This window comes from Nelumbo nucifera, chromosome 8 (genome assembly GCF_055504915.1).
Source record: "Nelumbo nucifera cultivar China Antique chromosome 8, China Antique-T2T, whole genome shotgun sequence".
In the NCBI taxonomy this organism is placed as follows: Eukaryota; Viridiplantae; Streptophyta; class Magnoliopsida; order Proteales; family Nelumbonaceae; genus Nelumbo; species Nelumbo nucifera.
Genome location: NC_142656.1, coordinates 12,786,473 through 12,930,651, shown reverse-complemented (window position 1 = coordinate 12,930,651; position 144,179 = coordinate 12,786,473). Strand labels below are relative to the sequence as shown.

The 144,179-nt window shown below is 40.6% G+C and overlaps 6 protein-coding genes across 7 annotated transcripts; 3 read left to right on the top strand and 3 right to left on the bottom strand.

The window, feature by feature from the left end:
* The first annotated feature begins 6,281 nt into the window (after positions 1 to 6,281).
* LOC104592320 (pleiotropic drug resistance protein 1-like) lies at positions 6,282 to 13,562 on the top strand. The gene is made up of 24 exons (XM_010251627.3): positions 6,282 to 6,823; positions 6,959 to 7,079; positions 7,186 to 7,274; positions 7,384 to 7,468; positions 7,590 to 7,749; positions 7,847 to 7,923; positions 8,157 to 8,210; positions 8,310 to 8,400; positions 8,585 to 8,886; positions 8,979 to 9,260; positions 9,338 to 9,654; positions 9,756 to 9,916; positions 10,045 to 10,148; positions 10,225 to 10,381; positions 10,459 to 10,569; positions 10,652 to 10,803; positions 10,910 to 11,242; positions 11,325 to 11,615; positions 11,703 to 11,786; positions 11,894 to 12,027; positions 12,116 to 12,343; positions 12,440 to 12,611; positions 12,730 to 12,984; positions 13,072 to 13,562. Exons 1-24 carry the CDS (start codon positions 6,504 to 6,506, stop codon positions 13,327 to 13,329), a joined length of 4,338 nt encoding a protein of 1,445 aa, XP_010249929.1. The 5' UTR covers positions 6,282 to 6,503; the 3' UTR covers positions 13,330 to 13,562.
* Positions 13,563 to 45,571: 32,009 nt separating this feature from the next.
* On the top strand, positions 45,572 to 52,994 carry LOC104592319 (ABC transporter G family member 39-like). The gene is made up of 24 exons (XM_010251626.3): positions 45,572 to 46,146; positions 46,289 to 46,409; positions 46,522 to 46,610; positions 46,713 to 46,797; positions 46,902 to 47,061; positions 47,153 to 47,229; positions 47,494 to 47,547; positions 47,663 to 47,753; positions 47,857 to 48,158; positions 48,278 to 48,559; positions 48,712 to 49,028; positions 49,108 to 49,268; positions 49,370 to 49,473; positions 49,558 to 49,714; positions 49,810 to 49,941; positions 50,042 to 50,193; positions 50,308 to 50,640; positions 50,725 to 51,015; positions 51,106 to 51,189; positions 51,279 to 51,412; positions 51,501 to 51,728; positions 51,826 to 51,997; positions 52,155 to 52,409; positions 52,502 to 52,994. Exons 1-24 carry the CDS (start codon positions 45,824 to 45,826, stop codon positions 52,757 to 52,759), a joined length of 4,362 nt encoding a protein of 1,453 aa, XP_010249928.1. The 5' UTR covers positions 45,572 to 45,823; the 3' UTR covers positions 52,760 to 52,994.
* Positions 52,995 to 54,230: 1,236 nt separating this feature from the next.
* Positions 54,231 to 57,422, top strand: CRR21 (Tetratricopeptide repeat (TPR)-like superfamily protein). The gene has a single exon (XM_010251624.2). It carries the CDS (start codon positions 54,248 to 54,250, stop codon positions 56,813 to 56,815), a length of 2,568 nt encoding a protein of 855 aa, XP_010249926.1. The 5' UTR covers positions 54,231 to 54,247; the 3' UTR covers positions 56,816 to 57,422.
* A 10,916-nt stretch (positions 57,423 to 68,338) lies between these two features.
* Positions 68,339 to 71,445, bottom strand: LOC104592317 (putative inactive receptor kinase At2g26730). The gene is made up of 2 exons (XM_010251623.3): positions 69,821 to 71,445; positions 68,339 to 69,323 (listed from the first exon to the last, which is right to left on the bottom strand). Exons 1-2 carry the CDS (start codon positions 71,103 to 71,105, stop codon positions 68,659 to 68,661), a joined length of 1,950 nt encoding a protein of 649 aa, XP_010249925.1. The 5' UTR covers positions 71,106 to 71,445; the 3' UTR covers positions 68,339 to 68,658.
* Positions 71,446 to 73,435: 1,990 nt separating this feature from the next.
* On the bottom strand, positions 73,436 to 143,038 carry DBP1 (DNA-binding protein phosphatase 1). 2 transcript variants are annotated; one of them, XM_010251622.3, is made up of 4 exons: positions 142,556 to 143,038; positions 108,727 to 108,933; positions 100,117 to 100,328; positions 73,436 to 74,198 (listed from the first exon to the last, which is right to left on the bottom strand). In XM_010251622.3, the coding sequence occupies exons 1-4, from the start codon at positions 142,700 to 142,702 to the stop codon at positions 73,631 to 73,633; spliced, it is 1,134 nt and encodes a 377-aa protein (XP_010249924.1). In that variant the 5' UTR covers positions 142,703 to 143,038; the 3' UTR covers positions 73,436 to 73,630. The 2 variants fall into 2 exon arrangements, with proteins under 2 accessions (XP_010249924.1, XP_010249923.1); XM_010251621.3 differs by having other exon boundaries at positions 108,727 to 108,936; positions 142,556 to 143,037.
* LOC148789636 (uncharacterized) lies at positions 136,789 to 142,547 on the bottom strand. Its single transcript, XM_088892779.1, has 3 exons — positions 138,005 to 142,547; positions 137,508 to 137,920; positions 136,789 to 137,423 (listed from the first exon to the last, which is right to left on the bottom strand). Exons 1-3 carry the CDS (start codon positions 138,609 to 138,611, stop codon positions 136,980 to 136,982), a joined length of 1,464 nt encoding a protein of 487 aa, XP_088748905.1. The 5' UTR covers positions 138,612 to 142,547; the 3' UTR covers positions 136,789 to 136,979.
* Positions 143,039 to 144,179: the final 1,141 nt, after the last annotated feature.

Below are 144,179 nucleotides of genomic sequence, written 5' to 3'. Positions count from 1 at the left end.
AAAAAATTCTAAACTTCCTTCTTTTAATATTGGTACAAATTTTGTGGGATAAGCTTTTGCATTTGAGATTGGAGTATTGAAAACCAAAATGAGCTAAAAGTACTTTCAGCATTTGGTAAGAATTGTTTTTTTAAAACATAAAAAAAAAAACACCTTTAAACTATACAATCCCAAGGCGTAGGATTTTGAAAACACAAATCCTCTAAATTATCCAAACTCAAATTAAGTCATTTTTAATTCATTTTATTAATGACATACAAAATTTTGATATTTTTTAATTTAATTTAGAAGAAAAAAAAAAGAAGATGTTTTATCTTTGGTGGGCAGTTTAGCAGAGATTACATCAGCGTCCCACAACTACCCCACATGCACATCTCAGCGTGCATTGAAACATCTTTTACACTTGTCATTGGGTTCCCGATACATGGTAGGAATATCTTGTGGGGAATGTAGATTCGATTTAGCATCCAAATTTCCTATATTTTAATCATGTCTTCTTCACCACCTCCGATTAGGGTATTTAAATCTTTTAGGACAGTATTGAGTCCCCTTTTTCCTCATTTGGAATTGCAATTGTTTTGATTTTCCTCTATCCCAAGATTTTGTTATTGTCCCCACCTTTCAAATCCCCTTGACTGTGTACATGGTCCATCAGACCCATCTCTTATCCCACTGGTTTTGAGCTAACAACTTGAATGGATCAACTTGTGACCCTTTAAAAATTATAAAACAAAAAAAAAAAACTAAAATTAAAATAAAAATTGACTCAAAACCTTTAGTTGAGTCGAATGAGTTAATGGTTCAACTGCTCAACTCAGTAGGTCTATAACCAATTCAACAATTTTTGAAAAAACAATAGTTCGAATTGAAATAGAACCTGTATGTTGACTGGTTTCCAGGCTGAATTAATGTTCAGGTCAACAACAGCTTTAAAACCTTGATTTCTATAAAATTCCCATTTTGAGAGAGTTCCCATGATGTCCCTCCAAATCTTGGGTCAACAATTTTGTTTTTCTTTTGACAGCTTAGACCCTAATCTTGGGTCAAAATCTTCTATCCCAATTTAGCCAAACAAGTTGAATTCATCCATTTGCTTTTCTAGACCCCAACCACCTAAATACGTAGGCTTATACAAACAATTCCATTTCATGAGATGCAGGGTTGTGTATCTCTTTTTCTTAGAAGAACTTCTTTTTAAGATTTATTTATTCTCTTTAGTGATACCGTCTAAAACTTAAAATGTTTTTTTTTTTTTTCTTTTTACATTTTTCTTAAACTCACCATGAATTTTTAAAACCTCTAGAGAGCCTCCTGTCAGTAATTTTTATTGTCTAAAACTCACCTTCCATTAGATCATCATTAGTGATTATCAATAGAAGTTGTCTACATAAACATTTAGTTATTTTACATGACGGAACTATTTCTAAATAGGGTTGCCAACCATCCAGGTCTGGTTTGGAACAGGGTAAAACCGTCCCATACCAATATGAAAATTAATGCACTATCTCGGTCCAAACCAGACCCTATAGGGTCTATGGTTTCAAACCCAGAACCGAACTGATTCGTAATCGACACAGTCAAGTCTGAACCAAGCTGATTAGCAATCGCTGCCGTTCAAAGTAACACTGAATAGAATACAAACAGGGTTCCTTGGTTCAAGAAGAAAAAAACAGAACCGGGGTTCCACATGGTCGTATCAAGATCTTGTCATTCAAACACAAAATACAAACAATGGAGTTCAAGAAGGGTCCCCACTGGTATGGCAGTATCAAAGGCTACTTGTGCTACCATTCAAATACAAAATACAAAGAATAAGGGTTTAGAGAGAAAATAGAATAGGGGTTTTTGTTAGACGATAGGACCCTTTTCCATTAGGCTAAGTTTGGAAGGAATATAAATACAAATTTGTAGAGTATAAAACCTTACATTTGATATTATTTTATATGTATTTATACTTTACATATTTGTATTTTTACTCCTTTCAAACTGAGCCTTGGTGTTTTGGTTATATCTGTTCTCATATGTCATTGTTATTATCTGTCTCCGTTGTTGCAGTGAATTTTGAATACATCTGAGAATTAGAAAGTGGAGACCGAAGAAAATTAGAGAAACTACCCAATAATAGTTGCAAGGAGAAGATGGGAGAATGGGATTAGGCACTAAGGCAACAATAACAATGACCATTATAATTCGGTCGGTTTAGGTTTGTCAGATAGATTTGACCCATTGACAGCCCTATTCTTAAATGGTCAATCAAACTTATTATTGAAATATATATTTTAAGTATATGTGGGTTGGGCCTGGTGTGGGCTCAAGCCTTGGTTAGGGGTAATTTTGCTATAAGGGTCATTCAAAGGTAGTGTGGTAATATAAAATACTTAAGTGTTTGCACCAACAACTTTTATTAATGATCACTAACAGTGATCTAGGTGAATTTTGGACAATAAAACTTAATGACAAGGGGTTCTCTAGAAGTTTTGAAAAATCATGGTAAATTTTAGATAATATATTTTTTGGTAATTTAAACGGAAAAGTACAGACAGGCTTAATTTAGATTTCTGAATTCAGCTGTAAATCTATAAACATTCAAAAGGTCAAAAACCCACACTCTATGCACTCATACCCATCCTTTAATTGGCATAAATTCCAAACTGGCACCTATCCCAATTGTACTTAGGGCCTATGAATTCTGACCCTGGGCTGAACAGTCATTCTCCCTAATTTAAATGGTCTCATGAGGAATTGGGGAATCATGCTAATTGTATATTTAAGTAGGGTTACCCACCTAGCTAATGAAAGTCTTCTGTTTCCATCTAACAATATTGCTATGTACTCTGCTAACGTCTTCTGCATTTGTCCTTATTCACTTTTTCATCAATGATGGGAACCCCAAGAATTAAGTAAAATTTTTTAAAGCATGATGCTCAATTTTGCAAAGTTTGGGTCTCGGCCCATTGTCTTAGCAAATTTATTCAAAATATCCCTAATTTTGAGTGCATTGTTAACTAATGGTTTAGAGAATATAAGACAATCATTAGCAAATTGCAATAAAATATGTTTAGTCCACCTTTTGATGCTTTAAAGTTTAAATCCCAAATTTACATATTTCTTTGCAAATCTTGGAGAAATAGAGCCTCCCTACCTTATTCCTCTTTATGGTTTAAAAATTCTTGTTAGTGATCTATATATGAGGACTTAAAATGAAACCATAGTTATGCCATAACCCATCTATTCCATTTTTCATCAAACCCAAATTTTCTTAATAAATTCTCATTTCAATATATCAAACACCTTTTTCTATGTCAATTTTATAAGCTATGACATGTTTTTCCTTTTCTTTTTCATTTTATTAAACATTTTGTGGGACATTAAAATATTATTTGATATTTGTTTATTTGGAACAAAAGTGCTTTAAAAGAGAGAGATGATATATCTCTCAAGATAGGTTTGATTCTACTAACCAAGCTTTTTGCAATAATTTTATAAATTACATTACATAAACTTATTGGTTTAAAACTATCCATTGTTTTTAGGTTTTCTTTTTCTTGGATGATAGCAATAAATGTTCTATTTAGTTATCTATTTGATCTTCATGTAAGTCTACTGTCTCTATTTTGCACAAGGTTTTAAAAGCCAACCTGGAAACGGAACTGCTTTGGCCACCGGTTTCTGGGTCAATGATTCGACCATCCAGGTTGAACGGTTCAAACGCTTTAATATACATTTCATCCTACCCTTTGGATTGGAGTATAGGGTAAGATGGTAGATGAATATAAATGATGTTATGAGAAAGGGGATGAGAATGAGAGTGAGGAGAGAGCTCTATTGGCTCAGAGAAGGAAAAAAAAAAGATGGTTGAGAGAAAGAAGAAGAAGAAAAAGAAAGGAGGAAAAGGCAGAGGTGTGAGTGCCCTGTACCAGTGGTGGCAGTGGCAACCTGTAGTGGCGACGACATGAACCTGCAGCAGCGGCAACAACGGTGACCTACAGCAGCGACAGATCTCTCTCTTACAAATATGTCATCTTGTCTCTGAGATCTCTTCTCTCTCTCTCTCTCACTTATATCTCAAATCTGAGATCGATCTGTTTCCCTCTATTTTTTGTTTTTTGTTTTTTAATTTTAAACAAGATATATAGGCCACAAACCATTGTACGGGTTGAATGGTTTAGCAGTCAGACCATCTGGATCAATGATTTATTGACCAATTCAATAACTTTTAATAAAATAACAATTCTGCACTAAAATGAAATCAATACCTTGATCGATTTCCAAGTTAAATGGTTCGACCATCCAAATGAATGGCGATTTTAAAACCATAGTTTTGCATGTCAATCATATTGCAATAGTTTATCATTTCATTAAATTTCCATATTTGGTCAGTTGTCCACTTTACTTATACTTGCTTGACATGAACATGACAGCATTAAGGTCACCATACATCGTTCGTATTGGCAGCAAAGCTTTTAAGCCATAGCCAAATTATGATTTATTTAGTGTGGTTTGGAGGAGAGTAAACAAAGGAACACAGTATCCATGCGTACCCATTGGAAATATCTCCTCATGAAATGACAATTGAGATATCTCTAATGTGCAGCTCGCAGCTGTACATTGGATTGGAGCAGGTCCAATGAATATTTTGGATCCAGTTTAATATGAATCAATTATAAATGGACCAGGTTTAATTCAATTCAATGAATATTTTGGATCAGTCCAATTCAATGTTTGGACCGTTCAATCTATTCAAATTTGTTTTAACCCAAAATTAGTCCATTGATACCTAAATTCTTATCTTCTATTAAGACTAGATATTGTCTCAATCCAATATAAATTCGGATGGGGCAGGTCCAATCAAATCCAATAATTACTTTGTACCATTAAGTCTGAATTGTCCCAATTCAGTATGTTTTGCTGGTCCGTTCAATTCATCCAAATTGATTTTAGTTTGGACGGGGTCCAATCCAAAATCGGTCCATTGATACCCCAAGGTAGTAGATCCAGACACTATTCCCCCCTCCCCCTGCCAATATTGTTTTGTGACAAAGACCCTTTTGAACTTATGGATTCTAACACTTTTCCCTCTACTTAGTCCCAAGATTGACCAGCCATAAGAGTAAAATTATTAAATTGCCCACTCAAGATTTGGACCAGGAACAAAAGTTATATCAAAATGATAAAAAAAGGGTATGCTAAAGCATAGTATCTGGATTGAGTAACTGTGCTTCTAATTAAGTATATGTTTGGTTTTGTGGCTGTTTATTGTAGAGTGTTATTCGGATAAATGTTTATTTGAAAAATACTATTTTAAACTTTTGTTGATTTTGTTATTTGATTGGGTGTTTTATGAGCATTTCAAGTAACACCGCATAAAGAATGAAACAAAAAATAAAATAAAAATAAAAATAACACCGCATAAAGTTATTTTCCACGTCAGCTTGAAGTTTGCCACATAAGCATTTTGTTTCAATAAAGGTCTAAGAATTTGAAGAAACAAGAATTTGAATTTTCCCCCAACACCTCATGCACATAAATCAAATCATTTTCTGTTTTTTACCAAACATTGGTTTCATGTTCAATAAACCCCAATGGCCAATGCTTAAGCAGAATAAACCCCACAAAACCAAACATAACCTAAACCTTCACAGAAGAAGAAATAGATTTCATCGTTCTCAATATGAAAATAGTCTCATGGGGTTTTAGATATATTAAACATGCACATGACAGTATAATGGAATTTTTTTTAAGTAAAACCGACAACAGGGACAAAGTACTATAAAAACTAAGAAGTGTGTCTCTGACTCTGTGGGGTATTTTGGGATCACGTTTTAGCCGCATCCGCATCCGAATTCGATTATGTAAACGGGTCATCCGTACCCGAGACAATGGGATTGGATTTCACACTTGGGGGAGTAAAATAAGTATCAAAAATTAACAAGCCTAACGACAGGGTGTTTTACCAACAAAAAAAAAAAAAAGAGTTGAAGGTGGGTCGGAAAATTTTCGGTGGGTTCCAGGGCGGGAATGGGTTCTGACTTCTGAATGTTCATTTGTGGATTCTTATCCTAACTGGACGTCAAGGGTCAGGACAAAGGTGGCGGGACTCCTACCCAAATGCCAAAAGTCAAGGAGTCAAGGACGATGGCGTTTGTTTCTTTTTGAACATCAACTGTATTCCCAGCCATTATTGAACAAAGAACATTATTAAATGAAAGAAGGAATCTACAACCCCAAAAGCCGCCTCACTCCATGTTAAAGCTATATATACGTTTCATTCTTATCATTCCTTGGCTCACCTCCCTCTCAGGCAACCATACCAACCTATTAGCGCTTCCCAACACACAGAGAGAGAGAGAGAGAGAAGGGAAGAGTTTCCATCTCTGGTTGTTTCTTCTCTGCAGTTCCACAATTCTAGTTTACATGCTTGAGTGTTGAAAAAAAGAAAAGAATTCTGGGTTGTCTGTTGGATTTACAGGGGATTTGTGCGTGCTGCATTTTTGGGTGGTACAATGGATGGTGTTGATCTCTACAAAGTAAGTAGTTTGCGTAGAAACAATTCTGTTTGGAGGAGCGATGCAGTCGAAGTATTCTCCAGATCTTCTCGAGAAGAAGATGACGAAGAAGCTCTTAAATGGGCTGCTCTTGAGAAACTGCCCACTTATGATCGTATCAGGAAAGGTATCCTCACTGGGGTGGGAAGCCAACCCACTGAGGTTGACATTGGAAACCTTGGATTCCAAGAGAAGAAGAACTTAATAGAGAGATTGGTCAGAGTTGCAGAGGAGGATAATGAAAAATTCTTGCTGAAACTCAAGAATCGCATTGAAAGGTGGGAACTCCTTTACCTTTTCTATAAGTAGAAAACAAAAAAGAACATTTATATTCTTCTAAATTTATATGGTTTACCAAGTTCCTTTCCGGACCATTCCTTCGCCTAACATCTCTGTTTATTGCTTTTACACAGAGTTGGAATTGATCTTCCCACTATTGAAGTCCGCTTTGAGCATCTTAACATTAATGCAGATGCTTATGTAGGAAGCAGAGCTCTGCCTACAATATTCAACTTCACTGCAAATATTGTTGAGGTAATATACCTGCAAATATTTATACATTTGGTGGAACTTTGTGTCTTTAATCCTCTTATACTTTGCACCTCCTCCTCACTTACATATTTATCTATACATTTCGAAGGGAATCTTGAACTTTCTACACATTCTTCCAAGTAGAAAGAAACCGCTATGTATCCTACAGGACGTTAGTGGAATTATAAAGCCTTCAAGGTGTGAAGATTATGCTTATATTTTGAATTGGAATATGGTTGGTTTTGTTGCTTTTCAATTTTAATGCGAAATCCCAATTCATTTCTTATTTTATTTCGATGATATGCAGAATGACTTTGTTATTGGGACCCCCAAGCTCAGGGAAGACAACTCTGTTGTTGGCTTTGGCGGGGAAGCTTGATCCAGATCTAAAGGTAAAGGATTTTCAGTTTACTTCTGATTCCTTCTACTTTCTATTAGTTAGCATGAATGTTCTTGGCAAGTTATTTGACTATTCATATTCTTCTTTGAATATATTTATTTCCAAATCGCCAGGTTTCCGGGAGAGTAACTTACAATGGTCATGGAATGGATGAATTTGTCCCTCAGAGGACATCAGCCTATATCAGTCAACATGATCTCCATATTGGAGAAATGACGGTTAGAGAAACCTTGGCTTTCTCTGCTAGATGTCAGGGTGTTGGAGAGAGATATGGTAAGTTGTAGATCCTTTCTTATTAATAATATATTTACTCAATTCATTTGGAGTATTGAAGAGTTAATCACTTGATATGCCTTTGCACAATCTGCAGATATGTTGACAGAGTTATCAAGAAGAGAAAAGGCCGCAAATATTAAACCTGATCCTGATATAGATATCTACATGAAGGCAAGAAAATCAAACTCTTATATTGCAACGTGAACCTCTACTTCTATGAGATATGCATGATTTTACAAATTTCTTTTCCAATATTTTGTCCCAGGAGACAAAATTTTGGTTTTTTGGTGCTGAAAAGAACTTTAGGTCCAGTGGGTTGGCTTCACTTTAGGTCCAGTTCTGAAAAGAACTTTAGGTCCGAGGTTTGGTTCCCTGGAGTTTGAATTCCTTTTGTATACCTGCAGGCAGCAACACTGGAGGGGCAGGAGACCAGTGTAGTTACAGATTATATTCTAAAGGTATCACCAAATCTACACAGTCTATAACTATGGATTACATTTGGGAAGCACTGGTGGATTTCTAACAAGTTTTTCTTGTGCTCCACTAAAAACTAACAGATTCTGGGATTGGATGTATGTGCTGATACCATGGTCGGTGATGAAATGTTGAGGGGTATCTCTGGAGGGCAAAGGAAGCGTGTGACAACTGGTAGATCAACTTATTCTACAACCGCTAAATGGATCTTTTTCCTATTCTATTCTAGCTTTTTTTCTTTGGATTTACCCTTTTCTGTTACATGTTACAATTGGTAGATGAACTTGGGAGCAACTAATGGATTATTTTTCTTTTTCCAACTTCTATTGTCTTGACCATTTTGAAACTATTGTTATAGGGGAGATGCTGGTTGGACCAGCAAGGGCACTTTTCATGGACGAGATATCTACTGGTTTGGACAGTTCAACAACTTATCAGATTGTCAGTTCACTAAGGCAGTCCATACACATCCTGAATGGGACTGCTGTCATCTCCCTCCTCCAGCCAGCACCTGAGACATATAATCTTTTCGATGACATCATTCTCCTTTCAGATGGACAGGTTATTTATCAGGGCCCCCGTGAACATGTGCTTGATTTCTTTGAATCTATGGGCTTCAAATGTCCAGAAAGAAAAGGAATTGCTGACTTCTTACAAGAAGTAAGTGTGGCCCAAAAGTTTAGACCTTTTTTCCAACTGTTTTGGTATCCACTTCCTCTTTGTGAATATTGACTTCTTTCTGCATATGATAGGTGACATCAAAGAAAGATCAGAAACAGTACTGGGCTCGTAAACTTAAACCATATAGATTTGTCACTGTTAAGGAATTTGCCGAGGCATTCCAGTCATTTCATGCTGGCCAAAAAATTAGTGATGAGCTTTCAACTCCATTTGACAAGACAAAGAATCACGCAGCTGCTTTGACAACTAAAAAGTATGGCGTTAGCAAAAAGGAGTTGTTTAAAGCTTGCCTGTCAAGAGAGATCTTGCTGATGAAGAGAAATTCATTTGTTTACTTCTTCAAGATGGCACAAGTAAGTTAGATTTACTGAAGTATTGATCTTGAACCCCAAATAATGATACTAATTCATACTTACCTCCCTTTTTCCAGCTTGCAATTCTGGCTTTCATCACAATGACTCTCTTCCTACGTACCGAGATGCATCAAGATGATTCTACTGATGGTGGAATTTATATGGGTGCTTTGTTTTTTGCTCTTATCACGGTTATGTTCAATGGATTATCAGAGATTTCAATGACAATTGCAAAGCTTCCGGTCTTTTACAAGCAACGAGATCTCCTCTTCTATCCTGCCTGGGCATATTCACTCCCCACATGGATCCTCAAAATACCAATTACATTTATAGAAGTTGGCATTTGGGTATTCATTACTTATTATGTCATTGGATTTGATCCAAATGTTGAAAGGTAGAGATTAAGTGAACTAGATCATGCTTTGCCCACCACTTGCTTTCCTGTTCAGATTATCATTACATGTTTTGCTAACCCGGGAAATTTTCTTGTGGCAGGTTTTTTAGACAGTACTTTCTACTCCTACTTATCAATCAGATGGCTTCTGCACTATTCCGTTTCATTGGGGCAACAGGAAGGAATATGATTGTTGCAAATACATTTGGGGCATTTGCAGTGCTCACATTTGTAGTTTTGGGTGGTTTTATCTTGTCACGAAGTATGTACATCAAAATTAAATTCAGAGCATGTTTTTTTCTCCATTTGGAAGGTTTCATGTATTCAATTCAACTTTGTAGTATTAATATCCTTGTACTTGTTGAAAACTCAACATTTTGAATTTCACAGATGATGTAAAGAATTGGTGGATATGGGGTTACTGGATTTCACCATTGATGTATGGGCAGAATGCGATATCAGTAAATGAGTTCCTAGGGAAGAATTGGAGACATGTAAGTTATTTGATTTAGGACAGAAGGGAAATTTTCCACTTGAAATTGGATAAAGTGAATATGTTTTGTGTTGCAGGTTCTTCCAAATTCAACAGAACCACTTGGAGTGACTGTTATTAAATCCCGTGGGTTCTTCCCAGAAGCACATTGGTACTGGATTGGAGTAGGGGCATCAATTGGATATATGTTCCTGTTCAATTTCCTTTACACTGTGGCTCTACACTATCTCGATCGTGAGTACACTCTTCTCGATTTCCATATTTCCAGAAGTGGAATGCCCAGCTCTAAAACTTGGATGATGTCCTTGCAGCATTTGGGAAGCCTCAAGCAGTTCTACCAGACGAAGGAGAAGCAAGAACTGGAGAAGATAATGAATTATCCTCCCTAGAAATGACCTCCTCTGGTCATACCACATCTGGAGGTGATTAATCTCTTCTCATTTGATGCATTTAAAGTTTGCTGTCTTCTGGATAATAAATAAATTGCGTTGATTACTATTGCAGAACAACAAGATGGAATTATAAGAGTTGCATCCGAGTCTTCATCTGCAAGGATCGATGAGGTTAATCAGCATAAAAAGCGGGGCATGGTTCTTCCATTTCAGCCACTTTCCATCACTTTTGATGAAATTAGATACTTCGTGGACATGCCACAGGTAAGTTCAAGTTTAACAAAAAGTTGTAAATAAATTTGTGACCTAGAGGTTTTTAATCATCCCACTAACCACAACTAAGAATCTATTCCTGATTCTAAACCTGTAGGAAATGAAAGATCAAGGTGTTACTGAAGACCGCTTAGAACTTTTGAAGGGTGTTAGTGGCTCTTTCAGGCCAGGAGTCCTAACAGCATTAATGGGGGTTAGTGGTGCTGGTAAGACAACCTTGATGGATGTATTGGCTGGAAGGAAAACTGGTGGGTATATAGAGGGAAACATCACCATATCTGGCTACCCCAAGAAGCAGGAAACATTTGCCCGGATATCAGGATATTGTGAGCAGAATGATATCCACTCTCCCCATGTTACTGTTTATGAGTCCCTTCTATATTCAGCTTGGCTCAGATTACCATCTGATGTTGATTCTTCAACAAGAAAGGTTGGTTTGTTTAAGGTCTTTATCTGTTTTTTGTGTTATTTTAATCAGTTTAAGTTTTAATAGATTGGCATGATGTGAGCAGATGTTCATTGAGGAGGTCATGGAACTGGTGGAATTAAACCCATTGAGGGGGGCATTAGTTGGGTTGCCTGGGGTGAATGGTCTTTCAACTGAGCAGCGTAAGAGAATGACCATTGCAGTCGAGCTTGTTGCAAACCCCTCTATAATCTTCATGGATGAGCCCACATCAGGGCTTGATGCCCGGGCTGCTGCAATTGTAATGAGAACAGTGAGGAACACTGTGGACACAGGAAGAACTGTAGTATGCACCATTCACCAACCAAGCATTGATATTTTCGAAGCTTTTGATGAGGTATGAATGTTACAGATTAAATAACTCGAAACCTATTGCATGTTATTCTTTTATATGAGAGACTGAAGTGTTAATGTGTGGTCACAGTTATTTCTAATGAAGCGAGGAGGAGAAGAAATATATGTTGGTCCATTAGGGCGTCAGTCCTGCCATTTGATCAAGTACTTTGAGGTGAGAACTTATAAATAACAATCAACTATAAAATGGGAAAGTTCTTTGTTAGGACTACCGATTCATATGGAAAAATCTTTGATAGTATGTTTCTGTATTTCATCAAGGGAATTGAAGGAGTAAGCAAAATCAAAGATGGTTATAATCCTGCTACATGGATGTTAGAGGTAACTACAATGGCACAAGAAGAAATTTTAGGGGTAAACTTTGCCGAGGTGTACAAGAATTCAGAACTTCATAGGTATGTTAACCTAAACATTCTAGTTTCCTCTTGAAACTGTGTCGACTTAATGTTATGGCTATTTATTGATATTTGGTGTGTGTTTCAGGAGGAATAAATCTTTAATTCAAGAATTAAGCACTCCTCCTCCAGGCTCAAAAGACCTTTACTTCCCTACAATGTATTCACAATCTTTCTTCACTCAATGTATGGCTTGCCTATGGAAACAACACTGGTCATACTGGCGCAACCCACCATATATCGCAGTGAGATTTATCTTCACAACATTTATAGCCTTGCTGTTTGGTACAATATTCTGGGATCTCGGCTCCAAGAGGTAATTTATGTTAGAAGCTATAGAGCTCTATAGAGTTTATTTCTCTACTTTGTTTGTCCATCCATTTAAGCTTGATCTGGACATTGGAAATTGTAGGTCAAGGCAACAGGATCTATTTAATGCAATGGGATCTATGTATGCTGCCGTTCTTTTCCTTGGGATACAAAATGCCTCCTCTGTTCAGCCAGTCGTTGCAGTAGAACGAACAGTCTTTTATAGAGAGAGAGCAGCTGGAATGTATTCTGCCTTACCTTATGCCTTTGGACAGGTACTTGATATACCCTTCATTAAGAAGATCAACAAAGCACGTGTCCAAATTTTCTTCTAAGAGAAAATTAATCAAATCATCTTTGCATCCTCACCAGATTTCTTTCCTTTTCTCGTAGGTGATGATTGAAATTCCACATATCTTTGTACAAGCAGTGGTATATGGGGTCATAGTCTATGCCATGATTGGATTTGAATGGACTGCTGCCAAATTCTTTTGGTATCTCTTCTTTATGTACTTTACCTTGCTATACTTCACATTCTATGGGATGATGGCAGTGGCTGTAACTCCAAACCACAATGTTGCTGCCATAGTTTCTTCTGCATTCTATGGAATATGGAACCTTTTCTCAGGATTTATAGTCCCGCGAACAGTGAGTTTCAGTCATCTTTATTTGTTTTTCCAGTGTGAGATTTTTTGAAAAGTTAGAGTCATTAATGCCTTTTTTGGTTGTTTGCAGAGGATGCCTGTGTGGTGGAGATGGTACTATTGGATTTGCCCGGTTGCCTGGACATTGTATGGATTGGTTGCTTCTCAGTTTGGAGATATACAAGACAAGATTGAAACAGATCAAACAGTGGAGGAGTTCCTTAGAAGTTACTTTGGGTTTAGACATGACTTTTTAGGTGTGGTTTCAGCAGTGATAATTGGCTTTACAGTGCTCTTTGCATTCATCTTTGCCTTCTCGATTAGAGCATTCAACTTCCAAAGGAGATGAAGGAGATATTATATGCAGTATTTTTTTTTTCAGTATAAACTAAGGGTTGAAGTATTTGTGGAGTTTTATTTTTTTAATTCATTTGTTTGTCACATCTTAAGATGCATTAAAGCTTTTTAATACCTTGTATTTTTTTGTTTCATGGTCTCCTTGGCACTCAAAAAGCCAGGTTTCCATTTCCATTACACATTCAAATAAAGTTTGATTAATAGAAAAGTTTATCATGAGTCCTATTTGATATTGTTTAAGATAATGAACAGAGGAAGGTGGTTCAGTCTATAATATACTTTATTACAACGATCTTCAGGCTTCAATGAAGTTTAGGTTGATAAGGAGGTTCAGTCTATATACTTTCTGTACTGGCAGGGCCTCCACAATGCATGCGGTTTGTTATAAACTGGCACTAATAAAGCATATTATGTAGAAAAGGATAGTATCTGTGCATCTGATGGAGCCTTGTCAGAAGAAGGCTCTCCTGTAGCAACTCAAGTGCATCAGCAAATGTTGAATCACTGCGTCGACCCACTATAGAATTCATTGGTGAACCTTTGAAATTCAAACAAAAGGCGAACAAATATTTACCAATATTCTATATTCTTTCTTGTAAAAGAATCAAAATCACATATTTTAATCAAACAAAGGGTCTAAACAAAATGAAATGAACCTTTTCACCAAATTTATATGTCAGAAAAACTAAGATGGGTGTTTGGTATTGATGGCATTTTTCCAAGCAACTACGTCAACTCAATGCCATGTAAGCATTTGGGATCTGCTCCTCATAGAGCCCACCTCCACCACACCGACCTCACAGCCACATCTCACCCTGTGTTGGGAACATCTATCTCACATTGAATAATAAATATAATGCAAGTACGGGAGATGTTCTCGATGTGCGGCTATGAGGTCAGTGTGAGATGCGCTATGTGAGCAACAGATTTGGACTCTTAACAGAAAAATGTCCCATTCATTATTTGGCTGAATTGTTTAACTAATAAATGTTTCTCTCAATTTACCTGAGCCTTTTATCAGAAAAAATGCGCAAAATTACGTTTTTCATTTTTAAGGGGCATTTTTATACTGTTTGGCAGATGTGATGCCTAGCCTAATGGTGCTGAATTGTTGAAAAACGACAATGATACTAAGATGGGACCTGAATAAGAAATGGAACTAGAATCCTTGTGCATAAGTTACTAAGCGTGAAGAGGAACCGTCTTGTTTAGCTCTGCTTTGAATCTTCTCTAAAATGAAGAAAACATAATAAAAAAAGATGTTAAATCAGAGGATGTTGGAGAGAGAGAGAGAGAGATAAGACATGGACTTAAAAGAAGCTCCGTGTCCATTGTATTCAAACTAAACTAAGACAAACAAATAAAGACATGGTGTTAAAAGAAGCTCCGTGTCCATTGTATTCAAACTAAACTAAGACAAAGAAACAAAAGAAAGTAGTCCATACCTGGAGTTGACAGCAGAAACAAAGAGACACCAATTCTGGGTGCTACTGATACAACAAACCTATTTATGTCCATTGTTTTCAAACATGTATAAGGTATGTTTTTCTCTTGTTTACAAACAAAACTAAGACAGAAAAAAAAAGGGAAATCCATAGAGTTCGGCTTCAGTCAAGGCAAAGCCCATTCAAGCAGCCTTTACTGCTTTGCATTGATAATTTCTCCATACTTGTATGTGGTGTGTTTTTCTCTTGTTTACAAACAAAACTAAGACAGAAAAAAAAAAAAGGGAAATCCATAGAGTTCTGCTTCTCAAGGCAAAGCCCATTCAAGCAGCCTTTACTGCTTTGCATTGATAATTTCTCCATACTTGTATGTTTTATTCCATGAAGAGATATTCCCAATGCAAAATTGCAAAATGCTGTTAGAACGGTGTGGGCACAGATTTGCCCTGATAGAAGTCAATCTCAAATCCATACCTGATTTGTTGATGGAGAAGATGTGGATTCTGGGTGCTATTGAAATATGTTTGTCACTCTTACAGGTCAAGAACATCAATCCTTCCTTTAGCATCATTTGTTCATCTCTAGGCCTATGACTCTAATGAATCTCATGGTTCTGAAATCAAAAGAGAATATTAGCAATAGAATGAAAATAGTAAACAGCAGAAAGAAGAAAATACTGGTGCTTTATTAAATCGTAACGAACAAAAACTATGAAGTCCAAATCTATATTTGTATCTATACTATTATAAAAAGTATGTATGAGGGTGTGAAATTTTTATTGACCAAAATGCCCACATTTGTTATTTAGTCCATATCTAATTATGAAAGTTGAAAACGTAATTTCAATTAATGTTTTTCACCTCATTTAACCCCCTATTCATTAACTCTTGTATTTAAGGTATTAACTCTCATTCTCTCTTATTAAATCCCATATTTAAATTAATTTTTCACTAATAAATGCTACTAATTAGATATATGTCCAATACTTTTAACAATATAAAACCATATATTTTTAAACTTACTCTAAAACAAAATCATTCTTTATCCAAGTGATGACTAAACAATTCAACTATCCACATTAAATTGGTCAACCCATGAAGTCATAGTTAGATAATAAAATTTTTAAATAAAAATAAATATAGAAAATTACAAAAATGTAGAAAAAATAGATTTATGATATTTTTTATTAATCAAATTAAAAAAACAAGTGTAATAAACAAGAATTATTTTTATTGATGATAAAAATAAAATACATAATCTAAAACTAACCAAAAATGTAATTATTTTCCTATTTAGGGGAGATCAATAGTTCAACTTAAGGGTCAAATCTAACAACCCTTAATGTCATAACTAAACAATAAAAATTTATAAAATATACAAAAATGCAAAAAATAAAAAATACATAAATTTTACAAAAGGAAACATTTGGACACATGTATAATATCATATATTTAACATATTAAATAAAAAATGTGTAAATAACAATATTATTTTTACACACTTAGAAATAAAAAAAAAATTATAGAAAAATTGAACACATCTATAACCCATATTTACACTACAATTAAAAATATGAATAAAATGTGGAACTTCCTTTTAACTAAAATACCCATTTTTTGAATTTAATCCCTATTCAATTGTGAGGTTTAAACTGTAGTTTGGGCTACAATTTTCTCCTCATTCAATTCCCCTCTTTAAATCTTACATTTTTTTTTATAAATAAACAAAAAAGTATACACTAAAAAGATAAAACATTATAAAAAAAGAGTCCAGCCAAATAGGTAAGCATGCCAATGATACCCAAAACTTTGTAGCCCAATATGAGATGCTTATGTAATCATATTCAAATTTTGAAATCTACATCTGATTAATAGTGAAAAACAAAAAATATAAAACGTACATGAACCTTATAGAAAATTTTGAATGCATCATTTCAGTCATTATCATCATCTAGAATTACCTTGTGCAAAGCACTTCGCACTTACTAGTGTTACCTAAACGGTTATGACTTACAAGAATATGTTTGGGAAAATTTCAAACTACTAAGGGTAGTCCAATTTAGTACCACAACTTCAAAACATGATGACATATGTGACTTAAAACTTTTAAGAGTAAATCTCTTAAACTACCCCTACTATTTAGCGTAATGACACGTGGTACCCCTACTGTTTAGTTATTGTTTTGCCGTACACTTAAGTTTTCTAACAACTGTCCAAGTCCTCCCCTGCTGTTATTCGGCCGTTGGATCCCGCTTGCATGTGACACCACGTGATTAATAATTTTGTCCATAATTCCCAAACTACCCTTTTACGATCAAAAACCCTTTTTGGTTTTAATTCGGGCTCGTTGGCTCTATTGTCACATACAACGATGGCCACACGGTTGTCAGTGCTAGTTGACGACAGTCTCTCTCTATCTCTTTCGATCTGTCATTGCAAATCTTTCTCTTTAGACAAGTCACAAGCTCCTATCCATGCGTCCCGGTGCTATGTCCCGTTGCAAGTCTCTCTCTCTCTTTCGATAAATCTCTCTCTCTCTTTTATCTGTCTCTCAGAGCTTGACAAATCTCTGATCATTCAATCTCAGATCAGAGCCATGTTCTACAGCCAACCGTAGTAGAACAAGCAATCTGAAATCTGGGCTACTCTCAGTGACTCAGTAGTGGTGTCGAAATGTCCAGCTTCTCTCTCTCTCTCTCTCTCTCTTTGTTCCCTTAGTTGTCTCTCCCTTTCGCCCCATCCCAAGAGAGTGACAGTGGCAGTGGCGGTCTCCTCCACCTCCAATGAAGAGTTACTGTTCATCGTCTACTAGATTTTTTGAAGCTATTGTTGGGTTTCATTAATTGTTTTGTTGCGCAGCAAACAAAGGTTCTAGATCTTTCGTTGTTGGCTTTCTCAATTGTTCTTCCCTATGTCAGAAAATTTTCAAGGTAACTCTAAATTTCTCAACGGTTCTTCCCTACTTCATGAAAAACAATAACATAATAGTAACAAAATAAAATGCACATAAAATTCTGCAAACAAAGAGTAACTCCACTTTTCTTGATGGATCCAGCAATGCTTGAACACAACCTTGGGCTTCACAAAGCTGATAATACAATCCGAATTGGGCAGAACTTCTTGGAGGTTTTGATAGCCTTCCAATAAAGAGGATATTCAGTCGGTGTTCTTGTAACTTCTACACATTCCTTTTTATAGGTAATTGCCACAACGTCTCTCCTATGAAAGAGAAAATAGGAGACGTTACCAAGGATAAACTTCATCAACATTAATCTTGTTCTACCCCTTCGGATTGAGACAAGTGTCTCATGGTTTTAAACCACATGATCACTCAGCCCATTCTAAGCCAAACATCCTCTTGCTGACTTAGTCAAAGGCTGAAATGGGTCCAACTTAGACCCAATAACCACCCTGTGAACAAGTCAAAAGCACTTTATAGAATACAAATTTATTTTTACTAGAAAATAAATAATAACATATAATAAAAACTGTAATTGGTGTGTGTTGTAGTGTGTTCATAGGGATGATATTATTAAGCTACTTCATCAACATGTGGCTTTTCACATGGCCAGTGGATTCTCCTACACGTTGAGGATTCCAAATCGAGGGCCTATGGCCACCCGTTCCAACATCTCCCACTTGGCCAGTTAGGCTCGAGATGTTTGGTTGCTTCTCAATCCCATTGACACCATGTGCCTTTTAAAATCACTAACCCCAATGGGCTTTGTCAATGGATCAGCAACCATCTCATTTGTCGGCACGTGCTCTACCAGGATCTCATTCCATTGGTAGATATCATGAAGATACTGGTATTGCAAGTCAATGTGTTTTTCTTTTGGACCAATTTCTCCATTCTTTATCATCTTGATGGCCGCTTCATTATCATTGAACATTCTGATAGCTCCTTCAGGTGCACCTGGTATTTTTAATTATTCCAAGAACCTTTTTATCCAAATTCCTTCTGATGCTAATGTGCTGCAAGCTATGAACTTAGCTTCCATAGTATATTTGGCTACACAGTCTTGCTTTTTGCTTGCCCAAGAAATGACTCCTCCTCCTAGAAGGAAGATGAACCCGATAGTAGATTTTCTATCATCTGGGTCTCCTGCAAAATCAGCATCACAGTAACCCATCAATTCTAATTGATCACAAGAGTATGTTAGTCTATAATCCTTGGTTTGTTGTAAATATCTTAGAATTCTTTTAATGGCTGACCAATGTGGTGTTCCTGGATTACTTTGATATCTACTACTAAGACTAACAACATAAGACAAATCAGGTCTTGTACATAACATTGCATACATTAAACTACCAACTACTTGCGCATACGGAACATTCTTCATATAACTTCTCTTTCATTTCTAGGTGACATGTCCTTAGACATTTTAGTTCCTTTGCAAATGGAAGTATCGATTCCATTACAATTTGTCATGTTAAACCTTTTAAGTATCGCCTGTAAATAATTTTCTTGTGAAAGAGATAATGTTTTATATTTTCTGTCTCTTTCTATTTTTATTCAAAATATATAGTTAGAATCTCCCATGTCTTTCATTTCAAAATTAGTACTCAACCAATGTTTTGTTTCATTTATCATAGATATATTATTACTAGCTATTAGAATATCATCAACATATAAAGAGAGTATAATAAATGAATTCCCACTATTCATTGAGTAAACACAATGATCGAATGGATTTGGGATAAACCCTAGTTTTGTGATTGAATTATGAAAAGCCTAATACCACATCCTAGAGGATTGCTTTAGTCCATATAGAGACTTGTTCAATTTATATACTTTGTTTTCTTGCCCTTCTCTTATGTATCATTCTGATTGTGTCATATAAATTTCTTCATTTAGCTTTCCATTTAAGAAAGTGGTTTTTACATCCATCTAATGTAACTCTAAATCAAAATGTGGAACTAAGGACATTAAAATTCTAATGGAAGTAAATCTTGCTACTGGTGAATAAGTTTCATCATAATCTATACCTTCAACTTGTGTATATTCCTTTGCTACAAGCCTAGCCTTGTATTTTTCTATAGAACCATCTACTTTTAATTTCTTTTTGAATATCCATTTGCTTCCAATTGGTTTTTTATCGAGTTCTTCATTTATGGCTTCTTCCCATTTTTCTTTATCGAGTGCTTCCATAGCCTCCGAATAGCTTATTGGATCATCTAATGATTCTTCATTTAAGAAGGTATAATAATCTTTCAATTTGGAAAAATGAAACCTTTCTCATTGAAATTTTCCTAATGTATCATTCTTTGTTGTATATGTTTCTTTTTGTACATCTTCATTTTCTATTTCAAATAATTGAGTCAAGACACTATCATTTTCATCTTTTATTTGGTCCTCTAAGAACACAGCATCCCAACTTTCTATGAATTCAATAGATCCATCAGATTTATGATTTATGAATTTGTAATCTTTGTTGTTTTTTTAATATCCTATAAAGGTGCATCTTATGTTGTTGTTATCTAGTTTGTTTCTTAGTTAACTAGGAACTCTAACATAGGCAATAGAACCCTAAATTTTAATATTATATAGGTATGGTTTTCTACTAGTCTAGATTTCGTGAAGTGTCAATTTATTCACTTTAGTTGGTATTTTGTTTAGAATATAAATTGTTGTAGTTAATGCTTCACCCCAGAAATGTGTTCCTAGATTGAAGTGTGATAGCATTGACCTTACCATGTCAAGTAAAGTTCTATTCCTACGTTCAGCAACTCCATTATGTTGTGGAGTATAACTCATGGTTAATTGATGTTTTACCCCATTTTGTATACAAAAATCATTAAATAGATTAGATATATACTCACCACCTCTATCACTTCTTAATATCATTGTTTTTCTTCCTAATTGGTTTTCTACTTCTAACTTGTATTCTTTAAATTTTTCTAATACCTCAGATTTTCTTTTAATCAAATAAACATATCCAAATTTAGAGCTATCATCAATAAAGGTCACAAAGTATTCCATTCCCTTATGTGTCTTGACATTTAATGGACCACAAACATCTGAGTGCACAATATCTAACAATTCTTCTAATTTTCTCCCTTTATTAAATGGTAATTTAGATAATTTTCATTTTCTTCCTTTATTAAATGGTGATCTAGATAATTTTCCACTAAGACATGGTTCACAGTATTTAAAGTTAATTTCCATCTTAGGTATTAAGCCACTTGAAGACATCCTCAGTATTTTGTCTTTATTAATATGGCAAAGTCTCATGTGCCATATATAGGCATTTTCATCCACATTATACACACAATCAAAATAAGCAGAAGAGACATTCACTTTATTAATAGATAAATGATACAGACCATTAGACTTAGTTCCAAACAATAAGACTCTCCCATGTTTTCCAATTGACACTTTTCCTCCTCAAAAACGAACCTCAAAACCCTTTTAATTCAAGAGGGGTACAGACAAAAGATTCCACCTAACACTAGGTGCATACATTACATCATTTAAGATCAGGTTTGTATTTTCATTGATGACTATTTTCACTTTCCCAACACCTAGTACATCAAAATAGGTATTGTTTCCCATGAAAATCCTATGTTCGCTAGGTTTCATTTCCTTCATCTCCATAAATAGTTCATTGGATTTGCATACATGGCGAGAAGAACCTGAATCAATGCATCAATCAACATAATCAATATTAGTAAGTAATGATTCAGAAACCACACAGATGATATCTTTCTTTGTTGATTTATTATGATTGTTATATTTATTCTTCTTATTTTGATAACAATTATATTTGGTATGACCTGGTTTCCCAAAAATAAAACATTTGCCTTTAGTTTTCTTGAACTTCTTTGAAAAAATAGGTTTATTATGATACTTCTTTCCTTTACCTTTATAGTTCTCAATTTTTTCAGTAGTTTTATTGGTTTCAATTGGACTAGTGACAACTATCAATGATGATGATTGAGCCTTTTTGCTCTTTCGTTCAGCTTCTAGGCCTAGCAAGGTTGGTGGGTTTTTCATATTAATATTTCTTCTAGAAAGATTTAAGGTAACAACCACATTTTCCCAAGAGTTTGGAAGACTATGCAATATAGTAGACACCTGAATTTTTTCGGGGATAGGATTCCCAACTGTTGCTAATTCTTTTGCAATAACATTCATCTTATTAATATGATCTATCACTGAATCTCCATCTTTCATCTTACGAGCATAATATTTTTCTATTAACATTTGAACATATGATTCAGTTACCTTTCCATAAGCTTCCTTAACTGCCTCAAATAATTGTTTAGCATTTCTATATTTTTCAAACAAGACTTCAATATCTGGTTCCATAAAAGTTAACAAGCAAGAACATGTTGTTTTATTATCTTTTAGGTATTTCTGATAAGCTTTTCTAACAGCTAATGATGCATCACCATCAGGAATGGATGGAACATCTTGTTCCAATATGTATTCAACATTTTCTTGGTCTAATATAAGTCTGATCCTACGTTTCCAGAGAGGAAAATCATTGTTGTTAACTTTTTCAGTTTTGCTTAATTCATTTGCTATTGCAGATCCAACCATTATGTCTATGAATAAACAAGGAAGCTTCAAGAAAAAAATAAAATGAAATTTATAGTGTAATGGTAAGCTAATATCAGCAAGAAGCTATTTTCAGTCAAGAAAATTGGTGAGATGTAACTATGATTAACTATGATTAACAGTTAACTGAAAAGCATAAAAAGAAATCAACTTTCTTAAATTTTGCTCCGTAAGAACGAGATTAATATTTTACCCAAGATAAAGGAAAGAAAATTTGTAGAAGCACAAAATAAATGCTTAGTGCACAATAGCACAAAATAGGCTTTAGTAAAGATATCAATCATGCCAAGCAACAAGCATTCACGATAAAAAAAAAATTATTAAATACTACCTGAATGTTTTCTCAAAAGGGTTGAAACCCTAAATGTAAAAATGTTTAGAAAATACCCGGATAGATATATGTAATAGAGATCTCAAACCTTTTATGCTTTCACCGATTCCTGTTCAAAAAAAAAAAAAAAAACATGCCTCCTTTACCCGGTGGTGAAATATAAGCAAATAAAATTGAAGGAGATTTGGAGAAGTCTTCACTTGATGTCGTTTCAGTAGACCAGATGTTGGAGTCATAAATCAAATGGGGTAACACTTGTCCTTCTTCTTGATAACAGCTATTTTCTTTTTGGGAAGACAACTGTGTATAATCAGTGAAGAGGAGACTCCTTTTTGGGGACTGAAAAAGAAAACTGTTGAACCTGACTTTTGCTCTTTCTTTTTATTTGCCCATAGTCCCTTTTACTTTAAAGGATTGATATGGTGTAGCACATGCACATGCACACCATAAGTAATAAAGCTCTGATACCAATGAAAAACAAAAATAGAATAGTGACAAAATAAAATGCAAATAAGATTCTGCAAACAAAGAGTAACTCCACTTTTCTTGATGAATCTAGTAACACTTGAACACAACCTTGGACTTCACAAAGATGATAATACAATCCAAATTGGGCATAACTTTTTGGAGGTTTTGATAGCCTTCCAATAAAGAGGATATTCAGTCGGTGTTCTTGTGACTCTACACATTCCCTTTTATAAGTAATTGCCACAACATCTCTTGCATGAAAGAGGAAATAAGAGTCGTTACCAAGGATAAACTTCATCAACATTAATCTTGTTCTACCCCTTTGGATTGAGACAAGTGTCTCAATGATCATGGTTTTAAACCACATGATCACTCATCCCATTCTAAGCCAAACATCCTCTTGCTGACTTAGTCAAAGGCTGAAATGGATCCAACTTAGACCCAATAACCATCATGTGAACAAGTCAAAAACAGTTTGAAAACAATTTTATTTTTAATAGAAAATAAATAATAGCATATAATAAAAATTGATGTGTTGTAGTCTGTTTATAGGGATTATAGGGATGATATTATTAAGCTACTCCGTCAATGCGTGGCTTTTCACATGACCAGTGAATTCTCCTACACGTTGAGGATTCCAAATCGAGGGCCTATGGCCACCCGTTCCAGCACTTCAGTGGGATGTTACAGGTTGAACGCCGATGGATTATGGAGCAAGAACCGTTGTTGAGTCAAGATGAGCTTAAACCTATCGAGATTCTCTGTAAGTGTCCATCCATTGGGAGCAACAGCTGTTGCGCCCCCTACCCGCTCCAGTCATGGCGACTCAAATGAGCAAAAAGAGAAAGTTGGTTGCAGCTCTTTCTGGGTTGCGCCCCCCTACCCGCTCCAGTCTTTTTTTTTTTCTTTTGGTTTCTTCGTTTTCAGTTCTTTCTGGGTTCAAATCTCGTAGTTTGTGGTTTTTGCAATGCTCCTCTTTCCTCGTCAATGCAGGTGCAGATATTTGAGATAGGTTGGCCGTCAAAAGGGGACGAAGATGAGGCCAAAGACTGCCTCGACACTGGCCTTTTCCCCAAACCACCAATAGTTGCTGCCTCGACACTGCAAAAGTAAGGAAAACAGGGAAACCATATTGAAATGATACCCCCAAAGAAGAAAAAAAGCAGCACAGAAACGCTATTAAGAAAAAGAAGAACCCAGATGCGGATTTATTTTGAGCATATTGACCAGATGGGCAATCTGCAGTTACGCAATCGGTACTCCAGTTGAAAAAGGGAAACCCACCAAACAGACACTCTGAAATCTCAATCCCTCATTTCTTTCTCGTCCATTCAGGGGGTGCAGATACACCTGCACGGATTACAGGTGACAGTAGGAGAAGATGCAGACGAGAAGGCCGGGAAAGATTTCACAGCAACGGCAGATGGGAAGAGTGTGTTCAGATCCCTCATTAAGGAAGGGTAGAAACGTAATTTGCAAAATGGGTTTGATCGGACAATCTGAATGAATTAACGAAAGGTTAAAAGTGTAAAATCAACTTTTCCGTCTTAATTTAACGATGATGACAATTGTCTTTGGGTAGCAGGTCCAATGGCAGAAGGTATATAAAAGCTTGTCAGAGAGGCTGAGAAGAAAAAGGATCAGAGCCTTCTCTATTACAACAACAGCCACTTCAATTGAAGAATACTAGAGTGCTATGACAACCATGGTAGATCCACCGACACGCCCAGCTCCAATGCAATAGATTTTCACCAATTTCAATTTTAATCGATAATCTGCAAGAATGGAAGCCCACATAAAACTTTGAAAGGCACACAGTTATAGATCTTATATATATTCCAGCAAGGAGGGAGAAAGGCAAACAACAGCTAGAGTTGATTAACAAGCAAGATTTCATGAAGCCCACTTCATGAAATTGTCAAAACGTCTGGTTTATTATCAAGATTTTAGGTCAATCCTTGGCTTCAAAAAATGACTTGATTCTTATTAGAATTCAATAAATGAATGCCAACAGAACATACATGAAAAGTGACAGTCTGAGTTGCACTACTCCTAAATACCAGAACCTTCAAACAAGCGTGTAGATTCGTGCCTTATGAACAAATTCATTCAACGTAACATGGAATAAAACCCAATTAAAGACCCAACAGAAAAACAAAAATGACATCTCTCATACACCAAACTAAATGAGAAGCCGTCAGATTCTCTTTGAACGTATTCCAATGCCTATGTATTCGCTGTTAGACCCCCAATATTAGATGATATACGAAGGGCATTTTTGTCTTTTTATATGTCACTTAAACGTACATTAACCATTTTTGAACTAACCAATATTTTAATTTTCAGGAGTTAAAGCAACTGTAGTGCCATGTTTTCAAGTTCGGGTGTTAATGGTTTTTCATGTTTAGGAGTGACCCTTAACCCAATTTATATATCTAATTTAAACTCCTACTTTATTAATTAAAGCCAAAAGGGATTAAGAGAGTTTTAAGAGGAAAATAGGGATTTAGGTGGTGTGGTATTTGATAGCGCTCAATAGGCCTTCAAACGCTGAAATTATTGCTTTTTCAGCAGTTGGAGCTCCTCCAAACACCAAAAACATCTCCTGTTCAGCGTTTGAGTTGCGTCTGATCGCGAGGTAGCAAACAAAACCTTGATTCCAGTCGTGCCCATTCATAAAAATCAAAAACCCAATGTTGCCTGTCTCATCTCTCATTCTCTCTCCTGGATGCGTTTTCGGCCGCCGAAATAAGGGACAAACCAGCTACTCTACATTGTTAACTTTTTAAAAATAATATCAATTAAGGGCAAAAATATCATTCGTCTTCTTCCTCTTGCAATCCATTCATCTGTCCTGCCACCTTTGACAATTCCGACAACATCTTCGGTTATCTCCGCCACCTCCACCCACCTCTGGCAATGCACACGGTGCTACCATTTGCAAGCTTAGATGAAATGTGCATCTTCGAGTCCGATATCACATCCCATCTCGAACTCGAGTCACTGCAGATGATCCCAAGCTTGGCTGCCTCTCCCAATTCATTAGCTTGTAAACACAAGTTTGTGTCCTTGAGCGATAAAGTTTTCTCGGGTGTGTAGCTCTAGGCTTCAGATTCAGTACAAGAACTTAGCTTTAATGGCTCGATCAGAGATTTCCTTAGCACACAAAGGCCAGTTGATGGGTGGAATATTACTTTGTCTGGCCTCACCTCTGAAGAAAGACCTAGACCTGCATTAATTTTACAATATTCAAATTAAAAGGTTAAATGTAAACAAAACTGATCAAACATACATATACCTTGGAACGGAGATTGGAGTGCAGAGATCTGTTGAATGAAGGTTGAATTACGGGTGTTATTCTAGTTCCAACTCAGAACCCCATAAGTCTCATCCATCGCCACCACCCCCTGTCTTAGGTAGTAACTCCCAACCAGTGTCCACAGCGCCCAATCCTAATCAAATTGGGCTACAACACCAAGAAAGCAATTCAAGAACCTATTGTCATTTACATTGGTGCCTCTCTGATCCACACCAAACTCACTGATAAAAAGTGGCCAACCTCGGTCCAACAAAAAACCTCCTTTTCTCATCAAGTTATTCACAACAGTTGCACAAAGGGACAAACTTGGTTTGGGTTGCCCGTCTCCCACGCCTTGCTATCAGAGAATGCATACCAGTGAAGCTCGAACACTAACTTCCCGGAAAATGTTAAGTTCAGTGGTTGCTTGGCCAGGTGGAGGCAGAGGTGGGCGGAGGTGGCAACCTTGGGCAGAGGTGGAGGCGTTGCTGGAGGCAGGCGGAGGTGCTGATGAATGGATTGTAAAAGGAAGAAGATGAACAGTATTTTTTGTCCTTAATTGATATTATTTTTAAAAAGTAAATCTATTTTTGAAATTTTATTTAAAGTATTACTTTTATTGATATTAGGGCCCAAAAATTGCCCTTATCAGCTATAATCCTTTTTTTTTCAATTATCCTCACCATCTCTTTTTCCCTCTCTCTTTCTTCTTCTATTACTTCTTCCACCTCCTCCTCATCTTCTTCCTCTTCACTACAGTCACCGAACTAGGGTCGTAGACCATTCATTGTTGATGGAGGATAACCAAAAAAAAGAAGAAGAAAAATATTTCATTGGAAGAGGGGGAAAGAGAGATGGGACGATGAGGAGAGAAGGAACAACGACGCGGTTATTCCTCACTAAGCACAGTGGGTGGAGTTCACATCTCCGCCCCACAGCACATCCCCACCGTGTATTGGGAACATCTCTCGATGATGACAGTGGGGGAGGAGATGTGATCTCCAGTGGGTGTGCCCTTGTAAAAACGAAATAAAACTTTTTGTTTTTCAGCTCTTATCCCAGAAGTGTGCATGCCCCACAGCATATCCCAACATTCAAATTATCAAACAACACCGCTATATTCAGATGTTTGCAAAAGCATAAAAGCAAATTTTCCACTAAATGATTTTAGAGGTCTTTTAGAGATTTTTTTTTTTATAGACTTCAGATTTCAGATTTATCGAACACCACCTTAATGGGGATGGAAGATTTAAAAATAACGACTATTAAAATGGGAGGGAGAGAGACAATGAAGACCCATACAGATTTTAATTTTGAATTGTAATATTTTTAATGATTTAATTTAAAAATAAATATGCCCATGTGTGAAAAAAGAGAGGAGGAAGTATATATATATATATATATATATATATAGAGAGAGAGAGAGAGAGAGAGAGAGAGAGTATAGATGTTAGGGTACGGAAGAACCTAAAACCTGCCTTGTAGGTGTCGTTTTTAGGTTTTTGGAACCAAAAACTACCTTATGAAGGTCATTCTAGGGTTAATTCCAGGGTCTACCCACAGAACTTGAATTTTCTTTACTCTTCCTCTTCACAAAAAAAAAGTTCTTTAAAAACTTGATTTTTAATAAATATAAATATAGTTTATAACTTATATTATCTTCATTGATTAAATTGGATAACTTAATATGTAGATTATTATTATTATTATTATTATTATTATATGGTTAAAAACTCATAAATTAAATTTAACTTTTGTAAATATTATCTTGTACACTACTTAGTGTACTCATTAAAATATTAAAGTGAAAACAAATTATCAAATCACTTAAGTAACTTAATGGTCAAGTGAGACCATGGCATTTATAACCATGAATGCTTGGGTTCAAATCTTCACATCCTTAAAAGTATTTTAGGATTTATTTCAAGGCAAATTTGGTTCCAAGAAAGGACAAACCATAATGAAATAATTAGCAAAGTGGTTTTGTTAAAACCAGTAGACTTTTGTATTGACAAAAGTGGGTCCTACCAAACCCCCCCCCCCCCAAAAAAAAAAAAAAGCCCCATTAAAATGTTAAGGAGGGTTCTCTAACTCTCTTAACCCTCAAAATTATAAAAAAAAAAAAAAAAAAATTGTTTATTTTTGTTTCATAAAACCCATAATAAACTCAAAACCTTCTACCCTATTTTTCTCAAAGTCCTATCTATTCTCTATCTTCTTGTTTTTTTGCAAGAAATTAGACCATATGAAAAATAAGGTTGACATTCCACTCTCTACCGGCCCTGAATTATAGCCACACATCTTTCAATTCATAATAGAGATGTGTGGCTCCAATTCATGGCAAGTAGAGAGTGGGTAGGAAAAGTGAGTAGGAAATCCCGAGTGGTAATTGCGGGGTTTAAAAATTGCCACAAAGCCTATAACCAACAGATATGAAAGTCCTCTCACCCCTAATATCATTTATGCATTTCTTACTTTTTCCAATGATATTTATTTTGTTGTTTGTGTTGCAAATCTATATAATGTAATTGACTTGTTAACATAATTTTTTCATTATCATAAAACAAAAAAATATCTAAATAACTTGATTCCCAAAGAAAATTCCTAGCTCCGCCACTGCTTCAAAGGCGGGTTTCAATAAGATTGGTTCCACTAAAGTGAACTAAGGCTGATTTATCGGGTTGATTTGAGTAGGGTAAACCCCTTGGAATCAGACTGAATGGATCAGTTCTAAGAATTTAGAATCAAACAACCTACCCATTTTACTCACCCCTAATAAATATAGCTCTTTTGTAGGAAGGAATTGGCAGGGAAAAAAAAGAGCTTCATTTCTGGTGGGGACTGGCAGGTTAAATGCAAAATACATCCTTTCCATTCAGTGTCAAACAATGAGCAAATTTCGCGAGCCAGACTTCGTCGATGCAGAAGTTGAACGACTCGAAGGGGCGAACTTGTCAAAGACGGATCGATGATCGATTGATCGATAATACCGTGAAAAAACACCTGATTTTCCGAAGAGTTTGGTAATGATATATGTATGAAAAGAAGAGAGCAATTGGGGAAGATTTGTCACCGTGGCTCTACTCTCCAAGGTGGCCGGTTGGAGCCTTCCGTTGAGAGAACTCGGGAGAGTCTGATATCAGTTCGATTCACTTCCTGTGTATCTCTCTGGTATCACTCTCCTCTCCTTGAGTTCATAGAAATTAATTAGGGGGATCTTCAATCGGCCGTTTTTCTATTCTATGATCTCCCACTCTCAGCAGGCTCAATCTCAAGGATTCAAGAGCTTCATTTATATCTTTCCAACGGCCCGGATCTCGTTTTCCTTGGGATCAATCCGTTCGACATCAAAAAATAAGTTTGATTTCTTGAGAATATCGGGGACCTAATTCATAAAACGTGGAAAGGGAGATCGCGCGATAGAGGACAAGAGATAGATCGTGCTTTTCCTTGTTCCATTCTCCCACCGGATAAACTCGAAACTTGTTCAATATGCTTCAAACTGGCTACCAACCAACCATGACTCGGCAATTCGCGTTGCCTCCCTCTTTGAACCGTCGCGGACCGTGCTTGGGGAATCAGGAACCCTCGGCCAGAATGGGGTTCGGCGAGTTAGCTGGTGAGACGGCGGCAGAGTGCGTGGCGGTATGTTGCTGCTGCCCGTGTGGGCTCGTGAACCTGCTGGTCCTGACAGTGTACAAGGTACCAGCCGGTCTCTGCCGGAAAGCGTTGAAGAAGAGAAAACACCGAAGAAAGGGAGGGAGTCTCTTGCCTCGGCGGCTGGGTTGCCCCAACGGGTGCGACGATAACGAGTTCGAGATACATCTGATGCCGGTGGACTCAGAATTGGAATTGGATGTAACGTCCAAGGAGGTTGTTGAGCTTGATAAGGAGATGTGGGATCTGTTCTACGAGACTGGGTTCTGGAGGAGTCATTCTCAGCTCGGGCGGGAGTAGCAACCAACGGCGATAACGGTCAGTAAACAGCTAAAAATTTGAAGAGAGAGAGAGAGAAGCTCTTTCCAATATGTTTAGAAATCAGATACGTACAATTTGGTGGCTGGTGCTTCTTTTTCTCTTTTTTTTTTTTTTTTACTTTTTTTCAATGAGATCAAATGAAAAATGCGAGCAACCCTATTTTTACTTTTTTTTTTTAACTTTTTTACCCTTTAACTAGTGGGAGTGGATATTATTGCCAAATGGATAAGAGTTAAAGGTTGGTAAGATTGTTTATTGGTACCTCAGTCAGGGGCATGTATTACAAAATGGTTTAACTCTGCTACATAGGCTGTTGGAACCTCAAGCCAAGTTTTATAATGACATGAAATCAACATAACATGAAAACCACTACGAAAAAAATACAAAAAAAAAAGAAAAACATATTTGAATTAATTACCATTTGATGTAACCGTTTTTGGTCACGTACCATTTTTTGGGATGTGTAAAATTTTTTGGTTAAGTACCTCATGTTTGACCTGGTGGTGACGTGCCTTGGTGATGAGCTACTTGGTGGCGAACTTCCCGAGGGAGAACTGCCTGGTGGCGAACTGCCTGGTGATGCTTCCTGGTGGCGAACTGCCTAATGGCGAACTGCCTGGTGGCGAACTGCCCGGTGGCGAACTGCCTGGTGGCGAACTACCCGGTGGCGAACTGCCTGATGGCGAACTGCCTGATGGTGAACTGCCTAGTGGCGAACTGCCTGGTGGCGAACTGCCTGATGGCGAACTGCCCGGCAGTGCTCCCTGGTGGCGAACTGCCTGGTGACGAACTGCCTGGTGACGAACTGCCTGATGGTGAACTGCCTGGTGGCGAACTGCCCGGCAGTGCTACCTGGTGGCGAACTGCCCGGCAGTGCTACCTGGTGGCGAACTGCCTGATGGCGAACTGCCTGGTGGCGAACTGCCCGACAGTGCTCCCTGGTGGCGAACTGCCTGATGGCGAACTGCCTGGTGACGAACTGCCTGATGGCGAACTGCCTGGTGGCGAACTGCCCGGCAGTGCTACCTGGTGGCGAACTGCCTGATGGCGAACTGCCTGGTGGCGAACTACCTGGTAGTGTTCCCTGATGGCGAACTCGTCACTTGACTTGCTCCTAGGCGGTCTGCAACTCAAAGGATGGTGGAGCTCCCTGGTGCAGCGCTACCCGACTACCCCCTGCGTGAGGTGATTTTCTCTCCTTTGTAGACGGCGGGAGCTGAGGGACCTGCGGGAACTGAATCAGAGGACCCGGGGGTATTTTCCTGGCGGGGACTCTCCGATGCCTAAGTTAGCATTCTGATTACAGAGGGCTTGGAGAGAAATGAGAGAGCTAGAGAGCGGGGGTTACCATACTCTTTTTTCTCCTCCGTTGGCTTTGGGGGTCGGAGTCCTTATATAGTGGTGCCCTCGCGGGTTAGGTGGGTAAAAAGCCTTCAAATGGTAAGACGTCATATCCCGTCAGAACCGGGGTACGGTGATGAACTCCTCGAGGTTGTTAGGTCGGCGCCTGTAAATCGACGGGTCGGTGTCCGGGCCAGGTCGCCAGGCCGGCGCCTGTGTCTGTTGGCGGGTCGGTGTCCGGGCCAGGTTGCCAAGTCGGCGCCTGTGTCAATCGGCGGGTCGGTGTCCGGGCCAGGTTGCCAAGTCGGCGCCTGTGTTAGGGTCAGGTCATCAGGTCGGCGCCTGTGTCCGGGTCATGTTGTTAGGTCGGCGCTTGTGTCCGGGCCAGATCGCCAGGTCGGCGCCTGTGTCAGTCGGCGGGTTGGTGTCCGGGCCAGGTTGCCAGGTCGGCGCCTGTGTCAGTCGGCGGGTCGGCGTCCGGCCAGGTTGCCAGGTCGGCACCTGTGTCAGTCGGCGGGTCGGCGTCCGGCCAGGTTGCCAGGTCGGCGCATGTGTCCGGGTCAGGTCAGCAGGTCGGCGCCTGTGTCCGGGTCTTGTTGTCACGTCGGCGCCTGTGTCCGGGCCAGATCGCCAGGTCGGCGCCTGTGTCAGTCGGCGGGTCGGTATCCGGGCCAGGTTGCCAGGTCGACGCCTGTGTCAGTCGGCGGGTCGGCGTCCGGCCAGGTTGCCAGGTCGGCGCCTGTGTCCGGGTCAGGTCAGCAGGTTGGCGCCTGTGCCCGGGTCTTGTTGTCAGGTCGGCGCCTGTGTCCGGGCCAGATTGCCAAGTCGGCTTATGTGGCAGGCTCATCCGGCCAGGTCGCGCCAGGTCGCCCGCAGGCCGCGCGCAGGCCGCGCCAGGTCGCGCCAGGCCAGCCAGACCAGTGCCCGGGGGGGGACCAACTTGGTAAGTTGTTACCTGGGGGCTTGCCTAGTTGTCACGAGGTGCCACGTGTCGCAACTTCATTGGAGGGCCAAATCTGCCCTCATCACCATTAATTAAGTAACTTTTAACTACGCACACAAAAAAAATAATAAAGGGCTGCACTTGGTTGCAATGTACAATACATATTTTTCTTTTTTTAGGTTTATGAATGTAAATACAGTTCATATTTTAAACCATTTTTGTATTCATTTTGTTTGTTTAAAATGGGTGTTAAGTATGGATTCCATCATTAAATGCTCCGATGCCTTAATTTTGGTTAAAAAGTTTGATTATAGAAAGAATACAAAATTGTATAAAAAAATAGGTATAAAAATGCTTTATTTTTCAGAATATAAAATTGTCAAAAAATATATTTATGATTTAATAATCATTACTTTTTTACATGTCAAACAAATGCTCGAAAACGCGAATGGCAGTATATAGATATCTCAGTTTGGCATTTGTATTGCAAATAAAGGGAGCCAGACAGCAAATCTCAGGAAATGTAACACATAATTATATAAAATATTCTTTTGGAATTCATAATTCAAAATTGGACAAATTTCTTAAAGCTACCCCTATTGTGTTTAACTAATTGACTATCATTACTGTTTCTGACAATTAACTACATTTACTCTATGATCCGTCAAAATCCATACAAATGTGACATTACTCAACATATAATTTTTTTAAAATCCAATATTACCCTTCATCCCGTGGGGTAAGAATCATCGCCAAGTAAACGGGTCTCCTAATTCTTCACCAGTGAACCCACACGAAACACTTCACCTTGAGTGGATAGAGAAGCAATTCTCTGTTCTGACAGTTCTGGTCGATGTTGAAGGAGTTCTGAGTTCATATGCTGATATGCAGACCCACGCTCTTATGCGCCAGGGATGGATAGAGACGCTGTTGAAGGAGTTCATTTGACATCTTTCGGTTTATTGGTAGGTACCTAGTTGGAATATCTACAGTTGTGGCTGCTCATTCCCTGCTCCAACAGATTATCAATGTGATGAAATTGCTGAAGAAATTGCATCGCCAGTAATTCTTTCTTGGAACCACGTCAGGCTTATTTTGGCCGTTTGCATAACCGATTGTTTAACTCGCCACAGAGAGAGAGAGAGTTCTGTAGCTTTCATTTGTTACACGCTCTCTGCAATGGAAGAGATGATTTTCTCTTGAAAATTAAGCTTCCGCTGAGATAGTTCTATCTCTTCTCTCTCTCATTAACGTAGCTCAGGTTCTCCTCCCTCCCTCTCTCTCTTACATCAGTCCAAAACTGTTATTGGATAGATTCTTCTAGGTTTGTTTTTGCCTAAGACATTTTGATAAAGAAGAATTCAAAGAGTTTGGCCGGGACAATAATAATCAGATTGGAGACACTTCTCTTACATCTTCTAGGTTTGTTCTTTACGAGGAAGATCAGATTTTTTAAACAACTTTCCTCGGCCATCCTTCACCTCCTATCATCTCTCTTTCTCTTTCTCTCTCTTTCCACCTATCCCTCTATCTTTTCTTCTTCCCCTTGTTGGTCTCTGTAATTAGCTTGGAAACAGAGCATCGCACCAACATTGAACTGTGCTTCCACCGCTACCACAGGAAGCTCCTCATCACCCTTCCAAAGATATTTGCGTTGGATTCCCTGTTTTATTTCGTTGAGTTCTTACAATGGAAGTATGATATTTCTGACAATGACTTGTCCACGAGCCCGAAAGATACCTCTACTTTGAATCTCTCCCACAACTGTACTCAGTGAGCTTATAGGAAGACTTTCCATTTTTACATGAGCTGGCGTCGGACTCTGCTGGATGTACACATCTGATCGAAATCCAAGGAAGTTCTTGCCGAAATCAGAGTCGTGGAAACGACGGATGCCATCTGGGTGGTGTTAGGTTTTAATATCTGTTAAGTGGGTTTACATATTCAGTGAAACAATTGCATTGATGGGCTATCTTATAAGTGGGTTAAATCAAGTGATTCATTTATGCAAAGCCCGTAGACTTCAACAAAAAGGTATGGGGCTTAATGAGTGGATACCACATTTTGGCCCATATAGGCTTAATGGGATCATATTAGGTCAAAATATAAAGGCTCTTAGGTTATGGTTCCCAATATGTTAAATCATCTAGCCGCCCTCCTTGCTCTACCCCATTAAAGTCAAAGAGCTGAGAAAACCTAAGGAAGAAGGAAGATTTAACTGAGGAAAACCACACCAGTCGACCAAGCATTGATTCATCACTCATTCCGCAAGGGTTTCAACTACTGCGATGAATACAGGTATTTACGTTTAAACCTCCTTGATAACTGCAACATGATATTCTTTGAGGTGCAACATGGCTTATTGTTCTTCGTATACATGAATGGTATTGGTATGATTCTGCAAGATTAAGGATTGCTTGCTCCCCCTTTATTTATTCTTACAGGTGGGTGATCTTCTCGGTTGGGACTTGGAAGAAGTAAGGGGGAGAGATGGCGTGGACCCTTTGGGATTGCCGGATGGGCGAAGATGGTGGCTTGATGGGAATTGTTTGGAGGAAGATTACATAGGATGAAAGAACACTAGAATGACTGTTTTCTGTAATGCTGTTACACTGAGACGACATAGGCTATAGTTTGCATCTCCAGCGTTTCGAAGATAATGCCCAACCAAATGAGTGTTTACTCTGGGGGCGGGATTGTCTCCAAGATGCGGCACTGATCTTGGGGAAAGAACACCAGAATCTGGAAAATCTACGTGGAACTGAATATATAGCCTGCCTTTCATGAAAGGCCTCTAGTGGTGAGGCATCTCATCCCCTTGACATTAATTAATCGCCTTGACCCGGTGGCTGAATAAAACCCAACTGAGAATGTGTCGGCAACATTCTCTCCGTTCACTCTTCTATTTATGCTCTTGCTTCGGAAGTTCAGATCGGATCTTTGAGATACGGAGCTCTCCTTAGTAACCACATTACCAATATCTCCCGTTCCCACCGGTTATGTCCTCTAATTGCCGCTATCTTCTGTTTTCCGGCCCCTGCAGCTGAGTCTTTAAGTTAGCAAGTAATTTCATCATATGCCCAGTTTGATATTTATTTGACAAAAAATGGAGACGGAGGCAGAGATAGATATGATGTAAAACGGACACAGAAATGGAAACGGAGATGGAGGCAGATCGCTGCTCTCTCTCCATCTTATTGATTTTTTTTTAATTGAGTTTTATTTTAAAATTTTGAGAAATAATGAAAGGCAAATTTGATATTTCATTTTTTCCATTAACACTTAATTATGATTTCAGTCATAAAAAATAATAGGGATAAATAATAACGGTATACTTAATCAATTAACTAAACATTAGATATAGTTTAAAAACTTTACCCTTCAAAATTTTAGCAAATGATCTTAGCAATTCATCTTTTTGGATTAGAAAGATGGGGTTGAACTTATAATTTCACAAAGGCAACCCTCATCTTACTTGTTATCTTGTCCAAAATATGAATGATTTCTAGCTTTATTATCATCACCATTTTTGGGATAGTTGAACCTGATTTTGATTTTGAAGAGTTCATGAAATTCTTTGAGATATGAGCATAGTTATACCATGAATTAATAAGAAATCCTAGAAACGAAGCTTTATTTCCCACATCATGACCATTGCTTAGCATGCCTCATCTAATTTGTCTAATATTTTTATGCCCACTTTGTGGGTTTTTGCCTTTTAAATTATCATGTTTTTATTTGGTGAAATCTATGGTGCAGGAAAGATAGGGTATAGAAAGAGTTTTGACTAAGGGTGTCAATGGACCGGTTTTGGATTGGATTAAATCTGATCCAAACCTTATCAACTCAGATGTAGATGGCCTATTATAATTATTGGATTGGGTCAATCTAAAATAAATTGGTCCATATTCTTATTGGTCTGAATTGGACCTAAACCAAATTTCTAATAATCCGATCATGAATCCAAATCCTTGTCCAATTTGAAACCAATCAAAACTGAAGTTGACATAAAATCACTTTTATGAAAGTACTTTAACGAATACACTTCTATGAAAACACTTTTACAAAAGCACTTTTATAAAAGTAATGTTATAAAAAGTATTTTTATGGAAGCACTTTTACAAAAGTATTTTTATGAAAGTACTTTTATAAAAGCACTTTTATGAAAGCACTTTCGCAAAAGTACTTTTACACGAAAGCACTTTTATAAAATCACTTTTACAAAAGAACTTTTATGGAAGTATTTTTATAAAAGCACTTTTACAGAAGTACTTAAAAGTGCTTACAAAAGTACTTTTATGAAAGCACTTTTATGGAAGTACTTTTATAAAAGCACTTTTACAAAAGCACTTTTTATAAAAGAACTATTATGAAAGAACTTTTATAAAAGCACTTTTTATAAAAGAACTATTATGAAAGAACTTTTACAAAAGCACTTTTATGAAAGTACTTTTATAAAAGCACTTTTGTGAAAGTACTTTCACAAAAGCACTTGTATGAAAGTACTTTTCATGAAAGTACTTTTTTGAAAATACTTTTATGAAAGTACTTTTATGAAAATACTTTTATGAAAGTACTTTTATGAAAATACTTTTATGAAAATACTTTTATGAAAGTACTTTTACAAAGTACTTTTTCAATGCCAAAATAGTATTTTTTTGTAATTTTTAGATTTTCTTCATTTTAATATATTTTGTAATTTTTTATATGTTCTGTTTTTTATATAATTTTTGATATTTCATTCGATTTGGATTGGATCCAATCCAGTCCATTTACATTTTAATGGATTGGATTGGATTAGGTCAAGTCTATTTGTAAGTGGACTCACATTAGACTGGATCGGGTTGGACCAAATCCAGTCCAATTGACACATCTGGTTTTGACCAATCAAGATCCTCCCATGAATTTTGATTAATTACACCTGATTGGCCACCACGTTTATGATTCCAGTTGACTGATCAGAAGTTTTTCAAATATCATATATTTTCCATATCATAGTCGAACCCTTTGATTTGACTTAGCCTCCCACAGTGGGCCATGCCGAGCTTCCGCTTTGAGGGGTTCCGGGCCAGATAGGGATGGCCCACTCAGGCCTGCAGGCCGTGTATAGTGAGAGAGGCCCACAAAAGTGGGTCGTGCCCACATTATTTCTTTTTAAATGATAATAGTGCCTTTTTAAATGAAAATTATTTATTTTTCCTTTTCCTAAAAATCTAAAAATGGGATCAGCAGATCATCTCTCAAGCTCATCCGCAGAAGCTCCAAACGAAAATCATAAATTTTGAATTGGTATTTACAGTGTTGGTATCTCTGTGTAGAAGATGACCCTATTTCTTGTGTTAATGTTTCAATGAAGTTAAAAATGTCTTTCTATTCAAATTGTTTAAGATAACGGTAGGAAGGTATATTTAAGTCGTTTGGAAAAACTCTTCAGGGTATGTCTAAATCTTGGGTACAAGACTTTAAAACATACCCTAGTTTTTTGTAAATTGACTTGAACATACCCTGAATATTTCAATGACTTAAACATACCCTCTCATCACATCTAAATTCATTTAATTTTTTTAAATCCTATTTTTCCCTTTAATAGATGAGAGCTATGATCATCTACTCTCAGCATAGAGAGAAGGGAGATCTCCTCCCATTATCCCATCATCAGATCACTTTTTAAAGCATCTTGAATGCAATCCATCAGAGACCGAAACAAAGTTTTTTGACTTTTCAGCCCAACTGAGGCTAAAATATGGGCGCATGTTTAACATTGAGAAAATAATATAAATGGGGAAGTTTGTTGGAGAAGAAAATATGGAATAGATACTATATATATTGGAGGAATTTAAATTTGAAGAGCTTAAGGAAGTTTTGCAACATTATCCTAAGGTTACCATGGAATTTATAAAGAATGGAGACGTTAGTTCTTTTTGAAATTTTGAAAGAAAATGAAGGGTAAAAGAATCACAAGGTCAATTTATGAAAATATAGGGTACACTTGAGTATTTTACTTTAAATCTTTTACCCATTTATCTTTTAACATTATTGATTTCATGATCTTAGATTTTCAGATTTTTAGTAGGAGATATATCATAGTTCATACCCTAATCATTTGAAATATTCCTTTTTCACTTACTATTCCAAAAATACCATTAAGAAATATGTTTCTTATATGGTCATAAAAGCTTAATTTAGGTTTCTTAGTTAAAGATTTAAGAGAATTTGAGAGATTTTAAAGAGGGTTGAAAGTCAAATTGGATTAGCATTAGGGTTAGAGTTGGATTTGTGTTAGGGTTCAAAATCTTGAGTTGGATTAGGGTTGATCTCAAGTTTCGACTTGACCAAACCCAATCCGACTTGCATCCCTAGTACCTAGTACTCAGGGGTGCTCATGGTTTGGTTAACTGAACCGTGGGCCTATTTTTTAAAATCGTGTGAATCATTTATCAAAAATACACCAAATTTGATATATTTTTTTTCATTTTTAAGACCATTTTTTTACTGTTTGACTTATATTACGCCTAATAGCATGTAGAGGCGCCAAATGGCGCTGAGGTGCAAAAAAAAAAAAAAATCATACAAAGCATTTATTTTATATATGCGATCGATACCAAACAACCCCTTTATCCCCGTCCCCGTTTTCCGCGGGAAAATCATCCCATCCCCGCCCACTTGGGACGAATCCTCACAAAAATCAAAGAAATGGAAATAACCCTCGACCTTTTTAGCAGCGGTATTTTATCCCAAAATTTTCCGCCGCAACAACCAGGTAGAATATGTGCGCCAGTTGGCACGTCCTAATAATTGAGCTCTTATATTTCATGATTTAACATCCAATCAGGTACCTAGACCGTGGCACAACCCCCGGGTCAAAAGTGAACGTCGTGGAAGGAAAATTTCTTCCTTTTTTCTTTTTGTCTTGTTTGTTGTTGGGACCTGGCAGCCGGGATCTGATCTTGTAATTTTCTTTTGAGTTTTGAAACACTAAATTATTAATCTTGCTTGATAACGTCCCAAAAACTGGGTTTATCGTTTATCCCGTGGAAGAATTAAATTCTGATGACTGTATTGAGTGACGAATATGATGGACCTCTTTCTATGACTTTTTTGGTTAAAGACGGGCAAAATTAACCAAATGACAATGCCTCATCCTTTAAGCCCAAACTCTTATCTTTATCTTTGCAAGCAATTGATTAATAGGACACGGGTTTAAAGTAGTGAGAAATGATTTAAGCATTTAGAATTTAAATAATGGATATAATATTAAATATATAATAGGCATAAAAAAAAAATATATATATATATATATATATATATATATGTCATTTATTCTCATTTTAGATATTGTCCACTTATAATTGTTTAGAAATTGTCCACTTATAACTGTTCAAAAAATATAGATGAATTATAAATAGTTTTATCTTAGAGATGCTGTCACGTGCAAATGCATGTATATGATTACTAATATATAATTGTGTACAAGTGCAACTTTTACACATTAAAATTAGGATTTTGTCAAATTTTCAATGGACCCAACCTAAAACCCGAATCCAAAACAATATAAACTGTTAATTCGGGCCAATCTGACTTGCACCCCTATGGTTGTTATATGGTTTACATGATGGCAACGATGATGATCTTGGGTTGCACTAGGTTTTGTTGGCCAATGCGACAATTGCTATGACTTGGACTGGACAAAAAACCATGAAGCTCGTTGGACCGTGATTTTATCGGTTAAACCACTAATTAAATCGTTCAGCTTTTAAGAATAATCCTAACCCAAAAAGCTTACCAGATCATCGCTTCAACCAATCAGTCTGATCTATTTCTGGCAACACTTGGATAGGGTTGCGAGACTGCACCATGGGTGGGTTCAATCCCGAGCACAATTTGACTCAACCCAAGCTTTTACATGGGTTGGCCCCTAATTTTTTATTTTCATGTTGGGCCTAAGGCCCGATCAAAACTTAGATTAAGCTTGGATTGAGGTCTTAGGTAGCTTAAGCCTCCCTGAACAAATACATACATATATGCATTTAATTATAGAAATATTATATGTATAAAATATGTATATACAGATTTTTAATCCATTCTACTTCTAAATTAGCTATGAAGTGCAATAAAAGATAACTGTACGAAAAATATAACCATAAATTCTTTCAAATCCAATCAACTCAACCAACCTGAACCCAAACCTAATCCTAATTATATTGGGTTAAGCTCAAATTGGGCCTGAGTTAGTAAACTCAGTCTTAACCTCAAGTTCGATTATGCCAGAACCCAACCCGGATTGACCCTCGACCCCCAACCCGCCCAAGTTGGGGCCCTGCACTTGGGTATGAGTATGACCTCGATTAACGAATGGGTTAAGCCTTTTTAGTTATTCTTTGTTTTCCACATACTTTGTCTTTTCTCTGATTAAACAAAAGCTTGTTCAGCGTGGCCTTTCCTTTGCGCCATTAGCCACATATCTGACTTATTCAGTCAAGGATTTGTCATGGAATAAAGTGGTGGGAAGAAATATACAATGTCATGAAATCTGCTTTTATATTAAATGGGCTCGATGAAAGGAAAGTTCTAGAGCTGCAAGGAGGCTTCCCATCCATCTAGAAGACATTATTTCCAACTTAAATCTATGGAAAGTAGCCACTCATTTTTGGAGAATGGAAGTTCAACCACTTGTACTGTATTGTTAATGTCCACGTATCACTTGGGAAATGGGTTTTGTAATAACTTGTATATATACTCCATCCTCTTCTTTTTCCATCTCTTCAAGTCTTCAAGTCAATATAACTATTTTTTAATACTTTTAATATGATAAAGTCAAGGATTTGATGTTTAGGTGGCAAATCGTATCTCTGCATTCAAATTATATATTTTTATATACAGATTTAAGTGGAAAATGTAATCAATCCCAAGAGTCAATTAGTATTTGTTTCTCACAAAGTGCTCTTCACACCGATCTCACAACTACATCCCACTGTGACACCTTGTGGAAGTTTCTCATATAGTCCCTAGCCTGTTGGTTAGAAAACAAATTTAGGGTTCATATAGCCTCTTGGGCTATTGGTCCAGCCTTGGTCATGTGCCCAAATATCCTTCTTACCTAATGGTCTAAGCTCAGATCCTAATCTTAAGTTCATAAGTTACCTTTTTTAAGGAGAGTAGTAGTAGTAGGACCATTCAATTGTGGGTTCTACTTCTAGCCCTTTACTTCAAAAAGATGGCTAGTTATTGGGCACAGGTCTATTGGGGCCCGACTCAAAATATTATAAAAGAACAAGGCCCAAGGTGAAGCTCAGAATGGGGAAGAATTTTCAGCACTAAGATTGTGTCAGATGAGACGTAGGAGAACACGAGGTGGTGGATTAATGGTACTTGGCAGATTCCATTCTGGCGAAGGAAAGTTTCACTTGATCACATCTTGTGGGGAACCCTCTTTAAATTAATAATTAAAACTAGTTGGGACCTGTGCGATCAATTTAGGGATAATAGCATATAAGGGCAATTTTTGGGCCCTAATATCAATAAAATTAATATATTTAAAAAAAATTAAAATTAGGTTAATTTTTTAAAAATAATATTAATTAAGGGTAAAATCAATGTTCATCTTCTTTTTCTTGCAATCTGTTCAACAGTGTCGTCACCGGCCGCCACTGCCCCGGCAATGCCTCCGGCTATCTCCGCCCGCCTCCGCCTGGGTGGAGGTAGCGGCGACGGCACTGGTGGTCATTCCTCTGCCCAATGCCACCACCTCCGCCTCCGACAACATTGTCGAAGGTGGGCGGAGACAGAGGTAGCAGCAGGTGGCGGAAGTGGTGGCATTGGGCAGAGGAATGACCACCAATGCCGCCACCGCCGCCTCTGCCTCCACCCACCTCTGACAACATTGCCAAAGGCGGAGGTGGAGGTGGGCGGAGATAGCCAGAGGCGTTGTCGGAGCGATGGTGGCAGCAAGCAATGGCGGCCAGCGGCTGGCAGCGGCGTTGTTAAACAGATTGCAAAAAGAAGAAGATGAACAGTGTACCCTTAATTGATATTATTTTTAAAAAATTAACATAATTTTAGATTTTTTTTAAATATATTACTTTTATTGATATTAGAGTCCAAAAGTTGCCCTTATATGCTAATATCCCATTAATTTACCTCTTTTCCTGAGTTTTATCTTATTCCTTTTGTAATTTTTTTTCCAAGTCCCGACAAAAATGCAACATCAGAAATTACTGTAAAACATTAAATAGACTTGGCAATACATCTAATCTTTGGGATGTGTATTTCATTGTTTATAGTTACATGAATGAGGAAGTTCCTCTTCTGTCGAGACAATAAAGTTTTATCTGCCATCCGATCGATCACAGAAAACAAGTTTATATGTCAAACAACTACAAATTGCATGCTTACCATCATATCATGTTCAGGTTTAGAAAAACCCCATTGAAGCGTTGTTGAGTACTTGTATCATTATGGACTACAACTCGGCCACAGCCTCAGCCTCGTCCACTCTATCTTCCCCAAAATAATATGTCAACACTTTTCATTGACGGTTCTTTTGATCTAGATATAGGTCATGCAGGACGAGGGTTCGTTATCCAACATTCCATAAGCAACTTACCATTGCAAAAGGCACTCCTTGTTGGGCCCTCAACAGCTACGATGCTGAAATTCGAGCCCTCTTAAAAGGATTAAAGGAAGCTAGAGCAAATGACATTACTGATCTTTTCGTATTTTCTGATAACACAGCTTTGGTAGATTTTGCAACAGATGATAGAGCATCCCAATGGACTGAGGAGTTGCATAGAAATCATCTTAAAAGACTAATCTCTTCTTTTGTATCTATATATTTTGTGCATATTTACAGACAAGACAATCGTATGGCCCATCTTTTTGCTTATGTCTCATGTAAGGGTCAGATAAAATTACACTACAACTCTTGCCATGTAACTGTCTTGTTATGAATGGAAGGTTTCTTTTAAAAAAGAAAAAAAAAAATCCAAGGGCCAAACAAAAACGACTACTAAAATTCAAGGAAATTTTCTCAATTAGTACCTTGTAATTTGGGTCTAGTGTCATTTTGGTCCCCGAACTTTAAAATGCGACAATTTAATACCCAAACTTTTAAAACGTGTCAATCTAGTATCTACCATTAACTAGTAGTTAACCAGCCGCTAAGTAGCATTTGAAAAAACACAAATGCCCTTCGAGTGTTATCTAATTTTCTTTATAAATCATCTAAATGTTGACAAAAAATTAACAATCCCAAATCCGTGCCTCTTCTATTCAAGAAAGTTAGGGTCACTAGAATACCCACTAAGACTAGGAATGGTAACAGGGTAGATTTGAGGCGAGGCACCCCCTCCCCATCCCTACCCCGTAGTCAAGATACTTTGCCCCGTCCCCAGTGGTGGGGTAAGTTCAGGGCAGGGCATCCTCTCCCTATCAAAGACAGGGAATCCCCAAATTTTTCTTGCTCCAAGGCAACTACTTAAAAATTATCTATTTTGTGGATAATTTACACATAGAATATAGGAATTGGGGGGTATTTTAGGAATTGAATTATAATACTTTGGGGATACTTCAAAAATGGAATTATAAGATTCTAGGATTTTCAGAATTTAGGAATAATTTAGAGATATTTTATTAATTTACCTTCGGGGTTAGGGAATTATATACAAAATCCGTCCCCGCCCTGTCCCTGTTTAGGGTCAAGGAAAACCCACCCCATTCGGGATAGGGCAAGGCCCCAGTTTTACGGAGAAATTGCCATCCCTAAGTGAGACATAACCCCAACTTTCTTGCATAGAAGAGGTAAGGATTTGGAATTGTTAATTTTTTGTCAACGTTTGGATGGTTTATAAAAAAAAATTAGGTGACACTCAAAGGGCATTTGCATCTTTTCCAAATACCACTTAACGGCTGGTTAATAACTAGTTAACGGTAGGTACTGGATTGACACGTTTTGAAAGTCCGATTACTGAATTGCCACATTTTAAAACTTGAGGACCAAAATGACACTAGACCCAAAGTACAAAATAATTGAGAATTTTTTCAAAAATCAATTACATCACTCAATCAAATACTTCAAAATTAAACTAGCCACACATCAATGAACAAAACCCCCCATAAAAAACTGCATCTTGTTTTAGCAAAATCCCAACCCCCCTAATTTTATTTTACAATTGTTATTGAGAGAGAGAGAAAGAAGGCATGTGTAGTCCTAATCAGAACATTGTAAGCACTCATTCAATGAGCATTTAGAAAAAATTTTGACACCTGTTTCTTAAAATACCCCTAATTTTCCCTTGAAAAAGATTATAAACAACTTTTAACACTTGTCAGAATATTTATCGAAGAGCTCATTGAACGTAGTTACTATATGTTGTGCTTATTAGTAGTTTACCAATTACCGCTTTACCTTTGTTGGGTGTCAACGGCTTTTAAATGAATTCATTATTTGGAAAACCAAACATCAGAATAAAATTCCAAAAAACCTTTCACATCTTTCAACAAAAAATGTTATGTTCTTCAAGATGTTCGGTTTCTCAAAGCGCCAAACGGTTAAAGGTATTATAGCATGCAGGGTATTAACAGTGGTTGGTGATAAGAAGCTCAGTAGAATTAGGTAGAATTTAATCCTACTTAAAAATCAGAAAAAGGAGAAAAAAAGAATGATGCCAGATCACACCATTCCGTTGCAAGTGATTAATGGTCCAAGTCTTCAATTTATCTTGTACATGCAAGTAACGAGAAAAAAAATGTTTTCATCATCCTTTCTCTTGCAATTTTGTCAAATCTCATGCGGTCAATCTTTTGAAAATTGTTACCTTAGTCATGAGGTCTCCTCTGCTTTAAATTGTCTGTTCCTCTGGGAAAAAGAGCAGAGAAGATCAAATCAACAAGAAAAATGCCCATTTGTGATTTGTGTTATGTTAGCTTCAGTTTGAGAGTACAATTCTCTTCGTTCTGTAGATGAAAGATTTCAGTTCTGGGTCTTGGTGCGTCGTTGTTCAGTAGAAGAAACAGAGATACCCGGTTTGCTTTTTTCTGGGTTTCTCGGACTTTTTATGTAAGGAAGGCAAGAGGACGACTGCTCTGGATTTTCGCTGCTTGTTTCAGCTTTGGTGAATACAAATGGACAACAGTGATATCTATAGAGTTGCGAGTCTACGTCGAAGTCGAAATGGTTCATGGAGGAATGCAACTGAGGATGTCTTCTCAAGGTCGTCCTACGATGAAGACGATGAAGAAGCACTGAAGTGGGCTGCCATTGAGAAACTGCCAACTTATGATCGCATAAGAAAAGGAATACTGACAGGACTCGATGGAGAGCACAAGGAAATTGATATTAAGAATCTCGGGCTTCAAGACAGAAGGAACCTGATAGAGAGACTGATCAGAGTGGCAGAGGAGGACAACGAGAAGTTCTTACTCAAGCTCAAGGACCGAATGGAGCGGTACGCTTCTGACTGGTTTTTGCTTTACTTATTTCTACTAGAGATATTGAATTCTTGGATCATGGATGTTTGATTTCTTTATGTTCTTCATGCTTTTGTTGATGGACTACTGATGGGTTTCTTCTTCCCTTCCTTCTGCTAGAGTTGGAATTGAAAACCCAACAATAGAAGTCCGGTTTGAGCAACTAAACATTGGTGCAGAAGCCTACATCGGTAGCAGAGCTTTACCTACAATCCTGAACTTCTCCATGAACATGCTGGAGGTAACATGCAAAAGAACAACTAATTAAAAATGAAACAATTGATCATTTATGCATCTTCAGTTGAATCACAACAAATACTTCTACTGATCTTTTTTTTTTCCTGTTTGCAAAGACGTTCTTGAACTCTGTCCGCATTTTCCCAAGTAGAAAGAGACCAATATCAATTCTTCATGATCTTAGTGGAATAATCAAACCTGGAAGGTAATGATTCAAATCCTGTAACCAAGTTCAGGTTCAAATCCATTTGTTCTCCCGTCAGTAGTATACAACTCTATATGTCTAATTCATCTGTCAATTTTGCAGAATGACTCTGCTTTTAGGCCCGCCGGGCTCCGGAAAGACCACTTTACTTCTAGCTTTGTCAGGAAAGCTTGACTCGGAACTGAAGGTGGAGAAATGGAACTTCCTAAGTGTTTCTTAAGATTCCTGCGACCTTCAAGAATTACTTAATGTAGTTTTGACAGTTTGAGTTTGATTTATGTAAAACTCCAGGTATCTGGAAAGATAACATTTAATGATCATGGCTTGGATGAATTTGTCCCACAGAGGACTGCTGCTTATATTAGTCAGTATGATCTCCACATTGGGGAAATGACTGTGAGAGAAACCTTGGCTTTCTCTGCTAGATGCCAAGGTGTTGGTACCCGCTATGGTAAGTTGAGAAACTATTATCAGCTGAGAGAATTAGCAAAAATTTAAGGAGCTTGAAACACTACTCTTTGTTTTGTGGGAAAATTCTGCAGATATGTTGACAGAACTTTCAAGAAGAGAGAAGGCGGCAAATATTAAGCCAGACCCAGATATTGATGTATACATGAAGGTAAAAATCATGATTTTACTCTTTCTATACAGATGATGATGATGATTAATAAATTATTTTTATTTTTTTAAGTAAACTTATCCCACCAAGTGTACAATAGGAACAAAACTTGTCTCATTTCTCATTTGATTTTGTCTTGATCCTTCTGTAGAATCTAATTAAATTCTGATATGGATCACTTTGAAGTTTGTGAATATTATTTTCAGTTCTTGGAGTTTGAGCTTGTTCTGTTTCCCTTAATTTCATCTTCCCTTGTTTGGACAGGCATCATCTCTAGAAGGACAGAAGGAAAATGTTATTACAGACTACATTCTAAAGGTATTTTGTGATGACAATAATCTATTTGTGCAATATCAATGTTATTTGGTTTTCTCATTCTGGAGACATTGATTAATTTAATGATTTCTCTCTCGTATTCCCTGAAAATTTGTAGATTTTGGGACTGGAAATTTGTGCTGATACCATGGTGGGGAATGAAATGATAAGGGGTATCTCAGGTGGACAAAGGAAGCGTGTCACCACTGGTAGAACAAATTAAAACTTCTTGGCCTGTTATTATTCATATGCTTTGACTTGAGTAGATCTAACTGTGGACTAAATCTTCATGGCTATGGTTGATATATATAGGTGAGATGCTCGTAGGACCCGCTAAAGCATTGTTTATGGATGAGATATCAACGGGCCTGGATAGCTCAACAACTTTTCAGATTGTGAATTCCCTCAAGCAGTCAACTCACATCCTTGGCGGGACTACACTAATTGCTCTCCTTCAGCCAGCACCAGAAACTTATGATCTCTTTGATGACATTATTCTCCTCTCAGAAGGGCAGATCGTGTACCAGGGTCCTCGCGAAAATGTGCTCGAGTTCTTTGAATCAATGGGTTTCAAATGCCCTGAGAGGAAAGGAGTTGCAGATTTCTTGCAGGAAGTAAGTTTCATTAACCGATCCATCTAGCTTATTGATTTTCTCAAGTAGTGTTGAAACTTGGTACAGTTCACTTTGTTTAAAATAGATAAAGTAGTGTGATCTTTTTTGTCCATATTTAGGTAACATCGAGAAAAGATCAGCAACAATACTGGACCAACAAGGATGTGCCATACTTCTATGTCTCTGTCAAGGAGTTTGCAGATGCATTCCAGTCTTTCCATGTGGGACGGAAATTGGGAGATGAGCTCAGTGTTTCCTTTGACAGGAGGAAGAGCCACCCTGCTGCTTTAACAACTTCGAAATATGGTATTAGCAAGAAAGAATTGCTGAAGGCTTGCTTCTCAAGAGAATGGCTGCTAATGAAAAGGAACTCATTTGTTTACATTTTCAAAATGATGCAAGTGAGTAGTATAATTCAAGTGGGATGATTTTATTTACTTGATTCAGTTATTGAATAATTTGTTGCCCCTCCAGTCAAACTTGTATTCAACTTAACACATTTTTGGGCACCGAATCCTGACATAACTTATTCCATGTTCATCCTGATTCACAGCTTATTGTTGTTGGGCTTATTGCGATGACTGTCCTCCTGCGAACCAAGATGAAACACGGCACCATAGATGATGGGAACGTTTACATGGGTGCTTTGTTCTTCGCACTTGTTACTCTTATGTTCAATGGTTTCGCTGAAATCTCAATGACTGTGGCAAAGCTTCCTGTCTTCTACAAGCAAAGAGACCTTCGTTTCTATCCTTCTTGGGCATATGCACTGCCTACATGGATACTCAAGATTCCCATATCATTTGTGGAAGTTGCCATCTGGGTTGCTATGACTTATTATGTCATTGGCTTTGATCCAAACATTCAAAGGTGACTGAAGCTGCCAACTTACCATTCCTTTGTTTGTGCTTTCTTTCTAACTGACCAGTGGGGAACCTTCTTGCTACAGGATGTTTAGGCATTATCTTCTACTATTATTGATTAACCAGATGGCTTCTGGACTATTCCGGGTAGTCGCCTCACTGGGGAGAGACATGGTTGTTTCAAGTACATTTGGATCCTTTGTGTTGCTTATAGTGCTAGCTCTTGGTGGATTTGTCCTTTCACGAGGTATAATTGGTCATCTTTGCCATTGACAAGTAGAGAGGTAGACATCTTTAAACTGGGATAAATTGCACAGAAATACTTGAACCTTCTTGTCTATCTTGCAGAGGATATAAAGAAATGGTGGATTTGGGGCTACTGGAGCTCACCTTTGACATATGCTCAGAATGCAGTTGCTGTTAATGAATTTCTTGGGCACAGTTGGAGCCATGTAAGCATCTCATTGTCAAATAAGAACAAAATCTCTTATATTCGAGAAGGTATACCACCTTGTTGATTTTGACTTGTGGCATAGGTTCTTCCCAATTCAAGTGAACCCTTGGGCATTCAAGTCTTGAAGTCTCGTGGAAATTTTACCAGTTCATCCTGGTTTTGGATCGGTGCAGGAGCATTGATTGGATATGTACTTTTGTTCAATGGAATTTTCACTCTAGCTCTGGCATACCTCAACCGTGAGTGGCCTCTGTTTCTATTGTCACACACGTTCAATTTTCAAAACATTTTTACTTCAAAATTCCTATGCTTAAGCTTGATAAGTTGTCAACAGCAATTGGGAAATCTCAAGTAGTTCTAACCGAAGAGGCCTTGAAAGAAAAGCACGCTAACAGAACTGGAGAAATTGGTGATGCTGAACCATCACCTAGGGGAAAGAGATCTTCTTCCCGATCAACAGAAAGAGGTAAATCTCATCTACCAGTTTTTCCATCATCATTATCTAAGCCTTGTCCCAATATCTACCAGTTTTCCCATTGTGTATCAAATTAGATGCTTATTTCCAGGTCTACAAATCAGAAAAAACAGTACCAAGTCAAGATCTTCTGGAATAGAAGCCAGTTTTGATGGTAGTCAGAACAAGAAAGGAATGGTTCTTCCTTTTGTTCCATTTTCTCTCACCTTTGATAATATTAGATACTCTGTAGACATGCCACAGGTAACCTCTTGTTACTAAAATGGAATATGAATTTCTGTGTCCAAAAAATTCATTCTTTGTACTCTTTGTAGTTCCGGAAAAGAAAATTAATAACTTATTAAACTGAATCTACAGGAAATGAAAGACCAAGGTGTTCTTGAAGATCGGTTAGTGCTTCTCAATGGTGTAAGTGGATCCTTCAGGCCAGGAGTCCTCACTGCTCTAATGGGTACCAGTGGTGCGGGTAAGACTACTCTAATGGATGTATTGGCAGGAAGGAAAACAGGCGGATATATAGAGGGAAGTATCACTATTTCCGGTTATCCAAAGAAGCAGGAAACATTTGCTCGTATTTCAGGATATTGTGAACAGAATGACATCCACTCTCCATATGTTACAGTGTACGAGTCTCTTCTCTATTCTGCCTGGCTTCGTTTACCTCCTGAAGTTGACTCTGCTACTAGGGAGGTTAGTTCTGCAGAACTTTCTTTTACAGGCTGTTTTAGGCAATTCAGGTTTCAAACTCACTGGTAAAAAGATAAATGTTTGCAGATGTTTGTCGATGAGGTCATGGAGCTTGTAGAGCTAACGTCACTTAGGGGATCACTAGTTGGATTGCCTGGTGTCAATGGTCTCTCAACTGAGCAACGCAAGAGGCTGACAATAGCAGTTGAGCTTGTTGCTAATCCCTCGATAATATTCATGGATGAGCCCACCTCTGGACTTGATGCCAGAGCAGCTGCAATTGTGATGAGAACGGTAAGGAACACTGTGGACACAGGAAGAACTGTGGTCTGCACCATCCACCAGCCTAGCATTGACATATTTGAATCTTTTGATGAGGTGAGTGATTGTTAAGATTAAGGAACTCAAATACTGGATATCTTTTTCTTCCAAATACAAGGTATTGAATTCTTTAATATGTGGTTACAGCTCTTCCTTATGAAGCGAGGAGGAGAAGAAATATATGTTGGGCCACTAGGGTGCCACTCATGTCATCTGATCAAATATTTTGAGGTGAGGCATTCTGATCTTTAGGATCATTCTTTCCTTCGTGGAGTAATGGTACAATTTTCCTCATTGGTTTGAATTTTATTTATGTTCAGGGTATCGATGGAGTTCCTAAGATAAAAGATGGTTATAACCCTGCAACATGGATGTTGGAGGTGACTACTGCGGCACAAGAAGAGATTCTGGGAATCAAATTTGCTGAACTTTACAAGAATTCAGATCTCTTCCAGTGGGTTGAATGATACATGCTCTCTTGCCAATGCTTAAAAGAACAAAACTTTGTCTCTTTCTTACCAATCTGTGAAAATCTTTTGTAGGAGAAACAAGGCTTTGATTGAAGAGCTTAGCAAGCCTCCTCCTGGTTCAAAAGATCTTCTTTTCCCGACTAAGTATTCCCAACCCTTCTTCACACAATGCAAAGCATGCCTCTGGAAGCAGCACATGTCCTACTGGAGGAATCCAGCATATACTGCAGTCCGACTTCTTTTTACCAGTTTCATTGCTTTGATGTTTGGTACAATGTTCTGGAGACTCGGGTCTAAAACGTAAGACCATTCCTATATCTGCAAATATTCCATTTGACACGGCCAAACAGGTGTTTTGCTAAACTTGAATGCATTAATATGATGGCATATTTTGCAGAACTAGGCGACAAGATCTGTTCAATGCAATGGGTTCCATGTATGCTGCAGTTCTCTTCATTGGTATTCAAAATGCTTCATCTGTGCAGCCAGTTGTGGCTGTAGAACGTACAGTGTTCTACAGAGAAAGGGCTGCTGGGATGTATTCTGCTTTACCATATGCATTTGCACAAGTAAGCACATCCTGTGGTAGCATGAACTGAAGTTTCAGGAGTCAATATAGTAAATCGACTCACTCTGAAAGAATTAATACATTAGAAGATTGTGTTTTATATTGGTCTCATGACACAACTTCCACCTTATGACACCATAACTGTGTTGCATTTTCAGGTTGTAATTGAGATTCCACATATCCTCATTCAGGCTCTAATCTACGGTGTGTTAGTTTATGCTATGATCGATTTTGATTGGACAGCTAAGAAGTTTTTCTGGTACCTGTTCTATATGTACTTCACATTCCTATACTTCACATATTATGGGATGATGGCAGTGGGTTTGACACCCAACCACGCCTTTGCCGCTATTGTTTCCTCTGCTTTCTACTCAATATGGAATCTCTTTGCCGGGTTCATCATTCCACGAACTGTAAGTTCCAATCCATATCCAATACTTCATGAGATTTTCTTTACTTGAGATACTGAAGAGGTTATTGCTTTCTTTTAATGTTTTTATCACAGAGAATTCCTGTATGGTGGAGATGGTACTACTGGTCTTGTCCAGTTGCATGGACCTTGTATGGACTAGTTGCTTCACAGTTTGGAGAGATCGAGACTGAAATGGACACTGGTGTTACGGTGAAGAACTTCTTGGAGAGTTACTTTGGGTTTAAAAATGATTCTCTGGGGTGGATTTCTGCAGGGATCATTGGCTTTACAGTACTCTTTGCATTTGTATTTGCCTTCTCAATTAAGGCACTTAACTTCCAAAGAAGATGAAGCTCTCAGTTCTCTAAATCACCCACCAGTGTGCATCAATGGCAGCATATGTAGCGCAAAGATCTAGAGTATGCATGTAGTAGGGCTCATGCTCATATGTCCGTCACTAACAGTCGGTGACCATGTCATGACTGGATGTATGTGCCTTTCCCTTCCTGGGTTTCCGTGTGGAGGATTTTGAATCTTTTGCTGTGTCAAACTAGATTATATTATAAATGGCGTCAAGTTATCTGTAGTCTGTTAGTCAAATAATCATGTTAATATCGAAACCATTATCATTATAGTTACTGCTATCTTGGTGAACACACAATCAATGTACAACACCTGTCCCACAGTTGGGACTTTTTTTTTTCGCTACTAAAATGAGAATTAATTCATAAAAGCAGAACTAATGCAAGTATGTCCTTGAAAAATACAAGCATTCCGTTCCATCCATAAGAAGTAGAGCACAAATATGAATACCTGCATCTGCAACAATTGAAGCTCTCACTAAATTTTTTTAAATTAATGGAATCAAGTAAACCCATAAACCAAGACCTCAGGGAATTAAATTGACTTCACAAAAAATCTCTCATTTCTTTCCCTAACCCACATCCAGCTATCTTCCTATACATGTGCCCAAGATAATCCAGTCCGCAAAATGGTGTCTTGAATCTCTTGTGTCACAAGTATTTATTTTTTTACAACTGGGCCCAAATTGATCCCTCCCCTGTTAAGATCCTCCATCCAACCTCTTGCATAACAGTGCATCATTGACATACTTTAATCTCCGAATACCCAAACCTCCAGCATGCCAAGATAGACAGTGCCAACACAGAAATGAATCCAAAAACATCACATCAACTCCTCATGTGCCCATGCTTCATTAGGGTCACAAAGGGAGTGCTGCGACCATGGTCATGGTCCCAGCAGATGTAAACTTAGTCCAAGTAACACTCCCTAACAGCTAACTCTGTGTTTGGTTAAAGGTAGAGAAGGCAATACAAGCCTAAATGTAACACCACCCATGTAAGGCCACTTGGGATATACTGTTGGCACAGTTATGTAATCAATCATGAGTGGACATGTCACTGTTCTGTATGCATGAAACCCATATGTCAGAGACAAATATCGAGAGTTCAGATAATTAACACGTTTTAAAGTTCGAGTATTCAACTGAGATTAGCCCAAACCCGCAGCTTAACTTTAATGGCTTGTGGATTAAAAGCCCATATGCCTGGCTTGACCCACTTAAAAGAGGGCTCAAGACAAATATCAAGCCAGTACTGGTAGGCAGCTCAAAAGATTCTCTTACTTAAAATCCAGAACGGCTCGGCCCAAAATCTTCCTTAGCAATTGGCAGGCCCAAGACATGATTCCGCGCGTGTGGATAATAATATTGTCAAACACCATAGGAATAGAATCTTGCTATCAATATGACGAAAATGCCCTTCCTGGTTTGTGTGACAATAATGACACGCCCATATCCTCCTCTCTAGTTCTTCCTGCATGGCTTCTCTTCCTCTTCCAACCACACCAAATCCACATTTCTCTCGCTCTAGATATACCCAAACCAGGAAATCGATAAATGTCACAACAACCCATCTCCCCAATTTCCAGAATAATGAGCAAAGATTTCCAATTTCCTACAAATCTTACTTCCACCACATATCTTCTCTCTGCAAAGAAGGTCAACTTCCTGAAGCTTTGGCAATTCTTACTGAAATGGAACTTGAAGGTTTCCAAATTGGACCGGAAATTTATGGAGAACTCCTTCAAGGCTGCGTGTATGAGCGAGCTCTGTTCACAGGTCAGCAAATTCACGCTCGAATCCTTAAGAATGGTGATTTCTTCTCCAGCAATGAGTACATTGAAACCAAGTTGGTGATTTTCTATGCAAAATGTGATCTTCCAGAAGTTGCTACTGAATTGTTTCAAAGGCTTCGCAAACAAAACGTTTTTTCTTGGGCTGCCATGATTGGGTTGTATTGTAGGATAGGCTGTAATGAAGAAGCTTTGCTGGGCGTCTGTGAAATGCATGAAAATGGATATTTTCCAGATAATTATGTTGTGCCAAATGCTCTGAAAGCTTGTTCTGCTCTGCAGTTGGTTAAGTTTGGAAAAGGGGTTCACGGTTATGTTATAAAGATGGGTTTTGATTGCTGCGTCTTTGTTGCGAGCAGTCTAGTAGATATGTATGGAAAATGCGGGGTCTTGGAAGACGCAAGGAAGGTCTTCAATTTAATGCCTGAGAGGAACGTCGTTGCTTGGAATTCAATGATCGTAGGTTATGTACAAAATGGGCTGAATGAGGAAACAATGGAGGTCTTTTATAATATGCGAGTGGAAGGCATTGAACCAACTAGAGTCACCATTGCTAGCTTCCTTTCGGCAGCAGCAAATTTAGATGCTATTGAAGAGGGTAGACAAGTCCATGCTATTGCAGTTTTGAGCGGATTAGAGTTAGATAACATTTTGGGTACTTCTTTCATAAACTTCTATGCAAAAGTTGGTAAGATTGAAGATGCCGAGCTTATTTTCAGTAGGATGAATGAGAGAGATGTGGTAACTTGGAATTTGCTTATTTCGAGCTATGTGCAAGATGGGCAGGTAGAAACCGCCCTTGATATCTGCCACCAAATGAGATCAGAAAATCTTCGATTTGACTCAGTTACTTTAGCATCTATTTTGTCTGCTTTTGCTGATTCTAGCAATATAAAGCTTGGTAAAGTGGGGCACTGTTATTGTATTAAAAACAATTTTGTTTCTGATGTGGTTGTTTCTAGTAGCATCATAAATATGTATGCAAAGTGTGGGAAGATTGAATATGCCAGACGGGTTTTCAACACCTCAATGCAGAGTGATCTTGTGCTCTGGAATACCCTAATTGCTGCTTATGCAGAGTTAGGTCTAAGTGGCGAGGCCTTGAAATTGTTTTATCAGATGCAACTAGAGGGTGTCCCCCCAAATTTGATATCATGGAATTCTGTGATTTTGGGATTTCTGAAAAATAGCCAGGTTAATGAGGCCAGAGACTTGTTCTTGCAGATGCAGTCTGCTGGTGTCCAACCCAACTTGATCACTTGGACCACTCTTATCAATGGTTTAGCCCAAAATGGATATGGGTACGAGGCTATCCTACTTTTCCAGAAAATGCAAGCAGCTGGCATCCAACCCAATGTTGTCAGCATTGTCTGTGTGCTCTCAGCTTGCACAACTATAGCATCTTTACTCTATGGAAGAACCATTCACGGTTATGTCATGAGGCATGAGATTTCAACATCTCCTTCAATTGTAACTTCCCTAGTAGACATGTATGCTAAATGTGGAAGTATAGATCTAGCTAAGAAGGTGTTTGATTCAATTTTGAACAAGGAGCTGCCTTGCTATAATGCAATGATACTTGGACATGCACTACATGGTCAACCAGCAGGAGCTTTTGCATTCTTTGAAGAGATGAAGAAAGAAAAGATACAACCAGATGGTATCACTTTCACTGGTCTCCTATCAGCATGTAGCCATGCTGGCTTAGTGGATAAAGGTTTTGAGGTATTTACTGAAATGTTCTCAAAATACCATGTGATGCCAAGTAAGGAGCATTATGGTTGTTTGGTTACTCTCCTTTCTCGGTGTGGAAGTCTGGAAGGAGCTCTTAGGTTCATCCTCACAATGCCAATTGAACCTGATGCGCACATATTAGGATCACTTCTTGCTGCTTGTAGAGAACACAATGAGACTGATCTGGGAAAATATTTGTCTGAACACCTTTTCAAATTAGAACCAGATAATTCGGGGAATTATATAGCAGTTTCAAACATATATGCTTCAACAGGAAAGTGGGATGAGGTATCACAATTGAGGGATTTGATGAAGCAGAAAGGACTAAGAAAGGATCCTGGGTGCAGCTGGATTCAAATTGGAGAAGAACTCCATGTGTTTGTTGCAGGTGATGGATCACACCCGCAAACTGAGGTAATTTACCACATGTTGTCTGGATTGGAGAGGGAAATGAGATTTATGGGATATGTAACCGCGGATGGTAATATCAAATATCCTGCTTCTAAAAGCATAACCTGATTACTTTTATTGGATATATTGAGAGCTCCCTGTTGAGATATTAACCGAGATGTAACTTACTGCCATAGAATGAGTCTAATTCAGTTGATGGTCTTGTCTGCATGGAGAAAAACCGATGTAGGGCCAACAAGAAGCTCATGAAGTATCCACAAAGTTTTGTTGATGTGGATATGATGCACATTGCTGCCCTTTCACATCTAAAAGACATTGAAACTACACGAGTGCATAGTGATCAGTAGGGAACAGTGTTAGATATCTAACCAAACTCCAAAGAAGAACAGAAGCAAGTTTTGGCATTGGGATTTCGTTAGTCAAGATGGGTCAATTATCACATCTTGGAGATTAGTGCCACTATGAAACATAGCCACCAAGAACAGATACATTTTGAATTATGACATAACTCCATTTGGGTTGGAAAATCTCTGCTCAAACTTTTCTTGAGAAATGGATTGCACTAAACTACAGTTGAGTACTTGGTGAGATAACATTTTCAGTGATTGTCATTGTTGCTTTACATGACCACTGAACCCAGATTTGGGTCTCAGATATGGGAGGCATCCATTTTTATTATTTATGTAATTGGCATAGAAGGAAATACATATACTAACCTAGCTTCATTGCTTTTTGAGTAGATTCTTTTCCTGTTGCTGTAATGGTAAAACATGGGTTGAGTCTAGAGTGGTTACTTTGTGCAAAAAAATGCCAAAGGTTAGGTCCATATCCAGTCAACCCTTCCCAAGACCCTGCATGGCCGGAACCAAGGGTAATGGCCTTTTTTTGTCGGTATTTGTAACAATTAATTTTCTGAATTTATCAAGCAAGTTTTTTGCTTCCTAATGTCCATATAGTTCTCACTAACATCAAGACTACAGAAACCTCATGGCAGATTCTCCTCATCATTTTTTCATCTTGGAGAAAACTCTCTCCTTGACAATGTATAGAGGAATCCCTGTCCGCCCTTTCAATAACCTTTTCGCACTTGAACCCTACCCACAATCCAACACAAAACTTTCCACTGTACCCCTTTCCAAAGTGAATTTATATCTTATACTGTTTATTGGTGCAAAGTGTATCATTTGCCACAATGCTGCCATTTACTCTCCCACCTGGAATCAAGCTCCAACTGCTGTGCCAGGTAAGTTTAATACATATTGGGCAATAAACTTACCTAGCACAATTTCCTTTATGATGTTCTGCATGCCTCTTATGAAATTCTTGGTTGCTTTGACTACGAGAAAAAGATGGTTACTGTGATTGACTCTTCCGAACACAGATTAATCATTCATTAGAACACCTTGTTGAGAAAAAGATGCCTCTTAGTTGTTTACTGGGAAGTTGAGTATCCTTGTTAAGCTTTTATCTGTGACAAGTGGCAACCATTCATTAGAACACCTTGTCCATTCAAAGCAACTGGTTATTGATCAGTTTTTTGTAGTAGAAATGATGTTATCAGGTTTAATAGAAGTGATCATCCCATAACATGCTCCTCCTAATGAGAAATTAAAAATCCTTATTTTCTTTTATTACATCAGGTAACTAGCAATCAAGGTCGAAAAGTACTTTATTAGCCAGAGTTTTTTTTTTCTTTTTCTTTTTCTTTTGAGTAACAAGGAAAAACTCAGCCACTGGATGGCCCTGGTATTGGGGTGATAAAATAAATTCCATATAGAACATGTAACGGGAAAGCCTAGGTTTGGGGGGGTACTAAGCCTGATTTTTTTTTTCTTTTTGGATGAAAATATGTTTTGGACCTTCATAAATCATAAATCGAAATTGGCCTTTGTTCAGCCTGCTACTGGATGGTCTCCAAGATCAGAATGATCAGAGCCTGATATATGCTTGATATAGGATCTATAACAGAACTTTATTATCCATTTTCCGAACAAATTCAGCAAAAACACCTAGTAATCTGATAGGTGGGTTCCAGTGTTCCACTGAAAGATGGAGTTTGATGTGATAATCTTAAAATGTGACATGTGATTAGTTATGGGGGACTCGGAACCAGTCATGTTCTGTAGCCTGATTGCCAAGTTGATGTGCAAGCGTCTCTTTTGGTGGCCCTTCTTTTGTAGACATATGTGTATTCAGTAAACCTTCCAAAAGAAACACTTCAAGCTATCCTATTAAACAAGTATATATAAACTTGGCCTACCAAAAAGAATAAATTTATGTATAGGCATCCTAGCATACACGAGTTTTATTTCATCTTAATACTTGAAAACCATGGATTTGTTTGAACTATATATTGGTACTTGATCATGCTTGGCTTTCTCATGCATTGTTTCTCCCTATAATTTTCTCAGAAGTGTAAGAATATCATGATTTACAATTGTATCTTCCTTCTTTTTGTCTATGATTACTTGGACTGCAGTCCACATCTCTTTGGTTGTAATGCTTTGTTCTGGGTCATCATCACTGTCTTCTCTTTCACTATCTTTTCCATCTACCATTACAAGAAACTTCTTGGCCATCTAGAATCCTACCAAAAAAAACAAAGTAAAGATGATGGGGAGTAAGAAGGAATACATACTGTGCCAGCATAGCCAAACAAAGGGCTTTATGCAAACTTAGAGATCCATAGAAATCTCTTATTTTCTCTTTAATCTTCAATAAATTATTCTTGGTCCTGTTTGAACTCTCATACATCCTTCTTCTCCACAATTTTCTTAGACTTGCAATATTTTATATTTTTCTTTTCTATTTTTCTATGTCTATGACTTTATAAACTACTGTTAGTGTCTCTTTAGTTTGGTTGTTATCAATGGTTGTCCATTCTCATTAGTCTTCTTTTTGATAATTGAAGTCTTCATTTATGAATATTTCTCCACTTATCTGATTAAAATGCATATGGTACTTCTGGTAGCATTTGTAATCCACATCCTTGTTGGGATGCACGTGAACGTAAAGTCCCGCGTTGAAAAGAAATAAGAATTCAAAGGATTTATATACAAGGAACGGCCTACAACCTAATGGGTTAAGTTTTTGGATTAAAGGTAGTATGCAACTTTGCTGTATGTGTCCTACACTTGTGTGCGTCTAATGGATGATCATCACTATGCTTACACAATAAACATTAATTATATCATATAATTTGCTCCCAAAAACCTTTTGATCACCTTATTTCTATTTCTTTTCTGATTGTTTTGGTGCAAGAAGTATAAGGCGGAAAAGAAGTAATTCATTGAATATTTGCTCAAGGCGCATCATTTTCGTGTCGGTGTCGGGATCTTCTCATTTAGAAGCTTGTACTTGATATAATTCAGTAGGTATCTGTCTAAACCCACCATCAACCCCAAAGAGGAGACAGAATCATAGAAATAAATGATTATTAAGTTGAAAAGAGAGAGAGAGAACTTTAATTGATAGAGATGTGAAGTTCTCTGGAATTACAAAAAAAGAGGGTTCTTCACCAAATTTGATCAAACATCACAAAGTTACAACATATTGCGCTTTGAGACTATTTTATATTTGAAGGGTTCTTTTAACCTTCAAAATGAAGTAACCAAGCTTCACTCATTTTGGTTCCATGAGGGGTTGAGGAGAATAGGTTAAATTGGAGATCAGATTATCATCTCTCCATGATAAGTACGAGAGATATTCCTAATGCGTGTTGAGATGTGCATGTGAATTTCTCCATAACAAGCATGAGAGATGTTCTCAATACACGCATGTGCCAATCTGATATCATTAAATTGAGCTATAAAATATCATGCCAAATATACTAGAATGAGAGAAAAAAATGCTCTTGTATGTGTGCGTGTGTACTAATAATTGAATACTTGTGATTGGGGGGCCGGTAAAATAATCCATGGAACCTGCCAAAGTAGGCCATTCCTGCTTTCGCCTTATCCCATGCATGGAACCTGTCAAAGTAGCATCCAAATCAATCACTTAAAATTTCAACTTTTTTCTTTCTTCTCCTTTCAGTGTCCCCACTTGCTAACTCAATCTGGATTATGAGGAATTAATGTCAGATGGTCAAGAAGTTTCAGACCATCAATGAATCAATAGGTCAACTGATCAAGTGTTTGAGTTCATCCATACGTAAATTTCTAAATTCTAAACACCTTTCTTTCCTTTTTCATTATTTTTCAACCTAAAGTAAGGAACCCAGAAAAAGATCCTTTCATTAAAGGAAAAATAAAGCTGTGGATCGTCCGGAGTCCCTACTCCCTAGGAAGAACATGGGATTACAGTAGATGGGTTTAAGCTTATAGGACCCACGTTTAGATAAACGACGAGTACTAGCTAGACAGAACAAACCAGTATTTGGGGTTAACTTATTAACTATTCACTCTTGTGATCCAACTGGGAAATGAGTATGAGCTACCGAACAAACCAGTATTTGACTAAAACATAACAAGCTAAAATTCGGCATTGAGATTGTTCCTTCTATCATGCTTGAGCACTGTGGACGGAAGTACTTGTAGACAGAATGGGTGTGTGTAGGTTGAATGAGACTAACCATGGTCCATGGAGAAGAGAATATAGGATTGTGGCCTCAGTACAAATAAATGTGAAAGAAGTCAAGTGAGGACAAACACAGTTACTGCTTTGCCCATCCTCCATCTCTTCCTAAATTATTTATTGAGTTTTCAGCTTCTTATATTTGTCATTAATTAAGAGGAAAAAGGGTTGGTGTTGTCAATGGAAGGATGATGATCCCTTTCCCAATTCAATTCAACCAGTTGAACATTTTTTTTAATCAGGCTGATCTCTTACCCATGGTGGTTGTAGGATTTAAAGTCAATGGAGTTGAAAAAATATATCAAAATTCAATTTGAATATTATCCAAAATCCTTCTGATTCCAGAATCCCTTTACAGCTATATTGTACATTGCCAATACCACCTAACCCCTATAATTGGACCGGGGGGGAATTAATTGGGCTATGAGTCATGATTCAATGAAGGTGGTCTCTGAGGACAGAGGTTAATTCATAAATATCAGATTTGGGATTCATTTAACAGCCATGGCAGAACTTGAATTTGGGGAATTAATGGCCACGATTAAGTTAACCAATAATCATCCCTTCCTATGAGCTGTCTAATCATGTTTGATCATTATTAAAAAGAACATCTTCCTATAGCTAATACTGGATGAATTGATCAACGAATTGGCTGATCTTAACTACAAGAGATCAGCTGGCCTGCGTTAGTGAGGGCTGAAACTTTGGTTGAGCTGCTTTGAAAAATCCGCTAAGGCCCCATTAGGGACCGTTTCTACAGTTGGGGTGAGTTGTATTACTGAGCTGCTTTGATTGAGCAACTGTGTTAGCTCTGTGTTACAATCACAGATTTAATATTTGGAACGCCGATGTTGGCATTTTAGGCATCTGTTTGGCATCGTTGCCGTTGCTCCTGAAAAATGGTGTTACATCAGAAAAATGGTGCTTCAGGAAACAGGCGTTTGTTTGAAATTATTTTTTTCATAAAAATGGTGCTTAAAGTCACGCTTTAGAAATCGGGAAGGCATGGCTTGGAGCAACGTCGAATTTGACATTTCCTAGAGCTATAGCTCATTGCTGCCAACAGAGATGTGAGGTGGCAGTGATATGGCACTGAATAATGGGTACCAGTGGTGAAAGCGTTTTCTAAAACATTGGTACCAAACAGAAAAAAGCTGATATTGCTCCAGAAAACGTTTTACCTAAGAAAACGGTGTTATATCTGCAGAATCAATACCAAATATATACTAGATTTTCACCTTACACAGCTACAGAGATTTTCATGTGGAGCCCAACTCAGAAAGTCATAAGCCATGTCCTAAAAGCCTACACTAAAAGAAGCTAAAGCCACTTTTTTTGGCTAAAGGAGAGTAAATTTGAGCTTTGTGGATTTTCTTTCACTAAACATTAATTGGTTGTCCCACCTCATAAAGCCAAGAGTCACTATAATAAAACCCTCCCAAACAGGAACAAAAATTCATCGTCCCGAGCGGGCAATCAGGAGCTTGCAAAGCACAAAACAACAAAAAAAAAAACAATTAAGAGTTTCTCGTTGTTAATTGTTAATACTTCAGTGATGGTACCAAAGCAATTGTGAATTGTTTGCTAAATTTGTTGTTGCGTGCTTTCAAGAAGCATGTGACTTGCAATCTGTGAAGCTCAAATTTACCCAATTCCCATCCCCACTTTCAATTTGCCTGTCTCGTCATGTTTCTCATATAAAAACAAAATAAAAAATAAATGTAAGGTTGCGTTTGGATAGCTCAAATTTAAATTTAAAAAGCATTTTGACTTTAGATTGTTATGTTCTAAAAGCAATCCTCACCAAACATTGGGAACACTTTTTTGGCTCATTTTTGTTTCCCACGACCCAAAGCTCAAAAACAAAAGTTCATCCAAACATATCCTTAAGCTGGTTTTTTTTTCTTTAATTAAACAGCATTACTAGGGGAAAAGCAATATTTTGACCATGCTTGTTGCTAGAAAAAGATAAATAGTTTATTCCATAAGCTAGGTTTTAACCCAAAAAACTCAAAAGTAAAAGATTATCCAAAAAGAGCCTTTAAACCGCTTTTTCTTTCTTTCTTTTTTTTTTAATTGAACAATATCCATCACCACGGAAAAAGGCAATATTGTGTACATGCTTGTTGTTAAAAGAAGATAAAATAATTTATTCTATACTCTGGGAAATATGAATAGATATCTACTTTCACCAATGCTTTATGAAGCAAAAAAGTACTTTCACCAATGCTTGAATTACATGTATCCATGTTATGGATGCCTGCTTCTTTTTTCAAATAGGGCCTTCATAGTGCTGTCAATGGAGTTCCAAAGTCCAAGACCCAATTTAGATTTAGATGATCCGGATTGAATTAGGATTTAAAAAAAAAAAATTACATCCATTTAATAATCGGATTGGATGCGGGCCCAATCCTGCTTGATCCAATCAAGAATCAAGTCCAACACCATTATAAAAAGTTTATTGATTGATAAATCAATTGTTTTACATTTTATAAGTCAAAGAATAATTAATTAATTCATAATAGTTTAATGTTTTTTTTTTTAAGATAGTAAAACAAACTCAGATCAAAACTAAAATTCAATAGAATCCAAATCCTGTATGAAACCCATAAATCAATCTGCTTCAGATTTGTGTTTTCAATCATTGGATCACACTCGAAAGTGGCTGAGTTTGATCTGAATCCGACTCGATTACAGCCCTACTCTCTTGGGCCACTAGGTGGTGATAGGTTAACTTTAAGGCTATGTTAAAATGTAGGGAAAGAAAGGGAAAGATAGGGAAATCTATACAAGATTTGTATATAGGTTTCCCTACCCTACCTTTTCCTTCCTTTCTCTATTTTTTCCTTCAAACCAAACATAACGTAAGAAGACAAGGATTTTAGGCTGTATTTGGTTTAAAGGAAAAAAGTAGGGAAAGTTACAGAAACCTTTGCAAACCTAATATAGGTTTCCCTATCTTTTCCTTCAAACCAAATATAGCCTTAGGCAATGTTAAAAAAAAAAAATAGAAACAAAATTATTGTTTTCTGGATGGTAGGTTAGTGGTTCAAAAAGGTCGATCAATGATGTCATAAATCAAATAATAAAATATATAAAAAAAACAAATGCAAAAAATGTATAAGATTGCAGAAAAATTAAGTATGCTTTTAATAGTATATATTTATCATATTAAATAAAATAATTTGATAAATCAGAATTAATCATTTATGATAAAAATCATTAAAGTTCTTATTAAAATGATGAAAATAACCAAAAAATGAAAAAAAAATTAAAGCCTAGAGTTTACTTTTGCTAGGACATGTAGCACAAGGCTAAAATTGAAAATTAATGCTAGATTTATTATTGTGGCCTCACCAATATGTCACTTCATCTAATTCAAATTCAAGGTGGGGGCTGCATCAATACATCAATGGCTTTGATTATTTTTATGCTGTAACAGTGTAGTAGCAAATATTGTACATATGACCCACTGACCAAGTCAAACAATTAAGTGGCTCAGTTAGCCAGGTATGGGCCCAATCAAGATTCCGAATTCAATCCTCACAAAATTTGTCCTCACACCGTTCTCAACAACACTTGCAGCCCTGCGTTGGGTGAATGAGAAAATGTGAGTATGGAAATGCTTGAAATGCACAGCAGTAAGTGGTGTGAGGACAAATTTTGTGAGAATTGAATCTGGTCTCCCCAATGAAACCTGAAACCTATCCATCTGATGGGTCATTCAGTCCAACCAAGTGGTTGAATCACATGTTGAGAATATTGTGTATAAGTGAAGGTAAAATCAGTGAGATCAATGATAACCCGTTTGGTAGTATTTGACATGGGGGTCATTTGTTGAAAGCGTTTCCTCCACATCAATGTCATGTAGGTGTTTTGTTCTCTCTCTTGTTTGATTGAATATTTTTCAAATTATTTGAAAACAACTTTTCATTTTGAAACTTGTTAGAATGAAAATAACATTTTCATCTTGGTGACTAATGGCACCCAACTGACACCAAATTGGAAGAAGTGGCCATTGAAAAAACAGCACTGTGAGTGAAAGCCATAGCTCTTATGGAAGAGGTAGACAAGAGAGTTGTTGCCAACTGGAACGGTAATACTTTGTTGCTGCCATTAGTCCATTACCATGAAGAACCCTAATAAATAAATGGCTAATTAGTCCACATCTACAAGTGATGTTAGTATAAAGAGAAACAGAAGATCAATTAAGTAGCGAACTACTAAATTAGTAGAACAACAAAACCAGTTACATCTCTTCTTCTAAAATGGACACACCACACCAGGTCAAATGCAATGGACAAGCATTACATAATTACATCACATGCTTTCTAATTACATTTCTCTCTCTCTCTCTCTCTCAGTTTTATGGCATCACATTGCTTATTGCTCTAATGCTATTTATATCTAATTAATTAAGATTAAGACAAAACTTAAGCCAGACTAACAAAAAGGGTTTGTTTCTTTTACCAATTAACACAAAAACCCTAACCCTTCCACTCAAAGAGTGAAAGTGACCCACCTCACCTGCCTGTTTTGCTAGCTCCAACCTTTATTAAAAAGGTTTTAACCTGTCAACGTCCGAGTTCGAGGGCAATTCCGTCATTTCAAAAATAGTTCCGTTGTTTCATTGTTTCAGTAATTGAGTTATGCTTAGGTAAATCTGAGCCATGAAGATATACAATAGTTGATAGCAAGTTTGGGTGGGGGGAGATTTCAGTTCACCACGAGGCAGGAGAGGAGACGGTCAGTCAGCCTCAGCCACGCTCCTCAAGGAACTCAGGAAGGAATCGTCCCTCTCGTGCTCAGAGGTGGGTGGGCCCCGTCCTAGGTGGATGCGTGGCTGGCAAATCTGTCAGTCAACTCCAAAGTCTGGTCTGTTTACTGTTTTTGGTTTGGTAGATGGCGATTGGCGGTCCACAGAGAGAGAGAGGACTGGAGAGCTGGTAAAAGCTAAGCTGTCTCCCACGTCTCCTAACTCCATCGTCAGTGGAGGATTCTCCGGCTCCTTCAATAAAAAAAGAAACCATCCAAACAGACCCCAAGACCCAAGCTCTTTCAATTCCAAGTTGCCGGGGAGATGTTCCTAATTTCAATTAGGGGTGGATTCGAGCCGAGCCTAGCTGAATAGTATTAGGTTTGAGTTCAGCTCGAGACTGTTTTACAAGGCTCAAGCTCAGTTCGAGTCAGAACCTTGAGTTCGAGTTCGGTTCGACTCGAACTCGATTTTGAAAAAAAATATATATATAAAAATATTTTTATTTGATATTTAAAAAATTAAGAATTATAATATTTTTATTATATATATATATTATTTTTTATAATTTTATTAAATCAAGCCGAGCCGAACTTGAACAACTCGTGAAAAGCTCAACTCATTGCTGCTCCTATTCCCAATACATGGTTGGGATATATTATTGGGGTAGTGGGAGATATTCAGTTTGTGAAAAACTTGTTCAAATAACCTTTACAGCCTTGCATTGAAAATACTTCTATGCTTTATTTCATATCCCGATATAAGACTGGGAGAGACTATTAGAATGGTGTGAGCACGGGCTTGCACTAACTAAGCCGATCTCCTCTAATGGAGGTGGAAAGTGGAGACGACAAAAACTTCTAATCACATTACATTGCTTGGGAGGTACCAAAAGACAATAGTGCGGTGCCACGCCTTCCCAGCCCAAACAAATTACCGTTGTGAAGTGAATGATCACCAACATTTTTTTTTTTTGGTATTATAACTTCACCCTTACCCTTTTTCCTAAAAGTGCTGTTGTGGGATTTCATTCCAAGTTAATGTTAAAACAAACCAATTAATACACCAATAAGTCAGCCCCCCATTGGTTGGGCAGAATTGGGATCTGCTCCTCACACTGATCTCACAGGCATATCTCACCATGCATTTGGAATATCTCCCGTGAATAATAGCATATAAGTACTGAAAATGTTCCCAATGTATGATGAAATATGCTTGTGAAGTGCCCTGTGTGAGAAGCAGATCCGGTCTCAGTTGAGCACCAACATTTTCATTCATTGTCTAAATACCCACGCCCGCCATGTGATGGGATCTACTCCTCACAAGCACATCCACCGTGCATCAGGAGAGACGGGATCTGTTCCTCACAAAAGGGCGCCTCACATGCATGTCCACCGTGCAATGGGAACATCTCCCATGAATAATAATTAATAAGTATGGGAGATGTTCCCAATGCATGGTACGATGTGCATTGAGGCACCAGGTGTGAGGAGCAGATCCGGTCTCGCATTAGGAACTTCTCCCGTGAATTATAACTAATAAATACGAGAGATGTTCCCAATGCATGATAGGATGTGCGTGTGAGGCACTAGGTGTGAGGAGCAGATCCGATCTCGCCCGCTATGCCAACCTACCCATCCCACTCCCTACCAAGATTTTTAAAAACGAACCGGTCAGGGTCCGGTTACCGATTCGAACGGTCTAACCGTTTGACCCGAACGACCAGCCCATTTTGACAAAAAAATAAAAAATTAGAGAACGGTCAAAACCGTTCGAATGGTTAACCGGCCGGTTCAACGGTTTACTGACCAAAATCAACGGTTTTGATGGAAAAAATGGTTTTGGGGAAAAACGGACCAAGTGACCGGTTCCCGGTTTTTCCGATCCGGTCCGGTTTTGAAAACCATGCTCCCTACAACCAAATTCAATTTCAATTTCTCTCCCTCTTCCATAAAATAAGGGTACAAAAGTACAGTACAACAGCCAAAACAGCTTCAGTTGCTTCTATATCTCACGGCGACCCATTAATTAACCCCCATGGTCCTGGGCCCGGGTCTGGGTGTTTGTTCTGCATCCGCATTAACAACTTGACCACTCACTCAGACTCTCTCACCACTCTGAACCAAACACACACACAAAACAACAAAAACAAAAGCGAGACACCTTCAGAAAAATCATACTTTTTCTTCCCGTAAGCTAAAGATAATTAATGAATCCACAGGACAAACTTCTTCTCAATTTTATATACTTTTCCCTCGACTTTCCATCCCCATTCCCCACCAATCACTAACAACTCTAAATTTCGATTAAAAACTCACATTTCACAAATAACAAAGATTGAACTTGGATTACAGCTGACATCCCATGAAAGAAAATTCTTTTATATAAAACAAACATAAAATCCATCAAATTGGTCGACTTCCAACCATAAAAATAATTCATTCCAATTCTATAAAAATCACAAAACAATTAAATAAAAAAAAAAAAGAAAACATGGCGGGTCGTTCAACTTACGGTAGGTTATCTACCCAGTTCCTCTATTTTTCTTCAAGTCTTCAACCCTCCTCCTAAATTAGGTGCCGGGAGCAACAACCACGGGATAATAAGAACAAATCATCCACTAAGGTGTGGCAACATCCGGAGGAGTTCGTGACTCCGTGGGAGGAGTCTGGCCATCTGATCCCTTTGACGGGTCATCAGACGACTGCCGTAAACCATCATCCGTCTCCGTCCGATTAATATCCTCCATCATCCGCACTACTACCTGAATATCAGGCCGTTGATCAGGCACAGTCGACACACAGGCCATGGCTATCTGCAGCAGCTGCACCATCTCTTCCTCTATATTCTGATATCTCGTCAGCTCCACATCGAATACCTCAGCCGTCCATTCTTCTCTCACCACTGACTGGACCCACCTAGGCAAATCAATCCCTTCCTCACCAAACGATGCCTGATTCGGGGCCTTCCCCGTCAACAGCTCCAGTAACAATACACCGAAGCTATACACGTCCGACTTAAACGTCACCTTCCGGGTTTCCACCACCTCCGGTGCACGGTAGCCCGCCACTCGGTTAGGAGGCGTGGACCCCCCGAATACTGGATTCAGTCCGAAGTCCGCGATACATGCGCCCAGGTCGGACCGGAGAAGAATGTTGGACGCTTTGATGTTGCCATGCACGATTTTTCCCGACACGTGTAGATGAGCAAGCCCACGCCCGGCACTTAGCGCTATCTTCATCCGGTTATCCCAGTCCAGTGGCGTACGGCCCGAACCTCTGCTTCCTGTAAAATCACCACCAAAACACAGACTTAATTACAATTTTTGTCCAGCGGTAAAACGGGAAATGAGGAGAGAGCATGAGTAATGTTGGTCGGTGGAGTTTCAAGTCAGGGTATGTGAGTGGCAGAAAAGGTAAATATAACAAGGAAATCAGGTTAATTCTTTCTCTAAATTGAGCGCACAATGGCACATTCCAAAGCGTACGCCGAAGTGCGAATTTTCTTGGCACTATTCTATGGGTTCGAATCAAGCAAGAATACTCGAATTTTTCTCAGAGAAAATTTCGGATAATATCTGCGCACACTGCGCTGGTTTAGAGAGATTCTTTTATTGGTTCAATTTTCGAAATGCCACTTTTTTCATTTTAATAATTAATAAAAATTAAAAAATGAAAAAGAGGAATTTCCATTACTGTAACAGCTCGAGCTTCCATACCGTTCGCCAGAGATAAGCAAGAGAAAGAGAAGGAATCCGACTTAAAAAAGAAAAAGAATCGTACCGTGCAGAAGAGCAGACAAGCTTCCGGCCGGCATGTAATCGTAGACAAGTAGCTTCTCGTCCTTCGAGTAGTAAAAAGCCCTCAGAGGAACCGCATTTTCGTGCTTAATCTTCCCCAGCAACTCCATCTGCATCTCGAATTCCTTCTTTTGTACTGCGACATCCTTGAGTCTCTTCACCACCACAGTCGTCCCTTCCTCCAGAACCGCTTTATATGAAGTACCGACACTTCCCTTCCCCAAAACCTCCGCGGAAGCTCTCAGCAGATCCTCCAGGTCGAAATTATAAGCCCCGCCATCGAAGAACACTAGCTTGTTTCTCTCGGCTTCCGCCACTCCACCTGCCACATCGTCCTTCGATGACGAAGTGCCCACCTCTGTAACCACCGACCGAGGTGCAGACTTCGGAGGCTTCGCGGCATTTGGCCGCCGCTGCCGCTTCCGCAAACAGAGAACAAGAATCAGAAGCAAGAGGAAAAGAATTATGCCCGCCCCAACAGCAATCGCGATAATTGCCGCTGTGGAGAGCTTCTTAGATCGTTTTCCTACTATTGGGACATTCGACGTCGGTGACAGAGCCGGAGAGACGAAAAACGGATTGCAGGCGTTCAACGGTCCGCCGCACAGATTTAGATTGCCGGAGAACGACGACGCCGGGAATTTCGCTAGAGTTTCGGGGATGGAGCCATTGAGGTTGTTATTAGACACATTGAAGTCGACCAAACCGGAGGGATTAATGCTGGGGAGGCTACCAGCGAACCCATTGTTCTCCAGGAACAGTCCAGACAAGTGGGTCAGGTTGTTGACGGAAAATGGAATCTTCCCGGTGAAATTATTGAACGAGAGGTCCAAACGCACGAGCCGAGTCAGCTGAGTAAGGCTAGCGGGGAACTCACCGGAGAAGAGATTGTGCTGGAGGTAAAGATTGCGCAATAGCTTCAACTGAGAGAAATCGGCAGGGATCTCACCGGAGAGACGGTTGGAGCGGAGACTAAGAACACGCAGCTGAGAGAGCCGACCGAGAGTATTGGGGGAAATCTGACCCATAAGGCCGACACCAGGGAGACGGAGAATGACGACATGCGATTGGTTAGCGTCGCATTCGACCCCGACCCATGAGCAGGCAGAAGCAGAGGAGTTCCACTGAAGGCGATTGGCGTGAGGGGTGCGAGAGATGAAATCCAAGAGAGCTTGCTTATCTTGTGTCGGCTCGGAGTAGACCTGACGACCCAGCAAGAACAACGATAGGAAAAGGACAAAGAAACCAGAAATAGATGACAATGCCATTAAAAAGAGCTGTGAAAAGAGACGAGACAGGTGCTTTGTTGTTATTAGATGGTTTGCAGAGGAGGCTTGTAATGGCGGTTTGGGGTTTGTTGTAAGGCGGAATCCCGGCGACGAGCCATATGGTGTGGAGGAAGAGAGAAGCTGAAGCTACTGCTAATCTAATGGAAGCGAGCGAGCGAGCGAGAGAGAGAGAGAGTTGGTGAAGAAGCGTAATAGTAGAAGTAGCAGGCGTCAGGAGTCTGAAAGAAAAAGCGAAAAAGCTTGAAACGGGAAACAGTGGAAACGCTTCTCTCCAATCAAATAAAAACATTAAAAAATTGGAATCGGATTAGATGATTAGGTTAGAGATTAGAGAGGAAGAGAAAAAGAAAAGAGTCGTCTGCCGCATGGAGTCTCGGGGGGTAGATTTCAAAATACGAGAAAGCCCCTATCTTCTTCTATAAATTACATATATTACCACTGGGTGTTGATGGGCCCCATGGACTGGACCGTGAGCGAACAAAGCCAAGTTATTAATAAAGCTGGCCCAACACAAACAACTAAAAGCTGTGATCTCTCATTGGGCATGTCAAGTGTAACACACGTGTCAAGCGAGGGAAAAACTTAATAATTCAAAATTTGTCGACCCCTGATCATGGTCGTCCAATAAAGACCCTTCCGTTTCAGTAGACGCTAGACAGTAGATCCTCGGGGTATTTCAGTCTTTTCAGAGTCGGGGCCATTGATTGGGATGCTGTGTCTGTGAATTATGAAAAGAATGGTGTAAGACTAAGTGGATTCTCAATTCCATGAGGAGGCATTTGTGGTTATATTAATATTGTTATCTTTATCTCGCTCAAATCCCTCTTGGCCTAAACAGAATTAAATGAAGCAAATTGGATGAAACTGTCCCCACCAACAAATAACAATCATACGAGGGAATCCCTATGCCATCATCTCCGGTGGATATAAAAGCTGGACGGCTCTGATTGCCCCCATCTGGCTCTAATTATTGACTGTGGATGTGGGACCCCATGATCATCCAGAACATCGCACCGTGTCACTCATGGATGGCATCATAGATGGGGGTGGCCATCATGTGAAGTGTGAAGACAGGTCTGTTGCTTTAAAGAAACGAGCAAGGGCTCCAGCTCTCGATGAGAAGACATGGGAGAAATGGGCTCCTGACTTTTTTAAGGTACCCACACGGCCCACACTAAACCAGGGCCCGAGGCTGAGATAACACTGCTTCATTTACTCCCTTCTCTCTCTCGCTCTCGCTCTCTCTCACACACACACACACACAAATGCTTCCTTAGTGGCTTAGTCCTAGGGGAGTGGGGGCCCATAATTCCATGAGCAGGTATTGAGTAAGGGTCCAGTAGTAGTGGCCTAGCCCTTAGGCAGTAGGCACCATCTCAATAGTCATTTCATTTATCGATTATCTGTTATATAAATGCAAAAGTAGTGTTTGCCTCCGATCATGACCAAGACCAACTCAGCTGTTGTGCCTTGTGCGTCCATCAGCAAGACCCAGGTCATTGATATGGACCGTCCAAATGGGTGGACCCACCAGTTGCATTTCTTAAAGGAGTATCATGATCATATGATATCAATTAAAAGAAAAAGGAGAGAGAGGAAATTATCAGGGATCAGGTGGGCCTAGCAGCCTTGACCTATCTATTCACAGGACAAGGCGAATCAGAAAGGCAATTGCCCACACACCATCCATCTCCATCAGTGAGGCGTAAAGAAGTTTGGCTTTTCCCACCTGGACCCTCCAGGCTCCAGGGCCAACCCGTCAACCACGACTCCACACGTGAATTAGGTCATGCTTTAGTTGCCGGACGTACACGTACTCTTAAATTATATAAAATATATATTCCATCCAGTATCCACCTCAACAAACTTGAACTTGTATATATAAATATAATGTAGTTGCATAGAGATAGAGGCGAGTAACAAGTATCAATCCAAGCAGGATCCTCGATTTAACATGTCAACAAGGGAAGAGAAGGGATACAAACGCATACAGCCAGATATGGGCATCACTGCATCAACCTTCCTAACTGCAATTGCAAATCCTTCTATCCATGAGCAAGGTTCATCAACACAAGGTCCAAGAACAGTTTTTGAGTTTCCATCTTTTCCGCCCCGCTTCCTCCATCAAAGAAGAAAAAGACAAAAGAAACAAAAGGCGAACAAGCTGGGTTGGGTGGCTCTTGGTTTATTACCCGGTTGCATCCCAACTGAACAGTCAATGTCACTGTGATGGGCAATGGCAATGGACACACAAGTTCACGTCCAACCAACGATTCCATGGGTAAAAAAATAAATAAATAAATAAAAGGTTTGGGACAAATGACAAAGGCAATTCCTTATCAAATATATCATTGTAATTCTTTTGACATAAGCCCAAATGATGCAAGAGAATCAAATCCTTAATGAAACAAGAAAAATTTTGTCGCTGCCGCATATGTTACAGTTGGAAGAATATCTCAGAATCCTAATCACTAACTAAAACCTACAGCCTCTAGCATACCTTCTCACTTACCACCCAAATCATCCAAGAAGCTCTGCAGTTCCCTCAGACCCTCTGCAGATATGCTCCTCTGCACTCTCCGCCGAGGCTCCACCAGACTTGGTGGTGGTTTCGAGTGGAAGCAGACTATCACTACTGCCAAGTTGTCCCCACTCTTCCTCTTCAAGGCCTCGTCAACCAGCTCTTTACAGCACATGACAGGGTCATTATGCTCCTGGAGCTTACGTCGTGCAAAATCCACTGCGTTCTGGCTCCTAAATACATCCCAAATCCCATCACAGCCCATAATAAGGAACTCATCCTCCTCTGTCAACATGGTACTCATCATCTCAGGCTCAGCACTGAGAGGTCCACCATGCTGACCCTTCATCCCTTCCATGTGCCAGTCCCCAAGTGCACGAGCAACATTCAGCTGGCCATTGAGGTAACCATCATAGACATATCCACCTAAAGCTTCTATACGCTTCCTCTCATGGATACAAATTGGCTTGTGATCCCTCGACATCTCAATTGCTTTGCCACGACGACAAAGTACTGCCCGGCAGTCTCCTGCATTTGCCACCAACAATGATCTGCCATCAAATAAAAAAAGAAACATAAAACTCAATATCCAATCCTGTGTAATAGAGACATACTGAAATCTCTACAATCAGTATATATAATATGAATTTAAAAAAAAAAACAAGCTTTAAAAATTACACCAATATCTATTGCTTTGTCAAACAAAATAGAATAATAGGGGACATCAATTTATCCTTCATAAGTTCATAACATTGTGTACATCAATGTTATCCTGGACAGTAACTCTTTTATCAATGCTAAATGAGTAGGCTAAACAGGGGTCAATCCATCACCCAATGAGATCTGTTTTTGACAATGGAGTCTCATGGTAAATATTAAGCTATTAAACACTAGAAGTGTGCCACATTCCTGATGTTCCATGAACCACTGTTGCCAAAACAGGTAAAATGTTTTCAGGAACGTGTAGGGGTACCACACAAATTTCACAAAAGTTTTACCTATTTTCACTCCAGTATGGCACCAAAAAAATAGTGCAACTTCAATTAAATGAAAGACTAGTTTTTAGATAGTAAAATATGAATGCTAAAATTAACAATAGTTTTATCTTAGGAAATATTTCCATTTTTTTAAGAAAATGACATAATAGTCTCCAGAAGAAGGCTTAAAACTATAGAATCATACTTGTTCTTCAATTATAGAACCAAGGCAGGCGGGTGAACTGTAAATGCCTCGTCAATTGTTCTTCAAAAGTACAAGGCACATGCCTCATTTATCAACCCCATATCACCTAAGAAATATGATTGTAATAAGGAAAAACTAAATTCTAGGCTAGTTCCCTGATTTGATATACCAATCAGCATGGATATAGATTGAAGAAATAGCAATACTCCTTGATATTAACATTAACTTTCCTCACAAAACATGGCAAACCATCATAATTAAAATACAATAGCATTTTAAATCAATTAATCTTAATATTTCAAACACAATACTACAACAATAATAAGTGTTTAATAAAGCAATTGCATTTCAAAAAAATATATACTAGCAACTAAAGAAGGCTATAATATTACTAATAAAGTAATGAAAAGGAAACAAGATCAAGAGCTTGAGTCTTTTTCTGTTTAATGTGTGGGTGTGTGAAAGAGAAAGGGAGGGAGACTAAAAGGACGAAAACTCTTTATCCTTCTTTCTTTTTCTTTTCTGAAAACCCATGGATCTTTTATGTTTTAACTTTTAAATTGTAAAATCCTTAACCAAGGCATATATAATATACATATGACAAGATGTATTAACTTAGTAGTATGTAACCATGGCAATAATATGACAATAAGGTGCCTACCTAGTGACTTTTGTTGCATAGGCAAACACATTTTTTTTATATAAACTACGGTGTTTAAGCTAGGTGCCCAACCAAGGGTGCCTGGTTGCCTTGAAGGGCACCTGTCAACTACGGGTCCTGCCTTCACTCTCCACCCCCTCCCACAACAAAGCCCCAAGTTTGCCTAGGGGAAAAAAATGAAGAGGGATGCCATGGGTGGTAGTGATGGCAGAAGAAAGAGGGATTCAATAATCTTAGCTTTTCAAGATGCAAAAAGTTTGATCCCAGAGTGATTTTGGCCAAAGTGATGCCAGAGACAGCAGAGTGATTGTTGTTTAGAGAATGGACTCCTAGGCATCATGGCTGTGGGCACAAAGAAAAAGGGGAGGGGTTTTGCGAACACCAAACTAGGAATACTATTCGCATGTTGTGGAGGGTAGAAGTTTTGCTGGGGCGGCAGAGATGCGGAGGTGGCCAGTGGAGGGAGTTGGAGAATGGAGGGGAAATTTGCAGACTACATTGTTACAAAGTTGGGGGGACGATTTGAGAAAACAATATCTAAGGAGGTGCCTGGTGGACAAATTTGAAGGTGATCCCTCTTTTCTATAAAAGAGATACAAGCTAAGTTGCAAAGGGTTTGGAGGGTGGAAGCACGGTTGCAGGTGAGGAGACTCGTGAGTGGGTCGCTTGTGGTATGTTTCATCTGAGTAGAAAGCCTTATGTGCTGATTCGGCCAAGTTTCTTGTGAAAGAAAGAGGAGAAAGTTGGGGTTTTCAGCAATAGACAGAGGAAAGGGAAGAAAAGGAGAAGAAGGTCGACTAGGATAGTGATTCATAACCCTAGCCGCCAGCCCCTCATTCTATTTACAATTAACTTAAATATGAGATATTACAAAGATGCCCCAAGTAGGGCAGCAACTCAAACTAAGTACTTACAATTCTTTTAAATATAAAAAACTAATGGGCCCAAGGCCCAACAACTTCTTAATTTAAAAAAAAACAAACTAAACATAAATCGACCCACTCAAAACTCCCCCTCAAGTTGGGAATAAATGTCACACATTCCCAACTTGCGTAGATCATGTTCCAGCTTATTCTTCGCAACACCTTTTGTGAGAACATCAACAAGCTACAAATCAGAAGAAATGTATGGAAGACAAACTTCTCCAGAAGTTACCCTTTCTCTGATAAAATGTCTATCTACTTCAATGTGCTTAGTTCGGTCATGCTGGACTGGATTATGGGCAATATTGATGGCTGCCTGGTTATCGCAGTATAGCATCATAGGTTCTTCTGCCTGTACACCGATTTCTTCTAACAGAGAACGGATCCAGAGAAGTTCTGAAACTCCATGTGCCATGGCCCTATATTCCGCTTCTGCACTAGATCTTGCCACAACTGTTTGTTTTTTACTCTTCCATGAGACTAGGTTACCCCCAACTAGGGTGCACACTCTTGAAGTTGATCTTCTGTCATCAAGGCATCCTGCCCAATCCGCATCTGTATATGTCTTTAGCTTCAGCTGTCCATGATCAGTAAACAATATGCCTCTGCCTGGATGTCCCTTCAAAGAAGCAAGGATCCTGTCAACTGCCTTCCAGTGCTGGTCTCGGGGAGCATGCATGTATTGACTCACTACACTTACTGCATAGGAGATGTCCGGTCTTGTCATACACAAGTATAGTAGCCGACCCACAAGTCTTTGGTATCTCCCAAGGTCCTTCACTGGTTCACCTTCTGAGGCACTGATTCTATAGTTCTGATCAATGGGGTGCTAGCTACCTTTGTTCCAAGCTTCCCTGTCTCTTGGAGAATGTCCAAGACATACTTCCTTTGAGAGACAAAAATTCCATGTTTCGATCTTGCAACTTCGATGCCTAAGAAGTATCTTAGTTCTCCAAGATCCTTAATCTCAAATTCCTTATGCAGGTTCCTCTTAAGACTATCAATCTCACTAAGATCATTCCCAGTGACAACAATGTCATCCACATAAACAATTAGGATTGACACCAAAGATCCCCTGCACTTCACAAACAAGGTGTGATCAGATTGAGTTTGAGTGTAGCCAAAAACAATTAGGGCCTTTCTGAATCTGTCAAACCATGCTCTGGGAGATTGTTTCAAGCCATATAGTAACTTCTTCAGCTTGCATACCTTTCCCTTTTCAGCATTATCATAAAAACTAGCTGGAAGATCCATATACACTTCTTCTTACAGATCCCCATTTAGGAAAGCATTCTTTACATCCAGTTGAAACAAGGGCCAAGAGTATGAGGCAGCAAGAGAAAGGAGTATCCGAACAGAGGTCATCTTTGCAACTGACACAAATGTCTCTAGATAATCAATGCCATAGGTCTGTGTGTACCCTTTTGCAACAAGTCTTGCCTTGTACCTCTCTATACTTCCATCTGCCTTATACTTTACTGTGTAAACCCATCTGCATCCAACTGTCTCCTTACCTTCTGGTAGGTCCACAATCTCCCATGTCTAATTCTTAATCAAAGCCTCCATCTCTTCCTGCATAGCTGTCTTCCACTCAGGTTTGGAGAGAGCCTCACTAACACCCTTGGGTATAGACACTGAATCAAGAGAAGAGAGAAAAGCACGGTAGGAAGGAGAAAGTCCACTGTAGGATAAGTACTGTGAGATACAATGAGCAATACACTTTCTCTTCCCTTTTCTAAGAGCAATAGGGAGATCAAGGTTATCTGTAACAGTGTCAGTAGGATCAATGGGAACTGAAATAGTAGTGGGATCAAGAGGAATACCCGAATCCGTATCAGCCGAATCTGGAGTCTCCAAGGGATCGACAAGAAGTGGTGTGAGTTCTGCTGTAGTGGAATCAACCGCCTTATGAAGTCTCTGCCGTGAGTAATGCTGTGAGATGGAACGCAAAGGAGGTGGCAAGGTGGGTGACATCGGGTGGTGGTCAAGCATAGGAGTAGACACAGGAACTGGAACTGGGAGAGGGATAGACTGCTGACTTACTTCCCCAAAACACTCCCCCTGAGAAGGATCCTTTGAGAAGAAGTACGTGGATTCAAAAAAGGTAACATCCATAGTAACATACCGGTTCCCAGAGACTGGATCATAGCAGCAATACCGTTTCTGATTCTCTGCATATCCAAGGAAAACACATTTCTTTGCCTTGGGATCAAGCTTTGAACGGTGAGGACCAAGAATATGTGCAAAGCAGACACATCCAAATACCCTTAGAGGAATATGAAACACCTCCCCCTGAGGAAAAAGAAGGCGGAATGGGGTCCTGAATCCGAGTACACGAGAGGGCACTCTGTTAATCAGATATACTGCCGTGAGAACTACATCACCCAAAAAACGAACCGGAACTGTGGTTGTGATCATCATGCTTCTTGCCGTCTCAACGATGTGTCTGTTCTTCCTCTCTGCAACACCATTCTGCTGTGGACTATAGGAGCAACTTCTCTGATGGATAACACCATACTCCAACAGATATGAGGCAAGATGTCTCTCAAAATATTCCCTAGCATTGTCAGATCTGAACATCTTTATTCTCGTCCCAAACTGTGTTAGTACCATCCGGTGGAATTGCCTCACCAAGGATGGTACTTCATCGCGTGATTTCATCAGGTAAATCCAGGAATATCAAGAGAAATCATCCACAAACAGGAGAAAATAGCGATAACCACCCATAGAGGGAACATGATAAGGGCCCCACACATCCGAATGAATGACATCAAAGGGAGAAGAACATCTTTTATTACTAGGTTTAAAAGAGTGTCTACAATGATTTCCAAGTTCACAACCTTGACACTTCAAACTTGACAGACTCGCAGACTCAAAACAATTTTGGAAACAAACAACTCAAAGAAGGAAAGGATAAATGACAGACGGTTGTGCCAAACCATAATCTGACCCACAGATTTTGACTCACTATCTCTGCAAATTGATGGCTTTGGTGAAGAGGGAGAGCATCCAGGAGGTAGATTCCATTCACTTCACGATCACTCCCAATCGTCCTCTTTGAATCTAGATCCTGCAAAATACAGCGTCCAGGAGAAAAAAACACTGAGCAGTTCAGATTCTTAGTCAAACTACTAACAGATAACAAATTAGTGCTCAATCTAGGAACATGGAGGACAGAGGGTAAGCAAATAGAATCATTAATCTTGACAGATCCCTTCCCAACAATAGGAACATGGGATCCGTCAGCTGTGGAGACCCTATCTCTGCCAGAACAGAGCTGATAAGAGGAGAAAAAAGTGGAGCAATGGGTCATATGCTCTGAGGCTCCAGAGTCTATAATCCAAGGAGATCTCTCCTTACCTGAAGCAGAAACATAGTTTGCAGTGACATGTGAACTACCTGTGTGGGCAAAGGAGGTAGAGTGAGCTCCACCTATGCTACCTGTACCTTGTTGTCCGCTTACGGCTGAACTGGAACTAGCTGTATCCCTCTGATTCAGAAGTAACCCAAACCTCTCAAGCTCGACCCTTACTACAGCAATTGTAGTAGGGGGGACGGAGTATCACCAGTAACTGCCATGTGCACATTTCCTTTCTTATTCTTCAACCTGGTCGGCACAAGATGTGGGTGAAGCTTCCAACAGGTATCTCTTGTATGCTTAGGCTTCTTACAGTAGTCATAGACCAAGTCCCTTTTGTCTTCCTTTTTGTTTTTGTTGAGCAGAAGGAGAAGGGAAGAAGAAGAAGAAGAGGCTACAGAGTTAAGGCCTCAAAGACAGCTCCAGTCGAGTGAAGCTTTGCATTTATACTATTCTGGCCATACATAACAATATGTCTACAGAATTACAAAAATACCCTTGCGGATACTAAGTCTGTGAACAGTACATATATTACACCTGTTAACACTCCCCCTCAAGTTGGGGAATAGATATCAATCATGCCCAACTTGTCACAGAGACCTTGATGTCTGGAATGGTTTAGCCCTTTTGTAAATAAGTCTGCTAGTTGGTCTTCAGAGCTGATGTATGGAGTGCATACTTCGCCTGTGATGATTTTCTCTCTGATAAAATGCTTGTCAACTTCAATGTGCTTTGTTCTATCATGTAGTACCGGGTTGGCAGCGATACTGATAGCTGCCTTGTTGTCACAGAGTAAAGTCATGGGTTTACCAATTGGAAAACCCAACTCTCCCAATAGATTCTTTATCCACATACCTTCGACTACTCCGTGTGCCATTGCACGGTACTCAGCTTCAGCACTGGATCTAGTTACCACGGTTTGCTTCTTACTCCTCCAAGTAACAAGGTTCCCTCCTACAAAGGTGCAGTAACCACTAGTAGACCTTCTGTCACTTTGGGATCCAGCCCAATCCGCATCTATGTAAATTTCAACCCTCAAGTGTCCATGTTTCTGGAATAATAAACCAGCACCCGGGAACTTCTTAAGATACCGAAGTACTCTCTCTCTACTGCTTCAAGATGGGTGGACCTAGGTGCATGCATGAACTGGCTGAGGACACCAACAGCATATGCTATGTCTGGACGAGTCATAAAGAGGTACAACAATCTTCCTACAAGCCTCTGAAATTGCTTCACATCCTTAAGAGGTTCACCTTGGCTGTCACTTAACTTATGGTTGGGGTCAATGGGAGAGTCAGCTAGTTTAACCCCAATCTTTCCAGTGTCCTTAAGCAAGTCTAGGACATATTTCCTTTGGGAGATGAAGATACCCTTTTTTGATCGGGCAACCTCAATTTCAATGAAGTATTTGGCAGGTCCGAGATCTTTCACTTCGAACTGAGTGGCAAGGAAGCCCTTCAAACTTTGAATTTCATCCTCCCAGTCACTAGTAACAATTATGTCATCCACATATACTATTAGGGCAGCCATTTTACCTTCTACCCTTTTTACAAACAGTGTGTGATCTGACTGACATTGCTTGTATCCCCTCTGCTGAACTGCAGTATGAAATCTGCTAAACCAAGCTCTTGGTGATTGCTTCAGCCCATATAAAGATTTCTTTAACTTGCACACTTTCTGTTCACTTCCTTGAGCCAAAAAACCGAGGGGTTGAGCCATCAAAACTTCCTCTTCAAGGTCACCATTCAAGAAGGCATTCTTGATGTCGAGCTGATGTAGATCCCAATTCAGATTGGCAGCAAGAGAGAAAAGTACTCTAATAGAGTTCATTTTGGCAACAGGGGCAAAGGTTTCTGCATAATCAACTCCATATACTTGAGTAAAACCCTTTGCCACTAAACGAGCTTTATACCTCTGCACAGTTCCATCAGCCCCATGCTTAATAGTGAACACCCATTTACATCCAACTGGAACCTTACCCTTAGGGAGATCAACAAGTTCCCACATGCCATTCTTATGAAGAGCATCAATTTCTTCCTTCATGGCATTTGTCCATTCTGGTACTGAGAGAGCTTCTGCCACATTCTTGGGAATAGGGATACTGTCAATGGAGGTAAGGAAGGCACGAAATGAAGGTGAGATGTTCTCATAGGAGACAAAGTTGGAAATGGGGTGTTTTGTAGTGCACAACCTAACACCTTTCCTGTGAGCAATAGGAAGGTCAAGATCATTAGCAAAAGGGAGGTCAGGACTATCATTGGGAGTCAAGTTACCTGAGAGGGTATGATCTTCCCCTGAGGAGTTTGATGGCACTTGAGGTACAACTTCTGGATTCTCCACAGCTCTTGAACTTGGTTGGCCTTTATGACGACGAGAAAAAACACGGAAAGGTGGAGGGTCAGAAAGAGAAGGGGGAGAAGGAGAAGGATTAGGAAGAGGAGGAAGCTGAACCAGTTTCTCCTCATGCCTACACTCCCCCTGAGGAGAAACAGGAAAGAAGGGCTCATCTTCAAAGAAGGTAACATCCATGGAGACATAGAATCTCCGAGAAACAGGATCAAAGCAACGATACCCTTTCTGAGAGAATGAGTAGCCAAGAAATATACACGAGGAGGGATAGAAAGAAGAGGGGCCTTAGGAAAGAGAAGCTGATGTGGGGCTTTGTACTCTAACCAATGAGAGGGCATTCGGTTAATGAGGTATGTAAAACAAAGGACAGCCTCAAGCCAAAATCGTTTGGGAACATTCATGTGGAGTAGTAAACCCCGTGCCACTTCAAAGAGGTGTCGGTTCTTCCGTTCAGTCACACCATTTTGTTGTGGCGTACGGGCACAAGAGCTCCGATGAAGAGAGCCATGTGAAGCAAAGAACTCCGTGAGGTCACTATAAAAAAACTCTTTTGCATTGTCTGATTGGAATATTTGAATCTCGGTCTGAAATTGGTTGAAGACCATCCGCTGAAAATCTTGGATAATTTTTGGTACTTCCTCACGGGTTCGCATTGGATATACCCAAGTGTATCTGGAATAATCGTCGATGAAGGTAATGAAGTACTTGTAGCCACTCTCAGAAGGTAAAGTAACAGGGCCCCACACATCAGAATGCACAATGTGAAAAGGAAACTCAGATTTACTATTTCTTTGAGGGAATTGAGTTCTATAATGCTTTCTTAACTGACACGTTTGACAGGAAAAATTAGAAACAGACATTGACTTACACAGTTCTGGGAAAACCAATTTCAAGGTTTCAAAAGACAGATGACCCAGACGACAATGCCACAAATACATTTTACTCTTTTTGAACTGACTCATAGACTCTGTAACATGAAGGCCAGCCGTATTCTCCAGCATGTAGAGTCCATCAACCATACGACCCCTACCAATCGTCCTCCCCGAGGCCAGATCCTGAATCACACAATAGGTAGGGAAAAAAAGTCACTGAACAATTCAAGGAATTTGTAATACTACTAACTGAGAACAAATTCATAGGGAATTTTGGAACATGAAGAACATCAAAAAGAGTAAGGCCGAGGGGAAGAGAGAGAGTTCCTTGACCAGCTATGGAAGTGTATGATCCATCAGCTAGTCTCGCTTTATCTCTTCTGGAAAGAGGGTGGTGATAAGTTTGAAAGTAAGAGGACATATCAGTCATGTGTTTTGACGCTCTAGAATCGATGATCCATGGAGAGTCAAGGTTGTGTGAGGCAGCATGGAAAGCAGTGGCAGAATTACCTGATATGGATGCAAAAGAGGTGGTGGAGTTTACAATATCCTCCCTTGGGTCTGATCCAGAGTAGTTGTGTTGGCTATGTGGTGTTTGAGGCACAGTAGAAGTCGAGGGCTGATTCTTCCGAGAAACCATATTTGCCATGTGGTGTTTCTTGGTACCTTGTTGCCCGGGTCTTCTAATTACATCTGAGCCTTGCTTCTTAGGTAAATCCTGAACCCACTTTGGTTTCCCATGGAGATCCCAACAAGTATCTTTGGTGTGTCGGGGCCTCTGACAATTAGTGCACCACAATCTTTCCTTATTCATGATTCTAGGTTTAGAAGTACTCAAAAAACACAGGTACACTGCCTTACAGAGCTGTTACAGTCCACAACTAGGCACTTGCTGATTTTCAGTTTCACAGAGAACCAAACACAAACACTGCAGCTGCAGTACTAGGATGTATGACCTACACTGTGTAGGAGTCCACAGAACAATATACGAACTGCTCTTGCAGTGTAACCAGATCTGAATGATCTACAGTTTTGCAACTTCAATACAGTTTCTCAACCAAGAGAAAAAAAAAACTCAGTAGAAACAGCAATACAAGTGGTGGTGCACCACACCTAGTCGGCTGATATCCACTTTCCAGGACAGCCGAACAGTCACTTAGGGTCTAGGGTTCAACCACAGTCCCTTGGAGAGTTGAATAGAACAACATACACTCGGAGGAAGGGGAACAATCCCTACACAGATTTTGGGGCAATAACAGTCGTGCAAGAAGAGAGCCATAAACAAGAAAAGAAAAAAAAGTTTCAGTCCCAATGTCACCCGAACTGTGAATAGGTAGAACAGTCATGGATTCAAACTTCTCTTCAGGACAGAACCTTCCTTCGAACATCTGGGATGGATTTCCATAGACTTCTTAGCCGAGCAACAACAGCTACCAGCACCTAAGGCTGGAAGTTGAACAGTCAGTAGCAGAACCCCCTTTTTTCTGCGCCAGGAAGTTGAACAGTCAGCTTTCATGTAGCAGAACCCAACTCGACAGTGGAGACAATCCACAGTACTAGAGAATGCTTCCTCTCCTTGTCTTCGGCATCAGGACTATAGCTTCTATGCAGCAGTGGAGAGAGACCTCAGTTGGTTGTTTTCCAGGCCTGGACAGTCCTACTCTGATACCATGTTGAGCAGAAGGAGAAGGGAAGAAGAAAAAGAAGAAGAAGAAGAAGAAGAAGAAGAAGAGGCTACAGAGTTAAGGCCTCAAAGACATAGCTTCAGTTGAGTGAAGCTTTGCATTTATACTATTCTGGCGGTACATAACAATATGTCTACAGAATTACAAAAATACCCCTGTGGGTACTAAGTCTGTGAACAGTACATAAATTACACCTATTAACAGTTTTCATTTCCATTCTGTTTAGATTTCACAGCACTTACCATAGCAGACTAGAACTGAGAGTTTTCATCATTACATCCATCCTGCACTCCTCTCCTGACACAAAGGCATATGCTTGGGAGAGAGTGACACTGTCCCTAGAAAGAAGATGATGTCGTGCAATGTCATACTCAAGGTTAAGGCCAGCAAGGAATTTGAACACCCTATACTTCTCTAAATGTCTTTGATAGGTAGTTGCATCCTTGGTGGTTTCCCAAGCAAAGGTCTCTAAATGGTCGATCTCCTACCACAGGGTCTTAAGGACTGAAAAATAGGCTGCAACAGATCTATCTCCCTGCCTTGTGGCAATAATTTGATTTCTCAGTTGATAAGCCCTAGCAACATTCTCCCTTTGTGAATAGGTTTCTGCAACCCCATCCCATATCTCCTTAGCAGTGTTTGCCCATAAAAAATTTTTACTTATATGTGGCAACATAGAATTACACAACCATGTCATTACCATATAATTTTCCTACACCCACCGGGAGTTGCCAGTTTCGGGTTTTACCACTTCACCAGTAATACACCCCAATTTTCCACGAGCCCCAATGGCCATCTTTGCAGATTGGGACCATTCCAAGTAGTTTGTACCATCCAACCTAACTGTAGTAATGGTCCCAACTCCGAAGGGGTCTCCAGCACCTCCTCCCACTGGTCCTATTTCATTCCCGAGCTTATATTCAACTTTGTGTCCCTCCATGTGTCTCAAAAGAGGTACAGAAAACAACCAAAAAATGCAGCAAGAACAAACAGAATACCTTCTGAAACCAACGACACTCCTTTGGTGTCCTGGACTTTCTTCCCACGAAAGATTCTTTTTCTATGGGATGGGAGAAGAGAGAGAAAAGGCAACCACCCTCTCTAGAAGCCTCCAAACCACATGGAACTTGTATCGCCCCCTACAAAAAACCTAGAAGAACCCTAAAAAATTAGGGCACCACTACCTAGGTTTTTCCTGATTCTGATGAAAAACCCTAGACCAGCTACGGGCTATTGGAAGGGCCTCCTACCAGATACACACCAAGAACACCACCTCACCTGCCACGATGTCCACTTTCTTCGGGATATTACTACCATTCTTTTATATTCAAACGAACCTATTCACAAGTTGCCAGTTCATTGGGAGAGTCATCCATTTGGACACTGCCACGATGTCCACTTTCTTCGGGATATTACTACCATTCTTTTATATTCAAACGAACCTATTCACAAGTTGCCAGTTCATTGGGAGAGTCATCCGTTTGGACAAAACCGCCACAGTCATCCCCAATTGCTCTTATTACATTTGGAGACCAAAGCAATAAAGGGAGACCATACACCCTAATATAGGTTTGTTTAGTTGGGGATCTACAAAAAACTTGTATCTTCCCCTTTCTCCCGTTTTTCCTGATTCTGATGAAAAACCCTAGACCAGCTACAGGGCATACAGATCCATCAAGAAAATCCAAAAACTGGGCTTACTTGAGAGCTTCGATCAGCCTCTTAAATCTCCATGCAGTCGGCCGATCTAGGGCTGCAAGAGTGAATCTTTTCAAGAACCTTCAACCTGCTCTGATACCAAGTAGAAAGCCTTATGTGCTGATTCGGCCAAGCTTCTTGTGAAAGGAAGAGGAGAAAAAGGTCGACTAGGATAGTGATTCATAACCCTAGCCGCCAGCCCCTCATTCTATTTATAATTAACTTAAATATGAGATATTACAAAGATGCCCCTAGTATGGTGGAAACTCAAACCAAGTACTTACAATTCTTTTAAAAATAAAAAACTAATGGGCCCAAGGCCCAACAACTTCTTAATTTAAAAGAAAACAAACTAAACATAAATCAGCCCACTCAACAATCTGAACAGGAATGGTTTAGGGTTTTGAGGGAATGGTACCAAGGGGTGATGATGGAAGGTTTCAAGCTGTGGATAGGGAGCTGGCTTCCAGGAATAAACCGTGTTATAGAGGACAAGGGACATACAGATATGTGCTGGATCCAAGTCTTTAATCTACCGCTACACTTGTGGAGTCCAGCGGTGGTCAAGATGATAGGAGGCTATTGTGGGGACTTCCTAAGAGTGGATGATACTCATTGGGAGAAGGGTGTTGGTGGGTGAGAATGGAGGTGATGGGGAGGGGTTCCATTCCAGTGTCAATGAACCCAGCTTTCGGTAATGCTCTGTATGTGGTGGCAGTTTGGCCTGAAAACCTCCCTAGAATGGTTGTCAATGATCTCTGATATGGCAGTAAGACCTAGGTAGTTGCAGGGGGTGGGGGTTAATAGGTGTGTAGCTTTCTGGTGAAGATGTTTCAGGGAGGCTTATCTGGAGGAGGTCAACTTGTGTCCATGGGAATTAGAGAACCGGTACAAAAGAGATGATTTTGGGGGTAAGGTCAGGAGTAACCTTTCCTTTAGTAAAGCACCAACGATGGGGGCTTAGCCGGAGTTTGGTCATGTCGAATTGAAGATAGTAGAAGGCAGGACGGTGATCTCCATAGATTCGGCCGGTGTGGAAGCCAAAAGGCTCTTCCTGCACAACTGCTTGGTGGGTCGACTTCCTGAGGGAGTTGACGTGAAGCGGGTGGATTTCTGGGCTAATAGAGCATGGAGAGAAGCAAGGGGAGTTAGAGTGAAAAAATTAGTAGACAACCTGTTCCTCTTCGTTTTTCTATTCAGATCTGAACCAAAGTGGGTGATCCATAATGGTCCCTAGCAATTGGGGAGATTCAATGTGCTGCTTGATTGGTGGGGGGCAAGCGCAACATGTTTCTACCCGGAGTCGGAGACCAAACTAGATCCCCAACTAAACAAACCTAGATTAGGGTGTATGGTCTCCCTTTATTGCTTTGGTCTCCAAATGTAATAAGAGCAATTGGGGATGACTGTGGCGGTTTTGTCCAAACGGATGACTCTCCCAATGAACTGGCAACTTGTGAATAGGTTCGTTTGAATATAAAAGAATGGTAGTAATATCCCGAAGAAAGTGGACATCGTGGCAGTGTCCAAATGGATGACTCTCCCAATGAACTGGCAACTTGTGAATAGGTTCATTTGAATATAAAAGAATGGTAGTAATATCCCGAAGAAAGTGGACATCGTGGCAGGTGAGGTGGTGTTCTTGGTGCGTATCTGGTAGGAGGCCCTTCCAATAGCCCGTAGATGTAAGCCGGAGATTAAAGAAATTGAGGAGTATCATCCAATGCTGAGGCAGTCGCCAGAAATCTCTAAAACAGTCATCCTCCTTGAGGAGGAAAGTGAAAGTCTCCTCTAGTAGAGATCACCAAGAGAAGACACTAGCGTTCTCTCCGCTACATCAATCTTGGTTGGGAACGAAAACGTTGGAAAGGGGCATCGGTTTGGGTGAGGGTGGTGAGGGAGGAGGAAATGAGGTATAGGGGGATTCTCCATAAAGTTGGACAGTCAAGATGAGAGGGCATAGGGGGATTCTCAAATTTTAAATTTTAAAAAAAGGGGGTGATGCTTTAAATGTTGATGCCATAAAAAGACTGATAAAAGAATGTATTGAGGAGCTCCATGTGGCACAAAGTGGGGATGGTTGTTTTCGTGAGAGGGTAGATCCGAATGTGGGGGATGTGGAGGGAGTGGATCTATTGGATCGAAGACAGAGCCCCATCACCCCGAACCCAAATCCTAGAGTTGAGTCTAAGGAAGGTCAAACCTTAAGAGTCGTCAAGGAACCAAGACCATGTGTTCAATCTCCAGTCCTGGCAAGCTCAAACTAGCTCACCCAACCGGCCAAGGGCCCCTAAGGGGTCTCGTCTCAATTCGAGGCCCTCACCTTTGCCTAGCCTAAAATTCCTAATAGATGAATCTGGGAAAGGCAAGTTTTGCTCTTATTCGTGATCAGACTGCAAGCCCGTTAGCCAGTGATCATCGTCGAGAGACTCTCCCCAACTTCCACTTGTGCAGCTGGAAGAGAGCATAGTTGAAGCGACTCTGATAGCAATAATGGTTGTCGAAGCGGTTAATGGAAACCACCCTAGTTCTCTGCAAGGAGTTGGAGAAAATGCCCGCTCGCCTAGTCCTAGACTGTTGCCGCCAGCTAGTGACTCTTCGGCGGTGCCAAAAGAGTTGAGAAAGAAATCTAGAAAGCCAATTAAAAGAAGTAATTCAGCTAATAATTCTTTGCCCTCCCTGTCTGCCTGGGTTAACTCAACTTTTGGGCCTAGGAAAATTTCTGGGGGGTGTCAGTGGAAGGAGTGGAGGACACTATAAAGTTTTTGGGTGTAGTGGAGCAGAGGGTCCTAATGGAAAGGGGGAGTTAGCAACAAAAAAGGGGGAAATTCTTCAAAAAAAAAGTCGGGAGATGAGGTTAAACGACAAAAGAGGGTTGTTGTGAAGGCTCATTGAGGGGAGGGAAGAAATATTAAGAAGTGATTTTTGCCTATATTTCCTGTTGTTTCTACTTTTAGCTCAGCTAAATGGATCTGAACCTTTTGTCTTGGAATGTTAGAGGTTTGGGGTCTGGCAGGCAGAGAATGGTGCAACTGAAGAGAAAAACACAAGAAGGAAGATCTAGAGCAATGAGTCTCTTTGCTGATTTCATTTACAAATTTGAGTTGTTGGACTCGCCATTACAGGGTGCTAAGTTTACTTGGACAAATAATCAAGACTCTCCTACTTTGGTAAAACTGGATACATTTCCTGGTTTCCTCCAATTGGGATGAGTTTTTCCCATCTTTTAAACAGGTAGCCTTGTCAAGATTTGTCTCTAATCACTGTCCCATTCAGCTGTTGTGTGGTTCCCATGAAAGAAGCAAAACTCCCTTTAAATGTGAGAATGCTTGGTTTGAGGAAGACAATTTTATCCCTATGGTAGGTAAGGTGTGGACGGATTGTCATGTGACTGGTTCCAGTTCCTATATCTTAGCAAGCAAGTTGAAAGTAGTTAAAGAGAAAGCTAAAAGTTGGAGGTTGGAGAATAACATGGCTATGGAGACAGAAAAAAGGGCATGTTTGAGTGTGTGAGTGAAGAAATTGATAGGGCTGAAGAAGTTGGTCCTCTAACTCAATAACAAAAACTGAAAAGGTGCCAAGCCAAATCAAAGCCTCAGTATGCTTACAAGAAGTAAATGGTGAATGGAAATGGAGTTTAACTAATGTTTATGGGCCAAATGAGTAGGGGGAGAGGATGGAGTTTTGGGAGGAACTCGAAGGGCTGAGGTAAAAGTGGGATGGGCCTTGGTGTATGGGTGGGGACTTCAATGTCGTAAGAAGTGAAATGAAGGGGGGAAGGGATTGCAGAATTTCTGTAGGAATGAGGAGGCTTGAAGAATTCATTAACAGCAATGACTTGATAGATCCACCGCTGATTGGAGGGAAGATCACCTGGTCGAATGGCCAAATTCCAGTTATTCTCAGGAGGCTGGACTGATTTTTATTCTCGGGAGATTGGGCTATGTGGAGGAAGTGGTGCAAGAACCATTGACTGTCCAACTGTCAGATCATAAGCCAATCCTTCTGCGGAAGTTTGGTGCTGCTGCAGACTACAAACCTCTTAGGTTTGAAAACGTTTGGCTACTCCAACCAAACTTCGTGGAATGGGTTGAAAGCAAGTGGAAGAACTTGCAAGTGGAAGGACCAGCAGACCAAAAAGTGATTAAAAAGCTGCAAGCTATCAAGCAAGAGTTGAAGGAAAGAAGAAAGGAAGTATTTGGAAGGGAAGAGGACAGAAAAAAAAAAAAGAGAGATCTTGGAAAATCTGGCCAGATTAGAAAGAGTGAGAAAGGAAGGAGAGTTCAGGAAAGAAAACAAAGTTGAGATGGCCACCATGGAATCTGAGCTAGAGGATCTAATTTTGAGGGAGGAAATCAGGTGGAGGCAGAAATCTAGAGCTTCATGGCTGAAAGAGGCAGATAAGAACACCTCTTTCTTCCATGCATTTGCAAATGGGAGAAGGAGAAACTTGATAAGGAGGATCGAAGTGGAGGAGGTGATAGACACGTGGAGGGAAATTCAAGAAAAAGTGGCTGCTTACTATAAAAAGCTATACGGGGGAAACTGGAGTTGGGTATCTTTGGGAGACTTGGAAACAAACCGGCTAAGCAACAACACAACAGGTTGGTTGGAAAGGGATCTCAAAGTTGGAGAGGTAAAGGAGGCACTGAAAAAGATCAATGGTGACAAAGCACCAGGGCCAGATAGTTTCAACTTTAATTTCATTAAAAGTTGCTGGTACTTTTTGCAAGAAGACTTCATGCAGATGTACAAGGAGTTTTGGGAATCCAAAACTCTTGACAGGAGGGCAAATGCTGCATTCATCTCCATATTACAGAAAAGAAGTGGGGCTATGAACATAAAAGACTTCAGACAGATTAGTTTGATAAGCAGCCCCTATAAACTATTGGCTAAAGTGCTGGCAGGAAGGCTGAGAAAAGTAATTCAGGAGGTGGTAGGGGAAACTCAGATGGTTTTTGTAGAGGGGAAGCAGAATAGCAGATTTTGGACGGAGTGCTGGTGGCCAGTGAATGTATAGATTCAAGATTATGAAGTGGAAGGCCAGGTTTAGTGTGCAAATTAGACATAGAAAAGGCTTACGACCACGTCGAATGGGGTTTCTTGGAGGAAATGCAAAGGTTGATGTGGTTAGGAGAGGGTGGATATATGGGTGCATCTCATCAGCCTCTTTCTGACTGTTAATCAATGGGGTGTCATCAGAATTTTTCCAAGCTTCTAGAGGACTGAGGCAAGGGGATCCACTTTCCCCTCTGCTGTTTGTAATAATTATGGAAGCTCTAAATCTGATTATGAAGAAAGGAGTGCAGAGGGGATGGTTAGAAGGCTTCAAAGTTGAAAATGAAGGCCCGTGTATATCTCACCTACAATATGCTGATGATACACTAATATTCCTAGATGCTTCAGAAAATAAAGTGCTGAATCTTAGGGCTATTTTAGCCAACTTTGAGATGTTGACGGGTCTGAAGGTGAATCTAGAAAAAAAGTTTACTGATAGGAGCTGGGAACCTTAGTGTGGAGGAATAAGGCATTATGCAGAGGTGCTGGAATGTAAGGTAGGGGAGCTACCTTTCACTTATCTTGGTTTGCCGGTGGGAGCCAAAACAACAGCTAGTAGTATCTGGAGACCTGCAATAGAAAGGGTGGAAGGAGGCTAGATACGTGGAAAGCCAAGTATCCTTGGGTGGGAGAACCACACTCATAAAGAGTGTTCTGTCTAGCTTACAAACATGTTATCTTTCCCTATTAAGAGTTCCCAATGGAGTGGCGAGGAAAATTGAGAAAATTCAGAGGGACTTCCTATGGAAGGGTGTGGGGGGTCTAAAAAATTTCATTTGATCAAATGGGAAAAGGTTTGTAGAGCAGAGGGGGGAGATTTAGGGCTGAGAAGGGTGAAATTGATTAACAAAGCACTCTTAGGGAAATGGCTGTGGAGGTTCGGGCAAGGAGAGAGGGAAGCATTATGGAGGAGGGTGGTAGTAGGAAAATATGTAGTGAGGTTCGGGTGGTAATCAAGGGAGGTAAGAAGTTCCTATGGGGTAAGTGTGTGGAAAGGAATAATAAGTTTCAATCAAGAGTTCAGAGGCTTAGTTAAGTTTAAAGTGGGGGAAGGCCTTAGGGTAAGGTTTTGGGAAGATGAGTGGCTTGGGGTGGGAAAATTGTGTGAGGTGTGTCCCAGACTTCACAAGCTGACAGATCATGAAGCGTCCATTGAGCAGTGCTATGAATGGAGAGGGAATCAAGTGATTTGGAAACCAAAGTTCCAAAGACCTTTGTTGGACCAAGAAGTGGAAGAATGCGATCTACTATTGGAAAGTTAGAAGAGACAAAACATCTCCAGAGATACAACAGATGGCCTATGGTGGAAAGAGTGCAAAGAAGGTAGATTCTCAGTAAAATCATTTTACAAGACTTTATTGGGAGAGGGTAGGGATTCAGATCAGGTAAAAGGAGTGTGGGGTAATCCAGTACCCCCAAAGGTGGAAGCTTTTGCATGGCTGGTGGCACATGACAGTATCTTAACCTATGATCACTTGAAATCCAGAGGCCTGCAGTTCGCAAATTGCTGTTTTATGTGTAATTAGGGGGAAGAAACAGTCATCCATTTATTCTTCTCTTGCAATGTGGCAAATTTCATGTGGAAGTTTTTCTCCTTTCTGTTTGGAGAGAATGTTTTTCACCCTTTGGTTCCAGCTAAGAAATTTTCTAATGGCCGAAAATCAGAGGTAGCAAGAAAGCCAAAATTTTGTGGAGCTGTATTCCTTTTGCTGTATGTTGTCTCATTTGGAAAGAGAGAAATAGAAGGATCTTTGAGGACAAGACAGAATGTCGAATACTTGTTAGCAGGGATGAGCAACTCGATTGCAGCCTGGGTTCTCAGTCATCCAGAGTTTGACCAAGTGAACAAGTCTGATCTGATAGAGAATTTCTGGAGTACTCTAGAGTTGAATCCTTGTAATTTTGAGTCATTTTCAGTGTAATTTGTTCAGTATTAATGAATTTCTGGAGTCATTTTCAGTCTAATTTGAACAAGTCTCTGAGATGTACTGTTTTTTTCAGTTTTAATGAATTTTCCTTTTTATCCTTCAAAAAAAAAAAAAGATGAGATTAGATGGAGACAAAGAGCCAAAACTACCTGGCTGAAAGTGGGTGATAAAAACACTAGTTTCTTTCACAAGATGGCTAATGCCCGGAACAGAGCTAAAGAAATTAGCAGGTTGGAGTGGGAGGGTGAGTGGGAGAGTCAGTTGCTGAAATCAAAGTCATTGCTTCTTCTTTCTATAAGCAGCTTTATGAGGAACCTTGGGCCATTAGACCTCTTCCTCTCCATACCCCTTTCAAAAGACTCACAGATGATCAAAAAGCTTTCGTAGAAAGGTCATTCACAAAGAAGGAAGTTACGGAGGTGATTAGAAGAATGGAAAATGAGAAATCTCCTGGTCCAGATGGTTTGACAAATCTGTTCTACATCAAGTGTTGGAATTTTATTAAGCAGGATCTTATGAATGTGTTTCAGACCTTTCATAGCAGCTCCTCTCTGCAAAGAATCCTGAACTCCACCTTTATTACCCTCATTGCTGAAGTTTTAGGGGCTGTTAATCTAAAGGACTTTAGGCATATAAGCCTCCTTAACAGCTTTTATAAAATTCTGGCAAAAGTCTTGGTGGAAAGGTTGAAAAAGGTTTTGTCCAATGTGATTTCTGAGAATCAAGGTGCCTTTGTCCCAAGTAGACAAATGTCAGATACTGTACTTATCACAAATGAGCTAACTGACTGTAAGTGGTGTGGTAAGGCTAATTGTGGTGGTCTCCTTTAAGGACGAAGAAAGGCTAGGGGTTTCGGGTAACAGAAGCAAGGATCTTCTATTGACAGAATCGTGTGTTTGTTATGGTCTACACCCCCTTTTTATAAGGGGAGATCTCGAGGCCCTGAAGGAAAGGAGCCAAAAAGGGGTTTGACTCCTATTTGGAAAGGGGATATTCAATTCGGTGTTGGTTGTCAGGAAGGCGCTGCTAGGGGTTCGCCACATGTCACACGAGATCTTTCAAGGACAAAGTTTCCTTTCGTCTAAGGATTCTCCTAGTGCACGTGTGCTACTTCCTTTCGCGGGTCCCCAACTTTGTATTCCATAATTTCAGCCTATTGCCAACGCCACAAGCCAGGTGTGTAGTCCATAGTCATGGGCACTAGGGAAGAGAAATCTATAGGCTACATAAAGAATGAAAGCAGCCAAGTGACACTTACTGTTCATCTTCCGCACCATGAAGTTACAATCACCATGATATTCAAACCAGTACTTCATCCACCCGTTAAGTGGTCTATCTCGGCAACCAACTCCTCGTACATTGGAATCAATTCCCCAGGAATGTTTTCGGGTGTTGGAGATGACGCGTTGATACAGTACCGACCAGAGGCAGCGCCAGTAAAGCCACAACATCATCCATTGTAACACCGAACTCTCCAAACGAACCAATGAAAGTGTGGGTACGGCAACACCAATGCGCCACCAATGGCTCCATGAAATTGACACCACCACCCCCTTGAAGACCCACAAAGCAATTAACAAACCTCAACAAGCCTGTATCGCGTAGTAGCCTGCAATACATGGGGTTCTCCAATACAGATGACGCCCATGAAGTATAACTGGTGGAGTCATCGGAACCCACAGTTCTAGGCTCTATGCAGCGGTAGACAACTTTGCATGTCTGTCGCCCATATAAACAGAGGAGCTCCTTGCCTTCAATGATGTTGAAGGTATTGTCCTTACCCATCGCCACAAGTACCGGAGGCCAGAACCCCCTTCCCGTGTCAGCTTCCCTTACAGACTTGTATTCGAAAAGCAACTCCGCTATATCTACTTCCCGAACAAAGTCCAAGAACGGACATACCTCCTTCATCACTTTCTCTCGTTTACGAGACTTCTCGCCTTTGTTAGAACCCTTAGATTGCTTACACGGTGCCATCGAACACAAGAACACCGCAAGAACCCCAGAACGGAAAACACAGAAAGCATAAGGGAAACAGGGTAGCAAAGCAGTTGCAATGACGGAAGCACAACAACTCAGACGAAAATGAATGAGAATAGACCACCCTTCCAATCCGCTTTTAAAGACGATTCAAAGACTATCCGGTAACCAAAACGACGCCGCAGGGAAGTGACGGCTGCCCGGATTACCCGTCATCTTTCCATTGGGAGACATATTGTCACGTCAACATCCCAAATAAAAAAAAAAAAAAAAAGAAGAGAGTTAAAATCGCTATGATTCGAATATAACCATGGAACATTCGTACCCGTAGCCTAAACGATGGCTACACACTACACTATCCGACGTACCCACCAGCCAATCAGCGCTCAATTATTAAAACTCAGACTGACAATAGGATTCAACACCATGTGCGGCAAAAGAGTCACATATGTACATAGTGTAAACAAAATATGGGAGATAGTCCACACCTCCAGTACTGAAATAAGAATAACTTAGACACAAACATCCCATTGCCAAAATATTTGGGGGTTATCGCCCCGTCAATCAAAGAAATCTCACCACAATATACCAACACAATGTACCATTTTTAAATTGAAAACTCAAACACTTTCACAGCCTACCCAGGCAAATACATGTTTCTTGCCAGGGAGCCTTTTGTCAAAAGTCATGGGGGGTGCAAAACGAAAAGTAATGACACCTATGACTTTCAACAGAAGCCTTCCAAGAAATAGGGGGCTAATAACGCAAGAATCGAGTTGGACCTCAAAACAAATACAAACCAATCGCATCATGTTAAAGTCTTTGCACTCGCAATCGCATTATATTAAAAATCCCCGAATTCAAAACAAATTTCTCACCCCATTATTGCCTTTTAAAACGTGTTGACGACACAAATGCTTATTGATTAAACCTAACCCACCAATAAGCAGGGGGGCTAAGTGTAAGTACATGTCATTCACCACGACGGCGATTGGAATGAAGGTATCAAATTGGAACCACAAAAACACCCATGGAAACACGTAGGCCGACGTGGATCTGCGATGAGCCCATAACTCATCACAAACTTGCAATGAGCTCAAGGACATCGCGGACTTACGATACACTTAAGTTGTCTTGCGTCTATAACAAGCCAAAACTACTCGTGAGAAAACAACTAGTCGATGACGAAGCAAGTGGGCCAACACATCAGATTAGCTCTAACATCATCCATGCCATGTCAACATAGGGGACCCATGAAAGGAAGTAGCACACATGCACTAGGAGAATCCTCGGGCGAAAGGAAACTTTGTCCTGGAATGATTTCGTGTGACACGTGGCGAACTCCTAGTAGAGCACCCTCTTGACAACCGACACCGAATCGAAGATCCCCTTTCCAAATAGGAGTCAAACCCCTTTTTGGCTCCTTCCCTTCAGGGCCTCGAAATCTCCCCTTATAAAAGGGGGCATAAACCATAACAAACACACGATTCTGTCAATAGAAGATCCTTGCCTACCTCTGTTACCCGAAATCCCTAGCCTTTCTTTGTCCTTCAAGGAGATCACCACACTTAGACTTACCACACCACTTACACCAATATCTAGTGTGCAAACTAGATATTGAGAAAGCGTATGAGCATGTAAACTGGAGATATCTTGATTTTGTTCTTGGGAGAATGAACTTTAGCCGCAAATGGAGGAACTGAATGAAAGTTTGTGTTTCTTTCCCTAAGTTTTCAGTTCTAATCAATGGGAAAGTGGTGGGCTTCTTTGAAAGTTCTAGAGGGATTAGGCAAGGGGACCCCCTCTCTCCCTTGCTTTTCATCTTATCTCATGGAAGTGTTTACTCAGTTCAGCAAGTTGGTTGTTGCAGAAGGTTTGTGGGATGGTTTTGAGATCTCTCTAGGTTAGGAGAAGGTTCATCTTCTCCAGTTTGCTGATGACATATTGTGCTTTATTGATCCTTCTGCAGATCAGCTTGATTTTATGCTTGGCATCCTTTGTTGGTTTGAGGCTGTGTCTGGGCTTAACGTAAACTTGGGGAAAAGTGTGATTTTTCCAATGAGACAAGTAGAAAAATCTGGAGGAGTTGGCTGAGGTTTTGGCATGTCAGATGAATCATCTCCTCGGGAAATATTTGGAGATCCCTCTTGGGGCTAAATGCACCTCCTCTGCTATCTGGGATCCAGTAATAGAAAGAATGGAGAAGAAGTTGGCTTCCTAGAAGGCTAAACACCTCTCTTCATGGGGTAGAGTAACTCTGTTAAAAAGTACTTTATCAAACCTTCCGACATACTTTCTTTCCCTCTTTCCCATCTCCTCCAAGGTATCCAAGAAGTTGGGAAGAGGACAGGAAACCTCATTTGGTTAACTGGGACCAGGTCTGTTTGCCTATGAAAGGAGGAGGCCTGGGAGTGAGAAAACTTAAGACTTTTAACTCTGCTCTCTTGAGTAAGCATTGGAGATTTGGCTCTGAAAGAGATGCTTGGTGGAGGTCTCTTATAGCTGCTAAATTTGGTGTTGAGTGGGGTAATTGGAAGTCCTTGGATTCTTTTCAGACTTGGGGCTGTTCTCTGTGGGAGGGCATTATGAAAGCTTTCCCTTTATTCTCGGAAGGTTTGGAATACAAAGTTGGGGATGGCAATAGGCTGAAATTCTGGAAAGACCCTTCGTGCATGAATATTCCCCTTGCCGAGGCTCTCACACACCAATAACTTGTGAATCTCCCTCCACCTCAATAATCAAGTAGTCCAAACTCCAAAGGAACTTCCAGCTTCAAGGTTAGAACACAATCTAACTCGCATGTAACTTCAAAATAAATTTCTTTTAAAATCTTAATTACAAGGACTACATCTGTACTCAACTTAGAGGCTTAGTTCTACCTTTATAGGCTCCAATTTAAACTTCAAAACAGACCAGAAGCAACTCCTAGTTGAAGTAGGATTTTTTTTGAAGACAAATAAAGAAGAAAATTTATTAAACTAAAGAAAAATGATTACAAAAATGTGATAATGCATCACCCAACACCAATAAACAACCAAACCACCCCAAAAAACTAACAAAACTACCTACCACAAACCAGACCCAACAAGACTCTCACAGCCAGCCACAAGAAAAGCCCAAAAGAAAATGCCCAAGGCCCCTGACTTATCCCCCATCTCAACTTTCCTTAGAACAAATCTAAACAGCCCTCCTAATACATAAAACAAAACCCATTCACTTCCCCTTCACATATACAGAAAACAAAATCCATTCACTTCAATCCATCATTTGAAAACTATTTTCTCTTCATGACTTTTTTTTGCCTTCTTCATCCTCTTGTTAACTCTTCATAAAACAAAACCCATTCACTTCCCCTTCACATATACAGAAAACAAAGTCCATTCACTTCAATCCATCATTTGAAAACTAACCTCTTTTTTTTCTCTTCATGACTTTTTTTTGCCTTCTTCATCCTCTTGTCAACTCCAACCCTAAATAAACCTCCCCTTAATCTAGCAAAAAAACCTTTGATACTGGCACAATTCAGTTATTTTTTTGGTGCCCAAATCTTTTAAATGTGTTGGAAATGACCTCAAAACTCTTCTTCTCCCCAAGATTATCACTAATCCTTTCAAAAGTTCTAGAACCACATTCTTCTCAAAAACTTGCTCTGCTGTCAAAACCACATCCTTCACCTCAACGACTGTAGATTTTTCCACAGAATTCAAGCTGTCCTTCTCATGGACCTTCAACAAACTACCAGTATTTTCTTCCACTTCCATAAAGGCCTTCTTTGCAAATTCCCTCGAAGAAGCACCCATATTGGGCAATAACCAACATATTTCATCCAAAATTCCAGACATAGTATCAAAATTTTTTTGATAAGAAGTTAAGTATCAATTCATTCAAAAAGAAGAGTACAACCAGAGGCTGTACAAAAGAGATACAAGAATAGGTTCAAACCACAAAACCATTGGCTTAGTTGATGACCAAGAACAGAGCTTCCCCACGATCTTCTGCCACACTTCGTCTTCTTGACAGCTTTTGTTTTAAAATATCCTTGAATTTCTATCTTTCCAGATCACCCATAACACTGCACTTGGAATCAGATGCCATAACCATTTCCCTTTCTTGCTTAGGCCTTGTAAATTCCAGCTGTTTACAAAAGTCGCCAAAGATTTTGGCCAGCAACTTCTTATTGCAAAAATTCTGAAAATTCTCACCCAGATTTTGTGAGTGAAGCCACAGTGAAGAAACAGGTGATCAACAGACTCCTCATCATTGTTGCACAAGACACACCTTTTAGACATAGTATCAAAATTAAAGGCAAGATTTCTGAGATTTAAAACTAATTATGAGAAATAAAGTAAGTGATGTGTGTGCTTATGCACTTATTGTTATATATCATTAATAATTCTTATTAAGTGATAACATAATAATGTAAGATCTGTGTATATCACTAAGAGGATCCACTAAGTCCTAGGCATCAACTAAATGGCATCATGCACTTTTAACTGGGGTATAGCTCACCTAGAGTACAATCAAAGTATTGACAGAACTATAATACAGTTTTTTTTTTTTTGAACTGTAAGATGTGTTGAATACATTGAATCTAAGGAACAAAAATGTCCATAATAATAAAGAAAATAAGGAAAGAAAGCAATCATCGTCACCTAAAAGATAAGGTTTTTGGCCACATAAATGATGTGATGCTCATATAGCAATGGATGGGAAGAAGAAAATAGAATCGTGACTGAAGGAAATGAGAGTGCATAGTGGAACATAAAGGACCTAACCTCCCCAAAACAAGAACTGCCAGCGCAGTTGTTCCAGAAGCAAGAGCTGTGTCCATAGAGCAAGCTTCTGCAAAAGCAGAATCAGTTTGAAGAAATGCAGAAGAAACAGCCTTCTCAATCTCCCTTGGGAAATCTTCATCCTCTATGATGAACCTTGGTAAATGATTACAGGCAAAATCAGCAGCATGCTTCCCTCCATGTCCATCAAAGACCTAAACCAAGGAAGAATTGAAGTGAAATAATGAAATTGGTTCCTACCAAACTATTATCCTTGTTCTATTGTTCAAGTGTGTCATTCTGTTTCTTGTATAGCAAAATAAAAATTTATTAAAAGAAAAAGAGGATACAAAGAAACAGGTCACAAGGCATCACCCCACATACTCTGCTTTTCAAAATGTCCAGGCTATCAGCCAAAAATCCAAGTGCATTATGATCATCCTAACACAATATTACAAGTTTCAATCCTCGATGTCTGGCAAGTATTTTGTGGCTTCTTTAACTCTATATAGTCAACCTTAAGGATATATCTGAAGATATGTGTAACAATCTATGTTTAAAAAAAAAACGTTAAAAGCAATCTACTCACACTCAAATCATTGCAGAAATAACACACTGGTATCAAAGCATCATACACATGATCCAAGGCTCTGTTCATCATCATCATGGCCTGTTGGCATCATCTGTCATACCAGGCAACCACCTTGGATACCAGAAAAATTCTACCAGATGACAATGCTTGATTTATGTTCTTGGGAGTAGATCTTATATATACCCTTGAACCTTGATTTCTTCCATCAGTGCTCATTCCCTATGGGTGCAAGTAGAAGTTTTGAGGTTAATTCCACTAGGGATGTATGACAAAGTGTTAACACTGTCTTCAAAGTGTCAATCAATTGGGATGTTCATTGGAGGAAAAGGAAAACTTGGGTATCTAACTGAGAAGACCAAGGAACTCGATGAGATTAATCCTGCACATAAGTGGGAGGGCAAAGAATTTGATGATTATGTCCTTATTGTTGACTTCATTGCATTACTAGGATAGTCCATCAGAAATATTAGAAGGAAAGACAATAAGAATGATATGAAACAAAGTGATACAAAAAACCACTACTACTGTCAAATTGCAGAGAGATACCAAAATTATAAAGCTGAAGAGGTCTAAGGTAAATTGATCTGCTCTTTACTTTTTGTTGAGTGGGCTGATTTATGTTGGGCCGATTTATGTTTAGTTTGTTTTCTTTTATTTTAAGAAGTTGTTGAGCCTTGGGCCCATTAGTCTTTTATTTTTAAAGGAATTGTAAGTACTTAGTTAAGCTGCCGCCCTACTAGGGGCATCTTTGTAATATCTCATATTTAAGTTAATTATAAATAGAATGAGGGGCTGGCGGCTTGGATTCATGATCACTATCCTAGTGGACCATCTTCTCTTTTCTTCCCTTTCCTCTGTCTATTGCTGAAATCCCCAACTTTTCTCCTCTTCCTTTCACAAGAAGCTTGGCCGAAATCAGCACATAAGGCTTTCTACTTGGTATCAGAGCAGGTTGAAGGTTCTTGAAGAGATTCATTCCTGCAGCCCTAGATCGGCCGACTGCATGGAGATTTAAGAGGCTGATCGAAGCTTTCAGGTAAGCCCAGTTTTTGGATTTTCTTGATGGATCTGTATGCCCTGTAGCTGGTCTAGGGTTTCTCATCAGAATCAGGAAAAACTGGAGAAAGGGGAAGAGTCCTGATTTTGTTGGACTCTTCAATTTTGACCTAGGTAGCGGCGCCCTATTTTTTTAGGGTTCCTCTGGGTTTTTTGTAAGGGGCGATTCAAGTTCCATGTGGTTTGGAGGCCTCTAGAGAGGGCGGTTGCTTCTTCTCTCTCTTCTCCCCATCCCACCGAAAAGGAATCTTTCGTGGGAAGAAAATCCAAGACACCAAAGGAGTGTCGTTGGTTCCAGAAGGTATTTTGTTTGTTCTTATTGCATTTTCTAGCTGTTTTTTGTACCTCTTTGAGACACATGGAGGGACACAGAGTTGAATATAAGCCCGGGAATGAAATGGGACCAGTGGGAGGAGGTGCTGGAGACCCCTTCAGAACCAGAACCATTACTACAGTTAGATTGGATGGTACAAATTATTTGGAATGGTCCTAATCTGCAAAAATGGCCATTGGGGCTCGTGGAAAATTGGGGTATATTACTGGTGAAGAGGTAAAACCCGAAACTGGCAACTCCCGGTGGGTGCAAGAAAATTATATGGTAATGACATGGTTGTGTAATTCTATGTTGCCACATATAAGTAAAAACTTTTTATGGGCAAACACTGCTAAGGAGATATGGGATGGGGTTGCAGAGACCTATTCACAGAGGGAGAATGTTACTAGGGCTTATCAACTGAGAAATCAAATTATTGCCACAAGGCAGGGAGATAGATCTGTTGCAGCCTATTTTTCAGTCCTTAAGACCCTGTGGTAGGAGATCGACCATCTAGAAACCTTTGCTTGGGAGACCAACAAGGATGCAGCTACCTATCAAAGACATTTAGAGAAGTATAGGGTGTTTGAATTCCTTGCTGGCCTTAACCCTGAGTATGACATTGCACGACAGCATCTTCTTTCCAGGGACAGTGTCACTCTCTCCCAAGCATATGCCTTTGTGTCAGGAGAGGAGTGCAGAAGGGATGTAATGATGAAAAATCTCAGTTCTGATCAGTCTGCTATGGTAAGTGCTGTGAAACCTAAACAAAATGGCAATGAAAACAAAAGGGAAGACAAAAGGGACTTGGTCTGTGACTACTGTAAGAAGCCTAAGCATACAAGAGACACTTGTTGGAAGCTTCATCCACATCTTGTACCGACCAGATTGAAGAATAAGAAAGGAAAAGCACACATGACAGTTACCGGTGATACTCCGGCCCCCCTACTACAACTGCTTTGGAGTCCGTTGCAGCTGCTGCAGCAAGGGCCGAGCTTGAGAGGTTTGGGTTACTTCTGAATCAGAGGGATACAGCTAGTTCCAGTTCAGCCGTAAGCGGACAACAAGGTACAGGTGGAGCTCACACAGGTAGTTCACATGTCACTGTAAACTATGTTTCTACTTCAGGTAAGGAGAGATCTCCTTGGATTATAGACTCTGGAGCCTCAGAGCATATGACCCATTGCTCCACTTTTTTCTCCTCTTATCAGCTCTGTTCTGGCAGAGATAGGGTCTCCACAGCTGACGGATCCCATGTTCCTATTGTTGGGAAGGGATCTGTCAAGATTAATGATTCTATTTGCTTACCCTCTGTCCTCCATGTTCCTAGATTGAGCACTAATTTGTTATCTGTTAGTAGTTTGACTAAGAATCTGAACTGCTCAGTGTTTTTTTCTCCTGGACGCTGTATTTTGCAGGATCTAGATTCAAAGAGGACGATTGGGAGTGGTCGTGAAGTGAATGGAATCTACCTCCTGGATGCTCTCCCTCTTCACCAAAGCCATCAATTTGCAGAGATAGTGAGTCAAAATCTGTGGGTCAGATTATGGTTTGGCACAACCGTCTGTCATTTATCCTTTCCTTCTTTGAGTTGTTTGTTTCCAAAATTGTTTTGAGTCTGCGAGTCTGTCAAGTTTGAAGTGTCAAGGTTGTGAACTTGGAAATCATTGTAGACACTCTTTTAAACCTAGTAATAAAAGATGTTCTTCTCCCTTTGATGTCATTCATTCGGATGTGTGGGGCCCTTATCATGTTCCCTCTATGGGTGGTTATCGCTATTTTCTCCTGTTTGTGGATGATTTCTCTTGATATTCCTGGATTTACCTGATGAAATCACGCGATGAAGTACCATCCTTGGTGAGGCAATTCCACCAGATGGTACTAACACAGTTTGGGACGAGAATAAAGATGTTCAGATCTGACAATGCTAGGGAATATTTTGAGAGACATCTTGCCTCATATCTGTTGGAGTATGGTGTTATCCATTAGAGCAGTTGCTCCTATAGTCCACAGCAGAATGGTGTTGCAGAGAGGAAGAACAGACACATCGTTGAGACGGCAAGAAGCATGATGATCACAACCACAGTTCCGGTTCGTTTTTTGGGTGATGTAGTTCTCACGGCAGTATATCTGATTAACAGAGTGCCCTCTCGTGTACTCGGATTCAGGACCCCATTCCGCCTTCTTTTTCCTCAGGGGGAGGTGTTTCATATTCCTCTAAGGGTATTTGGATGTGTCTGCTTTGCACATATTCTTGGTCCTCACCGTTCAAAGCTTGATCCCAAGGCAAAGAAATGTGTTTTCCTTGGATATGCAGAGAATCAGAAACGGTATTGCTGCTATGATCCAGTCTCTGGGAACCGGTATGTTACTATGGATGTTACCTTTTTTGAATCCACGTACTTCTTCTCAAAGGATCCTTCTCAGGGGGAGTGTTTTGGGGAAGTAAGTCAGCAGTCTATCCCTCTCCCAGTTCCAGTTCCTGTGTCTACTCCTATGCTTGACCACCACCCGATGTCACCCACCTTGCCACCTCCTTTGCGTTCCATCTCACAGCATTACTCACGGCAGAGACTTCATAAGGCGGTTGATTCCACTACAGCAGAACTCACACCACTTCCTGTCGATCCCTTGGAGACTCCAGATTCGGCTGATACGGGTTCGGGTATTCCTCTTGATCCCACTACTATTTCAGTTCCCATTGATCCTACTGACACTGTTACAGATAACCTTGATCTCCCTATTGCTCTTAGAAAAGGGAAGAGAAAGTGTATTGCTCATTGTATCTCACAGTACTTATCCTACAGTGGACTTTCTCCTTCCTACCGTGCTTTTCTCTCTTCTCTTGATTCAGTGTCTATACCCAAGGGTGTTAGTGAGGCTCTCTCCAAACCTGAGTGGAAGACAGCTATGCAGGAAGAGATGGAAGCTTTGATTAAGAATTAGACATGGGAGATTGTGGACCTACCAGAAGGCAAGGAGACAGTTGGATGCAGATGGGTTTACACAGTAAAGTATAAGGCAGATGGAAGTATAGAGAGGTACAAGGCAAGACTTGTTGCAAAAGGGTACACACAGACCTATGGCATTGATTATCTAGAGACATTTGTGTCAGTTGCAAAGATGACCTCTGTTCGGATACTCCTTTCTCTTGCTGCCTCATACTCTTGGCCCTTGTTTCAACTGGATGTAAAGAATGCTTTCCTAAATGGGGATCTGTAAGAAGTGTATATGGATCTTCCAGCTGGTTTTTATGATAATGCTGAAAAGGGAAAGGTATGCAAGCTGAAGAAGTTACTATATGGCTTGAAACAATCTCCCAGAGCATGGTTTGACAGATTCAGAAAGGCCCTGATTGTTTTTGGCTACACTCAAACTCAATCTGATCACACCTTGTTTGTGAAGCGCAGGGGATCTTTGGTGTCAATCCTAATTGTTTATGTGGATGACATTGTTGTCACTGGGAATGATCTTAGTGAGATTGATAGTCTTAAGAGGAACCTGCATAAGGAATTTGAGATTAAGGATCTTGGAGAACTAAGATACTTCTTAGGCATCGAAGTTGCAAGATCGAAACATGGAATTTTTGTCTCTCAAAGGAAGTATGTCTTGGACATTCTCCAAGAGACAGGGAAGCTTGGAACAAAGGTAGCTAGCACCCCATTGATCAGAACTATAGAATCAGTGCCTCAGAAGGTGAACCAGTGAAGGACCTTGGGAGATACCAAAGACTTGCGGGTCGGCTACTATACTTGTGTATGACAAGACCGGACATCTCCTATGCAGTAAGTGTAGTGAGTCAATACATGCATGCTCCACGAGACCAGCACTGGAAGGCAGTTGACAGGATCCTTGCTTCTTTGAACTGACATCCAGGCAGAGGCATATTGTTTACTGATCATGGACAGCTGAAGCTAAAGACATATACAGATGCGGATTGGGCAGGATGCCTTGATGACAGAAGATCAACTTCAAGAGTGTGCACCCTAGTTGGGGGTAACCTAGTCTCATGGAAGAGTAAAAAACAAACAGTTGTGGCAAGATCTAGTGCAGAAGCGGAATATAGGGCCATGGCACATGGAGTTTCAGAACTTCTCTGGATCCGTTCTCTGTTAGAAGAAATCGGTGTACAGGCAGAAGAACCTATGATGCTATACTGCGATAACCAGGCAGCCATCAATATTGCCCATAATCCAGTCCAGCATGACCGAACTAAGCACATTGAAGTAGATAGACATTTTATCAGAGAAAGGGTAACTTCTGGAGAAGTTTGTCTTCCATACATTTCTTCTTATCTGCAGCTTGCTGATGTTCTCACAAAAGGTGTTGCGAAGAATAAGCGGGAACATGATCTATGCAAGTTGGGAATGTGTGACATCTATTCCCAACTTGAGGGGGAGTGTTGAGTGGGTTGATTTATGTTGGGCCGATTTATGTTTAGTTTGTTTTCTTTTATTTTAAGAAGTTGTTGGGCCTTGGGCCCATTAGTCTTTTATTTTTAAAGGAATTGTAAGTACTTAGTTAAGTTGTCGCCCTACTAGGGGCATCTTTGTAATATCCCATATTTAAGTTAATTAAAAATAGAATGAGGGGATGGCAGCTAGGGTTCATGATCACTATCCTAGTCGACCTTCTTCTCTTTTCTTCCCTTTCCTCTGTCTATTTCTGAAATACCCAATTTTTCTCCTCTTCCTTTCACAAAAGCTTGGCCGAAATCAGCATATAAGGCTTTCTACTCTTTTCATTCTTGCAACTAGGGCATTAGGTAGAATGATGCTTAGAGCTGAAGACTTGGGGTCAAAAGCAGGTTTCAAAGTCAAAGATAATACTATCTATCAAAATTAAGGAAAGAAAGGTGAAAGACAATAATTCAATCCTCTCTCATCTCCAGTAGGCAGAAGAACTATAATTTTCATGGACATGTCCAAATGATCAGGTCAGATACTGAGAGTTATTTTACGGTATTCTGAAGCAGTATCTGGATTGAGGATTAACCCTTTTTTTATCAATAGATTAAGGATTAACCTCCACAAAAGCAGTTTTATGGGCTTGGAGAGTTTGATAGTTCTTTGTACATACACTGGAACTTTGGGGTTCCCTATTGGCTCCCTGCTCTTACATGGAGTTTCCCTTGGGCATTAAGCAATTATAAGTTCAGGCTGAGGATTTTGATATATAAAGGATGGATAGGAGGAGATTATCGGGGTGGAAACATCAATTCTTATACTTAGGAGGCAAAATCACTCTTATTAAAAGTGCTTTAGCTAATATCCCGGTGTTGTTATCCATTATTTCCTAAAATGGCAGCTTTTGTAACAAATGATTGGAGAAAATCCAAAGAGACTTCCTGTGGAATGTGAGGGGTGGTACAAAAGCTCCCCTTGGAAAATATCTATAGAGATTCCCTAGAGAGGAGCCTGCTCTTTGGAAAAGAATTATTGGGGCAAAATATGTTGAGGTCCTTCATGGCTGGACACCTAGGGAACTGACCTATGGTGTTGGTTCTAATAAAGGGATCATAAAAGTTTCCAGTGAATTTCAAGCATCCATTGATTAGTAGGGGATGGGACAAGGCAACGAGAATCAATTCTAGGAAGATGAGTAGATCTTGGTAAATTTTGTGAGATCTGTCCAAGACACTATAGAGCATCAAACCAAGAAGGCCAATTGGTTATGGAGGCATATATAATCCAAGGTGGGAACATGGTGTTATCTCCTACTTTTCAAAGACCACTGCTGTCAAGAGAAACCAATGTTTGTATGCCTCTTGCAGAAACTTGAAGGTTCTCTTGTTTCCCCAAACAGAATGGATAGTCTTGTTTGGACTTTAGAGAGTGGAGCATGACAGCAAGTTCAAGTCTAATCCACTTATCAGGGGTGTCACTTAATCCGTTGTTGTTGAGTGAAGATGGGATCCTCCAAAAATTGAAGCTCCCATGTGGCTTTTTCTTTCTTTCTTCCTTTCTTTCTTTTCTTTTTTTTTTTTTTTTTTGGGGGGGGGGGTGGGGGGGTGGGGGGTGTGAATAACTGAAATCCCCCACTTGGCTATTATTCCTTGATTAAGTGTTAACAATCAGCCATCTAAACAGAGTGCCCCTCATTCTATACCATAGACATATGTGCAAAAGAAGGGAGCAGACAGTTCACCATTTGTTTTTATTGTGCTCAACGTACAAGTGTACAACAATTGCTCCTTTCAGCTTTTTGTTTAAATATCATAAACCATGGAACAGATGTGCAATTATTTGGTCTGTGATTCTATCAGATATTAGCAGGTGTGTTCGGAAGGAAAGTAAGAGACATATCTTCCATGTAAAAAGAAAAACCTTCCAAGGCTTTGTATGAGTATTATCAGTCTTATTATGGATACTGGATTAATTCTTAAAATTATAAGATCTTTAAAGGGATTTTGTTTTCCATTGGCAAAATGTTTTGGGTGTAAAAGGTGGAAGCTATAAAGCATATCAGGCTTTTGTAGTTCTCTAATGTACATTTTCATTTTATTATATTCACAAACAAGTTTTTTCTTATTTATCAAAGATAAAACAAAAAAAAAATGTACCACATTTTTTCCATGCAAATGGAATTCACAAGATTTCTACTTTGAGAGATTATTCTCATAAGGCCTGAGCATCAATAGATAGAGAAATACCCCATAGAAGGCATTGGGCCCTTCACAGAAATTCTCGTGCCCATAATCAAGCATGAAGTCATCAACACAAACATATGCATCCTCCATGCTCTGACGAAAACCAATGTCTGCCCAACCCCCTGAGCGAACAATTGGAATGAAATTTGTTTCACGAGCCCCTTCAGTCATGTCAGGCTCAATAGGAACATCTGACATTCTCACCTTCACCTGCTAAAGTTGTAATAACTAATTCAATAAAGAAAATCTTGCAAACAGAGAAAACAAAGAAAAGAAAGTAACAGTTCAGCAGCTACACTCTTGAATGCAGAATAATAGTAAAAAAATTACCAACAAAGTCTGGTTTTCAGACGTGCAAACAGGAACCAAAATATTGTTTATTAATATCCTCCCAATCTTACACTTGATTAAGTTAAGTAAAATAGAAAAGAAAAGCTTAGTTCATGGAACTAAGCTGCATTCAGGGAATTCATGAAAAAATAAATTACTGCCACCAAAAAGGTTGAGAACAATGGTGCAGAGAAAAATAACACTGGAACTGATACTAAAATATTTGCCCTAAATAATTGTTTTGAACATAATTGGGTTGTTGATCTTAAGAGCAACATTTTTTTCGGTAAATGATCTTAAGAGAAATTATAATCTGCAAATGGCACTAATATGAAGCAAGTGACACATAATACCCTATTCCAACATCTGAGCCACAGTCATTACACAAAACAAGTAATGAAGCTGCTCTCAAGGCTGATTAAAACAAAACATAAATTTTTCCTTTCCCTGGGAGGGGATGTAAAATTGTCATGAAAAGGTGGGTAAGAGTAACATTAGGTAGTCTACCAGTCCAGGTCAATTACAAAGTAAATCTACCAGAAACAGAAGCATAATAGTCATACTGTGAGTCTGTAGGCTGATTAAAACAAAATATTTCATTTGCCAAGAAATGATGGAGATGGCTAAGAGTAATATTGGGCAGTGTACCAGTGGGGCTGATACCTTCAAAGGCTCTCAAATCTAGCAAACTGTTTCTGGGTTTCTATTCTGGCTGCTGTGATAAGTATAGTATGAGCTGAAAGAAATAGAAGACTGTTGCACCAGACTTCAAAGGATGTGGAGGAGCTAATTTCCTTTTCTTTCGGAAAGCTGGTTTCTTGGGTCTCAGCTGCCAAGGGACTTCAGCAGCAAATCCTGGCATTATTGCTGAGATTTAGAAGCCTGTGGAAGTTGTAATCTTGCTGTATTGTAATTTCTTTTGCCCGGCCAGGGACTTGTTCCTTGAGGGCTTGTTGTACTCTTGATTATCTCTTAAATAAAACTTACCTTACCTTTCTTCAAAAAAGGTAATAATGGATTAAGTACCAGTCCATGTCAAGTACAGAGTAAACTACCAGAAACGGAAACATAATTGGCATACTGTGAATTTGTGAAGCATAAAATAGAAGCTGATAAAAAAGCAAATACCTGGCCATACCATCATTCTACCAATATTTCGCTGGGGATAGTCATCAAAAAACAAAAGCTAGAAAGCAGAGATTGTGAGATGAGATGACAATGACCCCTCCCTGTCTCAGGCAACACTTTAACAATTGCCTAAAAACCAGGTTATGACTTATGACCCACTTTTCCTGGACTGACTGTTAGATGTTCATGTACTGAGGGCCTAAAGCCCTGTTTTTAAGAAATTCTGGTAGATCGATTTTCCTAACTTTCTGAAGCACGTATCTAAAGCATGTAATAGATTGATCCATAATTTTTATCTTTATAAATTACAAGATCAAAGCATTCTTTGATATGCACGGATCAAAATATCAATATGCCTGATACACAAAGTTGGGTATCAATTTGATACGAGTGGTCATATTTTTTTTACTATTTTTATTTTTATAAGTATTAGAGGCATGGGATCTATCATCCCAAAACTTTTAAAACATGTGTATTGGTGTATCCATGCATATCTAGGATTCTGGATGCACCAATACACCCGATATGGGGCATATCATGTTGATATTTTGATCCTTGTTGGTATGTAATAAAATCACAAAAAGTGTAATGTAAAAGACCTACTGTGAGGATACTGCCTAACTCAGAAACAAGTCAAGGTGTCTGACCTGAACAGAGAGGGGTAGGGAAAAAGGGAAAGAGAAGAGGGAGAAGGAAGAGAGGTAACTTGAGATACAATTGCTCGCCCAATTTGGACATATAACTGCCTTGTATAGGCTTACATTAGGTCACTCTAGCAACAGCCACTTCTAACTAACTTCTGGTGTGTTGTGCAGCCTTCTGAGATGACATAGCTTCCTCAGGTGTATCTTGGCATAACAAGGAGCATTCACTAAGATGGCTAGGCCTTGTGACTGCTCATGGACTGCCGCTGTGGGCTTAACACCCACCTTCATAAACCATGGGGTAAGTACAAACAGCAAATGGCTGAAAATCAGATAGTACAGGCAAGAGGCAATTACAAGATTATCAAGGCATTTCCCAGATCAGAACAATCCTTTCCTACTCTAGGTAGACTATCATCATAGGCATTTGTTGATTTGATCCCAGTGCGCATTCATCGTAACAGCCAGGGATATCACCTCCCTTACAAAGTGAAGTGGGGTCCATTCCATCATAAGGCTCCACCTCCAAGAACTGAGGTACCAAGCACTAGGACTTTTTTTCTGGGTATCAATTAACTTTCTCAATGATCAAATAGTTGAAACAGAGAAACACAAATGTGTAATCCTCCAAACAAGAACTTTATTGTTGCTACATGTAGAGCTAATATTTTGAGCCAAGTGCATATGCACTGCAACTACAGTATCATCAGAAAGCCTATCCAGATATCTTTACGGGATCCAGAGTTTCACATAATTGGCAGATCCAATTCCATCTCCAATTTCAAATCCACCCTAATCCAAATGCAACCTAAGAGCAGGAGATCCACCAAACTAATAGTCTTTTCTTCTGCCTATTAACATTTTGGTAAGGAGCTTATCCCTTCAAAAACATGCAAATCCAATTAATGTAAAATCGATATGATCTAAGGATAGAATTGATGTATTTTGAGGAAAATTAGCTAAGCAAGTTATTCTTTCGGGGGTTTAGGTCAATCTTGGACCATTAGGGCAAGCTTATGAAAGATAGACGAAAGCTCATGATAGGTATTATGATTATGTGGCTTAGGTCTCTGCAGCTAAAAATTTCAACTAAGGCTAAAATTTGTATAGAAAGAGAACTAGAAACTTCAATATATTGAGATTGGAAGGGAATTTCTTCAGAACAGTTTTAAAATGTCAATTAGGATGATAGACTAAGGGGGCAGCTTGATAATAAAAGTGTGCTCTCATCAAGTTTGGTGGAACAACTCTTAGAGAGATTCATCTCTCTGGTTTTGTGGAAACTGGCTACAGAACTTGCCCAGATTAACTCAGCAGTCCTCTTTTAGTGAATCAATGGTTCTCTTCAGATCTCATTGGCTTCTCTATTCCCGGAAGCCTGGAACAGAAATGGAAGCAAGGAAAGAATCAAAGAAATAAATCAGTTCTCTAATTCCTATCCCAAGCTCAGAATTTTTGGGTGATGATATTTTCATATTGAAACTTAGTTTTTGAAATTTGAACTTACCTTTCTAGCTTGCTAATGTCTAAGAAAAAGGTTAAGACTTACAAAAAAAGGAAAAGGGTTAGTCTTCTAGAAATCTACTGTTCTTAGTAAACACTAGAAGTGTTATTTATGTAGCTTTCAAACTTACCATCTATAGGAATTCCTATAGTTACTATTTGTTGTAAAATGATTTACTATTTTTAGTAATTTTTGGTTTCTTTATATTAAGTTAGTCTCACTATTTATAGGAATTCCTATAGTTACTATTTATTGTAAAATTATTTACTATTTTTAGTAACTTTTGGTTTCTTTATATTAAGTTAGTCTTAGTAAGATTAGTAAAGTGTATTAGAGTTGTTTATGAGTAAGAATCCTTATTCGAGTATCCCCATGGGTCACCTATGGATTTGTCTTAGTTCTAGAGTAATTAGAAGTTGTTCTGGATCAGTCTCTTAGTCCAAACTAAGGCATAAAAGAGATCCATGTACCGTGTTGAATGTATAAAAAAAGTTGCTGTGATTGAAAAAGGAAGCGTTGATATAAATAAAAGTTTGGCTTAATGAACTCTGGTTGTTGCCAGGTATGTTTCTCTTTTTCCCCTCTCGCTTACTTGTTCTTTTAAACAATTTATCTCTTGGTCGTTTACCCTGGCAGCAAGAGTTTTCTCTTTCTTCCTAATCTCCTGCTCATTCATTGGCAGACAGCAAGCTTTCTACTTACTTCACCTATATTCTTTGTCCTTAATCACCTTCTTTCACCCTAAAAAGCCTATGATGTGATGTAAAAGTTATAGGAACCCCCACCTTCCCTACATAAGTTTGGAATAAGAACATGGGAAAACATGTTAAATCCCATAACATGTTACCAAAAGTCATAACACCATTTACAAAGTACAAACAATAAAAGCCCATTTGGGAGGGCTTCAGCTTTGATTAAGCTGCTTTCACTAAGCCACTTTGAAGAAGCTACTAAAACTAGTTCAACAGAAAGTTGATGTTTTGACTGAACGAGAGCATATTGGGGCTCTCCGGTTTTTTTTCAAAAAGGTAATTGTTATTAATAAAAGTATATGTAAAAGGCCCTTTGTATAAAGAGACTAAGAGAGTCAGTACAAGTATGTCAAACATAGCTTCTAGGCTTTCCATGTGGTGCCCACCTTGCAAAGCCAGAAGCCACTGCCTGAAAGCCCTCCTAGGCGGGCACTAATGTGTCCCTGTAAAGCCATAATATCACTTTTTTTAGTTTTTTTATTTGATGTATATATTGATCAAATGTGTTTTTTTTGGCAGTGGTTGAACTGTTTGACCCATGAACTGATGGCCTTTCTGGTTTTCCTAACGGTCCAAGTATGACAACGCTGCTCGCAATACTGACCTGCAGATCTAGTGTTTAAGGGCAATGTGAGATCAGATCAGAAACAGAGCTGTATGAATAAGAAAACAAATTGAAAAAAGGAGAGAATACCCTAAGAATCAGCACCTAAAGAGTCTATTAGGAGCCAAACCTAATAGTTTGAAGGAATTAGCCCCTTCAAAAATGTGTGGAATGTGGACCAAACCAAAGAAGCAAGCCTGCTTTAAAAGGTATATCTATGTATAGACTCAGAGTAGACATGCTAATTATATTGACTTGTATGCCAAAAAAAGAAACAAAATATCTTCAAAAATCTTCTAAATCCCCAAATATTTCCAATAATCTAATACTACTAATTAAACTCAAAATAGGAAATAATCTAAAAGACAACTCAATAGTAAACTCAGAAACTAAGATTATTATCTGTAAATATCTTAAGGCAGATTTAATTCTCGTCCAAGTTTCCAAAATAGGAGGTTTTGGCAATCTTGACAGCTAAAAGGGCTGGGTGGATCTAATTAGCTACATCTAGATAATTTTCTTCATGAACCCAACTGCTAGTAGGCCCATCATGGTGCTGAGCCCACAATGGATGAACAGAACCTTCTTTTCTTTGGCAGATTTTGGCCCCCCATCACTTCAAAATGTTAAATAAATTTGTTAATGTTTAGATTCCCTTTGTCCACATTATCTAAGTTTTCTCATAGAAAAGGAAAGATAAATAAAATAACAGTAATTACTCCTGTTGATCTAGTCACCAACCATGCATTTTTTGCATAAGTAGTCAACCATCCACCATTGGTGACTATCTTGTGAAATCGTTCTGATACTCTGATTGAAAAGGTCAAATATGGAAATGTAGATAAAAAAAGCATACTTTTATTTGTGTTTTCAGCAATAAAAATCAAGAGAATCTGAGAATTATTGAGAAGGGAAGAACAGTAGAAAGAAGAGAGGAGAAAGTGGGAAGAATACATCCAATCCAGGGGGCTGAAGAGAACCCCACTTCTACCATATTAGTCAAGCTATTTAATTAATTTTAAGGGTATGAAGAAATAGTTGGTTAGCCACAAGTGTGGGGTTCCATACCCACACTCAGGCTCTAGTGTGTGTGGTTTCATACCCACACCTAGTTGTTTCTAATTTCTTTTTAGTTATAATTTCTTTAGTTTCTAATTTCTGTTAAGTTGGATTGGCTGGCCTTATTGTTTCTAATTTTTGTTTATTTCCTATTCTTGTAAGGATCCTAAAATCTATAAATAAAGGAGTGTATGGGGCAGCAGATTATTCACCACATTTTTTTCTCCTCTCTCTCTCTCTCTCTCTCTGTTAACAGTTCTTCTTCTTCTTCTTTCAAGTTGGTATCAGAGCCTTAGATCTAGGGTTTCTCATGTGGATTTAATTCAGCCGACCACATGAAAATTGTTTAGGGCAAAGTTCAGAAAGATCCTTATTTCGGCTGATTCTTGGAGATTGCAAGAAGGCTTTAGCAGCTGTCCTAAGATTGGAGAGAGCTTCTTGTAATCAGGCAGGAATTGAGTGATCAAGATCGATTCTTGATCAAGATTGGAGGTGCCGATCAGTTTTTTTTTTTCTTGGTTCTTTGATCAAGATTCAAGGTGCTGACAGTAATCGATTGATCAAGTTTGAAGACTGAAGGTAGCAATCAGTTTTCTGGGCTTTTTTCTTCATAAAGTAAGTACCTTTTCTTGAGATTGATACTCAAAAGGACTTTGTTATTCATTCAGAGAGGTACGGATAGAAAATCTCAGGACTGATATCAATCCCAGGACAGTAGTTGACTATTATCTAACTGCAAAATCATTGTCCTTGGTCGACTGTTATCAGCCTTGAAATACAGTTTTTTCTTGTCACAATAGTTTAAAGCCTCTTCTTAACTTAGAATGGAGTACAAGAACCAAGGGGAAGATGCTTTTGGGACTGGTGGTTCAAGTAACATGACTGAAAACACCTTTCAGATTACAACTGTTAAGTTTGATGGATCAAACTACTTGGAATGGGCCCAATTAGCCATGATGGCTATTAGGGGTAGAGGAAAATTGAACTTCTTGCTAGGGGATGTAAAGGAACCCTCCAAGGAGGACCCTACTTATGCTAGGTGGGTCCAAGAAAATTTTTTGGTGATGACATGGCTGTGCAATTCTATGCAGCCACATCACAGCCGAAACTACTTGTGGGCCAAAACAACTAAGGAAATAAGGGATGTTATGAAGGAAACTTACTCTCAGCCTCTTAATGTTGCTAGGGCTTATGAGCTAAAATGTGAAGTTAAAAATCTAAGGCAAGGAGAGAAGCAGGTCTCTGTTTACTTTTCAACCTTAAAATCCCTGTGGCATGAAATTGACCATTTTGAAACAATTGAGTGGGAGAGTCAAAAAAATGCACAAACATATAGAAAGCAGGTTGAAACTAACGGAGTTTTTAAGTTCCTAGCTGGTCTGAACTCTGGATATGACATTGTGAGACAACAGTTGTTGACAATAGATAGTGTGACTTTATCACAAGCCTATTCCCTAATGCATAGTGAAGAAACTAAGAAAGGTTATGTTGCAGCAACAACCCTCCGGATCAGCCTTGATAGCAGTTAGACCTAAATCGGGGGGGGATAAGGAGAAGGAGGCTAAAAGGCCTTAGTATGTGAATACTGCAAGAAACCTAAACATACTAAGGACACCTGTTGGAAGCTGCACCCTCATCTAGTTCCAGCAAAGCTCAGAAATAAGAAAGGGAATGCTAATATGACTATCAACACTGATAGTACAACTTCATCAGGCACAAGAGGCATTCCTCTAGATACCCTAGCTGCAGTCCGAGCTGCTCTGACTCAGCTAGAAAATGAATTTAGTAATTCAACTCAGCCTACATCAACTCAACAGCCTACTTCAGCCCTTGCTCATATAGGTACAAGAGCTACTACTTGTCATGCTTCTGCCCCAGGTAATACTAGACCTTCCTAGGTAATAGATTCAGGTGCTTCAGATCATACGACCAGCATATCTACTCTATTTAACACCTATTGTTTATCCTCTAGGAGAGACAAAGTTTCTATTGTTGATGGCTCTCTTGTACCAATTTCTGGCAAGGGAGACATCAGATTATCAGATACTATCTGTTAGTGTCGAGTATGTAGGGGTATTTCTATCTTTGTGCTTGTGTTTAGGTGCTGATGTATAAGTTTATGTTAGATTTAATGTCCCTAACTTAAGTAGGGGCATATGTGACTTTTCCACATTATTTTAGTAATATAAGATACATCTGGCCGAATGGGAGAGTGTGCTTTTTCTCTCATTCGAACCAGAATCTTTTCTCCTTGTTTATCTTCGGATTTGCCCAGAATTTTGTTATCTACGCACCCAGCCTAGGGTTTTCTCTTGTTTTCGTCGCCATCAGCTAGAAATAAGGGAAAGGGCTGAGAAGGAGTGATCGCCCTCTTCCCTTGGAGGTTTCTATGCCTCCAGTTGTGGTGTTTGTGGTCGGTTGCTGCAGTTTCTAAGAAGCCCTCCCCTAATCGATGAAGAGAAGAGGGCTGATTCGTATGGTGCAGTGGGTGTCTTGTGTGGTCTGATTTTCGGGTGATCAGGTAAGAGGTTTTATGCATTTTTTCTTGGTGTGAATCAAATAAGAGGTCTATATCAGACTGTATGGTGGGATTTCAGATTGTAGTGTGCTAGGGTTTGTGCACCCTTTAGTGTGCTTCGAAGGGGGGTGTTCCTCAAACAGTGTTGTGAAGTTTCAGGCAGTCGTGGAGTTGGGTTTGTGGTGTAAAGAGTGCAATTCCTCAAACAGTGTTGTGAAGTTTCAGGCAGTTGTGGAGTTGGGTTTGTGGTGTAAAGAGTGCAATTTGCAGTAGTAAGTGCTGAAATCAGTGTGTAGTGTGATTTAGTTTGCAGTTTGCCAAATTCAGCAATATCAGAATTCAGCAATGGGAGACAACAGTGATAGCAAGACTAGTGTGATGGTCCCTACTAACTACCTGAATATTCAAATGACCTCCACTAAGCTGAATGGAGAAAATTATGTACCTTGGAACAAATCTGTAGAAGTCTTTCTTAAGGCAAAGAATAAGGTGAAGCACACAAGGGACGAAAAACCTTCCACTGATTCTCATGAGTATGATGATTGGGAGTAGGCAAATGCACAGATCATCACATGGTTATGGAATAGTATGGAACCCAAGATTAGTGTAAAAGTGTTTTAAAACGCGGAGGCGTGACGCGAGGCATTCCACTACCTAGAGGCGTGAGGCGTAATTCAGAACGCAAGAGGCGTAAGCCTCCCGAACACAAGGAGGCATAAGCCTCCTTAAGAGGAGGGGGGTTATGAGGAGGATGAAAAGGAAGGGGGGGATCTCATTTTTTCTTTATTTTTAATAAAAATCTTTTATATTAAGAAGAATAAAGATGCATAATAGTAGTTCAAAGGGGGGGTCTTGTTGAAGCGAAAAAGGGGCAGGGGGGTCTGGGGGGCGAAGCCCCCCAGCCGAAGGGACAGGGAGCAAACCATTTTCTTTCCCCTTATCTTTTCTTCCCTTCCCTTACTTTTCATTTCTTTCCTTTTCTCTTTTTTTTCTTATCTTTCCTTTCCTTTTCTTTCCCTTTCTTTTCTCTTCCTTTCCTTTCCTTTTTTTCTTTTTTCTTTTTTTTTCTGTATTTTCATATCAGATGTGCACGAGGCACAAGAGGCGTACGCCTCTAGCACGCCTCATGAGAAAAGCGCAAGAGGCATACGCCTCTTGCACCTGAAGCGTATGCCTCAGAGGTGTCAGCGCCTCTGGCATATGCCTCAGGGCGTTTTGGGAGCGCCTCCTTTTAAAACACTAGTGTAAAATTCATGTTCCTTGATACTGCCAAAGAAGTGTGGGACCATGCTAAGAAGTTGTATTCGGATCAAGGAATTGAATGTTTATCACCCCCTCACTTCTAATGTCAAAATTCAGCAACAACAGAGAGAACAACTTGATGTGACTCGATTTTTGGAGGGGCTGAAATCTGAATATGAACTAGTGCGGGCTCAAATACTAGGAGGGTCAGCTCTCCTTTCCTTAGAAGAGGTGTTTACTCGACTTAGGAGGATTTCCATTGGATCTACTGAGAACCCTAATATTTCCGATAAATCAGCCCTAGCAATACCTAGAGGCCGTGGTGTTAGAGGTGGAGCTGGGGAGCTCAGTCTAGCCATAGTGGTAGTAGTGACCGGCATATGGCCGGAGTGGTGGTAGTGGACCTACATATAACTGTGGTGGTGGTCGTACTGGAGGTCGAGATTCAGGGGGAGCCCGTGGCAGAGGATGTAGTTTGGGTCCAAGGAGGTGTACACACTGTGGTATGGATGGACATACCATTAATTATTGCTATGACTTGCATGGTCCACCTTCAACTTGGGCCAATCATGCTGTAACCAGTGATAGTACCTTCAGACAGGAGAGCCATTCAACCGATCAGGTACCTCCTACATCCACAGATGTTACTGGGAAGGAGATGATGAGTATTCCCCGTGATGAGTATGAGAGGTTTGACAGGCCACATCTCAGCAGAACACAGCCACTCTTGCACACTCAGGTATGGCTTGTCTGGCATCCACACCTCATCCCTGGATTATTGATTCTGGAGCCTCCGATCACATAACTGGAACTCCAGGTGTGTTTTCTTCCCTCTCTCATTGCCCAACATCACAGTCTGTTACCCTTGCTAATGGTTTCCTTTTAATCTTATGTCTGTTAGTAAGTTGACCAAGTCTCTTAATTGCTCCATTACCTTTTACCCCTATTCTTGTGTTTTTCAGGATCTCAAGACGGGGATGAAGATTGGTGGAGGGCATGAATCTGATGGATTGTATTATCTTGATGGTGGTGGAAGTACGTCAACAGCTCTCCAATCGTCCCTCTCTCCTCTCCAGTGGCACTGTCGATTTGGTCATCCTTCACTGAAAGTTTTGAAGTCTTTGGTTCCTTCATTGAGTCATCTTTCTGTTTTGGATTGTGAGTCGTGTCAGTTGGGGAAACATCATCGTGTTCCCTTTAGTCCTAGAGTTGATAATCATGTATCGAGCCCTTTTTCTTTGGTTCATTCATATGTTTGGTGTACTTATAAAGTGATGTCATACAATTGATATAAATATTTTGTCATTTTTGTTGATGATTATTCAAGGATGACGTGGTTCTATTTAATGAAAGAAATAAGTGAATTGTTTACCATTTTCCAAAAGTTTTATGCTGAGATTCGCAACCAATTTGGTGTTCACATTAAAATTTTTCGTTCTGATAATGGCCATGAATATCTCTCTTCATCATTTCAAAACTACCTAGACCAACATGGCATTATCCATCAGACTTCATGTACCTACACCCCACAACAAAACGGGGTGGCTGAGAGAAAGAATCGTCACCTCTTGGAAATAGCTCAGTCCCCCATGCATCACATGAATGTTCCCAAATCCTTTTGGAGTGATGCAATGCTTACTTCCTGCTTCTTGGTTAACCAGATGCCCGCGTCTATCCTTGATGGTCATTCCCCATTCACCACATTGTTTCCTACCTTGCCTTTGTTTCCTCTTTCTCCTCGAGTTTTTGGATGTGTTTGATTTGTTCATAATCTAGGGCTAGGAATGGACAAGTTAGATGCACGGTCTATTAAGTGCATCTTCCTTGACTATTCCCGGACTCAGAAAAGATATAAGTGTTATCACCCTAGCTCTCGACGTTCCTTTGTATGTGCTGATCTTACTTTCTTTGAGTCTACTCCATTCTTCTTGGGGTCCGGTGATGTTTCGTCCTCCCCATCACCTCCTCCCCTTCCTCTTCCAGTTGTGGACTCTATTCCCCTTGTTCCCGCAGTGACCAAGTCTTTGCCTCTGGTGCCACTACCTGTTGAACGGCCATCGATCCATCACGTGTATACACATTGCCCACGTGTACCTGCACCTCCTCCAACTCCATCATCGTTGACAGATCCGACAGTTGTTACCACACCAGCCCCGACCCCAATATCTGATCTTGATCTTCCCATTGCCTTGCGAAAAGGTAAGCGCAGTTGTACCCTTCATCCTATTTCTAATTATGTTTCACTAACTCACATTTCCACTTCCCATTGCCAGTTTATCTCTTTGTTATCCTCTGTTGTTATACCTAAGGATGTCGAAGAAGCCCTTGCCTCTCCAGGATGGTGTCGTGCGATGGAAGAAGAACTCTCAGCTCTGACTCATAATCATACATGGGAACTCACCACTCTTCCTCCTAGTAAGCAGGTTGTTGGCTGTAAGTGGGTTTATACAGTTAAGTACTTACCTGATGGTAGTGTAGAGTGGCTGAAAGCTAGATTGATTGCCAAAGGGTATTCCCAAACCTATGGTATTTGATTATGCAAAGACTTTCTCCCCGACTGCTAAGATTGGTTCAGTCCGTGTTGTGATTTCTCTTGCTGCGATGTATGACTGGCCTCTCTATCAGCTTGATATCAAGAATGCCTTCTTGCATGGTGATATGCTCGAGGAGGTCTATATGGAGCAACCACCGGGGTTTGTTGCTCAGGGGGAGGATGGTAAGGTGTGCCAACTATTGAAGGCCATTTATGGGCTTAAACAGTCTCCTCAAGCATGGTTTAGCAGATTTAGTGAGGTAGTAAAGAAGTTTGGTATGAAACAGTGCCAAGTTGACCATTCTGTCTTCAGTCATGACTCTCAAACAGGGAAGATCCTATTAGTGGTGTATGTAGATGATATTGTCATTACCGGGAATGATAAAATGAGCATTGACAGGTTGAAGATCTTTCTGCAGGAACATTTTTAGACAAAGGACCTTGGTAAATTGAAGTATTTCTTGGGGATAGAAGTAGCAAGGTCCAAGTATGGTATTAACTTGTGTTAGAGGAAATATGTTCTTGATTTGCTTGAAGAAACAAGTTTGTTAGGTGCTAAACTAGCTGAAACTCCTATGGAAACAAACACTAAGCTAAGAAGTGATATGGGTGAAGTGTTTGAAAACCCTGGCAGATACCGGCGGCTGGTAGGTAAACTGAACTACCTAACCATCACTCGTCCAGACATTTCATTCACAGTTAGTGTGGTAAGTCAGTTCATGCAGAAACCTCTAGTTCCACATTGGGATGCAGTTATAAGGATTGTGAGGTATTTAAAGGGGGCTCCTGGTCGTGGTTTGATATACAGAAGTGGTGGAAAACTTGAAATAGAAGGATATACTGATGCTGATTGGGCCAGTTCTGTATCTGATAGGAGACCTACCACAAGCTATTGCACTTTTCTTGGGGGTAATCTGGTGACATGGAAAAGCAAGATGCAGACAGTTGTGGCAAGAAGCAGTGCAGAGGCAGAATATAGAACTATGGCACATACTACTTGTGAATTAGTGTGGCTAAGGAACCTTCTACAGGAGATGGGATACACTGTTGATACTCCAATGAAGCTCTACTGTGACAATCAGGCTGCAGTTCACATTTCCTCTAATCCGGTGTTTCATGAGAGAACCAAACATATAGAGGTTGATTGTCACTTTGTTAGAGAGAAGGTGCTGAGTGGAGTGATAGACACTGCATATGTCAACACAAGGAACTATTGGGCAAATTTGTTTACTAAAGGGTTGAGTCGGGGGAGAGTAGACTACATCTGTAACAAGATGGGATTATATGATATATACTCTCCAACTTGAGGGGGAGTGTTAGTGTCGAGTATGTAGGGGTATTTTTGTCTTTGTGATTGTGTTTAGGTGTTGATGTGTAAGTTTATGTTAGATTTAATGTCCCTAACTTAAGTAGGGGCATATGTCACTTTCCCACATTATTTTAATAATATAAAATACATCTGGCCGAATGGGAGAGTGTGCTTTTTCTCTCATTCGAACCAGAATCTTTTCTCCTTGTTTCTCTTCTGCTCTTCTCCTTTCTCTCTTCTCTCTCTCTTCCTTGATTATTATCAGTCTAACAGGCAGATCGAACACTAACACCATCACCCTATACTCAGCTTTGCATGTTCCCAAGCTTAGTGCTAACTTACTTTCAGTTAGTAGTATTACTAAAAATCAAAACTGTTCGGTAACTTTTTTTCCTGATCAGTGTATTTTTCAGGATCTAGAAACGAAGAAGGTGATTAGGATTGGCCGTGAGATGAATGGAGTCTACCTGCTAGAACATTCACAAGGGGAGCAAAGTGAAGCAAGGAAATTGTTTGTTTCTCAGTCTTGTAGTAAGATTATGCTTTGGCACAACCGCTTAGGTCATTTATCTTTTGGGTCTTTAAAGAGTCTTTTTCCAAACTTGTTTGAGTCAGTAGAAGTGTCTGGGTTAAAATGTGAAAGTTGTGAACTTGCAAAACATAGTAGATCATCTTATCCTTTAAGTAATAAAAGAAGCAACCTTCCTTTTGAGATTGTGCATACCGATGTTTGGGGGCCCTACCATACCCCCACCATGGGGGGGTGTAGATATTTCTTATTATTTGTTGATAACTATACTCGTTTTTCATGGGTCTATCTTATGCACTCTCGAGATGAGGTCCCCTCTCTGACCCAAAATTTCCATCAGATGATCTTAACTCAATTTGAAACCAAGATCAAGATTCTTAGATCTAATAATGCCAAGGAATACTTTGCAAAACCATTGGCATCCTATCTCCTTGATCATGGGGATCATTCATCAGAGAACCTGTCCTCACACACCTCAGCAAAACGGGGTTGCTGAGAGAAAAAATAGACATATTTTAAAGACCTGTCCTCACACACCTCATTAACAGGGTTCCTTCACGGGTCCTAAACATGCAAACCCCGTTCAGTCTTCTATATCCAGATAAGGACCTTTTCACTATTCCCCTCAAAACTTTTGGGTGTACTTGTCTTGTTCAAATCCTTGGACCTCATCGCTCCAAGTTTGATCCCAAAGCCACTAAGTGTATTTTCCTTGGGTATGCACAAAATCAAAAGGGATATTGCTATTATGAGCCAGTTTCAGGGAAGCGCTTTGTGCCCATGGATGTCACCTTCTTTGAGGATATGCCCTACTATCATAAGGCTTCTCCTCAAGGGGAGAATAGTGAGGAAGGGATTTCAGTTTCAGCTCCAAGAGTTCCTTTACCTGTCCCGGTTACTGGGGGGAGTTCCAAAGAAGGTTGTCAAAAATGCAGAGATTTGAGGGTGTATCACAGAAAGTGGTGGACGCAGGTTGATTCTCGTACTCAACAGCAATCCAAGCCAGTTCCAACATCTTCTACAGCTCTAGATCCAGACACTACTACTGCTCCCACTGTTAATCCCACTGTTACAGAAGTTCAGCCTTCACCAACAGATGGCCTTAATCTTCCAATTGCTATTCGTAAAGGGAAGCGTCGTTGCACCTCATCCACTGCCCATTGCATCTCCAAGTGCCTTTCTTATAATTGTCTCTCAGAATTCTACAAATCTTACTTGGCATCTATTTTTTCTATTCCTATACCCAGAAAAGTGCAAAAAGCTCTTTTGATACCTAAATGGAAGGAAGCAATGAATGTAGAGATGGATGCTCTTGTCGAGAACAACACATGGGAACTAGTTAACCAGCCTGAAGGGAAGAAACCTGTTAGATGCAAATGGGTGTTTACTGTCAAATATAGTGCTCATGGTGTTATAGAGAGGTACAAGGTCAGATTGGCTGCAAAGGGATTCACACAAACTTATGGCATAGACTATACAGAAACCTTTGCACCTATTGCAAAAATGAACACTATCAGAGTTCTATCCATTGCTGCAAACTACGCCACTATTTTAGCTGGATGTTAAAAATGCCTTCCTCAACGGAGACTTGCAAGAGGAAATATACATGGAGTTACCCCCTGGTTTTTATAGTACAAAAGCAAGAAAGAAAGTTTGCCATTTGAAGAAGGCCTTATACAGGCTGAAACAATCCCCAAGAGCTTGGTTTAATAGGTTTAGACCGACTTTGAACAAATTCAAATACATACAGGCTCAGTCAGATCACACCCACTTCTTTAAGAAGACAAGTCATTCCCTGACTCTACTTACAATCTATGTAGATGACATTGTGATAATAGGAAGTGACACTAGTGAAATTGAAACCCTTAAAACAACACCTTCACAAGGAATTTGAAGTGAAAGACCTAGGAAAGTTACACTATTTCCTAGGAATTGAGGTAGCTCGATCTAAGCATGGCATTTTCATCTCCCAAAGGAAGTATGTTCTAGACTTATTGGAAGAAATTGGCAAGTTAGGAATGAAACCTATTGATACTCCCATTGAGCCTAACCATAAGTACAGAAAGTGGAGAACTCCTTGAGGACAGGGCTATGTACCAAAGGCTGGTTGGGAAACTTCTTTATCTCTATCTAATCCGACCAGATATTTCTTATGCCGTCAATGTTGTCAGTCAATACATGCATTCTCCTACGACCACCCATCTCCTTGTAGTAGAAAGGATCCTTGCCTACTTAAAGAGATGTCCAAGGAGAGGTATACTCTTCAAGAATAATGGTCATATGAAAATAGAAGTGTATACAGATGTGGATTGGGCTGGATTTGATGATAAGAGGTCCACCTCTGGATATTGTGCATTTGTGGGGGGGAATCTTGTTTCCTGGAGAAGCAAGAAACAAAATGTTGTTGCTCACTCCAGTGCAGAAGAGGAATACAAATCCATGGCCAATGGTGTTGCATAAGTGTTATGGCTGAAATCCTTGCTTAATGAGTTGGAGGTTGATAATGAGAAGCCACTGATGTTTTTCTTTTATGAATAATAGTAAGTTTATTGATTCAGAAGCAAATTAGAGTGAGTTCATACATCATCCCAGTGAGAGGCGCGAGCTGCAGCCCCTCCTTGAAACTTACAAGTAAACTAGGAAAGAAAAACAAGAATCACAACTGAGCCCAAAATAATTCTTCCCTATTTACCCCTTGCTTAGCTAACACATCTGACAAGGTATTTGCTGATCTCCCCACCCACTGTACAGTGACCAACATATTCCTTGTCAACCAACTAAATTTCTTCATTTCATTCTTGTATTGCCACATGGCCTCTTCAGAATATTTTCAACCAACCCACCACCACTTTGGAATCCCCCTCGATTATTAGTTGTTGTACCCCCAGCTGGTTTGCAAATTGGACCCCTTGTACAGCAGTTAAAAGTTCTGCCCTGATGGAATTCCCAATTCCCAAAGGACCTGAGTAGAGCAACAAAATCACTCCCTTCTCATTTCTCAAAGCACCCCCCATTCCGGATAATCCTAGATTACCCATGCTGCTTCCATCAAAGTTCAACTTAATTGAGCCTTCGGGTGGAGGAGACCAGCTTGTGATTGATTTGGCCTTTAAAGATGAGCACCTTGCTACTGCTAACCAATTTCTCCAAATGTCATTAAAGGAGAATTGACGAAAGATTTCCAAGGTCTTCAGCCAATGTATTGCCCTGTTTAACACACAGTCTTTCAAATCTTGGCTGTTCCTTTCCTTATCTTGAAAAATTCTGAGATTCCTTTCTTCCCAAAGAGTCCAAGTCAAGGCAACACGAGCACATCTCCACATAATTCTCCCTATTTTTGTAGGCCAATAAAAGGTAGAATGGTTGAAGAGCATGTGAACTTCTGTTGGTAGACTCCAACTACCCCCAAACAACGAAAGTAGCCAAGCCCAAAGGTCTGCAGAAAAGGGACAAGATACTAATAGATGGTAACAATCCTCACCATGAGCTCTACAGAGGATACACCAATTAGGAGAAATACAGAGAAAATGTCTTCTCTTTTGTAGGTTGTCTAAAGTGTTTACTTTCCCATAGAAAACTTCCCAACAAAAAGCCATAATTTTTGGGGGGACTGGCCTAAACCAAATTTCTTTTGACGGAAAGGGTTGGTGAGTAGAAAGTTGAGAGATGGACTTGAAAAAAGAAGCACAAGTGAAGGTTCCATTGGGTCTAGGAGTCCAAACCCTCTTATCTGGCTTGGAGGGATCCAAACAAACCTGATTAAGACACCCAAGCAAAAAAGAAAGAGACTCAATTTCAGCATCCCTAAGTCCTCTACGAAAACCAAAATTCTGATGTTGTATTGTGATAATCAAGCTTAAATTAATAATGCCCACAACCCAAGAAGTATGTCTTCCTTGCATTGCCTCAGACATGCAGTTAATTGATCTCTTCACCAAAGCAGTCACAAAAGGCAAATTGGAGACAGATCTACGCAAGTTGGGCATGATAAATATCTACTCCCAATTTGAGGGGGAGTGAAGAAATAGTTGGTTAGCCACAAGTGTGGGGTTCCATACCCACACTCAGGCTCTAGCGTGTGTGGTTTCATACCCACACCTAATTGTTTCTAATTTCTTTTATTAGTAGTTTCTAATTTCTTTTTAATAGTTCTAATTTCTGTTATTAGAAGTTTCTAATTTCTGTTAAGTTGGACTGGCTGGCCTTATTGTTTCTAATTTTTGTTTATTTCCTATTCTTGTAAGGATCCTAAAAGCTATAAATAAAGGAGTGTATGGGGCAGAAGATTATTCACCATTGAACCCCTTCTTTCTTTTCTCCTCTCTTCACTCTTTCTCTCTCTCTCTCTCTCTCTCTCTCTCTCTCTCTTTTCTTCTCTTCAAACCTGTAATACAGTAAACAGTTCTTCTTCTTCTTCTTTCAAGTGGGTAAATTGCTGAAACCTCATCTGAAGTTTTTGGTTGTTGCTGAAACTTCCCCTGAACTTTGTGGCATAGTTGCAAGTAGACCCCCTTTTGTTTAAATCCTCTACAAAGGGGCATGAAAATGTCCAGAATACCCATGCATTTACTTGGCACCAAAATGTTTATTTTTCAAATTTTCTCTTCATATGAATCACTAGCTCAAACCCTTCAAATCTCTTTTCTAAAATTGATTTTCCAATTTTTCCCTCATATCAATCGCTTAAAGGTAAAGGTGCAACTTTAAATTCTCTTTTTTTATTGTTATTTTTTTTTGTAGAAACCAGCCTCAATAGTAATTGCATGGATATTTTGGACATTTTTGTGCCTCTCGTTAGCAGATTCTAGCAAAGGGGGTCTACTTGCAACAGTGCCAGAAAATTCAGGGTAGGTAATTGCAATTACCAAACTTGGGGAGGTTTCAGCAATTTACTCTAATTTTAAAGCTACAAGACTTCCCCCGATTAGTGGCAGCAAAAGGAACAAAAAATACAAAGGCCCAATAAGGACAAATAATAAAAGTAAATAACCAGGCCAATAATGCATACCCAAACTGATGACACTTTGAAAAGGCACCCCTAGGCACATAAGAGAGGTGCATTTTAAGGCATGTGTCTCACTTGAACCCAAGCACAACCCCTTTCAAAAGGTAAGAACCTGGTGCACCTAGGCATGTGCCTCATGCACTTTGCGCTTCAATCCAAGCACGTGCCTTTTTAAAATGTTTTTTTATTTTGTTATTTTTTCTGGATTTACAGCTTTGCAATTATTTGTCAACGTCTAAATTACCTTTTATTACACCAGTAATGATCTATTAACTTTTAAAACAAAGGATGATTGTTTTCCACTGCTGTATTTTTTTCATATTATTATGTAAGGTCTTTTTTCGGAAGTCCGGACTTATACTTATTGGCCTGCTGCCCGCTTCTGTGAGCAGCACGGTGCTTTCTTTAATAAAAGTTTTATGTTAATTATCAAAATAAAATAAAATAAACAAAGACAAATACTTTTCAAATACCTGAAGCCTTAGTTCTTGCAAATAGAATCCCAAACATAAAAACTTCTATTAAAGAAGCAACAACAAGACAACTACTATTTCATTCTCCCCCATACCCACAACCTACCCGACCTTGGTGACAACGGGATTTGATCCCAAGGCTCAGCTACAACTAGCCAGAAGACTTACCAACTGAGCCAGAGCCACCATTAGTTGCTAATTACAAAACTAATCTCTTTATGTATACAGGCCATAAATTTAGATTGGGAAAACTACCCCACAATCCACATGGACTTCTTTACGCTTTGCTTCAAGGGCATTTATGGAGGTGGAAGGCAGATCGCCTAGGATTTGGAATGTAAGATGCTTAACACCCCACCAGCTATTTGAAGTAATGCAACTATGAGATAAATAAACAAAAAGCTTCACATGATTGATTTTTTTTCTTTGACGAGTAATGAAAAAAGTTGGAGAACCAAGCTGATACAAGCATCCCTTGGAAAGGCACAAGCCGCAGCCTATCCCAATCAGGTTACAAAAGGAATAAACATTATATTACAACTGAGCCCAAAACAATTGTTCCCTTGCTGGGCTAGCCAATCAACCAAAGTGTTTGCCGATCTCCCCCCCCACACTGTATTGGCACATACATATTTCGTGTCAGCCACTTAAATTTCTTCATTTCATTCTCATACCACCATACAGCTTGCTCTAGGTTCTTCAACCACACCACCACCACCATAGAATCCCTTTCAATCAATGGTTGCTCCAAACCTAATTGACTTGCAAACTGCACCCCTTGTAGGGAAGCTAGTAATTCTGCCCTAGTAGAGTCCCCAAACCCCAAAGAACTTGAGTAGAGACTCACCCAATTCATTTCTGAAGGCACCTCCCATTCCAGAGGGACCAGGGCTGCCTTGACTACTCGCATCAAAATTCAGCTTCAAAGAACCTCCAAACAGGGCTACCCAACTTGCCAATACCCTATTCTTTTAAAGATGAACAGATAGCTAGTACTTACTAATGAAGGAAGATTTGGCCCGACCTCGTAACCACTCAACACGTGGCAAAGGCAACAGCTCGGCACAACAGCTCACCAAGGCGCGAGCTCCGAAAGGAGGAACCAACGGTCCGAACTCCCTGCAAGGAGCCCGAACTCCCTGCAAGGAGCCTGAACTCCCCGTAAGGAGCCCGAGCTCTCCCTTAGGCCCCGAGCCTTACGAACACAAAGGGCAACAACCCGAACTGGCCTGCCCCATGGCAGTTCGGGCCGCGCCTCTATCCGAACTCAAGACTTAACCTCGCACACCACTCCAGCACTTCGCCTCCAGGACACCGAACTAAACAAACCACACCGTACCTGACACCGAAGGAGTCCGTATCCAGGGGCGGCGCACCTGACTGACTTGGGATCTGACGCTTGACAGCCGCACTCCAACGGCCACCTGCCACCGCCATCTCCAATTACAGAGACAGCTCCGACAAAGAGCAGTGGCGGTTCTGTCCCAGTAGAGTGATGACACCCGAACTGGCAGAAGCACAGAAGTAATCATACCCGACCTGACAGAAGCCTAGGAGTGAGTGCGCGAAGTGGTTATAAAAGGCTCTCTACCCCCCACGAATGAGGTATGTGAACTTTGCGCCATCTGGTTTTATCTTGCCTTTGAGAGAATACTCACTTGAGCTTCGGAGCAATCTCACCAGGTTCCTCCCCGGAGACTCCCCACTTTCTTCTCCATTTCAGGCCCCCTGTTGCTCCAGTCAGAGGCAAGGTGGTTGACAGCTAGGACCGGCCGGATTGCGCACCATCAATTGGCGTCATCTGTGGGAACGCTTCCAAAAGCCTCCCTCTAAAACTCTCATAACCTCTTTTTTCCAAAAACCCCAACACTCATGGCTTCTTCCAGCAATGTCGAACGTGGCACGGAGATGAACACCACCAGGGAACAACTTCAAGTCCCCGTGGTGTGCATCGGGCAATTCACCATCCCCCTTCCGGTGGATGGGATCCCCAACCTGAAGGTGCCACAAACAGTGGCGCCCGTAAACCTTCCTGCCATGAACGTCCCCTTTCCTCTCCTTGTCGAAACAACCTTTACTGAACCAACTGTTGTCCCCCTGGCAACTAGCCAAAACCAGTTGGACGACCTGATGCAATGCATGCAGGCAATGCAAGCCCAAATGCAACAATTCCAGCAACATCAGCTCCAGCAGCACCAAGTACTGCACCACATCTCTCAGTATCACTATCAGCAGCAGTTCCCCCAACTGCCTCTAAACCAACCACTGCTTCCACCTCGGCACCCTGCTCCAAAGCCGGTTAAGCCCTCCCCTCAGAGTGGACGCCGTCAATGAGGAGAGGCCTCCCAACCTCAAAACCCTCACAAGAGCCAGGCCTCATCCCCGGGCCGAGGGGAAAGAAAGATCACCCCGCCTCGCAGCTCGTCGGCGGGTCGGGCACCTCGCCCACCAAGTCAGTATCTCGGCACTCCAAGTCTGAGCTCCCGCTGACAGAGAATCGATTCAGCGTCCTAACAACAGACTACCAACAGCCCGGGCCCATCGAGCTCGGCAACACAAAGGCCAGCAGCGCCAGCACCAGGCCCACTCAGCAACGAAGGCGCCGGCGAAGTTGCCGAACTGCCACTCGTGTCCTGCCCGAGCTCAAAGGTAAAGAAGAGACAAGCTCGGACGAGGTAAAAGCCACCCCGATTCTCTCGGTTCCTTCCCCCCATGCCCAGAAACTTCAAGCTCCCACCTTAGGACAAGTATGACGGGTCCTTCGACCCTAACGACCACGTCGATGCTTTTCAGTCCCAAATGCACCTAGCTAGGGCCAGTGAATCGTGCATGTGCGTGGCCTTTACCACCACCTTCAAGGGGGTGGCCCGCACTTGGTACAGGAACCTGGCCCCCGGGTCGATAAGAAGTTGAACCCAGTTCGTGCAGGTCTTCACCGCGCACTTTGTCACCAGCAAGAGATGCCCCAGAACCGAGGAGAGCATCTTTGGAGTAGTCCAGAGGGAAGAAGAGTCCATCCGGGGCTACATCAAGCGATTCAATGACGCATGCTTGCAGATACCGCGATTGGACCCCGCGGTGCAGCTCGCGGCGGCCAAGAGTGGAGTAACCCACAAGGAGTTCAAATGGCACATGGTAGCTAACCAGCCCGCAACCGTGGCCGAATTCCTCAAGCTCGCGGATAAGTTCATGAGAACAAAAGAAGAGATCAACCCAAGGACCGAAAGCGGGATCGAGAAAAGAAAGAGGGAAGGTGAACCCTCCAGCCCAGTCGACAAAAGAAAAAACCTGGCCAGGGAGCCGAAGCCGAGCCAGTCGTTCCGAGCTCCCTTAGCAGTTCGGACGGACTACACACTGTTAAACACGAGGCGGACCGAGATCTTGATGACGATCAAAGACGCCCCATACGTAAAATGGCCACCTCGCCTAAAGGGGAACCCAAACGAGAGAAATAAAAACTTGTATTGTAGTTTCCATAGAGATCACGGTCATAGTACCGAATAGTGTAATAATCTCCACGACGAGATAGAGGGACTCATCCGTCGCGGATACTTGAGAAATTTTGTACAGCATGATAATAATAATAACAATAAGGCAGGTCAGCAAGGGGAGCACGAAAGGGATGCCCCCGAATCCAGCAGCAGGCCAGCCGAACCGTTGCAACGACAGCCTCCAGAAGAGAGGCCAGTTCGGGGAACCATCCATGTGATAGTGGGAGGTTCGGTGGTAGCAGGTTGTACTTCGGCAACGGCCCGGACGTCAGTTCGCGAAGCAGCCCGAGAAGACCAGAACCCTCTAAAGAGGCCGAAGACGGAAGAACCGATCTTCTTCACGGAAGACGATGCGCAAGGGGTCCACTACCCCCACGATGACGCACTTGTCATAAAACTAAGGATCAGCGACTTCGAGGTCAGGCGCGTACTTGTGGATTCGGGCAGCTCGGCAGACATCCTCTTCAAGTCGGCATTTGACCAGCTACAGTTGCAGAGAAGCAAGCTGAAGCCCGCGAACACTCCTCTGGTGGGCTTCAGCGGAGAGGAAGTCAGGCCCCTCGGGAAAATAACAGTACCTGTGGAAGTCAGCACATGGCCTTGTGCGGTCAGACTCAACCACGATTTCTTGGTGGTCGCAACCCCCTCCCCATACAATGCCATAATAGGGCGGCCAATTACGCATATCCTGCGGGCAGTGGTCTCCACCTACTATTTGGCAATGACTACAGACTTCGGAGTGGGGGTAGCGCGGGGCGACTAGCTTGAGTCCCACAAGTGTTATGTTGCCGCCCTGAAGGGAAAAACCAAGGCGGCCGATGACCTTGAACTGGAGCGGCCTACGGAGCAAGGCGAGGAACGAGCTTCGCCCACAGAGGAAACGGTCGCAATCCCGACTTCGGCTACGGACGCAGCTCGCACGCTACAGATCGGTGCTTCCGTCAAGCAACCTCTACGAACCGAACTGGTGAGTTTTTTACTTCAAAATTTAGATATTTTTGCATGGTCCGCGGCCAATATGTCCGGTATTGACCCCAACCTTGTAACTCACAAACATAATACTGACCCTGTAGTCAGACCCATTAGATAGAAGAAACGCAACTTAGCCCCAGAGCGCTGGAGGGCGGTCGACGAGGAGGTCGAAAAGCTCCTCGCAGCAGACTTCATAAGGGAAGTTCATTACCCGAGCTGGGTAGCCAACCCAGTGCTGGTGAAAAAGGCAAACGGCAAGTGGCGCATGTGCGTCGACTACACCGACCTGAACCGAGCTTGCCCGAAAGATTGCTTCCCCCTCCCCAGGATTGACCGCCTAGTGGACGCGACCTCGGGACATGAGTTGCTAAGCTTCTTGGACGCCTACTCGGGCTACAACCAAATCAGGATGGACCAGTCCGATGAGGAAAAAAGTAGCTTCATAACCGAGTTCGGCCTGTACTGCTACAAAGTCATGCCCTTCGGATTGAAAAATGCTAGGGCGACCTTCCAAAGACTTGTAAATAAGCTGTTTCGGCCCTTAATTGGCACAAAAATAGAATGTTATGAAGACGACATGGTCGTCAAGACGCAATTTTCATAGGAATTAATACAAGACTTAGATTCTGTCTTCCAAATTCTGCGTCAATTTAGCATGAAACTGAACCCAAACAAGTGTGTATTCGGTGTCACCTCAGGTAAGTTCCTAGGGTACATTGTCAACCGGCACGGTATTGAGGCCAACCCGGACAAGATAAAGGCCATCCTAGATATGAGACCACCCAGAAAAGTAAAAGAGGTTCAGAGGCTAAACGGCCACATAGCCGCTCTGAGCCGCTTCATGTCCAAATCGACAGACCGCTGCCTGCCTTTCTTTAAAGCAATCAAAGGCAAAGGGTTCGAATGGACCTGAGACTGTCAGCTCGCGTTCGACGAGCTAAAAAACTACCTCGCTAGTGTGCCGATCTTAGCCCGGCCCAAGGAGGGCGAGGTCTTGGAACTGTATCTCTCGGCAAGCGACGAGGTGGTCAGTTCGGTACTAACAAAAGAAGTAGATCGGGTCCAACGACCTATCTATTATGTTAGTAAAATTTTGCAGGGAGCAGAGACAAGGTACCCGCAGATAGAAAAGCTAGCATACGCACTAGTAATAGCAGCTCGGAAACTCCGACCATATTTCCAGGCTCACACTATCATCGTCTTGACTGACAAACCTCTGAGGCAAGTCTTACTCAAGCCCGAGGTTTCCGGTCGGCTGACGAAGTGGGCCATTGAACTCAGCGAGTACGACCTCCAGTGTAAGCCACGAATTGCTATTAAGGCCCAAGCCTTAGCAGATTTTATCGCCGAGTGCGCGCTCAGCCTCGAAGTCCCCAGGCCAGTTGAGCCCAAGATCCCCAGTTTGGGTGAGCACGAAGCTCCCAAGCCAATAGAGTCTGAACCCCGTGAAGTAGCAGCCAGTGTGGCATCTCTCCTGGTTAGGACAAACGCGAACTGGGATGAGGAGCCCTGGATCCTTCACGTAGATGGCTCCTCGAACCAGCAGGGCAGTGGGGCTAGAATAGTACTACGCGGCCCAGGTGGCACGAAATTGGAAAACGCACTACGCTTTGATTTCGCGGCATCCAACAACGAAGCAGAGTATGAGGCACTGATAGCCGGACTGAACCTAACGCAAAAAGTAAGGGCAAAACACAGTTATCTGAAGCGATTCCCAACTTGTAGTCAACCAGGTTACGGGCGAATACGAAGCACGCGAGTTGACTATGATCGCCTACTTGGCAAAAGTAAAGGAAGCTCTGCTCAACTTCCAATCACACTTCATCAGACAAATACCGAGGTCAGAGAACATGTTATGGGCCCGGGCGTAGGATCTCGTCACAGGGCAATTTGCTGGGAAAACTCCTTGCCTTCCCTTTGCGTGCAGACCCTATTGCGGAAACTGAATGGGTGATTTGTCCAAGAGACCACCCGAACTCTCCCTTGGGGTGATTTGTCCAAGAGACCACCCGAACTCTCCTCACTATTTTCTTGGCTGGAAAACTGAATGCCTTTATTTCAATTCGTAGCTTCTTAAATAGGAGATTACAGAAGGGAATTCGTAATTAAACTCAAACTCCAATTTGAACTCAAACTCCTAATTACCTACTCCTAATGGTAACTCACTCTTACTTAAGATAAAGATAAAGATAAGATTAGATAAAGATAAGGGATAAGATAAGGATAAGGTAGGCTGGCGGCAAGTTGGTTTGACGTGTCCAGATAAGGGTGGGCCCACCCCTATGAGCTGTCGTGTGGGCCCCGCTCTGCTGCTGCTGTCGGGTGCGTGCGCACGGCTCATGGTGCCGCTGCCGCGCGGTGCGTGAGCGCAATGCTGCTGCCGCGCAGTGCGTGCGCGCAGCTCATGGTGCCGCTGTTGTGCGGCCTGCCGTGCGTGCTGCTGCCTATGACTGCTCCGCAGTGCGCTGGCGGATGGTGTGCCCATAACAGAACACTGAGGCCGACGCCATGTCCCGGTTAGCCAGCATGAGTCACAACACCATGAGAACCGTGTACATAGAGGACTTACCTCGGCCTAGCATTCTCGGTGGGGCAGAGGAGGTCGCTCCCGTCCTTGAAGCAGAGCCGAGCTGGATCGACCCACTCGCGAGCTTCTTGTTAGATGGAACCCTCCCTGCGGACCGCAATGCAGCCAAGAGGGTGCAGCGCCAGGCAGCCAAATACGTCATAATAGACGAACGGCTGTACTGACGGTCCTACACGCTGCCCTACCTGCGTTGCTTGCGACCTACCGAAGCCGAGCTCGTACTCCGCGACACTCATGAAGGTCTGTGCAGCAAACACTTGGGAGGCAGGGCCCTCGCTCAAAAGGCACTTCGACAAGGGCACTACTGGCCAACGATGAAGGCAGAGGTCGTCGAGCTCGTCAGAAAATGCAACAAGTGTCAGAAGCATGCCATTATCCACCATCAGCCTGCTGCCGACCTCAAGTACCTCACCAGTCCATGGCCCTTTGCGCAATGGGGCATCGACCTCCTGGGACCATTCCCACCAGCAACAGGTGGGAGGAAGTTCCTAGTGGTGGCGGTAGATTACTTCACAAAGTGGATAGAAGCTGAACCTCTGGCAACAGTTACAGCCCGAAACATATAGAACTTCTTTTGGAAGAACATAGTATGTCGCTCCGGGCTACCTCGGGTACTGATCTCCGACAACGGCAAGCAGTTTGAGGATATCAAGTTCCAAGAATGGTGCCAAGATATGGGAATTCATCAGAACTTCACATCGGTCGCACACCCGCAGACAAACGATCAGAAAGAAGTAATGAACAGAGCCATCCTCCGCGGACTGAAAGCACGATTAGACCGAGCTAAAGGGTTGTGGGCGGACGAGCTACCAAGTGTTCTATGGGCTCACCGAACTACGGAAAAAACCGCCACGGGAGAGACCCCCTTTAACCTCACCTACGGCACTGAAGCGGTAATCCCAGCAGAGATCGAAATACCTACACTACGACTAGAAGCATATGACGATCAGACAAACGGAGACGAATTACGTACCAACCTCGACCTTCTGGACGAGGTAAGAGACCTCGCGCACATCCGAACAGCAGCCTACCAGCAAAAAGTAACTCGGTAGGCAAACAAGTACCTCGAGCGTGAAACATCGTCAACTTAAGGCGATACTACCTATAGACCACCAAGCGAAGTGGACAAAGTCGCTACCAGAGCCTAAGGGCTAGGATGCCGAGCTAACGAAGAAACCTCGGCATAAGCAAGCAAAGGAAAAAAAGTGCCAACCAAAGGCTCAGGCGAAGTGTTGACAACAAACTAATAGGGACATCGGCATCTCAGAGACTAAGTATTAACACCAAAACAGGCCGCGCGAGTGCAGTAACCCGGGCAAAAAACAGATCGGGCATATGGTCAGTTCAGCAAATACGGTCAGTTCGGGAGAAAGAACAACCAACACTTAACCAAAAGAAAGTCATTCCATTTCAAAATAAGGGAGTGTACATTTCGGAAAAAAAAAAAAAGAAAAGAAAATACATATCGAGCTCACAGGCCCGGAGGTACTTCATCATCAGAAGGCACTTCAACGACACCCGAAGGTCCTGCCTCGCCCTCAGAATCCGGCTCACCATCAGCGGCGTCGGCCATCTCCTAAGTAATGCGCGAAGTGGATATCGCACTAATATCGAGCTCAGGGTACGTATTCCGGATCATCCACCAGCTTAGTTTAAAGCCCTTTCTGTACGAGTCCACCATCAGGTCATCAAAGCGCGGCGAGGCGATGTATTCATCGACAGCCTTCTTCTTGGCATCCTCAATGCCTTGAGAAAAGATCTGTGTCCTCTCCCTGATATCCTCTTGAAGGTATTCAACCTGATGCTGCAAATCCAGCCTCAGGTCCGCCATATGCTTCACCACAACTCCCATGGCCTCGACATCTCTCTGAGACCTCGCCTGCCTGGCCTGTGCAGCGCGAGTAGCCGCCTCAGCAGCTCGAGAAGCCGCCTCGGCAACACGGAAAGCCTCTTCGGCAGCTCGCGCCTGCCTCGAGCTCCTTTCCACTTGGGTCGCCAAGGCATGGATAGAAGAATTCACCTACCAAAAGGAAAGAACAAATGATCAAAAGAACGACAGCAAGAAAGATAGAAGCAAAAGAGCCCGACAAGAAATCTGACTTACCACCATGGCATGAGTGGCAGCACGACAAGCTACCTGGTTCAAAGGAAGCTCGGTCCATGCCGTGACCTCCTCAGGATAGATGGCCTCCCTACTCTTCTGAAGAGCGTGGTTCGGCGACAACACGCTCCTGAACTCGCCTTGGGCTCCCGAGCCTGAGGACCCAGCTTGCGTGTAAGCAGACTCAAAGTAAGCGGGAGCCCCCGTGTAAGTAGCCTCGGCATAAGGGGCCCCTGTCGCTTCATGTACTGGAGGGGCCATCTCGGACTCCCTGGGCGGATCCACAGACGGGTAGTCTGGTACCTCGGGCTCCGCGTCTCGGGGCAGCTCGGCACGAGTTCGTTTGGCGACTCGCTTCCTCCTCTTCATGTCGTCAAACAAGTGCCCACCACGAGTCCTCTCTAGGTCCATCACACCTGCAAAATGAGCTCGGCATCAGAAAAAAAAAAAACGAAAGAACAGAACAAAACAAAAGACAAACCTCTGAGTAAGGAACCTACCCGAACTCAGACCGGCCTCAATGAGCTTGGCCTCCGACAGATAATGATGGCATTTTAGCCCAAGCCGTGCCCATTGCCGGAGGCCCTTCGCCGTCTGCTTATCAAGCGTAACACCGGCGTCAGGGGCGGCCATCCCCCACCCGATTTGGAACGGCCACCCCAATTCACTTCGCACCCCAAAGTAGTCTCGCTTCCACGCCGGGACCTTGTTGGGAAGTTCGTGTAAAAGCTTAAAACCCGGGCGAGGAGACAGGTAATACGCCCGCCTACGCCCGAGAAGGAGACCCACTTGCTTCTTAAGCATTAAAATGGAAGAGAAGATCTCCAGGTCTAAAGGCAAGCCCTGTTCGCAAAATAAGGAGATTGCCCCCACCAAATTACGAATGGAGTTCGGGTGAAGCTGGCCGACAGTAACGCCGAAGTGGTTCATAACCTCAACAATGAGGTGGTGGAAGGGCAGGCGCAACCCCGCAACGAGCTGCTCCCGGAATATCACGATCTCATCAGGACCATGTTCCCAAGGGAAACTGCCCGAGGGTATGAAGTAGGTGTACTCCCCAGGCAAGTTGAACTGGGTAATTAGGGAGTGAAGCCCCTCAGGCATCATGGTCGAGGGGCCAAACTTGTCTAACGTCCGACCTCGACGGGAGGAGGATGCCAAACTACCCGAGGCAACTCGACCTACGGGTTCGAACTCTTCCTCGAGCTCTACCTCCGGTTCGTTAGGACTGTCGAGGGATGCAACTCGGTTCGTAGAACCTGCATCTGACCCCTTGAAGAACTGTCTGAGCTATCCGAGCTAGACATCGGGAGGAGAAGATGGATTCCAGGAAAGTACTCACCCGGAAAAAGGCTTGAACGGACTATGGGAACTTGAACGCGAACTAAAAGCTTGAATGCGAGCTAAAGGCTTGGACGCGAGCTGAAACTTGGACGCGAGCTCAAGAAGCAAAACGCAGAAGTGACAAAGCGACTAGGGTCCCCCACTATTTATACCCATAGTAACCGAGAATCAACGGCTCAGATCAAAGCCAATCCGACGGCCCGCAATCGCGCTGACCGCACGTCTCCTGAAACCGAGACGTGACTGGCCACACATCTCTCGAAACTGAAAAGAGCGCCAGCGCACGTCTCCTCACGTTAAAGGCGGCAGCGGCACGTTTTTAAAATTTGAAAAGACGCCCGCTGACACGTCTCCCAGCGGCACGCTTTTTGAATTTTGAAATAAGGCGCGCGTTGTCACGTCTGTCAGCATTTATAGGCAGATTGGCGCGTTTCCCGTCTTTTTGGCGCTCGAGAAACCCGAAAGAATCCTGACAACGCGCACCTCGCACTATCAGTCAACCAATTCGAAGTACGGGACAAATCCACCCGCCACCTCGCGAACTCCCCGCGCCAGGGCAAGACCCTTATCACGAGGAATGGGGGGCAATTGATGAAGGAAGATTTGGCCCGACCTCGTAACCACTCAACACGTGGCAAAGGCAACAGCTCGGCACAACAGCTCGCCAAGGCGCGAGCTCCGAAAGGAGGAACCAGCGGTCCGAACTCCCCGTAAGGAGCCCGAGCTCTCCCTTAGGCCCCGAGCCTTACAAACACAAAGGGCAACAACCCGAACTGGCCTGCCCCATCGCAGTTCGGGCCGCGCCTCTATCCGAACTCAAGACTTAACCTCGCACACCACTCCAGCACTTCGCCTCCAGGACACCGAACTAAACAAACCACACCATACCTGACACCGAAGGAGTCCGTATCCAAGGGCGGCGCACCTGACTGAGTTGGGATCTGACGCTTGACAGCCGCACTCTAACGGCCACCTGCCACCGCCATCTCCAGTTACAGAGACGGCTCCGACAAAGAGCAGTGGCGGTTCTGTCCCAGCAGAGGTGATGACACCCGAACTGGCAGAAGCACAGAAGTAATCATACCCGACCTGACGGAAGCCTAGGAGTGAGTGCGCAAAGTGGTTATAAAAGGCTCTCTACCCCCCAAGAACAAGGTATATGAACTTTGCACCATCTAGTTTTATCTTGCCTTTGAGAGAATACTAACTTGAGCTTCGGAGCAATCTCACCGAGTTCCTCCCCAGAGACTCCCCACTTTCTTCTCCGTTTCAGGCCCCCTGTTGCTCCAGTCAGAGGCAAGGTCGTTGACAGCTAGGACCGGCCGGATTGCGCACCATCACTTACCAATTCCCCCAAATATCATTAAAGGAGAAATGGTGAAATAACTCCAAAGTCTTTAACCAGTGTATTACCCTAGTCAGCACACAACTCCTTTAAAGCTTAACAGCTTCTCTCCTATTATTGGAAAATTCTAGCATTCATTTCTTCCCAAATTGTCCAAATCAAAACTGCCTTGGCACATCTCCACATAATCCTTCCTCTTTTCTTAGGAAGGAAGAAGAAAGAAGGGTTAAAGGGCAATGCTTAATTCTGCTGGCATATTCCACCTGCACCCAAACAATGAGAAGAGACAAACCCATAACTCCATCGTAAAAGAGCAGGAAATTAGTAAGTGGTAGCAATCCTCACCATGAGACCTACGAAGGATACATCAATTAGGTGAAATACAAAGGGAAGGTCTTCTCTTTTGTAAGTTATCCTAGGTGTTTATTTTCCCATAAAATGCTTCCTAACAAAAAGCTATAATCTTAGGAGAAATAGCTTGCACCAAACTTCCTTAGAAGGGAAACCCTAAAGGTGAGAAGATTGGCAAAGGAACTTAAAGAAAGAAGCACAAGAGAAAATCCATTTAGGCTGAGGAGCCCAAACCTATTTATCTAGCTCAAAGGGGTCCAAACAAACCTTACTAAGGAGGCCAAACAAGTTAGGTAATCAATCAATTTCTTTATCCCTTAATCCTCTACAGAATCCAAAGTCCCAGTTTGGTGCCACAGGGGTTGCCAAAGGGGAGAAATTTTGAGACAACCTCTTTTTCATACAAGGAGACAGAGAATATGGAAGGAAAGAATTCTTTTAAGAGTTTCACATGATTGAATTCTTGAGTGCTTGAAGGACTTTAGTACAAACCACATGTGTTTGCTTTCATTTCTACAATGTAACTTTGAATTTGTTATGTTCATGTATTTTAATTTGAGCTAATTGGTTTTCTAAGCCCATGTTTGGGGGGTGCTTATTTGATAAATAAGTGCTTGCTAGATAGGTGATTATCCTAATAGGTGCGCATGGGTATTTAGTGAAAAAGCATTTATTTCAAACAGGGGTAGTATAGGTATTTTTAAAATGATGTGGCGGGCCAAGACAGACCATAAAGGAAATAAGCTCTTAAAGATAATCTCAAAATAAGGAAATAAGCACTTACTGAATATGTGCTTAAAAATAAGCTCCAAATTTGAGCTTCTTGGATAGGTGCTTATTTTCAGGAATAAGCACTTATTTGGGCTTATTCCCAAACACAAGTAAGTGCTTATTCGTGTGGTCCCAGCCCAAAATAAGTGTTTCTTTGAATAAACACTCCCAAAATTAGTCAAACAGTTAGTTTCTTTTAAATTTCAATTTTACATTTTTATGTATTATTGTTTTTCTCTTTTTCTTTTTTTTCTTTTTTCCAAAATTTGCTCCATGCTTTGAAATTGTGTGCACCTCACCTTGTGCCTTGGGCATTAAAAGGCCTTGCACTTTTATGATGCATCGTGCTTTTAAAACAACATCAAGCAGAGAGGAACTTGCAAGAAAAGCATTTCGATAGTTGGAGAACAGAAAGGGGTGATGATATTGACAAAATTGGCATTGGAGCTGAAGTGGAGATGGAAGAGGAATTACTTGAAAATGGTGGGTTGATAGGTCGGTAGATTCTTTAGATAGGATCTCCTGGGGTGGGGGTTGGGCTGATCGTTTGGATTTTACGGGTTGCCAATCTTTATATTAGTGTGTTGAGGCGAGTTTTGGTCTTGGGGGCGGTCGTTTTAGACTTTGATGAGGGTTGATTTTGGTTTTGTCCTTGGCTGCTCTTTCTTTAAAGCGATGTCTTATCACCTTTTCTGTATCAAGGTCCCCTATGATCCAAGATTTGATATGTTTGACGCTACTGGGCCTGAAATAGCATAATGGAAAAACTGTAACAGAAGACTTGTTCTAGCGACAACTTCAATAAAGACATTTTGTTAGACTGTAAATTGATAAAAACCAAATCAATTTCTTAAAGTGAACCGGAGTAAACTTTTAATTAAGTAGATTTCAACAGACAAAATGAGATCATCAATGATCTGGATTTTTTATAGTAATCACATAACAAAGCAAAGGTCCTTTTAGGATTTCCATTACTTCTTAGCACAAGAAAGTCAAATCAATCATGACTATCTAAGATGGAATCAATTATGAGGATAACAACAATGGAGGGACCCAACCACTCTTTGTTTTACAAGTACGAACTCGGAACCTTGTAAGTGCGCATGATTTCAAGCTAAAATTCGAAAAGGTCCGAAATAAGAACAACAAATAAAATGAATTAAGCTGATCTCCGCCCATAAGAAGCAAACTGCAACGAAACCCAGTAATTGGGAAAACAGACGCTTTGAAAGGAACTTACAAGAGATGGATGGCGAACAAGCGACTTTTTGCAAGCCGATGCGACACGGTTACTGCTAAGACACTGACGATAAGCTCCAGCAAGAGGATTTGGAGGCCGACTCTCGCTAGAGCTGCCATTTTGCTCCCCGCCCTTACTTCCCTCCATTACTATCGACCATTTGCACTCTTCGCTACGAACCGCCAACTGTTAATTGAAATCAAGGAAATGAGCTCGAACTGCTCTACGAATTTTGTTGTTCTAGGGTTTTTAAGCACGATTTTAGCGAAATTCTTCTAGGGTTCGGAGCTTGTAACGCTGCATTGTAAGTGTGGGCAATAATTTGCGGACGACACGTTTTAGGGTTTTGCGGAGACAAGTCGAAGACGAGTCCTCTGTTTCTCCGTCGATTTCAGGCAGGCACAGAGAGAACGAGAGAGAGGGTGAGAGATGTACTCACGTACGTTTGTGGTTCCCACCTGGATTCGGTCTTCATTTTCTGCACTGTTCTTGCACAGTCGATCTTAGAGGTAGGTTAGTGCACCATACTGTTGTTGACTCTTTTGCACCGTTGGATTGCCATCCTTGAGATCCGATGCAAAACCACCTACAAAGCGCGCCAAATAAAGGGTTAAGCCTTGGTGCACCGTTGGTGTGTCCTTTTCTTCCCAATTTAAAACTGAGCGGCCGTTTGATAACTGTGAAGTAGTAGCTAGTAGCTACCGTTTGATATCGGCCTATTCAAGTGGTGATTAAAAGAGTTCTATCAGCCTTTTCGGAATATTATGAAACCAATTTGAATACTAACGGGGTGGATTCCTATAACTTGTGTAAATATGTTGTGTGGCAAATTCCAAAAATTGATACTATGAAGCCCACAACTTAGCAATGAATTTCCCAAATTATTCCATCATCATTAAAGGCAACTCCTTTATCCTGATTTCTTGTCTGAAATGACTCATCGACCCCCCCTTAAAACTTTCAAAACATCAACCGTGATGGAATGGTTTAGATTTGAAGAATCGAGCAAACTAAGACTTGGTTTATAATTATGTCTATCAGGAAGTTAATCAAGCGGCAGACTGGCTCGCCAATCAAGCCTTTTCATCCCTACAGGGTAGGGTAAATCTCAATCTTAGTGATATTCCTTGGAATCTAGCTTGTATTTATAAGTTTGATTTATGGGGACGCGTTACCCCTTGTCTTGTGTAACCCCTCTTGATTTCTATCAAAAAATATAGTAGCTACTGAATGTATTTTTGCTTTGGCTCCGTTTCTGAAGGGTGCAAATTTAGGTAAAATACAAAGTTGTTCTAATTTTGCATTGATAAGTTTTGTTTTCTTACGGTCTTACTAAGTGGTCTTTGGTTGGTACGATACAAATATGAACCAGAATATTGAAATTCATCTTCATTTACATCAGTCAACTTTTTATTGATACATTTTTACATCAGTCAACTTTGAGTATAAAATTGGTATCTTTTTTTTTACATCGATCAACTTTGAATGCAAAGTTTGCATCTATTCTTTTTATTACAAACTTTGCTCTCATTTTTAATAAACGTATCTTGAAAATTATGATGGCTGTCATCTTCAATACATAAACGTATTTTTATTAAATGCATGCAAAATTGAACTATTTCGT

Bases quoted from the DNA above. Each gene is read 5' to 3' on its own strand.
- LOC104592320 (XM_010251627.3), top strand. From the start codon at position 6,504: ATGGATGGTGTTGATCTCTACAAAGTAAGTAGTTTGCGTAGAAACAAT. The intron at 7,924-8,156 runs GCAAGAAAATCA...GTATACCTGCAG, and splicing joins ATATAGATATCTACATGAAG to GCAGCAACACTGGAGGGGCA. The intron at 10,570-10,651 runs GTGATTAATCTC...TTACTATTGCAG, and splicing joins TGGTCATACCACATCTGGAG to AACAACAAGATGGAATTATA.
- LOC104592319 (XM_010251626.3), top strand. From the start codon at position 45,824: ATGGACAACAGTGATATCTATAGAGTTGCGAGTCTACGTCGAAGTCGA. The intron at 49,942-50,041 runs GTAAATCTCATC...GCTTATTTCCAG, and splicing joins TTCCCGATCAACAGAAAGAG to GTCTACAAATCAGAAAAAAC. The intron at 51,413-51,500 runs GTGGGTTGAATG...AATCTTTTGTAG, and splicing joins AAGAATTCAGATCTCTTCCA to GAGAAACAAGGCTTTGATTG.
- CRR21 (XM_010251624.2), top strand. From the start codon at position 54,248: ATGGCTTCTCTTCCTCTTCCAACCACACCAAATCCACATTTCTCTCGC.
- LOC104592317 (XM_010251623.3), bottom strand. From the start codon at position 71,105: ATGGCATTGTCATCTATTTCTGGTTTCTTTGTCCTTTTCCTATCGTTG. The intron at 69,324-69,820 runs GTACGATTCTTT...GTGATTTTACAG, and splicing joins CTTGTCTGCTCTTCTGCACG to GAAGCAGAGGTTCGGGCCGT.
- LOC148789636 (XM_088892779.1), bottom strand. From the start codon at position 138,611: ATGATGCCTGAGGGGCTTCACTCCCTAATTACCCAGTTCAACTTGCCT. The intron at 137,921-138,004 runs GTAGGTTCCTTA...CTCATTTTGCAG, and splicing joins TGAGGCCGGTCTGAGTTCGG to GTGTGATGGACCTAGAGAGG. The intron at 137,424-137,507 runs GTAAGTCAGATT...TCCTTTTGGTAG, and splicing joins CTGCCACTCATGCCATGGTG to GTGAATTCTTCTATCCATGC.
- DBP1 (XM_010251621.3), bottom strand. From the start codon at position 142,702: ATGGAGGGAAGTAAGGGCGGGGAGCAAAATGGCAGCTCTAGCGAGAGT. The intron at 108,937-142,555 runs GTAAGTTCCTTT...TTACAACTTTAG, and splicing joins TTGTTCGCCATCCATCTCTT to CAGGTGAAGGTGAGAATGTC. The intron at 100,329-108,726 runs GTATTTCTCTAT...TCCTTGGTTTAG, and splicing joins GGCCCAATGCCTTCTATGGG to GTCTTTGATGGACATGGAGG.